This window comes from Dasypus novemcinctus, chromosome 24, assembly GCF_030445035.2.
Source record: "Dasypus novemcinctus isolate mDasNov1 chromosome 24, mDasNov1.1.hap2, whole genome shotgun sequence".
Classification (NCBI taxonomy): Eukaryota; Metazoa; Chordata; class Mammalia; order Cingulata; family Dasypodidae; genus Dasypus; species Dasypus novemcinctus.
This window is the reverse complement of record NC_080696.1, coordinates 24316086-24437981: the sequence shown is the minus strand read 5'-3', so window position 1 is coordinate 24437981 and position 121896 is coordinate 24316086. Positions and strand designations below refer to the sequence as shown.

The 121896-nt window shown below is 46.1% G+C and overlaps 2 protein-coding genes and 2 pseudogenes across 11 annotated transcripts in view; 1 reads left to right on the top strand and 3 right to left on the bottom strand.

Annotated features, from left to right (window-relative positions):
• Positions 1–759: 759 nt before the first annotated feature.
• PYGB (glycogen phosphorylase B) lies at positions 760–87545 on the bottom strand. Of its 2 annotated transcripts, XM_058286785.2 has the most exons (20): positions 87141–87545; positions 58725–58826; positions 41245–41323; positions 40057–40160; positions 36368–36499; positions 34389–34500; positions 33813–33895; positions 31980–32123; positions 31272–31364; positions 30262–30408; positions 28966–29129; positions 27808–27922; positions 26349–26450; positions 24659–24806; positions 11979–12037; positions 9469–9610; positions 7701–7908; positions 5698–5832; positions 4462–4528; positions 760–2622 (listed from the first exon to the last, which is right to left on the bottom strand). In XM_058286785.2, exons 1-20 carry the CDS (start codon positions 87381–87383, stop codon positions 2470–2472), a joined length of 2532 nt encoding a protein of 843 aa, XP_058142768.1. In that variant the 5' UTR covers positions 87384–87545; the 3' UTR covers positions 760–2469. The 2 variants fall into 2 exon arrangements, with proteins under 2 accessions (XP_058142768.1, XP_071067693.1); XM_071211592.1 differs by lacking the exon at positions 40057–40160 and having other exon boundaries at positions 87141–87519.
• On the top strand, positions 55827–57041 carry LOC139437550 (cytosolic 5'-nucleotidase 3A-like; annotated as a pseudogene).
• Positions 87546–98604: 11059 nt separating the features above from the next.
• On the bottom strand, positions 98605–99560 carry LOC101432681 (cytochrome b-c1 complex subunit Rieske, mitochondrial pseudogene; annotated as a pseudogene).
• A 14951-nt stretch (positions 99561–114511) lies between these two features.
• The window catches only part of ENTPD6 (ectonucleoside triphosphate diphosphohydrolase 6), a 27139-nt gene continuing 19754 nt past the window's right edge, over positions 114512–121896 (bottom strand). For 8 of the 9 annotated variants that reach the window (XM_012518071.4, XM_058286788.2, XM_071211593.1 and 5 more), the window contains 5 exons: positions 121594–121695; positions 119564–119701; positions 117610–117666; positions 116331–116443; positions 114512–115966 (listed from right to left, as the gene is read on the bottom strand). In XM_012518071.4, coding sequence (XP_012373525.2) covers positions 115868–115966; positions 116331–116443; positions 117610–117666; positions 119564–119701; positions 121594–121695 — 509 coding nt within the window. In that variant the 3' untranslated portion in view covers positions 114512–115867. The remainder of the gene's footprint in view (positions 115967–116330; positions 116444–117609; positions 117667–119563; positions 119702–121593; positions 121696–121896) is intronic. The other variant, XM_071211595.1, reaches the window with a different exon arrangement.

Here is a 121896-nt window from a genome sequence, read left to right as displayed (position 1 = left end):
CCAGCAACAAGGCCCATGCAAGGCTGTGTGCAGAACAGCCTTGTTTCCTTGAAAAAGATCTTGAACACCATCTGCTCCAGCAGATCTGCAAAATGCCATGCTCCAGCATCCAGCACAGCCTTGGGTTCTGGGTAACTGTGCTGTGAGTTCATGTCCCTTGTGGTTTTTTAGTCAGTGTGCAGCTGCTCAATTAAGGGGAAAACGTTTTGGTCCCTAGTGTATTTACCCGCCCAAGGCCAGGAGTGGGTGGCAGGAGGAGGCAATCCATACCCAAAACCCACTCTTACTGCTAGGTGGTGTTTACCAAATGCCTGGATGTCCTGAACTAGAGCTGATGGCTCAGGCCCACACCGAGCTGGGGCAGGGTGGGGTTTCCTGCCTCATTGTCAGAATGGTGGACTAATCTAGCCTAATGCTAGGCTTCCTTATCAGAGAAGGACACCAACGACCCCTAGGGTGTTACCCAGCTCTCATGGGGGCAGCTGCAGGCCCCTGCCGGCCTTTAACCCAGCACTCCAAGGTGTTCGTATGTGACCCCACTTCATGGGAGCCTGCCCTGTGGTCGCAGCTGTCCTCGGGAGACACACCAGTGGTGCAGGGACCCCAGGGTGGCTGCCCCCAGAATCCTGCTCTTGGAGCTGGTGCTGCAGGATACTGCTGAGCCTTGCTGGACACCCTACCCCAACTATGGGCTGCTCGGAAGAGACGGTGGCCAGGGCTCAGCAGGCAGTGAATAAACAAGAGTCCACAACAACCAAGCACAGGCAGGAAGGTTTAATCAGATTCTCACACAAAGCAGGAAAAGCGAGTGGCCAAAGAAGACCCAACAGAATGAGTGGTGCCAAGGATGTCACAGCCTGGAACTTCAACCCCTTCCTCCCCCCCTAAAATCTACCCCAGGGGCTCTGGTGAAGCCAGATGCCTGCAAAGACTTGCTACATGCAGCCCTGGGAGCCAGGAGCCAGGTTGGAACAGGGTAACTCCCCAGTTAGTCTGCAGACTAGCACACAAAAGACAAACGTGGGGTAGGGGGGGTCCTACCAACGGTCCTGCCCCTGGTGTTGCACTCTGGGCAAAGTGCCCACCAGAAGTGCTGAGTGGGTTCCCCCTCACGCTGCTGGCCACAGCTCCCTGTCTGCACTCATGCAGTCCTTTTCCCAGCCAGACTGCATTGGTGGAAAAGGCCAGAAGGGGCCCAGCCCTCATTTGTAGGGAGGACACACACATGCAGAGAAGTCAAGAGCTTAGGAGGGCGGGCGGAGCTGCAATAAGGAATGGGGATGCAGCCCTCGCCCAGCAGGGGCACCCCTGGTGCCAGGAAGTGCCGTGAGTCCTCGCTGGGTGACTGGGGTGGTGGGTGGGGAGGGAGAGAGGTAGGGGGCATTGACCTGGATCCAGTCAGTTCAACACGGTCCAGAACACTGCCATCTCCCCTCATTAAACTATATGTACCGTTTTCAACCAAGAAAAGGCTTCAGCTAGTTTCAGTTCCTTGCGAAGTTAATTTTCCTTTGAAAAGCTCACCTAGCACCCCAGGCCCCCTACACATCCGTCCTCCATCGTCCTCACCCTTTATCTCACTGAAAGACAGCCTGGAGCCTGGAGCGGGTACAGAGTGGGGTGGCCATCCCTGCCTTCCTAGGTCTGGTGATCTGGGCTCAGGCTTTCCAGCAGCACAGGGCTGAGGGCGGGCGAGGGGACGTGCTCCCTTGATTTTGGCCGTCCTCTTCCCACCCTCCACCACTCACCCAGGGGCTACGACAGGGTGGGAAGCGGCAGGTGGCAGTCAGGGAAGGGGCAGAGGTCTCAGACTCTCCCTCACAGTGGTTGCTATCTACCCTTGTGGGAGTCCCAGTTTACTTCTTTTGGGTAAATTTGTACTTCTCAGATTTGCTTATATGAAGTTGACATCTTTTAGGAGCCCCAAGCTATCCTTTCTATTTAACCTCACTAACCTCATTGTACCAAGGAAACAAAAAAGGGTGAAATCAAATGCTGTCTGGGATTGGCTGCAAGAGAACAGGAGGGGAGTCCAAATGGGCCCCAGGTTGTGGCGAGAGGGGGACTGGCTTGGTACACTGCCATCCCTGCTTTTGTACACTATGTTTGAAGTTTTCCATAACAAAGTTTTAAAAAAAAAATAGTTCTCATAAATGACAGAGAAGTCCTCCCACCCCCTTGACTCACACACACAGGCGTGGGAGGGCTGGGAAAGCGTCCAGTGTGGCGGGGACGGAGAGGGCCGGGCCAGGCCATGTCCTGTGGCCCCCTGGCCCCTGTGGAACTGCACTTTCCTATGCTGCTCCACAGGTCTCAAGTCCAGAGGCTCAAAGCTAAACACTGGCTCACAGTCAAGGTGAGACCCCTCAACGACCCCTCTCGCCCTGCCCCCCAGGAAACAGCAGGGAAAGCAAGACAGATTGCCAATGGTGCGGGAAATGGGGGTGGCGGGGCGCGGCCAGCTGGAGCCTAGTCCCTGGGGACGTCGGGTGGGGGGATCTTCAGGTCTGAGGGCTCCACGCCCCAGATGTCCCGGGCGTACTCTGTGATGGTGCGGTCGCTGGAGAACTTGCCCGAGCAGGCGATGTTCTTGATGACTTTCTTGGTCCACTCTTTAGGGTTCTGTGGAGTGAAGAAGAGCCTGGTTAGTCTGCCCTGGGGGCAGGGGGCTTGTGAGTCTGAGCTCCTAGAACCCAGGCTGAGCCCAGAGGAGCATCAGCCCCCAGGGCAGCCTGAGGAAAGAGGTGGGCATCACTTGGAGAGGGGCCCCCAGCCCCGACTGGCTAGGGGTGAGGGCCCCAAGGTCAGGTGCGTCCCCCCCACCCCAAGCTCTGGGCTGTCCTGGGACTCAGACCACACAACTACATGGGGAGGGGACAGGGAGCATGGGGGCAACCAGGAGGGGTAATACAGGGAGGGGACAGCCTCCCCTGTCCCTTGGAGCACAGGGGGCTGCTGGGAGGTGGGCGTAAAACATGGCTTTTTGTCCTTTATGGAAAGGACAAGACAAGAGCAAAGGAAAGGCAAGCAGAAGGAAACCCAGACCTGCTGTCCTCAGGGCTCTGGATGCCCTGTCCCCCTGGCTGCCCCTGGGTCATGATGTGGGGCCCCCTCAGCTTGGCCCTGGCTCTCCTGCAGACCACACATGGCAGCAGGGAGCACCATGAAGTAGCCCAGTCCCGGCCTCATAGGGACAGGCTCCTCAGAAGTACTGCAAGCCCTGAGGGTCCTGGAAGAGGCAATGTAGGGAAGCAGATGTGGCTCAACTTGACTGGGCTCCCGTCTACCATATGGGAGGTCGCGGGTTCGATTTCTGGGGCCTCCTGTGAAAGCAAGCTGGCCTGCGTGGAGAATTGGCTCAACAAGATGACACAACAGAGGAGACACAGAGGAGGAAAAATGGGAGATGCAGTGAACTAGGTAGCTGAGGTGGCTCAAGTGGCTGAGTGCTCTCTCACATGTCAGAGGTACCGGGATCAGTTTCCGGTGCCTCCCAAAGAGAAGACAAGAAAGAAGTCAAGCAGACACAGAGAGCTCACAGCGAATGGACAGAGAGCAAGTAGCAAGCACCAAAACACAATGTGGTGGTGGGGGCGGGGCGGGAATAGCCTCACTGCTCATGCTGGAAATGTAGGAGCTACTGGCCTGGGGCGGGGGGAAGGCTGTTTCTGGTACACCATGCAGCGGGACACTCCCTGGGTCTGCCTCCCTACCTGACTCATCAGCCCCTCCACACTCACCTCTCATCAAGCAGCTGCCCCCCTATACTGAGAAGGGTCACCCCAGGGCCCTCTGAAGAGGGGAGACAGAACTGGAGGTGGAGGCGATGGAACTGCCCGGCCTGGCTATGGCCCATGAGAAGGAAAAGGGCAGCAGCTGCCCCGGGCTGAGCCAGCACAAGGACTCACTGTTCTCTGCTGGCCACATGAGCAGGGACCAGGGACCATGAGCAGGGACCCCTCGAGGGGTCAACCCCTGCAGGCAAGGCCCTCTGCCTGCCCCGCCCTCCTGCCTCAATGGGCCCTGCAGCACACAGGCCCCAACACCTGCTGATGACATCCATCTGTGCTATCCACACTGATCGTGCCTGTGTGCTGAGCTGCAGCTGCAACCCAGGTCTGTGACCCCATCAGACCACAGGCTGGGTGCAGTGGACCCTCGGCCATTTGCCCCGTAAGGAGTGTGCCTAGCATCCTCTGTGCTCAGCGGTGGTGCCCGAGAGGCAGGACAGTGCCCTGACTCTCGACACTGCTGCACTCAGCCTGGGTGTTGAATAGTGCTGAGTGGAGCCACTGCCTGCCTGGCCAGAAGAGAGCGATACAGCAGGGGTGGACACATAGTGACAGTGGACACAGCACTGGGGGAAAGCCTGGAGCTGGCCAAGTCCCCTTACCCCGCAGGACACTGACTGCCTGCTACCCTTCCGCCTTCCCACCCCAGCCCGGGGCGTGGGAGCCTCACCCGGTACAGCTGGTCCACCTTGGCTTGGCACTCCATGTAGGCCTCATAGTCTGCAAACACTTTGAACCTGAAACAGGAAACAGGAGCTATGGCCGGACATAGCAGCGGAAGCAAGAGGAGAGCAAGCAGAGCTGATGCTCGGACTCAAGCAGGCACCTGGCAGTCCTTCCAAGTCCCAGAACCCCTAGCGTCCTCGGACCACGTGGGCACCCAGCAGTGCCTCTGAACCCCAGCCCAGGGAGGCCTGTCTGGCCACGGGAGCATCTGTGAGCACTGCTTAGGTCTTGGGAAGCTACATTAGGAAGCAATGTCTAAGCAATGCCATTACAGAAACTGAGATTACAGTCCATTTTCCACATCCAGCTCACAGTGCAGCTGAGAGTGGCAAGGGTCCCGGGCCCTCTTCTGGGGAAGGGTTCAGTTCTCAGCTCTGTAAGGGGGAGGCACAGCCCGATGGACACAGCTCCTCCTGAGTCCTCTGCCCTCCAGGCTAATGTCGCTGAGGTCTGCGCTTCTTGACTTTCTGGACAACGATGTAGCACATGTGGATACTAGAAGAGGTCTCTGTTTACTACAGTCAGCAACACAAGTCATAGGACTGTTAGAAGTCCTTCCTCCACCATAGACCTCAGCCAGTGCCAAACTCCCAGCCCAGGGCTGTCTCATAAGCCAGCTGATACCATAATCCTCAAAAATGTAGTAAACCAAACAGCTGTACAAAAAACTAACCCAAAGGAAACTGAAAGTAGAAGAGAAGTTCGTTCTCAACATCAGCCATTCACCTTTCAGCCTACAGGGCGGCGTCACCAGACAGCAAAACAGCACTGTGGCTTTTTATGAATTACTAAATCTAATGACCAATACATAATAATCCCATGTTCACTACACTAAAATCAAATGCTTGGTAACTTGGCAAAGCCATAGCTCTCTGCGCTCTAAGCCCAGCGTGCACAGGATGGGCTCCTGAGGGCAGCCAGCTGCTGAGGTGCCCGCCCACCCTGTCCTCGGGTGGAGGGAGCGAGCCCCGGGGGGCCTGCTGGGATGCCAGTGCTTGGCCAGGGCCGCAAGGCCAGCAGCCAGCTCCTCCGGCCTGGACCAGACCCTGACACCACCCCGTGATTCCACCGCAGGGTGGGGTGGGGGTTCTCTCCTTGAACAACCCCACAGAACCTTCTGCCCCATGAGCTGGTGGGGCCTGTGTGGCAGAACTGAGGGGCCAGCGAGCCGGGGTCCCACCTGTCGTGGTGCATCAGCATGTTGACGACGTCCTGGAAGCAGCCTGGCTCCTTGGGAGAGAAGAAGCCGCTGCCGATCTGGTCCACCGCCTGCCTCAGCTCGGGGAGGCGCTCGTAGTAATGGCAGGCATCATACCTGCAGGGAGGTAAGGCTGGAGTCACTGCCGGGTATGCCGAGGGGCAGCCAGGAGGATGGACAGCAGGCCACCCACAGGCTCCAGCCAGGAAAGCCACCCAGCCTTGGACCAGCACTGCCAGGGTGATGGTCACTGAGCCCTGGACACACAGCTTGTTCAAACTCCGACACACTGTGGTGCTTTCTTTTTTATAGAATGTAGCTCTATGCACAATGGCATCCACTGCTCACCTTATGCTACTGGACGGCGCTGTTCCAGCACTTTCTCACCACCAGAGCCAGCAGAGCCTTCACAACAGGATGCCACCCCCCACCTGCCCACCCTGGCCTGGGGATCCACAGCCACCAGCACCTGAGCCCTGCCCTTCCCTCCATGTCACCACAGAGTGGGGGGGCTAGGGGACAGCACCCTTGACTAGGAGAATGCATGAAGGTGAAGGAGAAAATACAAACAGAACAAGCCAGGACAGACAGGCCGTGGAAGCAGGAAGCCAGAGCCAGGCTGTGTCTGGGTAGATGGGGGCAGGGGAGCGTGTTTGTCCTGTCTGTCCCTGACACAGGGACAGCAGTGGAAGGGATTAGAGCTGAGGGAGGGGAGCAAAGGGGCCCAGTGGAGGTGCAAGTACATTTCTGAGAAAAACAGAATGGAGACCCTGCCGGGTGACAACTATATTTGCATTTTTACCTGACAGGAGCCGGAGGCCTTACCAACTCCCTGAGAACTTTTAGGCAGTTGGACAGCAATGTCATGTCTTTTTTTAAAAATTATTACTCAGAATTAGGCTAGGGGTGGGATGCCTGAAGAATGCCAAGCTTATGAAAAACAAGGAAAGACTATGAAACTGTCACAGCCCAGGGAAGACGGGAAGACATGACAATGAAATGCCATCTAGTCCCTGGGCAGTATCCTGGGACAGAAAGTCGACACAAATGGGAATGGTGGGGAGTGAATACAGCCGGGTGTTTAGGCATCCTAATGCACCAATGCTGCTGCTTGCTTTTGACAAGGTCCATGATAACAGAAGATGAAAAAGGGGAACTGGGTCAGGGGCCTACAGGAATCTCTGTACTAACTTTGCAAATTTTCCATAAATCTAAAATTATTACAAAACAAAATGGTTATTTTAAAAATTAGGCCAGGGAAACTTGGAGGTAGTAGGCAAACTTCAAAATCCCCCATTGACCCCAAGTCTCTACAGCCAGATCAAGCCTGGAGACAGGCAATCACCCCTCTCCCCTCCATGGCGAGGCAGCTGCGCATCTGTAACCGCAGAGGTCGGTCCAGGTCAGACCCCAGTTCCGGTTTCCACTAGAAGGCAGCGCTCCTCCTAGCAGGAGAGCACTTTTGCATCAGGGGCTGCCAAAGATGGGGTCCCCCAGCATGCTTTGCAGCTCAGCCTTCACCAAATGAAAGCAGGGATGCCTGAGGGCCTATTTCAAAGGCGCAGTCTAGACATCCTGGAGCTGGCAGTGGAGACAAGCCCAGGGGCAGCCCTGGCTGCCACCCCACACAGGCCATGTCTGTGGACCCAAGTAGGCATGGCCAGTGAGCCAAAAGCCGCCTCCAATCTGCCCCCTCCCCCAACCACAGGGACTGACTCTGCAGTTGGGAGAGACTTGGCTCCCAAGACTGCCCTCAGAGCGAGCTCCACCCTGCACACCTGCCCATCACAGGTCCCTTCCCTAGGGCTCTTGGGAGTGACGACGGTGCGGCCACACACCCCAGCAGGCGTGGGGAGGAGGAGGGGTGCACCCAGCTGGCATGGGAGGGGTGAGTCACACGCCAGCTAGAAGGGGGCAGGGAGAGGTGAAAGGCTGGGGCTACGGGAGGGGCACCCCCAGTTGGCACAGGTGGGGAAGGCGCTCACCCCTTCCGGTCCAGGGCCTCCACATCCTCCACCCGCATGCCGAAGATGAAGAGGTTATCCTCCCCGGCCTCCTCGGCCATCTCCACGTTGGCGCCGTCCATGGTGCCGATGGTGAGAGCCCCGTTGAGCATGAATTTCATGTTGCCGGTGCCGGAGGCCTCGGTGCCAGCCGTGGAGATCTGCTGCGACAGGTCCGCGGCGGGGATGGCTGGGGGTCAAGTGGGGCCCAGTCAGGCACGTCCCCAGCACCACGTTCTAACACACCCAGCGCTGCATACGGGGACTGACAGCGCGCGCGAGGCTCCGGCTTTGCTCTGATCCCGCTCCTCTGCCCCCTTCCCACTGCTGCCGAGGGCTCGCTTCAGGAACAGGCCACAGCCTTCCGGGGCATGTCCTCCCCCAGCCCCACCCAAAGCGGCCGGTGGTCTGGGAGACCCCACGGCCCCCTCAGCCCCTCTCCCTTGCTCCCAGCCCACCCGGCCTGTCTAGGACAGCCCAAGGAAGAAGGACCCAAGACCAGAGACTCCTAGAAGAAGCCTCTGAGGTGGCAAAGGCAGTTTGCTCTGGAATCTTCCAGGAACAGAACCAAATCAAAGCCTGGTCCCAATCTGTGGCATTACGTTCCTTCCACATGACATCACTTTTGTCCTATCTGATCAGCCCAAAAGCTTCTAAGATGCGCTGAATGGCCTTTGGAACCTGGGGGCGGGGAAGAGGTAAGGCCACCTCCACCCAGCTTTTGGAATAAACATGGGAGTGACTCTGTGCTGCAGACACGCAGGCTGGGGGGGGCATGGTAGATGTTCTCCCACCAGCAGGGCCAGCACCCCGACTCTTCATTGTCCCAGGGTACATCCCTGCCCAGGATGACACCTGGCCTGGAACGGCCATGCTCACCGTGTCCCAGCTTACTCGGTAGCTGCTAATGCTGCCTTCCCAGTCTCAGTGCAGCCTCCCTCAGAAGAGGGAGGCCAGGCCAGGCCTCCTGGGAGTCAGGGCCAAGCCCGGGCCAGGTAAAGAGAGAATGGCCTCTCAAGTCAGGAGGCTGGGGAGACCCTGAGGGTCCTTGGTGGGGGTGGGGGTGCTGTAGGCTGCAGACACAGCTGGAAGACCAGGGAAAGCCTAAGCACCCACACTGGATGGGGCTCTTAGAGGCTCAGAAGTAGAAAAGGGGGCCAGGGGCAGGGTAGGCTCAGGCATCCCACCATTTGGGGGGCAAACTGCTTAACTGCCACGATTTCCAGAATGACCTGGTGAGAAAAGAACTGATCTGATGTGTATCCTGGAGACCCCCCCCAGCCAGCACCCCTATACCTGGGTGCCCAGCAAAAGCCCCAGACACCAGTAGAGCTGGGCAGATGGGCCCACAGCAAGCAGGGAAGTGTGAGGAAGCCAGTTCAGGTCCACTGGCAAGGTACCTGAGAGTGGCCAGGGGCAAGGAGGTGGGTAAAAGGGGAGGAGGAGGGTGAAGGGGAGGGGAAAGAACAGGAAATGGGGGGTAGATCCAGTGGGCAGCACCTTTCCACTGCCCAGGAACAGTCCTGTCTGCATAAAGCTTAGAGCCACAGGTGCAGAAAGGGGAAGCTCAGAGGTAGGGGAGAGGAGGGCAGAGAGCTCAGAGGTCCGCCCACCTGTAGCAAGTGCTTTGTGATGCGTTTGAGCCACCCTGACCCGGCACCAGATCCCCTGGGGCCAGGGAGCCTGGCTGTCCAGGGCCAAGGCAACCCCACCGGATGGCCATCCGACACCCCGCAGGGTTCAGAGCTACCTTTCTCAGCCAGGGACACCCGGTAATTCTCCAGGAAGATGACCTTGAGCCTGTCACCCACAATGGGGTCCTGGTTGACAACCTCGCCGATGGAAGTGACCAACTTGATGATCTTCTTGGCCATGTGGTAGCCAGGAGCGGCCTGGAAGAGGAGGGCAGGTCAGGGGCTTTGAAGGGAAGGGGAGAGGCAGAGGCTGCCACAGTGCCTTGGCGCCTGGCATGGGTGGCAGGAAGGGGCAGCGGGGGGTGAGTCCATATCCTGGCCGAGCCCTGGGCTGGGGCTGGAAAGGCCTGTGCTTCCAGAGAACCACAAAGGCAGTGGCTCCAGCATGGTCTTGCCTGTGACCCGTCAGGCTGAATCCACAGAGCCTGCGCCCAACGTGCAGGTGAGAAACCCACGTGCTCTGCCTGGGCAGCTGCTCTTTTTTTTTTTTTTTTGGGCAGCTGCTCTTGACGTCGGCCTCACCAGTGTGAGAAATCTGCCAGCCTCAGGTTTGGTTTCTAGGTCTAGTTAAGTTTTTCAAAAATGAGGAGATAAGACACAAGGACGTCTGGACCTGACCACCAATGTACAGGGGAAATCAGGAACCAAGGAACTTGCCGAAACGACAGATAGGGACACAACCAGCAAGGCTGGCCAGGGGCACAAACACCCCATTTCTTCTAATAATGCATTTCAAGGGGGAAAAAAAGGGAGAAACAAAGGGAGAACCTACGGATTAAGAGCTTTAAGAGACACACCATCCTTATTCATAGGAAACATACATGGAACATTCAAGAACACAACGGGCGCAACCTGCTCCCAAATGTTTAGAAGCAAGAATGATAGAGAAAGCAGAAAGGTAGAATGATATGACAAACATTGCAAAACAGTGAAAGTTGGTAAATCTAGGTATTTGGTTGGGGGCTGTGCCAGAGTTCTCGGTATTGTTTGTATTATTTTTGCACTTTCTTGTAAGTTTGAAATTATTTCAAAATGGAGTTTGTTTTTTTTCTTAAAAGGCACATCAACCATTTCAATGGCATACCCTCATTTGGGTCCTAATTCAAGCAAACTGTTAAAAAAAATACTTGACACCTTAATAGGACAGGTAGGCACCTGGACAGAGACTGTATATTCACTGAGGCTGGGGAACTCGTGTTCAAGTTCTCAGGGGGAAGACGGAGCTATGTGTAAAGAGAAGCCACACACAGCAGTTCGGAGGAAAACATCCTTTCCTGAAGATGTGACTAAGTATTAAGAAGTGAAGTGTATTCTGTGCTTACTTTATGGTTCAGCAGAAGTCTGGGGGAGAGAGAGCAAACGTGGCAATACGTTAAAAAACTGTTGAATCTTGGGGGCGAGTGTAGCTCAAGTGGCTGAGTGCCTGCTTCTCATGTTTGAGGTCCTGGGTTCGATCCCCAGTACCTTCTAAAAACAAACAAATGAAAAAACCAACTATCACAGGTGAGCAGATGTAGCTCAGGGGTTGAGTGCCTGTTTCCCATGTACGAAGTCTTGGGTTCATTTCCCAGTACCTCCTAAAAAAACAAGACAAACAAACAATAAAAACAAAAACTTGAATCTGGGTGGTATAGTTATGGATGGTCATCCTTCTACCTTTCTCTAGGCGTCAGATTTTTTATAAGGTTTTTTTAAAAACTATTTTAAAAAGAAATACACACTGAAAAATTGACAGATGAAACGATACGATGTTTGGGTTTGCTTGAAAAACTCCAGGCCATAAGAGGGTAGGTAGTGACAATGTCAGGTACCCTGGGCTGCTGTGGGAAGCTGGCTGGGGCCCCGAGGGATGTCCCGCGGTCCTGCCTGCCTCTGTGCATGTCAGTGGCCACAGGCGAGTACCAGGGACACAGGACAGGCTCCAGTGCTCGCCAGCCCCCAGGCCCGCCCCCCATGCTCCCACACAGAACGCTGCTTGTGGGGACTCGCTTGGAAACGCTGCTCCCATCGAGCCCCCCAGAAGGGAGCTATCCCCACAGGGGATCCTTCGTGTTCTCTGGTGAAGACCAGGCTCCTGGTGGGAAGTGCACGAGGTGGGACGAGGACGTGGCCAACCCCTTGGGGGCCCATCATGGGGACTCAACGACAGAGTCCCTAGGATTCCTAAAGCATGGGACATACAAAGTAAAACAAAATAAGCCAAGATGAGCCCAAACTCAACTTCCATCTGCTCAAGCAAGCAGCACAACCAACCTGCATCTGTCCACTCCCGGGAGGGGGCGAGCAGGGCCATGTGCTGTGCCTGAGAACTGGCAGTGGGTTCCACGGGGCTCCTATACGGTGGGGAGGAGGCAGCTGCACAGGGAACGAGGGCCCCGCCCCTCGGAGGGCTGGCCTCGGGGGCCGGGGACCTGACAGCCCCACTGCAGGGCAGGGTGGGCGCCATCCAATGCCCTCGCAGGGGAGTTGGTGGACACCTGGTCACCTTGGTGCAGAGCCCGTGGTCCCCATAGGCGCCCCTGAGGGCCAGCTGGCCCCGCCCACCGAGAACTGGCAGGCCACTCACCTTTCCCCCGATCATGACGGTCCTGGGCACGAAGGACTTGGCTGGGTTTTTCCTTATTCCTGCAGGTTAGAACGACAAGACTCAAGTGAGGCCGCTGGGCCGTATCACACTCAAATCCTCAAGCTAGAGCCCCCACCCCGCACTGTGGGACTGAAGTCACCCACGAGCAACGTCCAGGGAGCTTCAGCATGAGCTGCAGAGGTGTGGGGGACCACGGCCCAACACCTCACCCACCATCACCACCCTGAGACACACATTTAGAGGACCCCCCACTCACAGGAAGAGCTGGTACCTGGGTTTCCAGAGAAGCACTAAACAGGCCCTTGCTGGGTGAGGCACCAATACCAAAGCCCTAGATCATGATGTGCACGTGTGTTTGAAGCCACGTCTCAAGTGCACGGCTTTGAGCACGTGCAGAGAAGGAACCCACCTTGGTGATGTGGCAGGGGCACTGTCCGCCTAGAGGGACATTAGGGCAGACACTGAACTTACACATCCCTCAGGTCCCCCTGAGGTTCATCTCCAGGCATGGACATGGGCCCCACTGCAGGGGCTGCTTGCCATCAGCCCACAGGCCGCAACTGTCCTTGCCAGTCATCAATTTTCTGACTGCAGTTGGGGTGGGAGTGGGGGTTGTACAAACAGCAGATGGGTGCCGCCCTGGACAAAGCCCCAGCAGGAAGTTACAGCCCGTTTCAACAGCTGCCCCTCCGTCCCACTTCTGGAATCCAGACAGAATAACAAGGAGAGTCTCGCCCACAAACTCCAGATTATTCTGTAAATTCTGCCATGCTGCAGGCACAGCGGGCACAAAATGGCAGGGTAAAACAGGGGTCACGGATGCACTGCGGGCAATGATGGGATACAGGTACCTCCTGCCACCCTGAGAGGAAGTGCTGGGAGCAGGGCTCAGTCCTGGGGGACATCAAGGGGGCCCCCAGATACTGGGTGACAGGTCCTGATGGAGAACACCCCTGCAAAGGGAGTAAGCCCTGGTGGAAAGGCTGGACAAGACAGCCGACAGCAGCCAATCAGGCAGCCACAAGGGAGGCTGGGCCGTGGGGTGATCTAGAGAGATGTGTGACCCCAGAGATGCCCCATCTTCTGAGGAAACACTGCTTTGACACAGCAACAGGCGAGCTGTGAAGCCTGGAAGCGACCCTGGGGCTTCTTCCCCAACCCAGAGACCTCCTGCTGAAATCCAGGCAATCCACTCACTCCAACAGGAGAGGCAGGCAAGGAAAACCAGAGCCTGCCCTCCACCGGGAATCACAAGGCTTTGATATTGTCAACTTGAGAGAAGACCACAAAGCCAAGCATGAGCCCTTGGGCGGAGGGGGGTTGGGCACCAGGGCCAGAAAACAGGAGCATGTGAAAATGAGAGAAGAGGAGCCGCTGCACAGAAGTGCAGGCTCGTCAGAGACCAAGAGGGGGAAGAGACTCGCCGACGCACAACAGGACACACGGGGGACAAAACGCAGCAGGACAACCCAGAAGAGAAAAGGAAGAGATCGAAAGTGATGTTCAGAAAGAAGATAAGTAAAGGAAACTGCGTACCTAACCAGATGAGGTGGTTTGAAACTGAACCCCAGAAAAAATGTGGTCTTAAAGTTAATCCATTTCTGTAGATGTGGACCTACTGTAAGTAGGAACTTTTTTTTGTTTGAGGTACCAGAGGCCAGGGATTAAACCAGGGACCTCAGATGTGGGAAGCTGGCACTCAGTCACTAAGCCACATCAGCTTCCAAGATGGTTTTTTTGTTTGTTTTGCTTTTTGTTTTTTTTTCAGGAGGAACCAAGAACCAAACCTGGGGCCTCCTATGTGGAAGGCAGGAGCTCAACCGCTTGAGCCACATCCACTCCCTGTTGAGTAGGGTCTTAAGATATGCCCCACGTCATTCAGGGTGGGCCTTAATCCTCTTACTAGAGTCCTTTAGAAGAGAATGAAATTATGACAAAGAGAAGGCCACTTAACCAAGATGCTGAAAGAAATGAAACCTGGAAGAGAAGGGAAAGATGAGCAGATGCAGCATGTGCTTTGCCATATGGCAGAGGCGTCCAGGACTGCCAATTGCCGGTAGAAAGTATCACCTGGTGACGCCTTGATTAGGACATTTTTCTCATCCTCAAAATGATAAGCTTGTAAGAGCTAATAAATTGCCACTGTTAAAGCCAACTCATTTTATGGGAATCTGCTTTGGCAGCCTAGCAAACTAAATGACAGAGTCCCAAAAGAAGAAATCCAAAACAATGGAACCATATAACCTTTTTTTTTCATTTAAAAAAAGTTATTGAAGTATATCATTCATATATGAATATACATAAACAGAAAGTGTGTAGTAAAACCTGCTGAACTTACAAAAAAACCATGCATAACATCATACAGGGCTCCCATACATCATCCTACTACAAACAACCTGCATTGTTATAAAACATTTGTAACAAATTACAAGAGCACATCAGTCAAATTGATACTATTAATTAGAGTCCACATCTTACTTTTGGTGTATTTTCCCCCAACCTGCCCTAATATTTTTTTGTTCATAAACCATATAATTTATCTAAAGTGTAAAATCAGTAGTATTTGGTATAATCAGAGTTGTGTATTCAACACTTCAGTAATATTACAGTGTTCTCATTACACCAAAAAAACAAACCAAAAAACCCATGATCATGCCTATATGTTAGCACTACTAATTACAAATCCAGTAATTTGCTTTCACCATCTCTATTTATTTCCAAGTAATTTTTTACCATTTCTGCACAGAGTAAACCTCAGCTTTACATTTTCTAAACACATTCTAGTCTCTGGTGACTTATATTCTAGCTATTAATTCCATGAATTGGTTCATTACGTTTAGTTCATAATAGCAAAATCATACGTTATTTGTCTTTTTATACCTGGCTTGCTTCATTCAACATAATGTTCTCCAGGTTCATCCATGTTGTCATACGCTTCACCACTTCATTTCTTCTTACAGCTGAATAATATTTCATCGTTAGTATATACTACAGTTTGTTTATCCATTAGTCACTTAATGGTCACCTGGGTTGTTTCTATCTTTTGACAATTGTGAATAATGCCAGAATGGACATCGGTTTACAGGTTTGTGTCACTGCTCTCAGTTCTTTTGATAGATACCTTAGCAGTAGTATTGCCAGGTCACATGGTAGATCTTTATATAACTTCCTTAGGAACTGCCAGAACAGACTTCTACAGTAGCTGTACCAGTCTACAGTCCCACCAACAGTGAATAAGCATTCCTATCTCTCCACATCCTCTCCAATACTTGTAGTTTTCTGGTTTTTTTTTCAATAGTGGCCATTCTAGTAGCGGTGAAATGATAGCTCATTATAGTTTTGATTTGCATTTCCATAATAGCCAGTGGTGTTGAACATTTTTTCATGTGTTTCTTTGCCATTGGTATTTCTTCTTTATTAATACTATCTATTCAGGTCTTTTGCTCATTTTTTAATTGGGTCATTTGTCTTTTTATTGTTGAGTTGTAGGCTTTTTTTTTTTTTAAGATTTATTTATTTCTCTCCCCTTCCCTGCCCCCCCAATTGTCTGTTCTCTGTGTCCATTCGCTGTGTGTTCTTCTGTGTCCGCTTGTTTGCTTGACAGCAGCACCGGGAATCTGTGTCTTTCTGTTGTATCATCTTGCTGCGTCAGCTCTCCAGGTATATGGCGTCATTCCTGGGCAGGCTGCACTTCTTTCACGTGGGGTGGATCTCCTTATGAGGCACACTCCTTGAGCAAGGGGCTCACCTACGCGGGGGGCATTCCTGAGTGGCAGGGCACTCCTTGCATGCATCAGCACTGTGTGTGGGCCAGCTCACCACACGGGTCAGGAGGCCCTGGGTTTGAACCCTGGACCTCCCATGTGGTAGGCAGACACTCTATCAGTTGAGCCAAATCTACTTCCCTATAGGCTGTTTTTATATGTCATGGATATTAGACCCTTGTTGGATGTGTGATTTCCAAATATTTTCTCTATTGAATGGGCTGCCTTTTTATACTCTTCACAAAATCTTTTCAGATGCAGAAGTGTTTAATTTTGAGGAGGTCCCAATTATCTATTTTTTCTTTTGTTGCTCATGTTTTGGGTGTAAGGTTTAAGAGACCCTCACCTACTACAAGGTCATGTAGATGTTTCCTACATTATCTTCTTCGAGTTTTACACTCCTGGCTTTTATGTTTAGGTCTTTGATCCGTATTGAGTTGATTTCTGTATAAGGAATGAAAAAGGGGTCCTCTTTCATTCTTTTTGTTATGGATAACCAGTTCTCCCAACACCATTCATTGAAGAGACTGTTCTATCCCAGAAAAGTGAACTTGATAGGCTCATCAAAAATCAGTTTAATATAGAGATAAGGGTCTATTTCTAAACTCTCAATTTGTTTCCATTGATGAATGTGCCTATCTTAACGCCAATACCATGCTGTTTTTATAATACACTTCATGGTCAGGAAGCATGAGTCCTCTGACTTTGATCTTCTGTTTTAGGATTTTTTTGGCTATTTGGGTGCTCTTTCCCTTCCAAATAAATTCGGCAATTGACTTTCTATTAATATTTCTATAAATTAAACTGTTGGAATTTTGACTGGTATTCTATTGAATCTATAAATCAATTTGAGTAGAAATGACATTTCACAATGTTGAGTCTTCCAATCAATGAACATGGAATGTCCTTCCATTTGTAGAGGTCTTATTTCTTTTAGTAATGTTTTGTAGTTTTCTGGATACAGATCCTTTACATTCTTGGCTAAAATAATTCCTAGATATTTGAATATTTTTGTTGCTATTGTAAAATAAATTTTTTCTTGATTTCCTCCTCAGCTTGCTCATTATTAGTGAGTGTATAGAAACATTACTGATTTTTACATGTTGATCTGATATCCTGATTACTTTGGTAAATGTGTTCATTAGCTCAAGTAGCTTTGTTGTAGACACTTGAGAATTTTCTAAATATAGAATAATCTTATCTGTGAATAGTGAGCATTTCCCATTCTCTCTTCCAATCAGGATACCTTTTATTTCTTTTTCTTGCCTAATTGCTCTAGCTAGAACTTCTAGCATAATGCTGAATAACAGTGGTGACAGTGGGTATCCTTGTCTTGATCCCGATCTTAGAGGAAAAGCGTTCAACCTCTTCCCATTGAGTATGATGTTGGCTGTTTTTAAAGTGTTTATATCAAGAAAGGCTGCTGGAGTTTGTAAAATGCCCTTTCAGCATCAATCAAGATGATCATGTGTTTTTTTTTCCTTTAATATGTTAAAGTGGTATATTATGTTAATTTATCTTATGTTGAATGTCCCTTGCATATTAGGAATAAAACACACTTGATCATGGTATATTAATTCCTTTAATATGCTATTGGATTGGATTTGCAAGCATTTTGTTGAGAATTTTTGCATTTATGTTAGAGAGATTGGTCTGTAATTTTCTTTTCTTGTAGTATCTTTATCTGGCTTTGGTACTAGGCTACAAGAATTGTGTTGGGTAATTTTTCCTCCTGTTCGATTTTTTAAAAGAGTTTAAATAAGATTATTATTAATTCTCTTTAAGATGTTTAGCAGAATTCATCCCTGAAGTCTCCTGGTTCTGGACTTATGTTAGAAGACTATGATGACTGATTAAATCTCTTTACTTGCAATGGTTTGTTGAGTTCCTATATTTCTTGTAGTCAGTGTAAGCTGTTTGTGCATTTCTAGGAATTTGTCCATTTCATCTAGGTTGTCTAATTTGTTGCCATATAGTTGCTAATAATATCCTCTTATGATTCTTTTTATTTCTGTGGTGTCAGTTGAAACATCCCCTTTCATTCTGATTTTATTTATTGCACCTTCTCTCATTTTTAATTTGTTATTCTGGCTAAGGATTTGTCAATTTTATTGATCTTCTCAAAAGAACCAACTTCTGATTTAGTTTATTTTCTCTATTTTGTTGTTCTCAATTTCTTTAATTTCTGCACTAATCTTTGTTATTTCTTTCTGCTTGCTTTGGGATTGTTTTGCTGTTCTTTTTTTAATTTCTCCAGGTGTTCGGTTAAATCTTCGATTTTAGCTCTTCCTTCTTTTTTAATATAGACATTTAGGGCAATAAATTTCCCTCAGCACTGCCTTTGCTGTATCCCATAAGTTTTGTTAAGCTGTACTCTCGTTTTCATTCATCTCAAGGTATCAACTCATTTATTTTGCGATTTCTTCTTTGACCCACTGATTGTTTAGGAGTTTGTTGTTTAGCCTCTATATATTTGTGATTTTTCCCCTTTCCCAGCTATTATCGATTTCCAGCTGCATTCCATTATGATGGGAGAAGGTGCTTTGTATAATTTCAATCTTCTTAATTTTATTGATAGCTGTTTTGTGGCCCAGAGTGGCTATCCTGGAAAAAGATCCATGAACACTTAAGAAGAATGTATATAAACCAATGATTTTGGGTGCAGTGCTCTTTATATGTCTGTCAGGTCTAGCTCTTTATCATATTGTTCAAGTTCTCTTTTTCCTTATTGATCTTTTATCTAGTTATTCTATCTACTGATGTGAGTGATGTGTTAAAGTCTCCAACATTATCGTAGAAATGTTTATTTCTCCTTTCAGTACTTGCCAGAGCTTGCCTCACGTATTTTGGTGCACCCTCACAGATGCACAGATATTTATGACTGTTACTTCTTCCTGGTGGATTGTCCCTTTTATTAATATATATTGCCTTCCTCATCTCTTACCACCTTGCATTTAAAATCTGTTTTGTCTGACACCTGCTTTCCTTTGGTTACTCTGTGCATGAAATATCTTTTTCCAGACCTTTCAATTTCAGTCTATTTGCATGCTTGGGTCTAAGGTCTCCTGCAGATAGCATATGGATGACTCCTGTGTTCTTTTCCATTTTGTCATCCTGTCTCTTTTACCTAGGGAGTTAAATCCATTAATATTCAATGTATTACTGTAAAGGCATTGCTTACTTAAAAAATTTTATCCTTTGGCTTTCATATGTCAAACCTTGTCCACATTTTACCCTTTTGGTTACTCTGACAATCTTCATTCCTACACTCTCCTCCAAGACTCTCTCTCTTTCTCTCTTGTCTTTTCTTTTCTGGCTGCAGAACTCCCTTTAGTGTTTCCTGCAGAGCTGGATTCTTATTTACCAACTCTCTCAGTTTCTGTTTATCTGTGAATAGTTTAAATTCACTGTCATAGTTGAAGGACAGTTTTGCCAGATAAAGAATTCTTGGCTCTTTCAGTACTGTAATTATATCATACCACTGCCTTCATGCCTCCATGGTTTCTGAAGAGAAACCCTTACTAATAAGTCTTATTGGATGTCCCTTGTATGTGATGTTTCACTTCTACCTTGCTTTCAGAATTTTCTCTTTATCTTTGGCATTTGGCATTCTGAGTATTACCATGTTTTGGGGTAGGTCTATTGGATTTATTCTAATTAGAGTATGCTATGCTTCTGGACACATATATTCATATCTTTCATGAGAGTTGGGAAATTTTGAGCCATTATTTCCTAAAAGACTATTTCTGTTCCCTTTCCCTTCTCAAACTCCCTTATCATGTATGTTGGTTTGTTTCATACTATCATTCGACTCCCTGAGCCCCTGTTCACTTTTTTCCATTCTTTTTGCTGTATTTTTATTTTCAATTTCAGTTGTTCTGTCCTCTACATCACTGATTCTTCCTTCTATGATTCCAATTGTGTGTTTCTCTTGTATTTTTTTTTATCTCACCTATTGTGCCTTTCATTCCCATAAACTGTTCTTTTTAATCCCAAGGCTTTGCATTTTTCTTTGTACTCACCCAGTACCTTCTTAATGTTTTTTACTTCTTTAGCCATGTTGTCCTTTGATTCCATGATTTGATTTAGGACATTTTCATGAACCTCAATAATTAGTTTTTTCAAATCCTGTGTGTTTCCTGGAGTTTTGATTTGTTCCTTTGACTGAGTCAAAACTTTTTTCTTAGTATGACTTGTAGTTTTTTGCTGATGTCTAGGCATCTGATTATGATGCTGAGTTTACTCTGATGTTCAGCTTCTCTGTTGCTTAGGATTTATTGTTAAGTAGCTGTGTGCTACCACTGTTCTTTGACTCTTTGTTCAACTTGTTCTAGATATTTAGGATTGCCCCTGTTTAATGTCCCAGACCAGGGCTAAAGTCCCAGAAATGAGGTACAGGCCAGTTTCCAAAGGCCTGGGGGAAGGGGCAGTAAAAGCACCTGATTTATTTATTATTTATTATAATTTCCCCCTTCTTTTTGTGTACTTTTCTGGTCTGTGAGCACATGGCACTCTTTGGCAGACTTCTCAGCTCACACCACAGGTGCTGGAGGTGAATACATTCAGTATAACTCTGTATTAGGCAGCAGTACCGAAGCAATATCCTCAGGGAAGGCCAAGCCTCACAAACAAACTTTCTCAAAAGCTGTTCTGGAAAGTGGATGTGGCTCAAGTGACTGGGCTTCTGCCTACCACATGGAAGGTCCCAGGTTCAGTTTCTGGTGCCTCTTAGAGAAGGTGACCTAGTGCAGTGGGCAGGTGCAGTGAGGTGACCCCAACAAAACAGACACAGAGGAAAGACAATGAAAGTTGCCACAAACCAGGGAACTGAGGTGGCTCAGGTGACTGAGCACCTCTCTTCCACATGGGAGGTCCTGGATTCGGTTCCTGGTTCCTCCTAAAGAGAAAACAAGCAGACACAGAGAACACACAGAAAATGGACACAGAGAGCAGATGGTGACTGCAAACAACAAGGAAGGGAGGATAAATAAATAAAAAAGCTGTTCTCCTCCCTTGGCCAGCTATACCCTCCCTTCCTTTGCCTCCTCAGCAACTAGGCCAGGGCAATAGGGAGTATGCTTGAGAAGGCAGATTATTTTTAGCTCCCTGCCTGCTCTTGGAGCAAACAATGTCACGGCCCACCTGGCCTAGAAGTGTGCAACCCCTCTAACGAAGGAGACCAAGTTTGCTGACCAAAATCTGAATTTGCTGTAGCTGTGTTCCTCCTTTTCCCCTCTCTTAGGGAAGAGGACTCTTGCAATCCCCTCAGTTGCAGCTGCTACAGTCCACAAACTGGTGTTTGCTCTGAGGGTGAGACGGGCACCAGCTGCTGCTGCTCCAGCTTTATTCACAGGATTTTTCCAGCCAGGAGACTCCTTTCCTTCATCTGTCTCTCTCCTTAGTGGTGTCTTGCCTTCCCCTGGTGTCCTGAGCCTCAGAGCAGTCCTCCAGACAGTCTTTGCCTATTCTCTAGCTATTTTTTTCTGAGAGTAGTGATCCTTCTGCCTCTCAACTCTTCCATCTTCCCAGAAGTCCAAACAGATACTTTAAATAACTTTCCTGAAGTAATACAAGGTGTCAAGTAACATATTCCAAGCACAATCTAGGCATCAGGGAAATCCTACAGATAATGGTCAATACAAACACCCAGCTGGAAAAAACTGGACCAAGCCACAAGAGTAACTCACTTACAAGGAAAAGAAAGCAGGCTGGTGTCAGACTCCCTACTTCCCAGGCCTTCCCTTCAAGAGTGTGGAGCAACTCCTCCAAGATATGCAGGGAAGAAGTGAAGCCATTAATTAGTCTTCAGTCAAATTGACCTTCATGTTTAAAGGCTACAGACTGTTCTCAACAAGCAAGAACTGAGAGCTGCTGTTCACACAAGCAGTTTTTGTGTAGTGGAGGATAATTTCCAACCAAAGTGGTGGGCAGGACAATCCCAACAAAAAGCCTGGTGGTGACCTTTGAATATATTTGTCAGTATATAAAGACAAATAAAACAGGCATTAGGATGACAGAGCTGAGTGTAAATGTTATGTCCTCTACAATGGAGAAATACCATGGATACAAAGCGCACCACACACACACACACATACACGGGGGCAGGGAGAGGAGGATAAAGTGGAAATCAGAGTAGCTGTTGATTGCAGTATCTGAAGAGCTGGGAATCCAGGTATCATAAAGCTAACAAATCAAGTACGAGAATGAGCAGGTTGCCAAGTAGGAAGGTAAACACTAGAAGGAGATAATACTATTGACTGACACTGGGGTGGAGTGGAATGAGACCAAAGAGCACAAGCTACTTTCAATGCTGCACATAAATAGGGAACCAAGAGAAGTGCTGAGGCAGCGGACTTGGCCCAGTGGTTAGGGTGTCCGTCTACCATATGGGAGGTCCGCAGTTCAAACCCCGGGCCTCCTTGACCTGTGTGGAGCTGGCCCATGCACAGTGCTGATGCGCGCAAGGAGTACTGTGCCATGCAGGGGTGTCCCCCACATGAAAGGAGTGCGCCCCATAAGGAGAGCCGCCTAGTGCGAAAGAAAGTTCAGCCTGCCCAGGAATGGTGCTGCACACACGGAGAGCTGACACAACAAGATGATGCAACCAAAAGAAACACAGATTCCCGTGCCGCTGACAACAACAGAAGCAAAGAAGAACATGCAGCAAATAGACACAGAGAGCAGACAACGGGGATGGGGTGGGGGGAGAGAAATAAATAAATCTTTAAAAAAAAAAGAGAGAGAATTGCTGAAGCAGGGTAATCAGGGGTGTGACAGAAGAAAGCCGTGGAGAAAAATGGAGAACATGACAGCTGCAAAAGGAAAGCATGGCAAAGACAGTAAAACAAAGAAAATATTTGAATCAACTCCTGTTGCTGGTGGGGGCATCACTTTCATCATGGATCTCTGTAGCACCTGGAGAGTGGGGAGGGAGATCCTGGCCTTGGTGCTCCTGCCTCTGACCTTTTCGAAAGGTTCAGCTTTGGAAACACTCCAAAAAAGTGGCATCTATCCTAGTATATAAATGTCTCAAAAGAGGAGATTCATCTGGAAAGAGTCTCATTTACTAATAATATGAGGGTTGTTGTTCTTAGCAGGAGTTTTTGTTTCTAGAAAAGAATACTGGTGGCTCCTGTGGTTTTTAAAATTAATATTCACTTTATTAACATTACAAAAATCAGCCTAATCTTCCCATAAGATTTTTTTTAAGATTTATTTTATTTCTTTATTCCCCTCTCCTTGTTTTGTGCTTGCTGTCTGCCCTCTGTGTCCATTCGCTGTGTGCTCTCTCTATGTCTACTTGTCTTCTCATCTTCTCTTTAGAAGGGAACAGGAACGGATCCTAGGACCTCTGATGTGGGAGAGAGGCACTCAATCGTTTGAGCCATCTCAGCTCCCTGTTTTTTTTGTCTCTCATTGTCTCTTTTGTTGTACCAACTCACCACGTGGACCAGCTTGCCTTCACCAGGAGGGCCCAGGAAACAAACCCAGGACCTCCTATATGGTAGGCAGGAGCCCAATCGCTTGAGACACATCCACTTCCCCCCATAAGATTTTACTAACAAACTTAGTAAAGGTTTGTATGTACTTTCTTTTAAAGCCATTACTTCTGCCTTGCTGACAAGCAGATATCGGCATGCCTCAACCTCCCTTTTATTTTTTATTTTAAAAATTTGAAGTAAAATTTATACAATATAAATTAACCATTTTAAAGTGTATAATTCAATGACATTTACTACATTCACAATGGTATGCAACCATCACCTCTATCCATTTCCAAAACTTTCATCACCAAAAATAAACTCTAACTCATTAAGCAATAACTCCCTATTTCTCTCCTGCCACCCATGGTAATCTAAAATCCACTTTCTACAAACTTGCCTGTTCTTGATATTTCATAAAAATGGAATTGTACATTTGTTCTTTTGTGTTTGGCTCATGTCACTCAGCATAATGTTTTCTAGGCTCGTGCACATTATGGCAGAATGTTATTCTACTATATAGATACACTATAATTTGTCTACCCATTAATCTGCTTATGGATATTTGACTACGTACTTTAAAGGAAGCTTTGAATCACATTTCTTTTTGTAGTTATAATTCTGCTTAATTTAAAGTGCGTGTATAAGCTAAATATACACACAACTTTATTTTAAGTATACGTTGTCTCTAGTAAGTAGCCTTTCCAAATACTTAAACACAAGTCTAATATAGGTAATAGGCAATTTAATATAATCCTTGAACTTAGCATGAAAGCCAGGCCTGCAAGGTCCTGGAGGTCCCCTAGACCTGAGAGGCCATGTGGACCGTTCACAGGGAGGCTGCGTGGACCATTCGGGGCCTCCACTGCAGCCGTACAGGCACACGGACCTTTGGCGCGTCTCAGGGAGTGGCTGCTTGGTACACCTCGGAGCTGCTCAGCTCTTGCATCACTGCTTTGCAACAACTCTGGGACCACGCACACAAACAACATAAGGATACTGCTTCAAAAAAAAATGTGCAGGGTCTCCCCCAGTCTGCCTGGCTCTGAGAAAGTGTGAGAAAGGGCTGGAGGTCTGGGGATGAGACACAGAGCACAGACAAGCCTTCAGCCTGGGCATGGCACCAAGAGGGAAGAGGCTGGCAGAGGCAGACTGGACTAGAGGGCTGAAAGGGCTGGGAGGCAGTGGAGGCAGCAGGGGGGATGATGGCATGGGAGGGGGACAGGGTGAAAGGGACAGGGTGGAGAAGGGCAAGGTGGGAAAAGGCAGAGTGGGGGGAGGACAGCACAGGGGGACAGGGTAGGGGGAGACAGGATGGGGGCCAGGGTGGGGGAGGACAGCAGGTGTGGGGAGGCCAGGTGCCTCCACATCTGTGGGCAGGTCACAGGCCTCTGTCTGGCCTGGGCGCACTCACGGTTGTACAGGGTGACGATGTGCAGGCAGTTCAGCAGCTGGCGCTTATACTCATGGATCCTCTTCACGTGCACATCAAACATGGAGGACGGGTTGATCTTCACCTTGTACTCCTTCTCTAGGAAGACTGAAAACTTCAACTTGTTCTCCTGGGAGGACAAAGGAAAAGGACAAGTTAGAAGGTCATGTGTCCAACCTGGTGGCACTGCTAAGAACCCCCGAGCTCCCCGAGGTCAACCAAAGCTCAGCTTCCTGCAAAAAGCCAAAGGACAGTGGCTGAGAGAGCATGCCACTCAGGAACCCCACGGGCAACAGCCCCCAGGGGAAGCCAACCAGATGACCAAGGGAAGGATGTCATGATACATGGACCACTATGCAGGGAGCAGACAGCACAGGGAGAGGAGCAGGGAATGGGGAGAAAGGGTAACACTGACTTTCACACCTAGAGCTGCAGATTGAATGAAAACCTAGACCAAAAGCAAAACTGGAGAAAAACAGAAAGATGGGGAAAGCAGAATGAAAGGAAACCGGCTAGTGTGATGGGAGCAGATGTAGCTCAAGCAGTCAAACACCTGCTTCCAAGGTACAAAGTCCTGGGTTTGATCCCCAGTATCTCTTAAAAGCAAACAAATTACTGAAAAAATCAGCTCTCACTGGGGTGCAAATGAAGCTCAGTGGTTAAGTGGCTGCTTCCCATGTTTGAGGCACTGGTTCAACCTCCAGTACTTCCCCCCCAAAAAAAAGACCCTATGATGAAATGGATAGATAAAATATAGTGTATATATATATATATACAGTGGAACTGTATTTAGCTATAAAAAGGAATGAACTTCTGATACATGTTACCACGTGGGTGAAGCTTCAAGGCATCACTTTGAGGGAAATAAGTCATATACAAAATACGAAATCCCTAGAATAAGCAAATTCATAGAGACATAAAGTAGATCAAAGATTACCAGGGGCTGGGGGGCAGGAAGGATGGGAAGTTAATGCTTAATGAGTGCCGACTTCCTCTTTGGAGAGATGGGAAAGTTTGGGTGATGGATCTTGGTGACAGCACAACACTGAATGTGATTCGCACCACTGAACTATACACTTGAAAGTGGTTAGAATGGCACATTTTAGGTTATACATGTTACCACAAACTTAAACTAAAAGGAAGCACAGTTAGGGAAAGAGCGGAGGGCTAAGGCATGGGCAACATGTTACAGGATTTAAAATGACCTAACTTCTGGGCCTCTGGGCCCACTGGCCACACAGCTGACAGACACGCGACCTGGTTCTCCAGGGTCTAGTGGTGCAAGTCTAGGCAGGAGGCAGATTTGGTTTGGAGGGTCCCATGTAACCTAACACTGGCTTGGCTCTCCCAGGGGTGACAAAAGAGGTGGAGCCCCTCCTTGGAGTCTGGCTGCTGTGGGAGCCTGCTGAAACGCCATCTGAGAGCACACCAGGTGACACAACTATCTTCAGTTCACTTTCTAGAGCATTTCCCTCAGATAAGCCACTCCTACAGAACCGAGGACAGTGACGGCAGGTCTCGGCTGGGAGTCAGGTCTGCTCCTGCTGCTTGCACCCCGTCCTGGCTCTCCAGGCCTCAGAGTCGTGAGCCCTGGCTGGCCCCTGCCCCAGCCTCTCCACCAGAGTGCGGTGGGTCCCCACGGGCAGCCAGAAACACCACCCCAGGGACTTACCTGCTTGACCTTGGCCACATCCCTGATGAACGCCTCGTCATTGACCAGCGGCAGCAGCTTCTTCAGCTGGCTCAGGTCAGTCAGGAAGCCCTCCCCGATTTTCTAAGGAATTACAAAGTAATTGTAAATACTCGCAGGCCTCAAGAAGCTTCTTGAGGCTGCCACCCCACTTGTCGTCCACCTCTCTTGTCTCTCTCCGTGGGTCTGTCTGCCCTTTTGCAGGCTTGGCAGCCCCTTCTCTGCCGTTAACTGCTGGGGTTTCCCAGGCTTGGCCCTCGGCTTGCTGTTCCATGATGAATCCCAGCCCTCCAGGAAACACCAGCCACAGCCTCGGCCTCCAGCTCCTTCTCCGGACTCCTCTCGGTCCAGACCCATGCACGTGCCTTGGCTTCTATACCAGAACGTCTCAAAGTCCCATCTAGCTCAAACACCCATGACCACTTGGGAGCCTCCCAGGACATGGGCCTGAGTCCCGGTGCTTCTGGATGTCCACACCACCGGGTCTGTTGGGAGGTGGGCGGCCCCGTTCCTCCTCACTGCCTGGCACCCCACATCCCTGCACCCACTACCTCCACCTCCACCCTCGTGAGTGGGAGGTTCGCCCTCCTCGCTGGCTGGGTCCTTCTCCCCTCTGCATCCCGCGCAGCAGCAGGTGAGCCTTTCTAGAGCAACAGCTCGCCAGGTACCCTCCTCCTGCTCACAGCTTCCCTGAGCTCATTTAGGGTAAAGAGCAGTTCCTCACCTGGCCGTCTCTCCAGCCTCCCCTCACTCTGACCTGGCCTTGTCCCCTATACTGCAGCAGAACTGGCCCTCCTGGTCCCTGGAATGGCCACATCCCTCTGGCCCCTGAGGCTTGGACCAGAAACCCACTTCTCCTGGGGCTATGCTTCAGATCTTAGCTCTGTCCCTTTCATACACACGTGCACATAGGCATCCAGACAGGCATGTACACATGTGCACACAAACGCACGTGCATGCACACACAGGAACACACATCACCCAGACACATGTGTACGCGGTCCAGACCTGGCATGGCCAGCCCACGACACCCTTTCTGAGGAGCTCTGCTTTTGCAGGAATTGATGTGTGACTACACCACGGATGCGCTCTCACAGCGCCCCGTGCTGCAAACTTCAGTGTGTTTCCTCCTCTAAAAGTGTGTGAGAAACAGCACACAAACAAGCCTGTGGACACACACAGCCTCCCCCACTTTGTGTTCACGGAGCTGAAGCTGCTGTACTGCCCAGCACCTGTGCTCAGCCCTTCCTGGGCTGGCATCCAACAATGGCCCTGTCGCCAGGCCTGGCTGGACCGCCCCCATCCTTTCCAGGATCCACAGCAGGAAGGGCATGTACAAGGAGAGACTCACTCCCTGCCAGCGGCCACAAGCAACACATGCTCAGCCTGCGTGGGCATGGGCCTGGCACCACAGTGGGCATGGAAGAGGCTACAGACTCACCTCCACAATGACCTCGGCCAGCCCAGGGTTGCACAGCAAGAGCCACCGTCGCGGTGTGATGCCATTGGTCTTGTTCTGGAACTTCTCTGGCTCCAGCTCATAAAAATCTTTAAATCTGAGAATGCAGAGAATGGAGAACGTTCACAAATGCTTTATACTGAGCAACGGGAGCAAGGAAACATGCAGATCTTCTTGTGAAATGCCTGGAAGAGCCTAAAGCTCGGGGTTTTTTTGTTTTCTTTTCTAATAAGCATTGAGAGAGAACACCACTGCACATTTAAGAATGTTGAGTAGGGGAAAGAGGTATATGGGGACTCTATACTTTCTGCATGATTTTCTGTAAACCTCTATTTGCTGTAAAAAACAAAACAAAACAAACAAATGAAAATAGAAGGCCAAGACACTGCATGATTTGCAAAGCATCCTGTATCCAGTTTTCTAGTGTAGTGCTGCTAGCACCTAACATATCAGAAATGGGCCACTTTTCAGAGAGGAAACAGAGGCTACATTGCCTTCCCCAGGCCACGACAGCAGAGAACACAGGCATTTGAGCTTGGGAAGCCTCAGTTTTCTCACCTGTAAATTGGGGGCGCACCTAACTCAGAGGCTTGCTGTGAGGGTTGAATGATAATATATTAAGACCCTTAGGCTGGAAACACAGAATAGACTCAGACCCAGGGCCAGGAGCCAGCTTGGTCGAGGGCTGCCCCAGCCCTGGGGACCACCTCCCGGCACTCGTAGGAGATGCCCCACCAGCACCCGGCAGGAGAGAGAAGGGCGATTCCTGGGTCACGACCTTCCAGGATGGGAGCCACAAACTCAAAGTGGGGCCTTAGAATCTGTTTCCCCTCAGTCGGGGTGTGGAGCCCCCTCCCCGCCCAGCACACTAGCCCCCAGAGCAGATGTGTGTCTGGCCAGCAGCAGAGGGCTTCCGAGGCACGGGCCTCTGTCCCCACAAACTAAGAACGCAGAGAAGGGCTCCTGCCGCCCTCATGTCCAAGCCGCGGCAGGTGTCTTTGGAGCAGGGGGCAGGGCACGGCTTGGAGCAGACTCTGGGTGCAGGACATGCCCAGGGTGTGGGGTGCAGCAAGGGCAGCGGGAGCACAGGGTGGGGTGGTGTCCCGGGGCCTCGGCATCAGGCGGGAGCCCAGCACTCACACGGACTGCTTCACGATCTCCGAGTGGATGCGTGCCACCCCATTGACAGCGTGGGAGCCGATCACACACAGGTGGGCCATGTTGATGCGCTTGCAGTCCCCCTCCTCGATCACGGACATCCTCCTCAGGCGGTCCACGTCCCCAGGAAAGAGGGCAGCCACTTGCTGTCACCAAGACACAGTGCTGTGAGTGGGCCCTCTGCCCCGAGGGCGGGGGAGTGTCACCACAGTCCCTGGCAGCCGAGGGAGCGTCCACACAGCTGGGGTTGCGCTGCCTCCTCCAAGGCGATCCTTGAGCTCGGTCCCCAGGGACTGGGGCTAGCAGAACTGCAGCCCACACTTAGTTCAGGAAAAGGCCCTGGGCCGCCAAGTGGATGCCACGGCTGCTGTCTGACAGGGTGAAGGCTGAGGACCACACCGCCTGACTTGGGGGGAACAGGCAGCTCTTTCTATCACAGTCTTAATAACCACATTCTGGCCAGCTGGAACAGCTACGACTTCAGTGAAGGGTTAAGAAGGGCACTGCAGGGAAGTGGATTTGGCTCAACTGATAAGAGTGTCCACCTACCACATGGGAGGTCCAGGGTTCAAATCCAAGGCCTCTTGACCCATGTGGTGAGCTGGCCCACGCGCAGTGCTGATGCGCACAAGGAGTGCCGTGCCATGCAGGGGTGTCCCCCGCATAGGGGAGCCCCACGCACAACGAGTATACCCCGCATGGAGAGCTGCCGTGAGCAAAAAAAGTACAGCCTGCACAGGAGTGGTGCTGCACACACAGAGAGCTGACACAGCAAGATCACGCAACAAAAAGAGACAGATTCCCAGTGCTGCTGACAAGAATTCAAGTGGACACAGAAGAACACACAGTGAATGGACACAGAGAACAGACAACTGGGGGGGGGAGGGGAGAGATATAAGTAAAAAGTAAATCTTTAAAAAAAAAAAAAGGCACTGCAATGAACCTCAACTCCAGGTGCCACTCCTGTATCACCACCCCCTCTTGTAGGCAGCAAAGATAATCAGTGCTGTTTCTCCATCACCCCAATGCTGCTATGAGGTCCATGGGATGGAGAGTTCAGACGGTGACATCCACCCCTGCTCGGAGCTGAGCCCATCCTTTCCACACATGCCCAGCGTGAGCCTAGTAACCAGCAACAGCTCTCCAGAGCCCCACCCAGGCCATCATGTGTCCCTGTGGCCCCCAACCGTCCTGCCCAGCTTTGACGGAGCCCACAGAGTTGGCCCTGGCCACAGGGCAGCCACATATCCCCGCTGCCCACCCCGCCCTGGTGCTCACATCCAGGTGCTTCTGGTTGATGGCGTAGATGATCTCCAGGTGCCGCGGCAGCAGCTTCTCAAACATGGGCACAGGCCAGCGCTCCAGGGCCTCGGGCAGCACTGTGTGGTTGGTGTACGCACAGGTCTTCTTGGTGATCTCCCAGGCCTGGGCATGGGAGAGGGCCACTCAAGGACATTCTGGCTTATTCTATCATGCTTAAGAGTAAGCAGTGTTTTGCCAGAATGCCTGGGCATGAAGAAAGTCTAGAGGCAGCAGGGAGATACCCAGCATTTCCCCGTGTTCTCTCCTGGCTTGTCCAGCACCTCCATAAACCTACGCTTAGCCCAGTCCTTCCCGCTTTCCTGCACAGCCCACAGTGAGAATTAGATCATACATCCCAACCCAAAATGAATAATGGGAACTCAGTGGAACACTCCAACCAAGCACACACCCCACAAATGAACGGTGCTTACCTGTGCTACCTGGGGCTCACCTTGAATTACTACTTTTTCCAAACCATTTTTGTTGATAAACAAAACCGACCACTGGATTGCTTCCTACTTTATTTCTACTCCATGGACTTCCCCACCCCAGGTCTGGAGAGCCCACTGTGCCCCTCCCCACTCAGTAGCACAAACACCCAAAGGCCAGAGAGGGACTCTGGTTTTCTGTAAAATGGAGGAAAAAATCTTTTATGGGTTCACATGTTGAAAAAGCTAATTAAGACAATCCCAATACCCTAAAGAATCCAGGCTCAAAATTAAGTCATAAGAACACATTTATACATAAATATGTATTTCTTTAAAACTTCATGCTGTATTTTCATGATGACTTCTAAGAAAACACCTGTGAAGCCCTGGAAAGTGTCAGAATTCCCCTCCTGCCTCCACCCCTTCCCCTCCTGTCTCCCCGTCCTTTGGAAGGCCCTGCCCACCCTGGAAGGGTCTCTGGGGTCCTACTCAGCCCCTCACACCCCAGGGTAGGCTCAGCCCTTGCAGCTGTCCCGAGGACACCTCCCCAGCTCTGACCTTGTCCCAGTCCACCTTCTCCACGTCCACCAGGATCCGCATGAGCTCTGGGATGGACAGGGCTGGGTGGGTGTCGTTCAGCTGGATGGCCACCTGGAATCACACAGGCAATTCCTGGTGAGGCTGGAGGCAGGTGCAGCGGTGCAGGGTGGGGCGCAAAGGGACACACCACTGGGCCTGACCCAACAGAGGGAGCAGACAGGTGGGGTGAGGGGCTCACAAACCCACCATACAGGGTCCCAGCCAAGCTGCAAAAACAGAGCCAAGGAGCAAGGTTGTGGAGGAAATATGCTGAGGGTTTCTCTGAAGTAGGGGCCCACGAGGGTCTCAGGGAGGCAGGGCCTATGGGCAGAGGGAGCTGGGCGGCCCTGTGCGCTGCTCTCAGCAGGACAGTGGCCCACTCAGGGCTGCTCCCAGGGTGCATCAGAGCCTCTTTTCAGGAATGTGCTCCCATCCCGCCTCTGGGTGGACACGATGCCTCTGCTTTCAAATGGTCCAAGGGTGCTCGTGTCACCCGGGAGCTCTCCCACTAGCCCTGCTGCCTCTGCTCCTAGTGACACACGGCATGTGAGGGGTCCAGAGGAGCTGCTCGCAGTGGGGCTGCAGGTGTGGGCAGAGGCTCAGAAGCTGGTGGGCAGAGGCAGGAGGAGGGTTCCAGTCCCAAGGCCTCCCCCACCTCACAGCTCAGTACCCCAACAATCAACACACCTTGTCAGGGAATGTCTCAAAACAGGTCCTCACTGGGTCCCGGCAGCCAAACTTGGAGGACTTGAAACGACGGACAATGTCCTGCAGGGTGGCAGCCACCACAAAGTACTCCTGCTTCAGGCGGAGCTCCTTCCCCTCGAAGAACTGAGACACAGGCTGCCGTCACTGGGCCGCAGCTCCCAGGCTGCCAAGGTGCATATGTGGGTGCAGTGGTGAGAGCCCAGAGGTCCCGAGGAGGCGCTGAGGCTTCCCTGCAGGACTTCACTGAATCCCACAGCCCGGGAGGCAGAGGCCACTACCTTCCCCCCAGGAGGCTGGAGGTCGAGGTTACAGCTAGCGGCCCTCGCCCAGCCTGCCCAACTCCAAAGCCCATGGACAGACAAGGAGACAAAGGATTACATGTCGCTGTGTGTGGAAACACCAGAACATAAAGTCTTTAGTATACTAATGTGGGGAAGAAGGCAGGCAAGCACATGGTAAACGTCAGTTACTCAGAAACCATAGTTTCAAAAGCACAGGCTTTAAAAGACACTGCACCTCCGGCTTCAGAGTCTGCTTAAAATCTCTTATGGGGTTAGAGCAAGGGGAGCAGTGAGGGCTGGGGCCCAGAGCTGGGGCATTTTGTTACAAGCGTTTTGGTACCACATACTCTTTGTGCACCTATTACTTTGATAAAGTAAAAAGTTAATTAAAAGAAAACACAAGCCACTAAGAGAAGCAAACTCCAAGCTCCTGTCTGGCAAGAGGCACTGACTTGAGACCAGAGACGTGACAGGCAGTACCAAGGGCTTTCAGACCAGACCTGTCCAATGCCTCAGGGCGGCCCTGCCTTGTAGGCCCTGCTATCCCCGTTCACGGGCAGCTCAGCTAGGCCCAGAAAAAGCTGCATCCTGGGGCCAGGAAGAGCAGAGACAGCCTGGGCCAGGGCCCACTTGGGCCACATCCTCTCCCCAGCTGTCCTCCACCTAGACAGGGGCTGGGCCCACCCCTACCCTCACCCCCACCCCAAACCCACAGAAGCCTCTGTGCACTGATGCGGGATTCACATACATGAGGTGGGGCTAGGAACCTCTCTCAGCTCTTCTAGCAGAGGAGGCAAAAGAGAGACCCACAGGACACACTGGATGCCCTGATAAAATGCCTGTTGAAGGCAGCGCCACTGCCCTTCCTCCCCAGAGCAGGCCCCCGCCAACGGGCCCACACACAGGTTCACACACACGCCACCAAGTCCATGCCCACACGCCCACACCACATCCACATAACATCCACGTGCACAGGCCCACACGCCCACACCACATCCACGTAACATCCACGTGCACAGGCCCATACGCCCACACCACATCCACGTGCACAGGCCCACATGCCCACACCACATCCACGTAATGTCCACACATACGGGCCCACATATGCACACGTCCACACATCCATGTAACATCCACGTGCACAGGCCCACACACGCACACACTCCACACATCCACGTAACGTCCATGCATACAGGCCCACACACGCACAAGTCCACACATCCATGTAACATCCACGTGCACAGGCCCACACACACACACACTCCACACATCCATGTAACGTCCATGCATACAGGCCCACATATGCACACATCCACACATCCATGTAACGTCCATGTGCACCAGCCCACACGTCCCCACACAGACAGAAACACTGACCCAGGACCACTGGATGCCATTTATACCATCTTCCCTGATGGACTTAAGGTCAAAAAGAGTCTCTGCCGGCAAGGGCGCTCAGCCTTCCAGTTTACACGTCTACTCTCGGGCGGGAGAGGGAAACAAGAGCTGACCAGGTGGCTTGGCTACTCACGTTATCATTTGGATACAGGACCCTGGAGATGTTCTCAGCCAAGTTCCTGTCCAGGACAGCCTCGATGTAGTCTCCCACGTTGACTAAACAGAGAGATGATCTGAGTTAGGACACGCAGGCCGCAGACTCCGGGGGCCTCACCCAACAGGAGCACTGCAATTTACTAGAGGCTTACTGTAAAATCGAGGGAAAAGCATTTTACAGTAGAGTAGTGTTCCCTCTCCCCCCAACTGCAGTTTTGCTTCCTCTCCCTCCTGACGCTTAGGGGACACAGGTCCCCCCAGAGGCAAGGTTGGGGACAACACAGCCACCCCGCCACAGCCTCCCACAAGGGCGAGCGTGTGCCCAGGTCCCTGAGTCCGGGGTCTTGCTGCCTAAGTGAGGGCCTTTGCCCAGGGAGGTGTCGGGGTGCACCAAGCCCTGTCGGCTGAGGGCCGGCCCGTGAAAGGACAGTGGACGCTCATCAGGGCATGAGGAGTGAGCCCACGGCAGGGAGAGCAGGGCTGGGACCACATGGGACGGGCCAGAGACGAGGCTGGGCTGGAAGAGACAGACAGGGTGGCGCGCTGGACGCACAGTCGTGGAGCTTGAAGTCGTTGGGCGCCTTGGCGGACCAGAGCCGCATGGTGTTGACGGTGTTGTTCCTGTAGCCTGGCACCGGCGTGTCGTAGGGCATGGCCAGCACCACCTGCGGGGCAAGGCCACCCGTCACCGGGAAGCGAGCTGCCGCACAGGGCAGCCCCCACCTTCTCCTCCCCTTCTGCTCAATGTACACTCCCACCGCCCCGTGCTGAAGGCGCAACCCCAACCGTGCACCCCCTTGCCGGGCCCCACCCGCCCAGCCCGTAGCCCAGGGCCTCTGTCCCAGCCCAGGGCGTGCCCCTGCTGCCATGCCCTGAGGCCAAGTTTGTCCCTCTTTAGCCTCGCCTTCTTTGATACTGGCAGCAACAGACACTTTCTCCTTCAGAACAAACCTCAACTTCGTGGGGTGACACACGAGCCTGGTCCCCGTCCTGCTCCTCCAGCCCCTCGTCCACAGCCTCTTCCAGGGCTCCCTTCCCTTTTCTCACCTAACTCTCCACTTCAGCTTCGGCACGTGACCAACTTCTCCGAGCAGGTGGCTTCTGACCAACCACCCCCAGCGCCTGCGAGAAAGGCCCCCCATGGTGGGTGCCCTGACGTCATGACTCCACAAACCCCAAAGCGACTCCTCACACTCCACTGCAAACCGCTCCGTCCTGACTCCCGCAAGAAAACAAATGGCCTGCCCTCCACACGCAGAGCTGCCTTCTCTCTGACATGCCCATGGATTCTCATCTGTCCAAATGATCTGCACTGCTCTTGCCAAATGCAGAAACAGTCGAGCAAAACCTCAAGGTCACTTCCCAAGCCTGGATTCTCTGACACTCAGGTTTGTTTATGGGTGTTTGTGATACCAAAACTGTGTGGCTTTGGGCAACCGGAGCTTTGAAAATCAGAAAGGACTCTGTGATGGCTGAACCAGGACTGAAAACCCAGTATCCTCTTACCCTCCCTTATCACCCTGCCCTACCTATGACCATGGCTGAAGGCCTCTGCAAAGCAGCTAAGAGCTGTTTCTTCCTTTCCTTCCTACACACCCCCTATCACACCCTACCTGGACACCCCAGTCTCCAGCTTCTCCTGCAGCCCTCCCGAAGGTCATCTATAATCAGATCCCCCTGCTTTTTCAAATTAAATACAGCTTATTGTGGCACTAAAGGCCTTCTGCCCAGGACTCCAGGCAGCTCCAGCCCCATGTACCCAATTTAAAGCTTATACTCCAGGAGGTCAGCATGATGCATATTGGCAAGCCTGTGTCTTCCTGGTCTCCCACCTCATGCTGCTTTTCATTCCTCCTACCTCCACTGCTATGTGGCTAAGTCTTGACGGCTCTTTCATGACATTTCTCCTGCTCCTCCCAGTTCCTGCTCTGTCCCCCCAAACCACCCAGAGGTATCCTCTCTCCTTCCCTGAGGTGTAAGCTGACTCTCCACCTTCGTGCCTTCCCCATCGCTGCTCCACCTGCCAAGCACTGCTGTGCACACCCCTGCCCCAGCTGCCCCAGGGGAACCCTGTTCCTGGGCATCCACTCAGCCTCAGGCACACACTCATGGCTCGGTTCAGCTGGAATCATAGGTCAGCTGCACCTGGGACCCTTTTTTGCAAACCCTGGGCCAGACATGGCCCCAGGAGGCAGGGGATGTGGTGAGCGAGGTCACAGGAAGATTGCCATCCGGGGGTGCTCGTTCTCACCCCAGAAAACACATGACGGAGGCCGTGGTGGGTCTAGTAGCAAAAGCAGAGAATGCGGGGCTGCCGGTCTCAATGCCAACACACACCTCCCATCCAACTATGCGTGCACCTTAACACAGACCTTCCTCTCAATGCTTCCAATGTTTCCCACCACTTGGAAAGCTCCCCGAGATCTCTGCCTTGTGTTAAGGCCTCTAGAGAAGCAGCCAGGCTCCCATTCCCATCAATCCGCTGACAAATCAAACATCGAGGCACTCCTTTCAGAAACTGACAGTGGGTACCTGCGTGTCCACCCACTTGACGCCATCGGGTCTGTGCTCCACACGCCCGTAGAAATGGACAGGAAGCATGTACTCCGGCCGGGCCTTCTCCCAGGGGTTGCCATAGCGCAGCCAGTCGTCAGCCTCTTCAACCTGCAAGGGGACGCAGCAAGGTGGGTTCTCAGAGGCAGGGAGAATGGGTGCTGGTGGAGTGAAACAGCGCCTGGGTGCTGGGCCACCGTCCTGAGCTCAGCTGGCTGGGCAGACCGCCAAGATGATATCAGGCATGGCACCGACACAAAACTAAAGCCTATTTACAACATAAGGATTTCCAATTCCGGCCAAGGCTGTGTATTTAAAAATGGACAACTGGACTGTAAAACAGTACAGTGCAATCCCAAATCTTGATATATTCCAAGAATTGACAGAAGGGACTCAAACAGCTATCTGAACACCAATGTTCAGAGCAGAATTATTTACAACAGCCAAAAGACAGAAGCAGCTCATGTATCCATCTAGAAGATGAATGGATGAAAGAGATGTGGTGAATCTGCATACTGGAATATTATTCAGCCATAAAAAGGAATGAGGTCTTGATATATGCAACAATATGGAGGAATCCTGAGTGAAATAAGTCAAGCACAAGAAAATACTGTATGATCTTGCTTAAGTGAAATATCTAGAAGAAGCAAATTTCATTGACACAGACAGTAGATTACAGGTTAACAGGGGCCAGAGTAGATGGCTGGGGGAAAAGGGGGAGTTATTGCTTAATGGGTACAGAATTTGAGGTGATTAAAAAAAACTGGGGTAATAGACAGTGGTGATAGTAGCACAATATTGTGAATGTAGTTATTACCACTGAGTTGTATAGTCTAATGTGTTAAAAAGGGTTTAAAGTTGTATGTATGTTACTATAATAAAAAGTTTAAAAGAACGAATACTTGATGAGCCAAAAGCTCATCAAAATTCAGAAAATGCATTAAAGTAAAAAGACATGACGAATCACCTGAATAAAAAGGAGTGATACATAATACAGCATGGATATAAAAGAAGCCAGTCACAAGAGATCACATAGAGTGTGATCCCATTTATATGAAATGTCCAGAAGAGGCAAATCCATGGAGACAGGAAGCAGATTAGTGGCTGCCAGGGGCTGGGGAGTGACACTAATGACTACAGGGTTCCTTTCTGGGGTGATGAAAATGACCTGGAATCAGACTCTGGTGATGGTTGCACAACTTTGTGAACAGACTAAAAACCACTGAATTGTGTACCTTTCTAAAGAGGTGAATTTGTGGTATATGAACTATATCTCAATAAAACTGTTATGAAAAAAAGAACCATTTGGAGCCCACTGCTTTGAAAATGACACCACAAAATTTCTGAATGCCAAAGGCTCCTATCACCGCCCAGAAGCGCTCCCAACAGGAACTGCCTGTTAACACACAGATATGAGGACCTTGGTGTTCTGTTAGGCCTTCTTCCAAGGAGCTTATTTTCCAAAAGCCATATCCAGTGGCATCCAAGATCATCAAGTATGCAAAAACCACTCCCACACATGAAATTAGAAGTAGCCTTCCAGACTCTAACGCTGCTTTGAATAGAAGTATTTGTGGGGCTGCCTTTCCCACAATCCTATGGAATTTACCCATCTTGCAAGAAAAATTTTCCAGTGAATAGGGAATTAGAAGTCTACTAAAATTTAAATAGAGATCCAGGGTTTCTTTCCTACAAATTTTAAAGCAACTCTATGTATGTTACTTTGAGCATTTTTAAAAAACGATTCTTATAAACAAGGGAACACTCAACAGAGAGCTGAAGGAAGAAGGCACGTGCAGGGTGACTGCTTCAATAGGCTCCCCTCTGCCCTGCTCCTGGTGGGACAGCCCTGTGCCTCTGCTGGGCAGATCTCGCCGAGTGACCCGTCCTGCCTTCTGACCTTGGCAGCATTTCCATGTACATCAGTGAAATTCTACAACCTGGCCATCTCCTGCAGAATATGTCCTTGAGTGGTCTATAGCAGCAGCACCTCTCAATATGGAGCACATCCTCCATGTGAGACCCATTCTGCCTTCCTCCCCTACCCCTGTGCCCAGGGCCTTGGCCGTGCCGCATGTATGACACTGCTAGCCTTCTACTGTCTGCTGCAGTGCAGCTCCACTGAGAACCATTCTAAATGACAGGTTCCATGAAAATGGGACAGGGCAAAGGGCGTGTTCACCACTGAGACAGTCTGTAAACTGGTACATGGCATGGCAGAGCTGTAGGAATGAGGGCTGCCAGAAGAAATGTCTGTATGTTAAAACAAACAAAAATCTTCCTGCTTGTAGTTGTGGCACCAACAAATCAAGAAATCTCAAGAGTTTCTGTCCTATAAACAAGCACTTTACGTATGGACCACAAGAGCTGGGATGGAGCAAACACGGCTGATAGATGTGTAAGCAGAGAACTGGATGAGACCATGAGGAACTCTGCACTTCTTTTTTTAAAGCAGGAGAGACTATTTGTGTGATTCAATAAGCAATGGATCCGAATCTGTCCTAAGTTTTCTTTTACCTATAGCTGTTACTTTTCTTTCTGAACATTTCATTATTAAAATTTTTAAGCATTCAGAAATGTTAAAAGAAGTTCCCATGAGCACCTATCACCCAGATTCTAGAATTGCTAACACTTCATTATAATTGATTTATCACAGATCAATCAGTCCATCTAATTTTTTGATGCATTTGACACAGACATCAGTACACTTCCCCTAAACACTTCAGTGTGTCATTAATATGCTGTTCAGTATGTGTTTGTTTTTCAGGTTGGTTTCTATATAGTAAAATGTGTAAGCCCTAAGTGCACCGCTGATGAGTTTTGACAACTGTACTCACCTCTGCGACCCAAACCCCATTGACGTACAGGACGTTGCCTCACTCCAGCCGTTCGCTTTTTCATTTAGACTGTACTATTCTGATGTTACAAACCTTTTGCCCTGCTTTCCCTGTGACTGCTAAGCCTCAGATGATGTAAATATACTATTCTTTACCCAAGTGACAGAGTTATCACTTCTGTTTTAACTGTCCTTTGAGGAGAAACGCCCGCCTCACCTAGCCGAGGGAGGTCAGGCTGCCTCGGGGATTGTGCTCTTTTCCTAACATGGTCTTGACCACCTCAGAGCTGCTGTGTGAAGCTGACTCAACCAGCGCTTACTCTTCCTAAGGGCTGATGAGCCCCTAATCCCACAGGACCCACCACTTCACCGGCATGAGGAGTGAGGGTAGAGGAGGGAGGAGAACCCAGAGTGCTGTTTCTAACTTCCCAGAGGTACTGGCCATGGATGGTGAGGCTGAAGAGCACGTCCCCTCTCCACCTGTCACTCAGCAGGAAAAGCAGCGGTGCCCCGTGGGGCCCTCACCCACAGGGCAGGCAGCCTTGCCTGGGGGCCTTCTCCTTTCACAGGGCTGGGCTGGGATTCCCAGTCTGACCTGAATAACAGTGAATCGCACTTGAGACCAGCTGGCGCCAGATCCAGGCAGCACCAACCAGCTGTAACCAGGATGAGATCAGGTGGCTGACAGGACAGGCAGACCCTGCTTTGCTTTGCTTGGCCTACAACTGGCCCGTGTCTCTCAAGGAAGGAGTCTAAAGTATAAAAAGTGCTCCATTTATTTTCCTGGGTGAACGAGGGCTGGAAACCAGTGAAGAAATCAAACCTCACCTACCTGCCAGCCATTGACAATCTTTTGGTTAAAAATCCCAAATTCATAGCGGATCCCATAGCCATACGCTGCCAGGCCCAAGGTGGCCATGGAATCAAGGAAACAGGCTGAAAATCCAAACAGAAAGAATGTCCTGTAATCAAAGGCAAGCAGCAGAACAGAGGCCCCCCAGAACCAGGGCCCAGGCATCCAAGTTAAGTAGGCAGCTGTAGGTTGTTGGTCAACTTCTGGCTTCAGGAAAAGGAAAATAAACCCCCCTCTCTCCCCCTTCACCTTGAGAATCTGAGGCCATGCCAAGAAGATAGAAACTTGGTGGCTATTTTGGAGTACAAGAGGGGACAAAGGTGAAGATTCCCTGGAGAAGGCCATCAAGCTCCGATGTATCCCCCAGGATCCTCCAGGAAGGGTCTGGAGTAGCATATCACCCTTGCTCTGACCAAAACTTCTTAAAAAACCAATGTTTTAAATGATGGTAGGGAAGCAGACTTGGCCCAGTGGATAGGGCATCTGTCTACCACAAGGGAGGTCCGTGGTTCAAATCCCGGGCCTTCTTGACCCATGTGGAGCTGGCCCATGCACAGTGCTGATGTGTGCAAGGAGTACCATGCCACATAGGGGTGCCCCCCACGTAGGAGAGCCCCACGCGCAAGGAGTGCACCCCGTAAGGAGAGCCGGTGCAGCCTGCCCAGGAATGGCGCCACATACACGGAGAGCTGATGCAGCAAGATGACACAACAAAAAGAAACACAGATTCCCATGCTGCAGACAACAACAGAAGAGGACAAAAAGGACACGCAGCAAATGGACACAGAGAACAGACAAACAGGGGGGGTGGGGGGGGAAGGGGAGAGAAATAAATAAATCTTTTAAATAAATAAATAAATAAACGAAAGTAGTCAAAGAAACCTTATTCCCAAAAGGAACACTGTCATTTCAACACAATCTGCTTATTGTATGAAAGCTGGAACAGTCTGCTGCAAGCTGGGCTACATTCAGAAATTGTGTATGTGTGTGTGTGCGCACATGAGCATGTGTGTGTCTGTATCCATCTCTGCCAGCTCTTTGACCCCTGAAAGTGGTCTGCATATGATACTCTCCCAGCACCAGTGAACCCAGCACTGGAAGCAATGCCAATCACCATGCACTCGCCAATCACCATGCAGCTGCCTTCAAGCCAGGAACGACCTTTACCTGCCAGTCTCCCAAGGCCTCCATTTCCAAGGCCCGCGTCCTCTTCTATTTCCTCTAGTTCTTCCAAGTCCAACCCCAACTGCAAATAAAAAGAGTTAATTGTTTATTATTATTATCATTTTCCCTCAAACAACAGGATGAAGGATATTTTAATCTGTGAGCTTCTAGTAAAAGATAGTCTGCTTTTCTCAGACCTGAAAATCTAGTATTGAGTCTGTGTGCCAAAATTAAGGAGCTTGTTTCCAGAATTTCAAAAAAAATGCTTACTAGTCAGAATTAAACATGACTTAAGAGTCACAGATATTTATTGCCAGTTATTAATCCATTTATAGTGGACAGACTGCAAAAGGTATCCCAAAGATGAAATACAGTCTTAGTAATCCTCTAATCTCACATGTTCTAATGATGTTTTCATGATATACTCTTAAACCAAAATCTAAAAGCACTTTTTCTGTGGTATCACAATTGCACATAAACAATTTTGTGAAACTGGTATGGCAGCTTAATAACTAGAGATAATGCAATAAATTCCCAACTATTTAAATTGACTAAAAACCATTCCAGAATGTAGAGCTTAAGGTTCTCAGTTAAGATCTATGGACAATTATTATTCTAGGCCAAGCTTCCATTACCTACCTCAGTGGTTTTCAAACTTTTTGGTCTCAGGAGGACCAAAGAGCTTGTTTACATGCATTATTTCTATTAATATTTACTAAATTTGAATTTTAAATGGAGAAATGTTTTAAAGTACTTTCTTTTTAATATGACAATAAACCCATTACATATTAACATAACACAATCTTATGAAAAATAACCACATTTTCAAAAAAAAAACAAAAAACAAAAACATTTACTTGAGAAGAGTGGCACTATTCTAATTTTAAAAATCTCTTAAATGGCTGGCTTAATAAAAAACAACTGGATTCGCTGCTTCTGCATTCACTCCGTCGTGATATCACACCATGGATAGCCTCTGGAAAGCCTCACTATAACTCGTGAGAGGAGAGTGAGAAAGGCAAATAACATCTTAGTGTTATTAGGAAAGTAGTGTGCTAGCAGACCCCTTGAAAGAGTCTCTCAAAGAGCTCAGAGTTTCTAGGCCACATTTTGAGAATCACTAATCTAAAAAAAAAGACCTAATTAATTAAAAGGGATGTAAGAAAAGCTGTGAGAAAACAGAAACATCAAAATCATAAAGAAAAGGTAATAATGAATGTGTATGACTACATACAGCAATCTGATTGAGAGTAAGACTTCAAAATATTGTGACTTAACCGCATAGCAATTTCAGAGTGTTTTTCACAAAAGATCTCTTGGGTATGTGGGAGAAGTAGGATTTACCTGATAATACAGTATGAAAAAACATGCTTACGACATTTTCCAAATGTATCTGAACATGGAACCTGTTATTCACATAATACCTATTAAATGCAGACACCAACACACTAAAGAGTAGACGTGGGGAAAATGTGTTGGTTCCTTCTGTTTCCAATTTGAGTGTAGTATTGTTGTGGGCTCACTGCAACCTGGCAGGGCACATGCATCTTTATTTTGAAAGTACTGAAAAATGCCATAGGATAGACTATGACATTGTCATAGTTTAAAACTTGACATGGTTTAAAACACTGACAAAGTTTAAAACTTTTGCTAAAGTGGGCATCTGAAATGAATATGGAAAAGAGTTCTAGAGAGAGTTCATCATAAACATTTTTTCTTTACTGAGATTTAATTCACATACCATACAAATACAAATCACCTTTTTTTTTTTTTTTTAAAGATTTATTCCCCACCCACCACGCTCTGTGTCCATTTGCTGTGTGTTCTTCTGTGACTGCTTCTATCCTTGTCAGTGGCACCGGGAATCTGCGTTTCTTTTTGTTGTGCCATCTTGTGTCAGCTCTCCATGTGTGCAGCACCATTCTTGGGCAGGCTGCACTTTCTTTTGCACTGGGCGGCCCTCCTTATGGGGCGCACTCCTTGCACGTGGGGCTCCCCTTCGCGGGGGACACCCCTGCGTGGCACGGCACTCCTTGTGCGCATCAGCACTGTGCATGGGCCAGCTCCACACGGGTCAAGGAGGCCCGGGGTTTGAACCTTGGACCTCCCATGTGGTAGGTGGATGCCCTATCCATTGGACCAAGTCCATGTCCCCAAATCACATTTTCAAATGTTCACTTCAATGGTTTTTAGTAAACTCACAAATTTGTACAACCGTCACCACTACCTGATTGCAGAACATTTTTATTACTCCAAAGAAATCCCAGAGAAGCCAATGTGGCTTAACTGGTTGGTCGCCTGTCTACCACATGAGAGATCCTAGGTTCGGGTCCTAGTGCCTCCTAAAGAAGTCAAGCAGATGCAAGGAACTAATTGCCTAAAATGAGCAGATGCCACAAGTCAGCAGACATTGCAGCCTACGGGGAGTGGATATGGCACAGGCTGTTGTGCACTTACCTCCCAAGTGGGAGGTCCCAGGTTCAGTTCCCATTGCCTTCTGGAGAAGGTGAGCAAACAATGAGCAGACAGATGAGAGAATCAGTGGGGGAGGAAGGTGGGATAAATAAAGTAAATAAACCTCAAAAAAGAAAAATTCCATACTGTCATTCCCCATTTCCTTCCCCCAGCTCCAGACTATAGCTTTTCCCATGATAAACACTGCATATAAATGGGAACATGTAATATGTCGCCTTTTGTGACGGGCTTCTTTCATTTACCATAATGTTTTCAAGGCTCTTCAGTACTGGAGCATGTATCAGTAGCTCATTCTTTTTTATGGCTGCATAATATTTCCTTCCTGACTTTATATTACACCAATCTCAGAGAGTATGAAGTGGTATCTCCCTGTAGTTTTTATTTACATTTTCCTAATGACTAATGATGTTGAGCATCTTTTTAGATTCTTACTATTTGTATATCTCTTTGTAGGAGTGTCCTTTCAGATCCTCAGCCCATTTTAAAATTGGGTTATTTGTCTTTTTAGTATTGAGTTGGAAAAGTTCTTTATATATTCTACATACTACTCCCTTATCAGATATATGATTTGCAAATATTTTCTCCTATTCTATAGGCTATTTTTTCACTCTCTCAATAATGTCCTTTGTAGCCCAAACGTTTTAAGTCCAATTTATCTTTTTTTCTTTTGTTGCTTGTGCTTTTGGTGTCATACTAAGAAACCACTGCCAAGGTCACAAAGATGTAAAGCCATGTATGTTTACTTGTAAGAGCTTATAGTTTTAGTTTAGTCTTGAGTTAATTTTTGTACAGTGTGACATAAAGGGTTCAACTTCATTCACCTGCATGTGAATATCCAATTGTCCCAGCACCATTTGTCGAAAAGACTATTCTTTTCCATTGAATTGTCTTGGTATCCTTTTCAAAAATCAATTAGCCACAAATGTGGGGTTTTTCTCCATTTCTTCTCCTTTAGTCTTTATATCTATCCTTATGCTTAGCACCACACAGTCTTGATGTCTATAGCTTTGTAGTAAGTTTTATAATTGTAGTAAGTTTTGAAATTGGGAAGTGTAAGTCCTTCAGCTTTGCTCTTCATTTTCAAAATTGTTTGGCTATTCTGGGTGTCTTACAACTTTCTATGAATTTTAGGATTAGCTTGTAAATCTCTGGATAAAGACAGGTGGAATTATGATGGGTGTCTTATCGTTTGTGAAAGCTGCTATGACAAATACCACACAATGGGCTAGCTTAAATAACAAGCACTGGGGAGCAGATATAGCTCAAGAGGTTGAAAGCCTGCTTCCCATGCATGAGGTCCCAAGTTTGACGTCCGGTGCCTCCTAAAAACAAAACAAAACAAAAAACCAATTCTCATTGAGGGTGCAGACGTAGTGGCTGAGCACCTGCTTCCCATGTACAAGGTCCTGGGTTCAATCCTTGGTACCTCCTTAAAAAAACAAAACAAACAAAACAAGCATTTATTGTCTCATGATTTTGAAGGCTTGAAGTCCAAAATCAAGATGTTTTCTCCTAGACTCTGGTAATGGCAATTCTCCATCGCAGAATCTTGGTATTCTCCTGAAGCTTTTCCTGACTTCTGGCTTCTCTGTGACCAAATTTCCTCTCTTAATAATGCCTCCAGTCATTTGGATTAAGGCCTGCCATCATTCCGCTTGGCCATGCCTAAACAGGATTTCAAGATCCTATTCCCAAATGAGTCCACAGCCTGATTCATCTTAACAGATTCAAAGATACTATTTACAAATGGGTTCACACTCAAAGAAATACAGATTAAGACCTGCATGTGTCTTTTGTGGAGTACCTGATTCAATCACCAACAATAAGATTGTATTAAATCTAAAGATTCAATTGGAAGAACTGCCATCTTAACAACATTGTCTCCCAATCCATTAACATAGGATGTATTTTCATTTATTTAGATTTTCTTTAATATAGTTCAAGAATTTTTTATAGTTTTCAGTGTAAGTTTACACTTCTGTTATATTTATTCCTATGTATTTTATTCATTTTGGTGCTATTATGAAAGGAATTGTTTTCTTAATTACATTTTCTGATTGTTCACTGCAATTGTATATAAATACACTGCTTTTTGTAGACATCTTGTATCCTGCAACCCTTCTAACAGATTTTTAGTGGATTCCTTAAATTGTTCAATATACAAGATCATGTCATCGGCAAACAGAGACAGTTTTACTTCCTCCTCCCAACCTGGATGCCCTTCATTTCTTTTTCTTGCCTATCTGCCCTGGCTAGAATCTCCAGGGCAATATTGAATAGCAGGGATGAGAGCAGATGTCCTGGGACAAAACAGCATGTTGAACACAAGATGTGATGCAATCAGTCAAACCCAGACTACAGGAAATGCCACAGGAGAGATTCACTTTCAAAAATAAATTGAAAGGCAGAAAAAAAGAAAAGAGAGGTGAAAACTATAGATTAAGAGAGATCACAGGAGGGGGCAAGATGGCGGCTGAGTGAACATCCCTGTTAGGGTCTTCTGCAGGGAATCGGCTGGGCGGCGTTGGAGACTCTTTGGGACCGGATTGTTTCGGGATTTTTGCTGGTCCGGAGGTGTCTGGACATCGATTTGGAGGGAAGGTAACAGAGAGGATCCGTCTGTGAAATATACACGGAGATCCCAGCTACCTGTAGAGGATTCCCTCCTTGGGTAGGCGGAGACGAGGCATCTAGCCCCGCTCGGTGGGGCTGAGCCAGGCCGGGCCGCAGCGGCGGACGCCGGAGCCGGGCCGGGCGGGGCCGAGCCGGGCCGAGCCGGGCCCCGGCGGCGTGCGGAGCTGGGCGGGGCCGGTTCAGGCCGCGGCGGCGGGCGTCCGGAGCCGGGTCTGGGCCGCTGTAGCGAGCGGAGCCGGGCGTAGCCAGGCCGGGCCGCAGCGGCGTATGGAGCCGGGCGGGGCCGGTCCAGGACGCGGCGGCGAGAGGTGGACGCCGGAGCCGGGCCGGGCCGCTGTAGCGAGCGGAGCCGGGCGTAGCCGGGCCGGGCCGCGGCGGCGTACGGAGCCGGGCGGGGCCGGTGCAGGCCGCAGCAGCGAGAGGCAGATGCTGGAGCGGGGCCAGGCCGCTGTAGCGAGCGGAGCCAGGCGGAGCCGGGTCAGGCAGCGGCTGCATACGGAGCCGGGCGGGGCCGGTCCAGGCCGCAGCGGCGGGAGGTGGACGCGGGAGCCGGCTGGGCCGCTGTAGCGAGCGGAGCCTGGCGGAGCCAGGCCAGGCCGCGGCGGCGTAAGGAGCCGGGCAGAGCCGGTCCAGGCCTCCGCGGTGGGCAGCGGCGGGCGGAGCCGGGCCTGCGGAGGGGTTTCTGTTCTTTGTTTTTTTTTTTTGTTTTTTTTTTTGTTTTTTTTTGGAGCATCTGCAGTACTGGGGAGTTCGTGGGCCCTGGGCGGCCTATTGGGGGTTTGTGGGAAGGGAGGTGCTTGCAGACCCATTTGGGCAGACAGACGGGGGGTTTTAGGGCAAAGCGGGGGGAAGTTGTTGTTTTAGATAGTGTTGCAATTGTGACATGTGTATACCTGTATCTCTCTTCCCCCTATCCGTTCCCCACCGTTTGCCCATCCTCTTTTTCTTTCTTCCTTTCTTCTTGTCTTTCTTTTTTTCTTTATTATAATTAGTTTTTTTGTTTTTCGGTTTTCTCTTTCCCTCTTGTCCCTCATCTTCCACTTATTTTATTTTAATTCAAGTATACAATAGGTGCTACAGGGAACACCTCACATTTGCTGGGGTTTTCCCATCCTCCACTGTCTCATTTCTGTGTGAACTGATTTAGGCTACCTACACTATCCCCCTTCCCCTGCATCTTGATATCCACTATCATCTACTGTCTCTCCTATATTCCACCCCCCACCTCCCGTTCTTTGATCCACAAAGTGTCTAACTCTTAATTTCTAATACCTTTGTTCTGTTTTCTGTCTGTTATCCACTCTTGAAAATATTACCTTTCTTTTCTTTTTCCCTCTCTCATGAAAACAATAGCTTTGTAGTTCATACCATATTCCTCCCATATTCAGTCATCTACTTCATAAAAGGTACTCTACCTACAGCTATAACTCTATACAATCTACACGAATCTAACCTCCATCCTCCCAGATCTCATATTCTTGCTTTGTTAACATACATCACCAATACTACTTTACACTTTTCCCTTGCTTACACAATTGCCTTTCCCCAACACTAATACTTTCCTCTAAAGTGAGCTTAACCAACAACAAGTAACTAGAATAAGAAGAAAAAAGTGACAAAGAGAAGATATAACACCTATGCAAAAATAACAACTAATTAACCTCCAAGAGCAGACAAAGAAGCTAAGGAACTGATTAAATTCGTCAAAATAAAGAGATGACCAGAAAGCAACAAAAATCTACAAACCAAACCAATAATCAGGAAAACATGGCTGAATCCAATCAACAAACCAATAATCACGAAGGGGAGCAAAACTTGGCACAAGCAATGAAAGATCTCAGAACATTTATCACCGACAAATTTGATGCAGTAATGAAAGAGGTTAACAACATGAAGACATCACTTGGAGGGGAAATTGCAGACATACGCAAAAACATAACAGATATGATGGGAATGAACACCACAGTTCAAGAAATCAAAAATACACTTGCAGCAAATATCAGCAGACTAGAAGAGACAGAGCAGAGAATTAGTGATGTGGAAGACAGTACTTCAGAAATCAAACAGATAGTAGAAGGGGTAAATAAGAAGATAGAAAAAATCCAATTAGGATTTAGGGACCTGAATGACAATGCAAAACGCTCAAACATACGTATTATAGGCATTCCAGAAGGTGAAGAGAAGGGAAAGGGGTCAGAAGGAGTGTTGCAGGAAATAATGGCTGAAAACTTCCCAAATCTACTGAAAGAGACAGATGTACATATCCAAGAAGCACAGCGCACTCCACAAGTCATAAACCCCAACAGGCCCACCCCAAGACATATACTTGTCAAATTATCCAAGGCTCAAGACAAAGAGAAAATCCTAAAAGCAGCAAGAGAAAAGAAAACCATCACATACAAGGGAAGCTCAATTAGATTAAGTGCTGATTTCTCTTCTGAAACCATGGAGGCAAGAAGACAGTGGTATGATATAGTCAAGGTACTAAAGGAAAAAAACTTCCAACCAAGAATACTCTATCCAGCTAAACTAGCATTCAAACATGATGGAGAGTTCAAAATATTCGCAGACAAACAGAAACTGAAAGAGTATACCAACAAGAAACCTCCCCTTCAAGAAATTCTAAAGGGAGTTCTGCAGGAAGAAAGGAAAAAACAGGAAAGGCAAAGTTGGAGGAGAGTATAAGACCAACAACAACAACAAAAAAGACAAAAAAAAAATACAAACAAAATATGACAAACACAAATCCAATCAAAATATGGCTAACACAAATAATTCCTTGATAGTAATAACACTGAATGTCAACGGATTAAACTCACCTATCAAAAGATTCAGACTGGGACATTGGATAAGGAAATATGACCCATCCATATGCTGTCTACAAGAGACACATCTTAGACCCAGAGACGCATGGAGATTGAAAGTGAATGGCTGGAAAACAATCATACAAGCTAACAATAACCAAAAAAAGGCAGGAGTAGCTATATTAATATCAGACAAAATAGACTTTAAATGTGAAACAACTGTGAGAGACAAAGAAGGATACTACATTTTAGTCAAAGGGAAAATCTGTCAAGAAGATCGAACAATCATAAATATCTATGCCCCTAACAAGGGTGCCTCTAAATACGTCAGGCAAACGCTGGAAAAACTAAGTGAAAGAATAGATACATCTACAATTATAGTGGGGGATTTTAATACACCACTCTCAACTCTGGACAGAACATCTCAAAAGAGAATCACCAAAGAAACAAAACATCTGAATAGTATATTAGAGGAGCTCGATCTAATAGACATATATAGATCGCTACACCCAAACACAGCAGGATATACATTTTTCTCAAGCGCACATGGATCATTCTCCAAGATAGATCATATGCTAGGCCACAAAGAAAGGCTGAACGAATTCAGAAAGATTGAAATCATACAAAACATTATCTCTGACCACAGTGGAGTCAAGCTGGAGATTTGCAAGGGACAGAAGCCCAGATTTCACACCACGATTTGGAAATTAAACAGCACACACTTAGAAAAACAGTGGGTCAAAGAGGAAATCTCAAAAGAAATCAATGACTATCTTGAAACAAATGATAATGATAACACAACATACCAAAATTTATGGGATGCAGCAAAAGCAGTACTGAGAGGGAAGTTTATAGCCATAAATTCATATATCAAAAAAGAAGAAAGAGCAAAAATTGAAGAACTAACTGCACATTTGAAGGAATTAGAAAAACAACAACAAAGTAACCCAACAGGAAGAAGAAGGAAGGAAATAACAAAGATAAGAGCAGAACTAAATGAAATAGAAAATAAGAAAGCACTTGAACAGATAAACAAGACCAAGAGCTGGTTTTTTGAGATTAACAAAATTGACAAACCTTTAGGAACACTAACAAAGAAAAAAAGAGAGAAGATGCAAATACACAAAATAAGAAATGAGAAAGGCGATATCACCACTGACCCCACAGAAATAAAGACTATCATAAGAGGATATTTTGAAAAACTATATTCCAACAAAAATGACAATCTAGAGGAAATGGACAAATTCCTAGAAACACATAAGCAGCCCATAATGACGAAAGAAGAAATTGATGATCTTAACAAACCAATCACAAGCAGAGAGATAGAATCAGTTATTAAAAATCTCCCAACTAAGAAGAGCCCAGGGCCAGATGGCTTCACAGGTGAATTCTACAAAACATTCTGGAAAGAACTGACACCAATCCTGCTGAAACTATTCCAAAACATCGAAACAGAAAGAACATTACCCAACTCCTTCTATGATGCCAACATTACCCTAGTACTAAAGCCAAACAAAGACATCACAAGAAAGGAAAATTACAGACCAATTTCTCTAATGAACCTAGACGCAAAAATACTTAACAAAATACTTGCTAATCGTATTCAACAACACATTAAACGTATTATACACCACGACCAAGTGGGATTCATCCCAGGTATGCAAGGATGGTTCAACATAAGAAAATCAATCAACGTAATACACCATATAAACAGACTGAAGGAAAAAAATCACATGATTATATCTATTGATGCAGAAAAAGCATTTGACAAAATACAGCACCCTTTCTTGATAAAAACACTCCAAAAGATTGGAATACAAGGGAATTTTTTGAACATGATAAAGAGTATATATGAAAAACCTAAAGCCAATATTGTTTACAATGGAGAAATCCTAGACTCCTTCCCTCTAAACTCAGGAACAAGACAAGGATGCCCACTGTCTCCACTCCTATTTAACATTGTCTTAGAAGTACTTGCTCGAGCACTGAGGCAAGAACCAGAAATAAAAGGCATTCAAATTGGAAAGGAAGAAGTAAAAATTTCATTATTTGCAGATGACATGATCCTATACATAGAAAACCCTGAGAGATCTACAACGAAGATTCTAGAACTCATAAATGAGTTTAGTAAAGTCGCAGGTTATAAGATCAATGCACAAAAATCAGTAGCATTTCTGTACACCAATAATGAGCAAGATCAGGAGGAAATCAAGAAACAAATACCATTCACAATAGTAAATAAAAAAATCAAATACTTAGGAATAAATTTAACTAAAGAGGTAAAGAACTTATACACCGAGAACTATACAAGATTGTTCAAGGAAATCAAAGAAGACCTAAATAAATGGAAGACTATTCCTTGTTCATGGATAGGAAGACTGAACATTATTAAGATGTCTATCCTACCAAAACTGATCTACACATTCAATGCAATCCCAATAAAAACCAACGCAGCCTTCTTTAAGGAACTAGAAAAACTATGAAATTTATTTGGAAAGGAAAGAGACCCCGAATAGCCAAAGACATACTGAAAAAGAAAAACGAAATTGGAGGAATCACACTACCTGATTTCAAAACATACTATAAAGCTACGGTGGTGAAAACAGCATGGTATTGGCATAAGGAGAGACACATAGACCAATGGAATCGAATTGAAAGCTCTGATATAGAACCTCACATATACAACCACATAATATTCGATAAAGCCACCAAACCCTCTCAACTGGGAGAGAGTGGCCTATTCAACAAATGGTGTCTGGAGAACTGGATAGCCATATGTAGAAGAATGAAAGAGGATTACCATCTCACACCTTATACAAAGATCAACTCAAGATGGATCAAAGACCTAAATATAAGAGCCAAGACCATAAAAACCTTAGAAAGCAGTGTAGGGAAACATCTACAGGACCTTGTAATAGGAAATGGATTTATGAATATCTCACCAAAAGCACGAGCAGCAAAAGAACTAATAGATAAATGGGACTTCCTCAAAATTAAAGCCTTCTGCACCTCAAAGGAGTTTGTCAAGAAAGTAAAAAGGGAGCCCACACAGTGGGAGAAAATATTTGGCAATCATATATCTGATAAGAAACTTATAACTTGCATATATAAAGAACTCCTATATCTTGAAAATAAAAAGATAAACAACCCATTTAAAAAATGGGAAAAAGACTTAAACAGACACTTCTCCAAAGAAGAAATACAAATGGCAAGAAAGCACATGAAAAAATGTTCCAAATCTCTAGCTATCAGGGAAATGCAAATCAAAACTACAATGAGATACCATCTTACACCCATAAGATTGGCAGCTATGAAAAAAACAGAAGAATACAAGTGCTGGAGAGGATGTGAAGGAAAGGGAACACTCATCCACTGCTGGTGGGAATGCAGAAGGATCCAACCATTCTGGAGGACAGTATGGCGGTTTCTCAAAAAACTAGCCATAGATTTGCCATATGACCCAGCAATACCACTGCTGGGTATATACCCAGCAGAACTGAAAACAAGGACACAAACCGATATATGTACACCAATGTTCATAGCAGCATTGTTCACTATTGCCAAAAGTTGGAATCAACCCAAATGCCCATCAACAGATGAGTGGATCAATAAAATGTGGTATATACACACAATGGAATACTACTCGGCTGTAAGAACAAACACACTACAAACACATGTGATAACATGGATGAATCTTGAGAACCTTATGTTGAGTGAAGCAACCCAGACATTGAAGGACAAATACTACATGACCTCAATGATATGAAATAACCAAGCTGCCCTAGATAGCAAGAGACTGAACGATAGGCTTACAGGAAATCGGAGGGTGGAGGAAGGATATGAGCCGATGTCTGCAGGGGTGGAATTTAAGACGAGATGGTGGTAAGTATGAACACAAAGAAGAGATAAAAGGGGGGCAAGAGGGTGCCTTTGGTTGGGGCCTTGCGGGTTTGAGGGTGGCTGGGGAGGGACGGATGGGTAACGTTGCCCAAAAGTGGGGGGAGGGAGGGGTAGCATACGAACACAGGAGAGGGTCAGGTGTTGGTGGAGAGTAAAATGCCGAGAAAATCATATCAAAATATAATAAAGAGGGTTACCTGTTTAGAATGCTCGGAGGGGAGGGTCTGATGCAGGACGGGCTCCTGGGGAATGTCTAAATGCTCATTCTGCCAGAGTGGGTGACACCATGGGGTAGAAACCCAAGTAGTGAGAGTGGGGGTGGACCCACATCCTGGGGAGGACTAATGCCATCAAATAGAGGGAACTGTATCCCTCGAGAGAAAGGGTGGCTCCCAGGGCATTGGGGCAGTTGAGCAAGTTAGGCCCTGAACACTATTCCATCTATCTCTGGAAGTGGCTCCTCAGGAAACGGAGGTTGGCTGTCACTGTGGGCACCAAGGTGGAAGGGAAAATGGACGTCAAATGTGTGGAACCAAAGTAAATGGGGGATAAGAGAGAAGTTTCTTGAGAGTACACAAGGATGGATATAAAACATGCAATATTACACCATAACATATAGGAGATGACAGACTGATAATGTAAACCATAATGTAAAGCATAGGATAACTAAAAATGTAAAGAACTGTGTATCCTAAAGTATGCACCATAATGTAAGCACAGATGTCACCTTGTTAGAAAGCTAATGTCTCAGACTCTGTACACCACTTTAAGTAAATATGATATGAATAGGGCGTAAGAGTATCACTGTGGAAGGGAAAAGGTTTTCTGATGGATGTGTGGGAGTGCTGTATATTATATATATACATTGCTGTGGTCTAGGACTCCTGTGAAGAAAAGCTGAATAATTAGGGGGGAAAAAAAAAAAAAAAGAAAAAGATAGGATGTGGAATTTTTTCAAGTCAACATTCTTTATCTAAGCTCTTTATCTAACTTTATCCAAGTTCTTTATCTATCCTTTAAACCCATCGCTATATGCCATTCCCTAGTAAGGGACCATAACATTATATTGGGCTTCAAATTTCGGGGAGTTCTGGATCACAGAGTGTTTCAACAATGGCAATGGAGGGATACTGGTATGGGATACCAATGACAGGTGATATATGGCTGACAGGGAGCTGTACAGAACATATGTCCAGGGTGCATGGTAATGTTTGGATATACTCATAGTGGCATCAATTAAAAACCACAGCAGGGGGGGTACTGGGTTCCTGGCCAGTGGTGCTCTGTCGTGGTCCCTAGGGGAGCAGCGACAGTCTCCCAGGTACAGTGGCGGGGACTGGGAGGGAGTGAGGGTTCAACAGTGAGCCCCTGATGCTAATGACTATGCTTGTGAGCTGATAAACCTAAAATAAGAACAAGGCCTAGAGCAACATTGTGCCTGGGAATTTCCTCCTGTCAGCCTTCATGTTACTCAAATGTGGCCAGTCTCGAAGCCAAACTCAGCATGTAAATGCAATGCCTTCCCCCCAGCGTGGGACATGACACCCGGGGATGAGCCTCCCTGGCAACGAGGGACCACTATCAACTACCAACTGATGATGCAACTGGAAAATGACCTTATATGGAAGGTTCAATGCGGATCAGCAGAATATCCATGTCTACATAAAACACCATGACTTTAAAATGCTGTTTGACCTAAAGTAAGGGGGAAATGGAAAGGAGAAATGAGTTTATATGGCTACGAGTTTCTAAAAAAGAGTCTGGAGGCTGGCAGAAGGATTGCCCTCATGCACAACTGAGCAGAGTCAGAGAGACAGATAAAGCAGATACAACCCCCAGATATTGGTTCCTTTGAGGGCTAAAGAGACCCATGGGAGTTATGGTCATGGCCAATGGGGTTAACTACCAGGTCAGATGGCCCCTCTTTGGAAATGGTGTTTATGTGTGATGAATCTGGACTCAAATGGGATCTCCCTTCATAAGACTTTCATGCTAATGTGCTGGAGGTGCAGTTAATGTTGGGGTTTAAGATATATTTAGGGGATTTGAATCTCTGGACTGACAATGTGATAGCCAGGTCCTGAGCCTCAACAGACTCCAGCACCTACAATCTGATCTATTGGACTTACCACACTCAGCTAAGATGGAGTTGAAGAAGGACAACCACCACACCATGGAGCCTAGAGTGATTACAACTGAAAATGGGAGGATTGCATCCAGCATCCATGTGGAATCTGAGCCTCCTCTTGACATAGAGGTGCAATGGACACAACCAATCCAATGTCCACATAGAAGAGGTGGCATTGGATTGGGAAAAGTGGACATGGTGGACGATGGGTATGGGGAAAGGCAGGAAGAGATGAGAGGTGGAGGCGTCTTTGGGACATGGAGCTGCCCTGGATGGTGCTTCAGAGGCAATCACCGGACATTGTAAATCCTCACAGGGCCCACTGGATGGAATGGGGGAGAGTATGGGCCATGATGTGGACCATTGACTATGAGGTGCAGAGGTGCCCAAAGATGTACTTACCAAATCCAATGGATGTGTCATGATGATGGGAACGAGTGTTGTTGGGGGGGGGGAGAGGGGGGGTGGGGGGGTGGGGTTGAATGGGACCTCACATATATATTTTTAATGTAATATTATTACAAAGTCAATAAAAAAAAAATTATTAGAGACAACAACAAAAAAAAAAAAGAGAGATCACAGAGGCACACCAACCAAACGATCAGTATGTGGATCTCAGTTTCTGAACATACTGCTAAAGAATTATGCTCAAGACAGGGCATCCACCTGCCTCTCTGCGGAGCACATGTGAAGGCTTGCAGCCATTCCAAGTTGCCTCTCCTCATTGGCCGGATGCGGTAGCGAGTGCCAGCAAGTATGCCCTGGTGGTGGGGGGGGGGGGGGTGCTGGCCCAGTACCTATTTCACCTTGAAAGGAAGATGACTATCGAGATGCCTATATCCAAACCCTCACCTCTGGATTTTGCTTGCCATCTACACTGTTGTTCTAGGATGAAATCAAGAACAGGAGAACTCAGAGTGCCTTAAGGAAGACTAGATAATCAAGAGTCTTCTGAAAATGATGTTAGAATTCTGGAAAAGTTCACTTTCTATCAAGACCCTACTAGAGTATAAGAAATTTTCTGATGTCTCATCAAAGGAGAAGCTGCCACACTTCAGAAAGTAATAGATTTTTATCTGATGCTAAGTCATAGGGAAAAGATGCCCAACATGTCATATCATTGACATCTGCAAGCTGGTTACACATGAGTGTCAAAAAAAGGTTATTACAACTAGAAGAAAATATTATGCTATTGAAGTTGATCCTGTTCTTACCACAGAAGAGAAGTACCCTTAAATGGCAGAATGGTAAGCTGAGTCATGTAGTTTACTTGCCAAAAGCTAAATTTAAAGAAATTGGGAAGAATCTTATATTATACTCCAGGAAGGATATGTGAAATAATGTAGTTTGCTTGTCAGAAGCTAAATTTAAAGAAATCGAGAAGAATCTGATGTTATGCTCAAGAAAGGATATTAGAATTTCCTTGATAAGCTCCAACACTCAGCATCCCTGTGTTCATATATTGGGATGGTATTTGTGATGCACTAGAGGAAGTTATCTTCAAGTTGGTTTTTATCATACAAATGTCTAAGTAGTATCCAACTTCATGGGCTTTTATGAAAACGGGGATTTAAAGGAGAATTAATTCATGTTTTTAACAAATGTGACAAAACCTTAGAGAACACTGAATATTTCAATCAACTAAAAGCCAATAGCAACAAAATTCTGCTGGGAGACTCCCAAGGAAACTAAAGAATAGCAGATGGAATAATCAATGTTGAACACATTCTGAAAATTGGTTATACAAATGATACAGTGAAAGAACTTTCAGAACCATACATGGACTCTTATGATATTGTCTTAGTAAAATATTAGAGGTAGCCAACTCCATCTTATGGAAGATTTTTTTTTTTTTTTAAAGATTTATTTATTTATTTAATTCCCCCCCCCTCCCCTGGTTGTCTGTTCTTGGTGTTTGTTTGCTGCGTCTTGTTTCTTTGTCCGCTTCTGTTGTCGTCAGTGGCACGGAAGTGTGGGTGGCGCCATTCTTGGACAGGCTGCACTTTCTTTTCACGCTGGGCGGCTTTTCCTCACGGGCGCACTCCTTGCGCGTGGGGCTCCCCCACGCGGGGGACACCCTTGCGTGGCAAGGCACTCCTTGCGCGCATCAGCACTGCGCATGGCCAGCTCCACACGGGTCAAGGAGGCCCGGGGTTTGAATCGCGGACCTCCCATACGGTAGACGGACGCCCTAACCACTGGGCCAAAGTCCGTTTCCCTTATGGAAGATTTTATCAATAAACATTCAAGACCGTTCTCCCATGGAAGCAACTGCAAGATGCGAGAACTGCTCATGTGTTCATCTTGCTGAAAGACTCTTACTTATAATAAATTCTCGTACTGGAAGGTCCTGGAGAGGGGCCCCCACCATCCACAATGCTGAGCCGCTGGATTTGCATTCCACCACTCCCACCAAAGTACCCTCCCCAACCTGCAAAACCAAAATTAAACATAAAACAAAGAGAAGAGAGGGTGCTGGGAAGGAAGGACAGCTCTGATGAGGACCCTTTTCTGCAGGTGCAGGAGGGGAGAATGAGTCATATAGAATACTCTCTGGAAATTCTATACTGGAGAATTAGGGCTAGTCCAGGAAAAGAAGAGAGGAGGAAGTGATCAGAACAGACTGGAAAAATGGAAACGCAACCTATTACAGTGTCTATGCTAAACTGCAAATGAACTACAGAAGGATTAAGCCTCAACATGAATAAATGTGAAGGAAGAATCCTTAGGGAAAGGCAGCTTTGCTTCTGATTAGAGAAGAAAGAGGCAATTTTTTAACGACGGCAGGATGGGCTCAAGGGGTGATTTTAGGGGTGGGGAAGTGAATCAGAGGTGGGTAATGGTTTAATAAAGTAAAGAGAAATGGGACAATACCAACTACTTTCATCATGCTGCGAATCTGTCCCCCGGGTTGCGGGGAGAGTTTGCTTATATAGGCTTTTAGGTTCAGGGCGGGGGCAATAGCTCAGCAAGCAAGCACGTACAGAAGCAGGTGTTTGCGGTTAATCAAATGCTGGGAATTCTATCAGGGGACACAAGCCGTCGGGGAGTTCTTGTTATTTACAAGGGCTGGGTCAGGTTGGTCTTTTGGCAGGGGCTGACGAGACTTTCTACAGGAGGCGGCCTTGAGATAAGGCTTTACAGTCAAGCAAGCTTGTTACAGAAGCGAGATATATGTGGTTAGGGGGCTGTGGAATTTTCCTCTTTGGTGGGGGTGGTCACAGGCTCCTACTTCTCCACACCTCCAAAGCTTACCATCACAATTCAACTCTGTCCTTTCCTTCAGTGAATTATTCTCCCATCTAATTTTTACTTTCTCCCTTTATAAGAGGAGGGAGAAGAGGAAGACAGAAGCAGAAAGAGGAACACCTGCCACCCCCATTCTCCTCCATGTACTAGAGAATGCACTGTAAGACACTTCCCGTTCCCAGACCACAAATCTTAACGTCAGTGCTTATCTTTGTGGGAAAATGGACTAAGATCTCAATGCACCACAAGAGGCACTGAGGTCTGCCTGGTAGCCCAGCTCAGGAATGCCATACCTGATAAATAGCTTCATCACAAGCATTCTGAAGACCCAAGTTCACCATCGTGTTCTGCAGTGTACGGCCCATGTAGAACTCCAGGGAGAGGTAATAAATGCGCTGAGGAAGCAAAAGAGCGAATCTTAGGAAGGTTAAGTAAATATCCGTGATCTCTGAATGCAAAAGCCATTCAACATATTCCCTTATTTTATCTACACTGATAATTTCCCTCAATATTATGAAGTTTCAAACATGCAAAAAATAGGAAGAACTGTACCATAAATAACCAATATATTCACCACTTAGATGCTAGATTTTAATGGTTGGTTATATTTGCTTTATCAAAGAGCTATGCACCTACATATCCATCCATCTTACATTTTACTTTTTGACACATTTCAAAGTCAAGTGCAGTCATCAGTTCTCTAATACGATATGCAAGATATGTATGCATATACATGAAACTTGCATGCATTCCTTTAGCTAGAGCTCAGTATTTGCTTATGGTTCTTTAAGTGAAATTTACACAGTGAAATACAGAAGTCTCCAGTATGCCACTCCATTCTTTTAATAAATATGCACATCTGTGCAAACCAAATCCCCAAAGATACAGGACATTCCCTTTACCCCAGGTGTACCCTCCTATCCTCCTGCACGGATATTTTAAGAAATAGCACTGATTATGCCCTCCTGCATTGATGAAACGATAATAGTTTACTAGTTTAAGACATTTTGTTTCAAAGCCTGAGAAAACACAAATGTGTTCTGAAAATTAAAAGTATTTATTAAAGGAAAGAAAGGGTACAGAAGTTAAAAAGGTAATGGCAAAGAACTAGTCTTTAAGGGGCAAAATTTATATTTCAGAATTTCTAGATTATCCTTGTTACTAATATCAATTTCTTCCTTTATTAGTTTTTGGAGGGTGAATAACAGGTTCATTCAGGGGTTTCATTTACATTAACCTCACACTTAGCTCACACCATCCAAAACCTGGGCTCATTCACCTCATCAGGCCTATGCTAACCTGAATCTTCCAGGGGCAGCCTAGAGAAACCCTTCTATAGCACAGCATTCACTTAGCCCAGCTTCTTGGTACCCCAGGTGAATGAACCTTTCCTGGAAGTCAGGTGTGGTGAGGCACATCTGCTCAGTGGTTAAAAACAAGGCTCCCAAACTGGACAGATTCAGGACTGAGTCTGGCTTGATGCTCTTACCAGCCATGTGTCCTTCACATTGCCAACAATTGCATAAAACAACCCTACCAAGTTGTCTTAGTTTATGGAATCTCCATGGCAAATATCACACAAAAGCTTGGCTTAAACAACAAGAATTCATTATCTCTTCGTTTTGAGGGTAAAAGTCCCAAATCCAGATGTTGACTAGGTCATGCTTTATCCTAGACAGGAGTGTTCTGGTGCTGGCAATCCTCCATCTCATGGAAATCTTTCGCTGTCTGCTCTTCTGTTTTCCAATGACTTCTGGCTTATTCTGACTCTGTCCAGATTTCCTCTTTATAAGGCCTCTTTATAATCATACCCTCATTACATTTGGCCACACCTTTAATATCTTTAAAAGTTCCTATTTGCAAATGGGTTCAAAACCAAAGGAATATGGATGAAGATTTGAATGTGTCTGTGGTAGTTTGAGTCTTTTGTGGACCACAGAACATCCTGTTCTTAAACCAATCCATTCTGTACGTGTAAACCTATTGTAGATGGGACCTTTTGATTAGATTCAGTTAAGGAACCTTCTTTTTGATTAGGTTACTTTAGTATGACATAGCCCAGAGTGGGTCTTAATTCTCTTACTAGAGTTCTTTATAAACTGGAGTAAAATGAAGATGAGACCACAAAAGCAGAAAGAAAAGACTCAGGAGTTCAGAGAGGAATCCACAGAAGCTGAGAGAAAAGGCCACGAGAGCAAGAGGGTGAAATCATCGAAACCTGGGAGACAGAAAGCCACAGATAGAGCAGCCAGAAGCTGAAGGCAATGGAGTCCAAATGAGAAGCCAGAGACCTGCAGAAGCCACCATGTGCCTGAAAGCATCTCCTGATGATGCCTTGACCTGGACACTTTCACAGCCTCAGAACTGTCAGCTTCTAAGTTAAAAAATTCCTGTTATGAAAGCCAACCCATTTCTGGTATATCACCTTGGCAGCTTTTAGCAAACTAAGACAATGTCTTTGTGGGGGCATGATTCAAACCTGAACAAAGGAAAAAAAGATTTGCAAGTATTGAATGTAAAGCCCTATGCACACATCCGTTGTTAGGTATTCAACAGACACCAGCTATTATTATCTGCCACCACTGTCAACAGATACTGGCTGAGTGAATGCATGCATCCATTTCCACTAGGCAGAAGGTTTGCCAATTTCCTTCCCATTGCTGGCATAGCAATAGGTGCTTTCCTGGACAGTGAGCAGGCTTCTAAGAGCTCTCTGTGCACTGAACCACTCACTTCTCACAACACCTAACAGGTCAATGAGTGGTCAAGGGCAAGGCCAAGATCCAAATCCTGGCGATCAACTCTGTGTACCTACTCTGAAGCAGGACTCTATGCTGCCTTTCCTGTAGCATTAAAAATAAAGCCTGAAATGTGTTATAAATTGCAATGAATGTACCAAACTAATTAAAGAAGTTGTTAGTGTGGGGAAAAGTGGGAGGTGTGGGGAGTGGGGCATATGGGAATCCCTTATATTTTTTTATGTAACTTTTTTTGTAATCTAAGTATTTTTAAAAATAAATAAAAATCATAAAAAAAATAAGGCCTGGAAAAAATAAATGGGGAATTGACAACTCTTCCTTACAGAAAAATTCCAAGTAATTAATGTAGAAGAAATGAGAAGGAGGAGGATTGTGGGATGATGGCAGAGTAGAAAGCTCCAGGAAGCAGTACATCCACCAGAACAATTACTGAAATGGAAGGAATGGTCTGAATCAAATATTTTGAAATTCCGGACTCTAGGGGAACATTGTGCAGCATCCAGGGAGGACGAAGAGGCAATAAAGTAATGTGCAATGAAGACCACTGAGTTCCACCTTCCCCTTTCCCCCAGCCTCCTGCCAGCAGCAGAGGGGACTGGAGCTAGGGCTCCCTGAGCAACTTGCTGCTACAAGGGTGGGACATAAAGAACTAGTCCTCCAAATACCGGGGGTGTGTGATCTGCTCCCAGATCTCTACCTGGGATCAGCTATCTCAGATCTGTGGGAGCCCGTTTTGAGGGAGGCCATTGTTCCAAAACTCCTCAGGCAAAGGCGGTAGAGTACTCTTAAAGACAGTAACCTTCCTCAAAACCACAGAAACAGTTAAGGGCTGCAATAACTAGGCAAGTGCTGAATTAAGAAACCACAGTTTCAAAAGCCACAGAAGATCCTTGTGCCCTTGCTGACCCTTCCCCCACCCCCTCCTACTGGGGTCACTGGCCCCTTCCAGAGGGCCCCTGTGTGCATGTACTGGGGTGCATGAATGTCACAGCCAATATAAGTGGTGGAAGTCCAAGAGACTAAGCCAAAGAACTTGCCCCCAGCTTGCCCTCCCAGTTTGTCCTGAGGGCAGAGAAACAGCCGGCTGAAAGGGGGGACAGGGGAGAAACAATTAAGTTGAAATGGCCTGGGGCAAAGGAATACCTGCATTCAGTCCCTCAAGAGACCACCCAGAAAGGGAGGTGGTCTATTTCAAAGGGAGTAAAGAGGTCATTCACTGGAACTCCTGTGAAATGTTAAGGAAGAATTCCTTAGGCTCAGCTAAAACAGAGAAATCCCTGCACTTCTCATTTGCCTCAGGCTGATCTTGATGGGAGGGCTAAATTATGACGGAGACCACCAGCCAACCAAGAGCCAATTTGCAAAGACAGTGAAAGGTGCTTTTTTTTGCCTTGGTTTATTTGTTTTGATTAGCTCCTGGCATTCAAGAATATCTCTGTCATATAACTTGCTGAACAAGAACATAAGGAACAAACAGCTCAGGGACTAAATCCCAGAGTTACCACATGAAAATAAAAAAATGTACAGTATGTAACGAAAGATTACAAGACAAAAAAGAAATAGGAAATGATGGCCTATCCAAAGGAACAAAATAAAAATCCAAAAACCATCAACAAAGAGGACCACATTTTGGACTTACTAGACAGAGACTTTAAGAAGTTATCCTCAATATGCCCCTGGAGATAAAGGAAAAAGAGCTAAAGAATATGAGGAAAAGAATGAATGAACAATATAGAATCTATTCTACTGGAGTAGAATAACACAATAACGGAAATGAAAAATTCCTTAGATGGTTTCAATAGCATACTGGAAGTGACAGAAGAATCAGTAATTTCTAATACAAGGTAACTGAAAAGATTGAGACTGAGAAGCAGAAAGAAAAAGAAAAAAGAATAAACAGAAGCCTAAGAAACCTGTGGGACACAATCAAGCATACCAGTATGAAGCAAGCTAATAAGACAGGGAATTAATAGATGGATCTGGAACCTGGCAGAGTCCACGGGGACATCAGTAACCCCCAAGGTGGCTGCTGCAAGACCCCCACCTCTAGGATTCTGCGATACAGAACAAACACTTCTTCTGGATGCAAACAAAAAAAACACAAAAAAACACAAAACAACAACCCGATATTCTCCAGGAAATTTATCATTAAGTCCTCACTGGGGGATTGATGGGTGGGGTAATCAATCAAAACAGCAAATAGCTGGAACTCCTCCCTGCCATGAGCAAAGGGGTGGAATAATTAATAGTTTATAAAGCAGACCTCAAGGCCTGAGCGCTCTCTTGCCTCTAGACCCATTCCTGCCCGCTGTGCGCTGCCCTCGCCATTTTTCCTCTGCCACATGGCCATGCAAGTAACCCTGGGTATAATCTATAATGGGGAACTGTACCTTATAAATCCACCCCTGTCCTCTCTACCTGGGACCCCTGATCCGTCATTTTCTCCCATTTCTCTTCCTTCCCAACCTGAATAAATTACTGGCCTAACTCACCCGACGTGCTCTTGAAATTCATTTCTCCAGCATAGTCAAAAAACTTAAATAAAATCCGGTAACAAATACATGCATTATTTGGAATCACAGAAGGAGAAGAAAGAAAAAAGGGGCACAAGGAATATTCAAAGAAATTATGGCAGAAAAGTCCCCAAATTTAATGAAATATGTGAATTTGCACATTTAAGAAATTCACCAAAATCCAAAAAATAGGTAAATTCAACAAGAAGACAACGATTATAAATATATATGCACCTAACAGCAGAGACCCAAAATATATGAAGCAAATATTGACAGATCTGAAAGGAGAAATACAGTTCTACATTAATAGATTTCAATACACAACTTTCAAAGTGGTTAGAACATCTAGACAAAAGATAAATATGGAAACAGAGATTTGAAAAATACTCTAAACAGGCTAGACCTAACCAACATAGAAAGAACACTTCACCCAACAAGAGCAGCATGTGCATTCTTCTATAGTGCACGAGAATCATTCTCCGGGACAGACCATCTGTTAGGTCACAAAACAAAGCTCAATAAATTCAAAAATATTGAAATAATACAATTTATCAGACAACAATGGAATGAAGCCAGAAAGCATTAACAAAGGGAGAAATGAAAAATTCACAAATTTGTGGAAATTAAACACATACTTTTCTTGTAAATTAGACTAGATGTAGGCCAACAGAACAATCATGAATAAAATACAGGATTTCCACATACTACCTGTATTAGTCAGCCAAAGGGGTACTAATGCAAAATACCAGAAATTGGTTGGTTTTTATAAAGGGTATTTATTTGGGGTAGGAGCTTACAGTTACCAGGCCATAAAACATAAGTTACTTCCCTCACCAAAGTCTACTTCCATGTGTTGGAGTAAGATGGCTGCCAGTGGCTATGAGGGTTCAGATTTCCTGGGTTCTTCCCTTCCAGGGTCTTGCTTCCCTTTGGGTTCAAGGTTCCTTTCTTCCTGGGGCTTGCTTCTGTTTCCTCTGTGAGCTTCCTTCCCAGGGCTCCAGCTTAAGGCTTCAGCATCAAACTCCAGCATCAAAATTCCACATCAAAAACCTTCTCACTCAGCAGCAGTCTTGGCCCAGGGTTAGGGGCGTCCGTCTATCACATGGGAGGTCCACGGTTCAAACCCTGGGCCTCCTTGACCCGTGTGGAGCTGGCCCATGCGCAGTGCTGATGCACGCAAGGAGTGCCATGCCACACAGGGGTGTATCCCGCGTAGGGGAGCCCCACGCGCAGGGAGTGCGCCCCGTAAGGAGAGCCGCCCAGCGCAAAAGAAAGCGCAGCCTGCCCAAGAATGGTGTCACACACAAGGAGAACTTACATACAAGATGACGCAACAAAAAGAAACACAGATTCCTGTGCCGCTGACAACAACGGAAGTGGACAAAGAAGACGCAGCAAACGGACACAAAGAACAGACAACCGGGTTGGGGGGGGGGGGGAGGGGAGAGAGATAAATAAATATTTTTAAAAAACAAAAACAAAAACAAAAAAAAACGTTCTCACTCTGTCCTTTGCCATGCCTTTTATCTGTGAGTCCCCACCCATCAAGGGACAGGGACTCAATGCCCTAATGACGTGGCCCAATCAAAGCCCCAATCATAACTCAATCATGCCCAGGTACAGACCAGATTACAAACATAATCCAATATCTATTTTTGGAATTCATAACCATTATCAAACTGCTGTACCACCCTATGTTTAAGACACTGCAATGGTGTGGAACATATGCTACAATAGATGAAAACGTATTTGTATACTTGTATTATTAAATATAAGCCATGGCTTGATTTAGGGCTTTACTGTGCAGTTACATGGATTTTTTAAAAAATTTTATTCCAGTGACAAATATGCCACCTAAAATTTCCCCTTTTAACCACATTTAGCAACCCATGCTGTTAATTATAAATACCTACTACTAAACCAACAGGTCAGAGAAGAAATCACAAAAGAAATTAGGAAATATGTTAAGGTAAGTGAAAATGAAAACACAACATACTGAAACTTATGGATGTAACAAAGGCAGGGCTGAAAAGGAAATTTATAGCTTGAAATGCTTATATTAAGAAAGAAAAAGGAAACAGACATTATTATTCTAGCAATGGAGGAAATTTTATCATTGATACAAAGGCAGTGGCCACCAGAGGTTCTGAGCGGAGGGAAAGGGAAAAATAGGTGTAACACGGGACATTTTGGGGACTATCAGAATTGTCCTGCATGACTCTGCAATGACAGATACAGACCATTATACATTTTGTCAAAATTTTATAGAAAGTTGTGCAAAGTGTAAAGTATAATATAGACTATATGGTTAGTAGCAATGTTCAATATATGTTCATCAATTGTGACAAATGTACCACATTAATGAAAGATGTTGTTAGTGAGGGGGGGTGTGGAAGGGGAAGAGACAAAGTATATGAGAATCCCCTATATATATATTTTTTAATTTATTTTTCTTTCCTCCCCCCTCCCCCAGTTGTCTGCTTTCTGTGTCCATTCACTGTATGATCTTCTGTGTCCGCTTGTACTCTTATCAGCAGGACCCAGAATCTGTGTCTCGTTTTACTGCATCATCCTGCTGCATCAGCTGTGTATGCGGCACCATTTCTGGGCAGACTGCACTTTTTTTGCGCTGGGCAGCTCTCCTTACAGGGTGCACTCCTTGCTCACGGGGCTCCCCTATGCAGGGGACACCCCTATGTGGCAAGGCACTCTTTGCACACATCAGTACTTCATGTGGGCCAGCTCATCACACGGGTCAGGAGGCCCTGGGTTTGAACCTTGGAACTCCCATGTGGTAGGTGGATGCCCTATCTGTTGGGCCAAATCCACTTCCCAGAATCCCCTATATTTTTGATGCAACATTTACATAATCTACAGCTTCTTTAAAAATAAAATTACATTAAATAAATTTTCAAAAAAGGATCTCAAATCAAAGACAAAATCTCAAAACTGGAGGATCTAGAAAAAGAACATAGTCAAGTGAGGCACTTCCTATAAAATCCCTATAAAAATCTCATAAAATTTACATAATTTTATGTATTAATATATCCTGTCAGGTTTCCCTAATGAACTCTAACACTGATTTTGGTCAGGAGAAGTTCTGAGGCAAGCCAGATTAGGATATAAAGAGGCAGATCTGGGACTTGGCAGAAAAACATTTAGCCACGGATACCCCACAGGATGTCTATTGGAAGACTTCACGAGAACCCACATTTAGAAGGGAATTTTGTCCAGGATCAAGCAGAAACCCTAGATATTACCAATGGGCCTTGTCATTGCGCCCCTCACCCAGGGAACTGATGGGTGGGGTAACCAATCAAAACAGCAAACAGCTGGGACTTCTTCCCCAAACATTAACGAGGGGCAGGGTAATTACTGTTTTAAAAAGCAAGCCAAACCTCTCAGTTTTTGCCCTATCGCTCCCTGCCAGATTAGCATGCAAATGGACGTGAGAATTTGTAATTAGTAATGGGGATTTGTAGTCTGTAAATCAGCCCTTTTTACCCCTTTATAGCCCTTTTGCTCTCTCTACCTGGAACCCATAATATGTTATTGTCTCCCATTACTCTTCTCTCATTTTCTTAATAAAGTACTGGCCTAAATGAAGTGGCCTGTACTTAAAATTCTTTTTGTAACATAGCCAAGAACCTAGAGAAAATCCAGCAACAGCTCCCAATAAACAGAATCCTTTTTTTTTAAATATAGCCAATTTTTTTTTTTTTTTTTTTTTGGAGATACCAGGGATTGAACCCAGGACCTCATACGTGGGAAGCAGGCACTCAACCACTTGAGCTACATCTATTCCCAATGAACAGAAACTTAAGGATGACATTTCTGAGTTGGTTCTGGAGTTTTGGGAATTGGTTCTATAATCTGATTAGATTCAAAGGCACTAATGGCTCTATTTCCACAATCAAAATAGTCCCTGGTATGAGCAGGCAATACAGATTCACAAAATATCACCATGGGATACAGCTACTCAAATGTCTATAACAGGCAAGGCATTGAGTGAGAGGTTTTTTTTTACATCTTAACAGAGTTTTGTGGAGTTAAAAAGTGTAATGATGGTGAGTTGTTCCTAAACACACTGGACACAGTTGTAAAAGAAAGGGATGAAGCCAAGACTTCAAATTCCGAACTTAAGTGCCACATGAAGGATGTGAAAGTTTCTGTGTATCTTGAAAAGAAAGTCTTATTTCATGTAGCCCCAGACTTGAAATTTCTGAAAACCAGACCCAGACTCTCATTGTGCCACGGGCAGAGTAACAATGAAAATTTCATTCCTGATCTTGCAGGGTGTCTGCTGTTTCATAATGCTGGGGACACCGAAAGTCTAGAATCTGTTGGATCTTTGCCAGATAAACCTACAATGGTCTGCCCTAAGGAATGATCCTGCAACATCTACCCTCTGTTCCAGATAAACCTGTAACCACCTCCCCTGAGGAAACAGCCCTCACTCTTCTGCCTGAAGAGATTCATCCTGTTTCACCACATGAAACTGCAATGAATGCCCTGAGGGTAGCTGGTTTGCAAGACAACTTTAATTCCTTTCATGACCCATAGCCACCACCCCTCTTTTCTTCCAGACCTAGTACTAAATTGAAGTCCCAAGAGGCCCCAAAAGGTGAGGTACAATGTGTGATCCATGAAGTAGTATGCTATACTCCAAAGAACTGCAGAATTTTTCCCATTGATTTAGGCAGAAATCAAGGGACCGTGTATAGGAATAGATACCATACCAGTGGTGTTGGATAATGGTAGAAGGAATCTAAACTGGATCTGCTGAATTTATTGATATGGGCTCAAAGCAGAGATCCTGGATTCAGTGTTGCAGCCTGAGGGGTCAGAAAAAGTTCTAACAATTTGTTCAGGTGGTTGGCTAAAACATGGACCAAAAGAAGGTAGATATCTGAGGTTGAAATGCCAGAACTGCTAGGTATAATGTAAATGAAGGGATCCGAAGGCATAGAGACTGGAATGTTAGAGTGGATTTATCATGAAAGACCTGTTCACCTGCCACAGAAATGTCAAGGACACACTTTTCACCAGGACTGTGAAAAATAAATTTATGAGACTAACTTCATCTTCCCTAAAGAGCTCTGTGGTTGTTCTTCTTTGTAGGTCAGATATTACTATAGGAACTGCAATCATTCAACTGGGACCCTTGAACACAATGGGAATGATGGATTCTGGGTTGGCAATAGCCAAGTGACAGCATTTAATCGCCAAAGACAAGGTAGGTGTGGCTACCATAATGAACAGCAGACTCAAAGCAGTAATCAAAACAGGATGGTTCATACTGGATAGTAGATTATAGAGTACCTAGAAATGAAACAGATGGGCAGTCACTAAATTCCTGCTTCATCAGTATAAGAAGAGTTATTGGTTAACTAAACAAAAGCCTAACTTAACACAATTACAAAATCAGAGAGTCAAGGCCCCTTAATCAATTCCCAGACTTGAGAGTTTACAGACCCAGAGCCCCTAGAATGAAGGAAAAGCCAGATCTCCTTGGCGGAGGACCCTGTTAAACTGCCAAAAATGTATACAGTTAATTTTCCTCCCAGCCTTCTCCAAAGAGACCCACAGCCTTCTTCCAAGGTAAGTGTGCACTGGGGAAAAGGAAATAAGACATTTTGGGGATTAGTAGATACTAGCTCAGACATGATGTATTAGTCAGTCAAAGAAGTGCTGATGCAAAATACCAGAAATTGGTTGGTTTTTATAGAGGGCATTTATTTGGGGTAGGAGTTTACAGTTACCAGGCATAAAGCATAAGTTACTTCCCTCACTAAAGTCTATTTTCACTTGTTGGAGCAAGATGGCTGCTGATGTCTGCAAGGGTTCAGGCTTCCTGGGTTCCTCCCTTCTTGCTGCTCTCTCCTCTGTGTGTTTACTTCCTGGGGCTCCAGTTTAAGGCTTCAGCATCAAACTCCAACATCAAAAAACCCTTGCATCACAAGCTCCAACTCTCCTTTGCCACGCCATTTTTTTTTTTAAGAATATAGAACTTTTTCTTTTTTTAAAGATTTATTTTTTATTTCTCTCCCTTTACCCACCCCCCCCAGTTGTCTGCTCTCTGTCCATTTGCTGCATGTTCTTCTGTGTCCGCTTCTATCCTTATCAGCAGCACTGGGAATCTGTGTTTCTTTTTGTTGCATTGTCTTGTTGTGTCAGCTCTCTGTGTGTGCGGTGTTGTTCTTGGGCAGGCTGCACTTTCTTTCGCGCTGGGTGGCTCTCCTTATGGGACGCACTCCTTGCACGTGGGACTCCCCTATGTGGGGATACCCCTGCATGGCATGGCACTCCTTGTGCGCATCAGCACTGCACGTGGGCCAGCTCCACACTGGTCAAGGAGGTCTGGGGTTTGAACTGTGGACTTCCCATGTGGTAGGCGGACTCCCTATCCATTGGGGCAAGTCCACTTCCCTGCCATGCCTTTTATCTGTGAGTCCCCACCCCTAATGACACGGCCCAATCAAAGCCCTAATCATAACTCAGTCATGCCCAATAATAGACCAGATTACAAATATAATCCAATATCTATTTTTGGAATTCATAACTACATCAAACTGCTACACATGACATTACTTCTCGGAGACCCAAAATGTCACTGTGGTCCACCAGTTAGAGTCAGAGTTTATGGAGGTCAGGTGATCAACAGAGTTTTTGGCTCAGGTCCATATCACAGTGGGTCCAGTGAGTCTCCAGGCCCATTCTCTAGTTATCTCCACGATTCCAGAATGTGAATAGAATAGACATACTCAGGCATTGGTTCCCTACCTTACTGAGTGAGGGCTATGTATCGAGGAAAGGCCAAGTAGAAACCAATGGAAATGCCTTTACCTAGCAAAACAGTAAATCAAAAGCAATACTGGATTCCTGGAGGGATTGCAGAGATTAGTATCACCATCAAAGACCTGAAGGATACAGGGGTGATGATTCCTACCACATCCCACATTCAACTCTCCTACTTGGCCTGTGTAGAAAGATCTTGGAGGATGACAGTGGATTATTATATACTTAAATAGGTGGTGACTTAGTTTGCCAAAGGGCTGCCAATGCAAAGTACCAGAAATCTGCTGATTTTATAAAGGGCATTTATTTGGAGTAAAAGTTCATAGTTCCAAGGCCATAAATAAAAAATCCAAACCAAGGTGTCATCAGAGAAGTTTCTCACCAAAGTCAGCTACTGTTAATCCTGGCATGTTCCCACATGGGGAAGCAAGAAGGTTTCAGCCTTCCCCTCTAGGCTCACAGTCTCCTCTTGAGCTACTACTTGGGCCCAGCCTCTTGGAGCTTTGTGCTTACATGATTCTGTAGTCCTTTCTCTCCTGGCATAAGACTTGTCTCTTAGGGTTTCTGTCCTTGCAGCCTAACTGTGGGCAAAACTGGAGTCTTTTCTCTCACATGGCGGTTTCCTTTTTCCTTTTCTCTCCATCCATCCATGTGAATCCATTCATATCAGACCCAGCAAGGGGTCTGGAACTCAACCCAAATCAAGCCTCACTGAAATAGTCCAATGAAAAGGCCCTACAGCAGTTTCAACAGGTAATCTAATCAAAGGCCCTCAGCTGAATTTAATGCAATCAAAAGCTATCATACTCAGAGGAATAGGTTAGTTTACAAACATTTTTCTCTTTTTGGAATTCATAAAAATAATCCCCAACTGCCATAGATGGTGACTCCAATTGCAGCTACTATTCCAGATGTGGTATCTTTGCTTGTGCAAACCAACACATCTCTTGGTAACTGGTATGTAGCTATTGATCTACCAAGTGCTTTTTTTCTCAATTGCTATTACTACAGACCACTAGAAACAGCTTGCTTTCAGCTGTCAAGGCCTGCCATATACCTTTACTCTCCTACCTCAAGAGCATCTCTACTCTGCAGCCTTATGTCATAATCTAGTCTGCAAGGACCTTGGTCATCTCTCCCTCCCACAAGACATCACACTGGTTCATTATATTGATGATATTACGTTCCTTGGACCTAATGAGCAAGAAGCAGAAAATACTCTATAAACTCATTGGTAAGGTATTTGCATGCCAGAGGATGGGAGATAAATCCAACAAAAATTCAGAGACTTTCTATCTCAGTAAAATTTCTAGGTGTCCAGTGGTATAAGCAATGTCAATATATCCTTCCTAAGGTGAAGGGATAAGCTTTTGCATCTGGTGCCTTCTACAACCAAAAAAGAGGGACAATGCCTAGTCAGCCTCTTTGAATTTTAGAGACAACATTTTTCTAATTTGAGTGTGCTACTCTTGCCCATTTACTAAGTGACCTGAAAAGCTGCTAGTATTGAGTGGGGACTGGAACAAGAGGAGGCTCTGCAACAGGTCCAGGCTGCTATGCAAGCTGCTCTGTCACTTAGGCCACATGATTCAGCAGATCCAATGGTGCTAGAAGTGTCAGTGGCAAATAGAAATGATGTCTGGAGCCTCTGGCAGACTGTTATAGGAGAATCACAATGCAGATCCTTAGGATTGTGCAGCAGAGCCCTGCCATCTTCTGCAAATAACTCCTTTTGAGAAACAGCCTTTGGCCTGCTACTTGGTCTTAGTGAAAACCAAACGCTTAACCAAGGGTCACCAAGCTACCATGAAACCTGAGTTGCCTATCATGAGCTGGGTATTGACTGACCCATCAAGCCATAAAGTTGGAAGTGCACAGCAGCACTCCATCATAAAGTGGAAGTGGTATATAGGAGTGGGCCCAAATTACATGAAGACATGGTCAAATGCCCATGGCCCCTAATCCTGCCACATTTCCGTCTCTTTCCCAGCCCACAGCTATAGTCTCTTGAGTTCCTTACTATCAGTTGACTGAGGAAAAGAAAATTCAGGCTTGGTTTACAACAGTTCTACATAAAATACTGCATAATATACCTGAAACTGGACAGCTATAGCACTACAGCCCCTTTCTGGGACATACCTAAAGGACAGTGGTAAGGGAAATACTTCCAGTGGGTAGAACTTCGAGCAGTGCACCTGACTGTTAATTTTGTTTGGAAGAAGAAATGGCCAGAGGTGCATCTGCATACTGCTTCATGGGCTGTCACAAATGATTTAGCTAGCTGGCCAGTGACTTGGAAGAAACATGATTGGGAAATTGATGACAAAGAGGTCTTGGGACAGACTCTGAAGGTACTGGTTTCTCATGTGAATGCTCACCAGAGGAAAATTTAATAATCAAGTGGAGACATGACCCGTTCTGAGAATATCAGTTGACCTCTTTCCCCAGATACCCCTGTAATTGTCCAGTGGGTTCATGAACAAAATGGCCATGGTAGTAGAGATGAAGGTTATGCAAGGCCTTAGCAACATGGTCTTCCACTCACCAAGGCCAACCTGGCTACAGTCACTGCTGAGTGCCAAACCTGCCAGCAGCAGAGACTCACACTCAAGACCCCGATAAGGCACCACCAGGAGACATAACAATGATTCCAATAAACTGGAAGTTAAGACTGCCACCAGGCCACTCTGGGGTCCTCATGCCTCTGAACCATTAGGCAAAGAAGGGAAATGTACTGATTGGGATAACTGATCCTGATAATCGAGGAGAAATAGGACTACTACTACACAATGGAGGTAAAGGAAAGTATACCTGGAATATAGGAGATCCCCTAAGGCATCTCTTAGAACTACAATACCTTGTGATTAAAGTCAATGGAAAACCTCAACAGCTCAATCCAGGCAGAACAGGTAATGGCCGAGAAACCAAAGGAATAAAGATCTGTGTCACCTCATGTATTAGTCAACCAAAGGCATGCTGATGCAAAATACCAGAAATTGGTTGGTCTTTATAAAGGGTATTTATTTGGGGTAGGAGCTTACAGTTACCAGGCCCTAAAGCATAAGTTACTTTCTTACCAAAGTCTATTTTCACATGTTGGAGCAAGATCGCTGCTGACATCTGCAAGGGTTCAGGCTTCCTGGGTTCCTCCTTTCCAGGATCTTGCTTTTCTCTGGCTTCCTCTCTTCCTGGGGCTTGCTTCTCTTTCCCCAGGGTGCTTACTTCCCAGGGCACCAGCTTAAGACTTCAGCATCAAACTCCAACATTAAGAACCCTCAATTCCATCCTTTGCCACACCTTTTATCTGTGAGTCCCCACCCACCAATGCACAGGGACTCAACACCCTAATGACGTGGCCCAATCAAAGCCCCAGTCATAACTCAATCATGCCCAGGTACAGACCAGATCACAAACATAATCCAATATCTATTTTTGGAATTCATAACCATATTAAACTGCTACACCCCACCAGGCAAATAATCACAGCATAGCCTGAGGTGCTTGCTGAGGGTAAAGGGAATAGGACTGGGTAGTAGAAGAAGATAGTTATAAAGATGAGCTACTATCACATAACCAGTTACAGAAATGAGGATGTAATGGTTATGAATATCTTTTAGTTGTTTTTTTATGTCTGTACTTATACATAAAGCAAATACCTTTGTTTTCTATCTGATCTTATCACCTTATCATATGACATAAATTGTATTAACCTCATGTCACAGTATTCAAGTTATAGGTATCATGTTTATGAGTGAGTATTACCCAAGGACTTGCACCCTATTCTGGGGAAAGTTAGTGCATTTCCAGTTGTATGCAGGACAGCTGAGTATTGCTAAGACAAAACATGACTGCTGTTTTAGTTTGCTAGGCTGCCAGAATACAATATACCAAAAATGGATTGGCTTTTACAATGGGGATTAATTAATTTATAAGCTTACAGTTTTGAGGCCATGAAAATGTCCAAATCAAGGCTTCATCAGGCGATACTTTTCTCCCCAAAGACCAGCTGTCAGAAATCCTGGACTCCTCTGTTACATGGCAAGACACATGGTGGCATCTGCTGGTCTCCCTTCTCTTTCCAGGTTTCACTGCTTCAGCTTCTGGCTTCTTCTGACTTTCTCTCTCAGCTTCTGTGGATTCCTCTCCTCTTCTGCAGCTTTGCTCTCTGTATTCATCCCATTTATAAAGGACTCCAGTAAGAGTGATTAAGACCCACTTGGGCTGTACCTTACCTAAGTAATCTAATCAAAAGGCCCTTAACTAAATCTAGTCAAAAGGTCATACCTAAAATAGGTTCCACCCACAGGAATGGATTAGCTTCAAGGACATGATTTTTCTGGGGTCCATAAAAGTCTCAAACTACCACAACTGTTACTGTTTTTATTTAGAGATTAAGTATGGTTTAAGGAGATATCAATTTGGCCAGGTTTCAGTGTCCAGTTGTTTGGTTAAGCAAGCACTGGCCTGATTGTTACTGTGAGGACATTTTGTGGACTTAAGTCATCAGTAAGCTAACTGCATCTATGGCTGATTACATCTACAATCAAAAGAGGAGAATGCCTTCAACAATGAGAGAAGTCTCCTCTAATTAGCTGAAGGACTTAAAGGGCAAACTAATAATTTCAACAGTCAGAAGGAAGACTTTCCACCTCTATTTCAGCTAGCCAGCTTTTAAGAATTCACTGAAAACCTTCAGTGCAGTTGCCAGCTTGTGACCTGCTCTATGGAATTTGGACTTGCCCATCCCCACAGTCGTGTGAGCTAATTTCTAATAAAAAATTCTCATAATATTTACATAATACATATACATACATCCTGTAGGTTCTGTTTCCCAAGAGAACACTGACTAATACAAGGAAAAACTGGCAAAATCTGAATAAAGTATTGAACTGATGTTAATTTCTTAGTTTGATTATGGAACTATGGTTATGCAATACCCTATCATTAGGAGAAGCAGGATTAAGGGTATATGGAAAATCTTATACCATCTTTGCCACTCTCTGTAAATCTACAATTATTTCAAACTAAAAAATTTTTAAAGGACTTAAAAAAGGATGTGTATGTGTGTATATGCGTGAATACACACATGCAGAATTCTAACAAGACTGGGAAGAGTAGAGTTCTGTACCCCCATAAAATAGGGGACCTCAAGGCAGAACTTTGCGTTTCTCTCCCTTAAGAATGCCCGCCTTCCACTCTGAAGGTATACTTCTGTTCTCTTGCTTTACTCCCCAATAAATTCTTTCCTTGCCTGATTAATCTGTGGATCGTCCTTGAATTCTGTCTCGTGACTGAAGCCAAGAACCTAGACACCAACTCTGATGACACTGCAGCTTCTCCCATTCTCAATTTGGCTGATGATAACCCCACAGTGTTCTCTGACATAATTCCTGTCAACTGGGGCAAGCCTGTAGGGGTTCCAGCTCTGCCACTCGGAAGCTGAGTGACCTTAGGCAAGGGGCACAACCTGGCTATGCCTCAGTTTCCTTAATTCTATTAATAACACGGGCCATAATGGCAGTCCTTGCCTGAGAGGGTGGCTCTGAACTGCACAGGTGCTTATGCAGGTGGATTGTTTAGAAGGGTGCCTGGCATGTAGCAGGGCCATTCTGCCTTTTGTACTTTTGTAGCAATCCAACCTCTTCCTGGGCTATCTACCCACCATGGTCACTAAAGTAGAAGTAGCCTTCTTAGCAGAAAATTCTAAATGTTGGATTTCATTTTAATTATCTGTATTTTGCCTAGAACAATCTTTGTCAAGTTTGAACTTTCCCCTCAAGCTAGTATTATTTAAAAAGAAAAAAAGAAAAAAAAACAGTCCACAGAAGATGAAAGACTTGTATTTACTTATAAGTTTAAATTCATGTATACTCTCCTGCTCACCACGCTTTTTTTTTCAGGTACTGGGACCTCATACGTGGGAAGCCGGCGCTCAACCACTGAGCTACATGGGCTCTCCCAAGTTGGTTTTGTGGTTTTTTTGTTTGTTGTTTGTTTTTAGAAGGTACTGGGGATCAAACTTAGGACCTTGTATGTGGGAAGTAGGCACTCAATCACTTGAGCTACATCTGCTCCTGCCACTGGATTGTTTTGAAGCAAATCTAGACGTCCTACCTTCCCCTGCTAGCTGGGTGCCCTGGGCAATTCATCTCACCTCTCTGAGAACACTACACCCACCCCACCATCTCTTCTGCCTCTTCTTTAAGAAAAAAAAAATTGGGCTTATATATTACCTGCAAAGCCCAAACTAACAGCCAACATCACAAAAAAGGTCACACACGGAGGAAGTATTACCCATACATCAACCTTCTAAAGGAACCTGAGGGGCTAATGAGTTCTAACTCCAGAGAAGGAGTTCCAGTCCAACAGGTAAGGCCTTGCTTTGCTCTTTACACAACTGAGATTAATTAACAGAATCCTGCCTATAGAGATCTCCCTATTTCTCTTCTCCCTCACGAAAGGGATTTTTAATTAGAGTGTTTGAGTAACAGAAGGTTCTATTCAGACATTCGCCCTGCAGGAAAAGGAAAGAGCTTTTCCAACAGTACTCAGGGCAGCAAAACAAAGACATCACCAAGAGAACCAGTGAAGAAAGGAAAACCAGAAGTGCTCTAGGGCCACACTCAAAAGTACACTTTGTTGTGACTGTTTGGCAGTACAAGCCTCTGGGTGCCAAATCAGGAACCCCCAGGCAAACCTTTCCCAAACACATTCCATTTTAAATGCTTCCATGGATTTCTGCCAAAAGAATGAGTAACTTGCCTATTCTAATTATTAAGCTAAACTTACCTGTCCTTCCCCAGAATACAGAGCTCACCTTCCACTGTCACCAGCGAAGATGCTATGGGTACCCTCACTTTGCACCTCAAGGTAGATGACCCTCAGGCCGCTGGTCACACTTGCACCACTGACCTCACCGCAGAGACCGTGGATGATGGCCGACCAGCAGCCTCGGCGGGCCCACTTACAGGCCCAGAATGGAGCCGTGTCACCTAAGTAATTCAGTTGGTCACACTGCCTGACACTTCTCAAATAATTTCTTTCTTTAGTAGGATATTTGTCATTCATGAGCTCCAGTTCTCTCTACTTTACCCTTAGGGCACTCCCCATGTGCACGAAAGGCACAGAAGCTCACCTTTGCAAGGGAATGCCAGCCAAGGACCCGGCAGTGATAAAGAACACACAGCTTCCGACCACCCTCTTCAGCAGCTTCGAACCTCACCACCTAGTCCAGGTGTGGACTCTAACTTGCCCAGAATGGACCTGTTCCTCTAACAGTGCTGTAGCTTGCCAGGGTTGCTCTAACAGCTACCACACAATGGGTGGTATTACATGTTCCACCTTCCATCCGACATCGGAACATATTTTCACCAAGTTCTCTGCCGCTTTATAACAAGGATTGCCTTTCCTCCAGTTTCCAATAACGCATTCATCATTTCTATCCAAGTCCTCACCTGAACGAAGTACCTTTAACGTTCATGTTTCAAAGCAATATAGGCTTTTTCTATCATGCACCTTAAAATTTTTCTCCCAGTCTCTACCCATTATCCAATTTCAAGGCCACATCCACATTTTTAGTTATTTATAATAGTAGCACCCCACTTTCTGGTACCAAAAACTGTCTTAGTTTTCTGAGCTGCTATCACAAATGCCACAAACTGGTTTTGGCTTAAACAATAAGAACTCATTGACTCAGCGTTTTGAGCCTAGAAGTCATCCAAAATCTAGATATCAGCAAGACCTGCTTTCTCCCCAAAGATTGGAGGGTTCTAGTGCTGGCTGTAGATAATCCTCGGGGTTCCCTGGCTTGCCTCTCTGGCCTTGACACATGGCAAGGTCCTCTCCTTTTCCCTTTCCCGCATGGACTTCCTGCTCCTTCCCGGGGCCTTTTTCCTTCAAAGGCCTCCAGTCATCCAGATTGAACTCCCCCTCTCACCTTCACTAAAAATAACTACTTCAAGAGGTCCTATTTACAGTGGGATCCCACCCACAGGGACATGTCTAAATTGGGGTACATGACACAACATGCCACAGCCAGGTGAGCTTAGTAATGGTGTAGAGAAAGGAGAACTGTAGCTCTGCACATTATTGAGATAAGGAGTCTCCTGGCTCAGCTTCTACACTCCCTTGCTCTTTACACCTAAAGGTTCTAAAACTCTTCCAAACCAGCATCATTTTTATATCAGTTCAAGCCAAGAAAGAACCTGACATGACAGAGAGATCCTATACCCAGGAGACTCAGCCCATTTAGATCCCATCCAAGATGGTATGTCTTGCTGACAGGCAAGCTGCCTTGGGTGGCAGGGAAGTGGGAACAGGTTGCTCCCATGGCAGATTGCCCACCCCCCCCCACCCCCTTTCCTGGTTTCCCCCATGCATTGATGCCTAGCCTGGGTAGGACACTCCATTTGGCTACAACTCAGTTTCCACAAGGGAAGACCACACTGAATGTGGTCTAGGTGCTCAGCTTCCAGAAGCTTCCTCTGGGGGTGCTTGGGGACCGTCACTCCCAGGACAATTTATAAAACTACTACTGTATTGGCTAGTAAGGATGCTGAATATTACATATTGTCACCACATCTCCTGAGCTTCCAACCTCAGAGTCACAAACAGGCACTCTCTTTTAGGATTAGGGGCCAGGGGAACTGGCTTCCCATGAGTGACAGGCAGATTTTTTCTCTCAAAATGGATTGAAACAAGGCCCTTTCACATGTTTTCACATGTTCCAGTACCTAGGACCAGACACTAGTCTGTCTGCTCAAGGTCAATCCTGAAAACGTAAAATGCAGTAAAATGATAGAATTGTTAGACCTCACATGTCATGGAGTGTAAAACCTCATTGAAGTAGCGAGGAGCAACAATCCCCCAAATACAAGGGCAAAGACCAGTGAAGAAGGATGGTCCAATGATGAGCCCATGATACTGATGACTATGTGTATTAGTCAGCCAAAGGGATGCTGACACAAAATACCAGAAATTCGTTGGTTTTTATAAAGGGTATTTATTTGGGGTTGGAGCTTACAGATACCAGACCCTAAAGAATAACTTACTTCCTCACCAGTCTATTTTCAAATAGCAAGATGACTGCCGACATCTGCAAGGTTTCAGGCTTCCTGGGTTCCTTCCTTCTTGGGGCTTGCTTCTCTTTCTTCTACGTGCTTACTTCCCGGGGATCCAGCTTAAGGCTTCAGCATCAAACTCCAACATAAAAATTCCAACATTAAGAACCCCTCCAACTCTGTCTTTTGTCATTCCTTTTATCTGCGAGTCCCCACCCACCAAAGGGTGGGGACTCAACGCCCTACTGACAAAAGAGGTTTACTTTGATTATGTAATCAAGTAAACCTCTGAATCCAGTAAACCTCTGAATCCAGTATAATCGCACATGCCCAGAGGAAAAGATCAGTTTACAAACATAACCCAATTTTTCTTTTTGGAATTCATCAATAATATCAAACTCCTACACTATGCTTATGAGCCTGGGTGCTTGAAATTTCAACTAGGCCTAGAGTTGCAAGGTACCTAAGAGTTACCTCCTGAGAACCTCCATGTTGTTCAAATGTGGCCACTCTAAGCCAAACTCAGCATGTAAATGCATTATCTTCCCCCCAGCATGGGACATGACTCCCAGGGATGAGCCTCCCTGGCGCACAGGGATTACTACCAAGCAACCAGCTGGTGATGCAACTAAAAAAAGACCTTGAATAAAAGGGGGAAATGGTAAAGACAAATAAATTTATATGGCTAAGAGACTTCAAAATGAGTCAGGAAGTCATTAGGGGGGTCACGCTTATGCAAATCTCAGCAGGATCCCAGAGATAGTCAAAGTAGATACAACCCTAGGTAGTGGTGCTCCTGAGGGCTACAGAGACACTCAGGTCCTACAGTCATGGCAGATGGCTCTGCAGTTCAGTGCCTTGCCAGTGGGCCCTACTTTGGAATTTGTGCTCCTGAGTGTGGTAGAGTTGGACTCAGATGTGACCTTCTACTCATGCCTCTTCTATCACTTTTACTGAACCTGTGGTTGGCACTGGGGTTTGTGTATGCTCAGGAGACTTGAATCTCTGAACTGTCTATGTGCAAGCTGGGCCTTGAGGCTCAGCAGAGTTGCAACACCTACTCTCTGGCTTGTCGGACTCACCCAGGTCAACTAACAGGGAGGTGAGAATGGTCAACCACCACACTAGGGAATTGAGTGTGTCTACAGCTGCAAGCAGGAGAATTCCATCCATTAACCATGTGGGATCTAAGCCCCCTCTCGATTTAGAAGGTGGAGTGGACATCTGCCATCCCAGTATCCTCAGGATGGAGGAATATAATATGGATGAGAGTGGACTTACTGGTATTCTACTATAGAATTATTGTGACTCTACCAATGGAAGAAATTATATCATTGATGTGGAAACAGTGGCCATAGGAACTGCTGAAAGCAGGGAGAGGGAAAGAAAGGTGTGATATTGGGGCATTTTTGGGATTTGGAGTTTTCCTCAATATTGCAGGGACAGATGCAGGACATTAAATATCCTGCCATAACCTACTGAATGGACTAGGAGAGAGTGTAAACTACAACATAAACTATAATCCATGCTGTGTAGCAATGCTCCAAAATGTACTCATCAAATGCAATGAATGTACCACACTAATGAAAGAAGTTGTCAATGTGGGAGGAGTGGGGGTGTGGGAAGTAGGGTATATGGGAACCTTTTATATTTTTTAATGTAACATTTTGTGTGATTTATGTATCTTTAAAAAAAAGATAATGAAAAAAAAGAAAGAGCACATACTGTAGTTTTTCAGGGTCAAAAAGTATCAAGTCTGCAAGCTACTCTCAAATGGTTCGGAAAAAAAGTTCATTTATATAGAGAAATGGATATAAAATGACTTAAAATGTTTAATATCTGGGGAATCTGGGTGAAGGATATATGGGAATTCTTTGTATTATTCTTGGAACTTTAACAAATCTTTTATTGTGATAACGTATATATAACACAAAATTCCCTACTTTAACCACTTATGTGTGTACAATTTGGCCTCTAACAAGTCTGAAATTATGTAAAATAACGTTTAAAATATCATTTAGAGGCGGTGGACTTGGCCCAGTGGTTAGGGCATTCATCTACCACATGGGAGGTCCACGGTTCAAACCCCGGGCCTCCTTCACCCGTGTGGAGCTGGCCCATGCGCAGTGCTGAAGCGCGCAAGGAGTGCCGTGCCACGCAGGGGTGTCCCCGCATAGGGGAGCCCCACGTGCAAGGAGTGCGCCCCGTATGGAAAGCTGCCCAGCGCGAAAGAAAGTGCAGCCTGCCCAGGAATGGTGCCGCACACACGGAGAACTGACACAACAAGATGACGCAACAAAAAGAAACACAGATTCCCATGTCGCTGATAACAACAGAAGCAGACAAAAGAAGACATAGCAAATAGACACAGAGAACAGACAACCGGGGCAGCGGGGTGTGCAAGGGGAGTGAAATAAATAAATAAATCTTTAAAAATATATATAGCATTTAGAAACAGGCAGGGGGGAGCAGATGTGTGCATCTGCAAGCAGTTGAGTGCCTGCTTTCACATGGGAGGTCCCAGGTTCAGTTCCCATGCCTCAACAAGCAAACAAATGAAAAACATCAACACAGGGGAGCCAATGTGGCTCAGTCGTTGGGTGCCAGCTGGAATGAGGTCCCAGTGGAAGGCAGAAGTGAGGTGAATTACAATGGTTCATAAAGATGCAGTGTGGGGAGCAGATGTGGTTCAACCAAGTAGGCACCTGCCTCCCACATGGAAGGTCCCAGGTTTGGTTCCCAGTGCCTCCTAAAAAAGATAAGCAGACACCGTAACCAGCAGATGCCACAACCAGCAGACACCACAATTGCTGCAATGAGCAGAAGCCACAATGAATAGATGTTGCAACCACCGCAATGAGCAGATATTGCAACCAGCAGGGAGCAGAAATGGCTCAAGTGGTTGGGCACTTGCCTCCCACATGGGAGGTCCCAGGTTCAGTTCCTGGTGCCTCCTAAAGACTAGCAGACATCAAACAGACAGACAAGGGAGCCATCCTGGGGTGGGGGTAGGAATAAAAAAAAAAAAAAAAAGATACAGCAGGTCCCTGCAGCTACTCATGGCACCTGGGACAGCCAAGGCCAGAACCAACTTCCACCAGAAGGCACTGTACTCCCTGGTTAGGATTCTTCTTTTGACAAAATGATGGAGGAACCATGCCATCTGCTTGCTTAGCAGCAACACAAGATATCTGCCCACCATTGGCTTCCAGCCAGAGAAAGTAACTTTTGAGATTTCTGGTGTCAGGGAAGTCTGCACACAGTATGGGTCAACTCACCTGGACAAGGAGACCACATAAGAACAACTGGGACTGTGACAAAGATGCCAAAGGCTGGCTCCTGCAAACTAGCTACAGCAAAATCTCAGAAGTGGGAGTCACAGGGTAGCTAGGGTTGCAAACCATTGCTCTAGGTAATCTTTTAACTCCTGGGTCCAGGAAACCCAAAGATTTTAACTGTACTCATCACTATTATGGTATTAGAAGTAAACTGAGGGAAGCAGATGTGATTCAAGTGATAGAGCTTCCACCTACCGTACGGGAGGACTTGGGTTCAATCCCTGTGGACTCCTGGTGAGAAAAAAGAAGGGAAAGTGTGCCTGTGCAACAAGCCAGTGTCTGCTTGAGTGCCCATATGGTGAGCCAGCACCCACATGAGTGCCTGCATGATAAGCACAAGTGTCTGCACCGTGATCCAGTGCCCCATGCAAGTGAATCACGCAGCAAGATGATGATGCAACAAAAGAGAGACAAGGGGAGAGTGAAGGTGAAGCATTGCAGAAACCAGGAACTGAGGTGGTACAATTGACAAGGAACCTCTCTCCACATCAGGAGTCTCCAGGATGGAATCCCAGTGAATCCTAGAGGAAAGAAAATGAGATAGCAAAAACAGCTGGTGGGGAGGAGGGGAAGGAGGGGAAATAAATAAATAAATAAGTCTTTAAAAAAAAGAAGTGGAGCTGCTTTTACTTAATTTGCCACCGAGATTGTGCCATAAGCTTATAGGAAAGAACCACAGTAAACTATTCCATCTGTTGCAGGATGCCTGGAGACAGCTGCTGGCCACATGGCATATTTGCCTTACCAAGTTCCACCATAGAAATCTCACACCTATGCAATCTAGAAATTATCAGAGATTCTATGACTTGCATAACTGGGCACATGTGCCATTTGCTTTGTTGCCAGAACTTATTAGAGTCTGCATTTTTTGTGTCCTGTCTGTACTTGAATTAAACTGTTTCCCTATCTTTACTGTCTCACCCCAACTTTCTCTTTCATTACTTCTATTAATTTTACCTTTACCATATCTTGTTTAAGCATCCTCAATTTCATTTTGGATAAATGATGAGGGACTTGAGAAATGGATTACTTAGCTCAGTTCTCCTCATTTTTGTTTTTAAAGATTTATTTATTTATTTAATTCTCCCCCCTCCCCCGTTGTCTGTTCTCTGTGTCTATTTGCTGCGTCTTGTTTCTTTGTCCGCTTCTGTTGTGGTCACCGGCACGGGAAGTGTGGGCAGCGCCATTCCTGGGCAGGCTGCACTTTCTTTCGTGCTAGGCAGCTCTCCTTACGGGGCGCACTCCTTTCGCGTGGGGCTCCCCTACGCAGGGGACACCCCTGTGTGGCGCGGCACTCCTTGCACGCATCAGCACTGCACATGAGCCAGCTCCACACGGGTGAAGGAGGCCCGGGGTTTGAACCGCGGACCTCCCATGTGGCAGACGGACGCCCTAACCACTGGGCCAAGTCCGTTTCCCAACTCATTTTAAAAATGACAATACAAAGGGCAAGAAAGGTTAAGAAATCCACCCAAGCCACAGTCATACAGACTGAATGGCAAAGCCAGGACTGTCTGGTTCTTTTCGGTTCCTGTGTTTAGTGCTGAGTTCCCAGGTTCTGAAGTTTCACCCTGGACTTCGCTCCTGAACTTGCAGTCGCTTTCAAGAATTCGTGAAAAGCCTTCTGTCAAGTAAACCTCTCAGTTTTAACCAGATTGTTTGACTTGCTGATTTGCCAGGAGGTTGCCTGAAAAATCTTCCTCTGTACACACTGAGGTTTTATTGGTTCTGTTATTGCCAAAAATAAGCACTAACAGAGTTATGAAACAGTACAATACCATTGTGTGTAAAAAAAAAATTGTTTCTATCAGTAGAGAAAAAAAGATCTGCAATACAGAGTGTTCAAATCCACTAGGTGGTGAGATTACAGATAATTTTTTCTTTTGTCTAATCTTCATTTTCAAAAATTTCCAATAATAAGGACTTGTCTGAATTTTTACAAGACCAAAATAATAAATAAAAGCACTCTAATTTATTAAGTATAGATGGTCATGCTATCACAGTCTGACCGAGGTCAGTTCTAGAGCTTGGCATAAGCTACCTCTCAACCCCTCCCCCAACCCTGCCCCAGATTCTGATCCTTGCGGGGCTTGTCTCTGGTCCACTAGGAGCAAGTGTGTAACTGTGTGTAACTGCAGAGAAAGGAGATGAGCTTATCTTCAAAATCAATTAGCCAGGACGAAGCACACAGAAACCTTCCATTTACTGTTGTGTGGTTTCTATAAAAGAGAAAGGTTTTTTCTCACAGCCACCAAAATGGACAATCAAAAATCAGGCCTTGCACTCCAGATCAAGGAAGCTGTTTCCTTAGAGGGACAATGCGTTCTGGAAAGGTTATTTCCTTAATAAGCCCATGACCAGGCTTTTCAGGATCTAAGTACACAAAAACACAACAGGAGCCCAGGGTTGGAGCTGTGTCCCTTCCCGGCCAGGGAAATGTCCTTCAATACACGGTGATGGCAGCTCCCTTGTCTGTCTAAGGCACGGATAATAAAAACAATGCAGCAAATCGGAGCATTAGCAGAACATTGGGGATGATTGAGCCAGCTTGCCTGGCAAAATCACCCCAAACCCTTGCGGCAATAACCTGGTCCAGCCATTTGGTGTCGCTTCTTTTTTAGCTGTCGTGCATACTAAGTATGAAGAGGCTTACTTGGGTTTCTAACAAATTTGTCCCTTCTACACCTCTATTTGAAAAATGAATGTGCCCCAGAATAAGTTTGGAAATGCAATCGATCTCATTCTTAGCTATTATTAAATATATTTTAATGCCTTTTAAAATGCTCTAAAATACCATCAATGAAGCAAACACTCAGTGCCCAGTTGGAGGCTGCAAATCAAGTCTTAGTAAACTGGCTGCAGAACTGAGGGTGCCTTAGCACAGTAGAAAGTACAAAACGTTCCATGGTGCAGAGCAAAACTACTGGCAGCAGGGGGCTCTCCCAAACTATGATATTCCTATCAAACTGAAAACCATCAAAGAGAGTGACGGCAGATTTCCTAGTTGGAAAGCTGTGAAAATGTTAAAGATGTACATGAATGAAACAGGAAAGTTGCAAAGTTGTATATACAATATCAATGTGTCTTTTAATGTGCTGGTACATTTAGGAATGGAAAAATCTGAAATACACCTATATTTTAACATGGTGAAGAGTAACAAGGACCATCAGTGACTTTTCTCTAATGTATTTTGTGCTTTTGTACCACAGACAAAAGTTTTTTGCAAATTCTTTTCAAGAAGTAACAATTACTTAACCTTCCTTAACATTAACCCAAATAAAGTTCTTCCAAGGAAGGTGTGGGAACCTCAAAGACGAGAGACTTCTCTGAGGGCTCCTTCCCCAAGCTTCTGACCCCTCCTGCTTTAGCAGACACACTAAATAAATACCTTATTTCCCTAACCAAGCGTAGCCCAAAACAGCCCTCAATTCCCTGCAATTATTGAGTTCACTCCCTTTCAACACATCAAGTTGCCCAGGCCCGGTTCCAGCCCCCCTCTTTCCCACAAGCTGCTGCAGAAAAACAAAAGGGGGAGGAGAAGGAAGCACCGACTCCGCAGCCATCACGGAAACGCACAGTTAGCAACCGCCCGGAAAGCCTGCCAAAATTCCAGGGCCCAGGAACTGCGGGGCACACGAACCCTTGCCGAGCCCGGACTCCCGGGGGAAGGGTCCTGCTGCGGACTCGGCCTGGGCGTTAGGAGGCCAGGGTAAGGGCTCCAGCCCGCACCGGTCTCCTGCCCCCACCTTCGCCCGGATCGCCGGTGGGAGTGCCCGGCCAGGCTTGGGTAAGCGGCTAACGCCGAGGAAGGCGCTAAGGGAATGATCTCGGGGTGCATTTGGCGGATGCTTTAAGAGGATGTGTTTGGGGTGTGCGGGGCAGTCCCACCCCAGGGCTGTTCTCCTGGAAGAAATTCCCTGATAGAGCCGACAGGGTTGCCGAGACCCCAAGCCCATGTGCACGTGCTGCACGGGGCCTTTTTCTGGGGTACTGGGGATGCCTCGCTTCCTCTGGACCTCAGACTCACTGTACGGAGAGGAGGCGCGTGGGGGGCGGGGTAAGGTGTGAAGAGAGCAAAGGGTCTGCAGCCCACGCCCCGCCCCCACATCTGTCAGCTGGAGGGACCCTTCCTGCGCCTCGGCCCGACTGGTGTCAGGCGCGGCCCTCGGGCGGGCAAGGGACAGAGAGGGGCGAGCCCGGCCCCCCGGCGGACGTGGACGCTGCGGGGTCGGCGGCACTCACTTTGGGGTCGCGCTCGTAGTAGTGCTGCTGCGTGCGGATCCAGCGGCCCACCAGGTGGTCGCGCACCGTGTGCGCCAAGGCGAAGAAGTAGTCGCGGGGCGTGGCCACATTGCGGTCCTTGACCAGCGTGAAGTGCAGGTGCCGGTTGAAGCTCTTCCGGACCTCGACCACGTCGCCCAGGCCCGCCAGGCCGCGCACGCTGATCTGCTTCCGCTTCTCGCTGTCCGTCAGCGGCTTAGCCATCGCTCCGGCCGGCGAGGAGGAGTGGGAGAAAGAGGAGCTCGTGCAGCCGGGAGGGTGCAGGGATGCTGCGGCCGGTCTGGCGTCCCGGACTGCAGCGGACACGAGCCGCGCCTGCGCGCTGGCCAGGGGCGGGGCCGCAGACGTGGGGAGGGGCGGGGCCGCAGACGTGGGGAGGGGCGGGGAGGGGCGGGGCTTGGAGGGAGCCTGGCAGGGGCGGGGCCCCGTGGGGCTGGGGCCTGTGGGGGAAATGCCGATTTGGAGGCTCCGGGGCGCGGCGCGTGCGCTGGGGCCTGCTTTAAAGCTCAGACGCTGGCATACCCCCGGTTTCTGAGGAGGAAGCTGGGGTCAGACGAAGCTCAAAGGACTTGCCTACGGCCACTCGAGAGCTGGGATTGAATCTTCGTTAGGCAAACCCGGCAGAAAATGGGAATGGAAACAAGGGAAGGGAGGGGGCGCAAGGACTCGCGGCTGCCTCTTCCCCTCCCCGGCTCTCAGGGAGCGGGACCCTGCCCTCCAGGAGCTGTCGACAGTTTCAGGGGTAGCGTACCCCGTCCAGATCACCAGCTGCTTCCCGCCGGGAGCGTGCTGGGGAGTGCTGGGGGTGGGAGTGTGGCCCGAGTCCTGGTAACTGAAGGGAAACTGAAGACGAGCTTGAAAGGCAGCCACCAACGTCCCCGGTGGGAGTTAGGGTGGCTCTGAAAATACCCCCTGAGAAAGTATAAACGTCCACACTGGGAAGGTGAAAATCCGCCCAAGCCCTTTATCAGATTGGGAGGAGAGATTCAAAATCACACGGCTGTAGTAAGTCCTATTCACTCACTTCGCTGAGGGACACCTGCTTTCTTACTCACTGAGAGAGCTCGTTCCCTAAAAATCACGGGCTGCCAGACACTTGGCTATTTGAAGTTATGTCAGTAAGAATGCATCATCGCACTGTGCCTGGAGGACCAAAGTTACTCTGACTCAGAGAAGGTGCCCGGTGCAGAGCTCTGGGGCAGGGACTCCTTAATGTTGTGGTTCCCAGGGAAACAGGACCCGTGTCCACCTGGCAGACAGATCTTATGCTGTCACCTTTAGGTATAGCCCTGTTTCCTTTGGGCCTGTGGGAACACTGCTTTGCTTAAATTTCACCTAAACGCCACCCTTCTCCCAAATTCCATAAGTCTCTTTCCCGCAGTTTTTGAGATGCCCTGCCAGTTGTACTGCTGTGCCCTCTGGATCAATAAACCTGATATTGTCAGACCACAGACTTGTCCTTGGTGGAGTTAGTCTGATTGGGCCAGGACACTGCACAGGTACCTGAATGACACAGAGGTCAAAAGTGCCAGCAGGAGATGTCAGAAGTCCTTCTTGGCCCAGGGTCCAGGTACAGGCATTTTACTGGAGACATGTCTCCTGGACCCCCCTTCCAGCAGCAGACTTCTCAGGGGGGCAATAAATCCAAGCGATTCCTAGATTCCTACGTATCACTCCTGCACCTGCTCTTGAATTCACTTCTGCACCATTTCCCTGGGGCTATTAAATCAGCAAGATTGAATTTTACTAACTCTGATGGCCCTGGCTGTGGGATAGCAGCAGGGGCTGCAAGGTTTTGGCTCAAAACTGGGGCAATCTTTCTGAGAGTGATTTGGCAGCTCATGAGAAGAGTCATAAAAATGATTGTGCCCTATGACCAGAGTGTACCACTCTGGGGAATGTACTTCATGGAAAGATCCAAGAGAAAAAATAAGAACAATGAGAGAAAAGGTGACAGCTCGAAGTTCTTTTATGAACCCCCAAAAGAAAGAGATTATGTTTTTTAACTCATCCATTCCAGTGGGTATGAGACCCTTTTGACTGGACTAAGTCAGTGAAGTGTGACTAAGGCTGTGTCTCCCCACTCTTGCTGGGTCTTATATAAGCAGAGACACACAGGAAAAGGGAGTTCTGCCATTTTGGCCATGCCATGTGAGAGAGAGGACTTGAGGATTGCTAGCAGCCAAAGCTTAAGCGTGAAGCACCAAGAGGCTGGGCCCACGGAGCAGCTCAAGGATGAAGAGACAAGCCATATGCCTGATAGCCCACAGCTGAATTCAGGAAGAAAGCAGAGCAGCCAAGACAGAGAGGAGGCCCAGAAAGAAACAAGCCTTCTGCCTGATTTCTCACAGCTGAGATCCAGAAGACAGTAAATTCTGGAGGGGAAGGCAGGGACCTTGGCAGAATCGGCCACCATTTTGCTTCACCAAGTGGCAGGACCCTGGGAAAGCATCTCTGCTGATGCCTTGATTTGATCATCTCACAGCCTCAGAACTATAAACTTTTACCCAAAATTTTAATAAAATTCCCACTATAAAAGCCAACCCCTTTCTGGTACTTTGCATTGGCAGCCCTGTGGGAAACTAAGACAGAAAACAAAGCTGTTTCAATGATAGGTTATACTTAAAACCTGGGAAAGAGTCACCTGCCTAACTGTGGAGTGACTCCCCTAAGGAAGCTGACATAGCAATATATGCTACATTTATATATATATATACCCCTAATCCTCACAAATAGCCCCCAGTTGAATGATGCAGAAGCTGAGCCACTAAGAAGTTAAAACACTTGCCTGAGCTCACAAAGCTAGAGATAGAAATAACAAAGACCCCTTATCTCACCTGACCCCCAGCCCACCCTGACGCCGGGCACAAGTGCTTCAGCATTACTCTAGGCTCCAAGTTAATGTCATAAACTGTTGGGATGCTAAAGGGAACAACAATTTTAAGAGCTAGCTAAGAAGATGTAAAGCATGGTAAAGTAAAGGTATATGAAAAGACAAGAAGGAAGTAATGCAGAAATAATGTTTCTAATTTTATTTCATTTTAATTTAAATTTAATTCTTTATATATAAAAAAAGAATTAATTTACTAAGAAGTGGATATTGATCCAGGTTCAGTTACTCCTGTTAGGGGTGGGTTGAATGGTGCACCCCAGGTTAGACATATTCTTAGTCATGGTCCACATTCTGGTGGGTGTGGACCTATGGTAAATAAGATCTCTTCAAGATGCTACATCAGTTAAGGTTGACCCAACTGAATCAGGTTGGGCTTGAATCCGGATTCCCGGAGACATTTCTAAACAGAATAATAGTCAGCTGGATAAAGAAGCCACTGGCAGCAGCCAGAAGTTGGAAGTCAACAGAACCTGGAGAGAAAGAAGAAGAAGCTGCCATGTGTATTGCCATGTGATGTGAAAAGCCAATGAACTCCAATGATGGCCAGCCAGCCAGAAGATACCAGTCCCAGGAGGAAGCAAGCTTTCTAACCTTTGAAACCATGAGCCAATGAATTTCCCTCATTAAGCCAGACCATTGTATGGTATTTGGTTTAGCAGCCAGGAAACTAAAAGAGCTGTCCTTGGAGTTCTTAATTACCTTGAAAGTTTCTTTGAATAAGGTATTTAAAATTCTGCCTGTAACTAATCCCCATCCTCGGAAACAGAGAAGAAAGATGTCTTGTGTGTGTAATGAAATGATTTAGGAGTTAGAAGAAATTGAGTGTGAAAAACAGAACTTTTTGGTCTGCTAGGCTTAAGCTACTTGAGGACCTGACAAGTGTCTCACAGATAGAAAATGTTCAATAAGTATTTGTTAAACAAATGACTCAAAAGTATTTCCAGTCCTTGGTGAGAATGTACACATCAAAAGTAAACAATCTCTCTTGGATCCTGGCAACAAACTGGTCGATTTGCGCCTGGTCAGTTAGGTGCTTTGCAAGTGAACAGAGGCCATGTCTTTCAGGAAAGAGAAGGCAAATCACATATACAATTGATTTTGAAAGGTTGGTAATCATAAATCCTTGTAAAATAAACACATTTGTGGAAATAGCACCCGTTCTTCCCTGGGGTATGTAAATAAATATTCTTAATGGCATTAATGTACTTTAACACACTGACTTTTAAAAAATCCATGAGTCCAGAGTGAGACTAAAAGAAAAGAAAATAGGGTGGGGAGGAGGGAAGAAAAACTCCTCTCTACAGAAGGATGCCAGCTAATAAATGTCAGTCACGAAATTAGAAAATCACTACTCAGCAAGGATCAATCAGTGGATGCTAAAACTTTTGGACAATGGCTGTAAAGAAACAAGATATTCATACAATCTCAAGGTGTCACACTACAAACTACCTTTTTAATTATAAAGGGCAAAACATATAAAGGGAAGAGATATGGCAGACTCTAACTAATGAAGTGATCCAACTTAGCCCCCACCAATATGGGGACAAATCAAAATACATGCCTCCTGATTCAGTGCACTGAGAAGACCACAACATCACTTAGAATGATATCCTTTTGAGCCTTTTCTCCTTCATGGTTAGATTCCATCCAGGAACATGTCTTGTAGGGCATTCTTCTCACTGTGCAGTGTAAGGGCTCTCCTTTGTCCAGGTTGGGGATTTCTGTGATATAAAACAAGTGCAGTTAGATGGCCCATGGAGTCCCATGCGTGGATGGCAGCACTGGGCTTTCATCAATGAGACTTGATCTCAGGCTCAGCTGGGGTCTCAAGTCAATGTTCTTAAGCCCAGGTCAAGTACCCCTCTTCTTACAGAAACTGTGAGGCCAGTGCCACAGCCAGACATGGTATCTGTGAGTGGCAAGAGTCAGCTGTGGGCACAAACCACATGGCACGGTGATATAAAAAGGAGTAGGTAAGAGACAGAGGTTATGGCTATCTCAACTACCATCACCTGCCATCCATCAAGCTAGAAACATCCCCCACCTTGGGGGACTGGTGTCTGGGAACATTTTAATTTGGATGAGAACTCGGGATTTTGATGATTACCCTGCAGTTGATTATTAGTCTGGACTTTCTGCTGTGCAAGACTGACCAGAGAGGTGAAAGGATGTGTCCACAATTTCATCCAACAGGCAGGACTGAAGGATTCAGCCTGGAGGGTTTAGAAATTCAGGAGTTAGGAGAAATAACTTGACAGATGCTGCACCCTGCCATATCCTGCTTATCCCATCTGCCAGTTACCTTTAGGCAAACTCCATCCCCCTACTGGCACTTAGATGATCAGAAGTCCTTAATATTGTCCTTACCAATCAAGAGAAATCTCCGGAACCAGTTAGGGTCCATAGGACAGAAGAGAAACAGGGTGAAAGAGACTGAACAGCCCCATCTTCTTGGGTGGCAAGAAGATGTGATGACTGGTACCTGGGCGCTTGTCCACTGTCCCATCCTGCCCTCTGGATAAGGGAGGACTCCTCAGGTCCCATCCACTCATGGAACATTTGTTATGACCACCTCTGTGCAGGTACAATGCCACGCAGCCAGAGAAAACATATGAGACGGGTTGGGGGAGAGAGATGCAGGGGACAGAGGAGGAGAAAGAGGTAAGGGTGGGGGGACAGATACAGACTGAGAGACTTATGAGGTGGTGCTTTGTGTGGTGAGTGGTGTGACAATGCCATAAGGGAACTAGGGTAAAAGTCTACAGTCTTCGAGCCAGATTTCTTGTGTGATGCATTGTCAGGCAGGACAGGCCTCAGGAGACGAAGCTTCACCCAGTTACAGTTCCAACACCTGCCCCTGGCCCCCCCAAAAAAACAGCTTTTCTCAGACTTTCATTTGGAAAACTGTTAATTCAGACCCTTTGCCTATTTTTATATTGCATTGCCTTTTGGTATTTGTGTTGTAGGTGTTCTTTTTATATTCTGAATGTTAAACCCTTAACAGATACATAATTTCCAAATTCTCTAAGACATTCTGTAGGCTTTTCACTTTCTTGACAATGTCCATTGATGCGCAGAAGTTGTAATTTGGAAGTGTCCCATTGATCTATTTGTTGCCTCTGTTTTCGATGTCATATCTAAGAATCCATTGCCTACTACAAGGTACTGAAGACTTTTCCCTATGTTTTCTTCTAAGAGTTTTACGATTTTAGCTTTTATATTGAAGCTATTGATATATTTTTTAGTTTATTTTTTTATATATGGTGAGAGGTAATGGTCCAAAGTCATTCTTTTGCATTGTACAACCAGTTTTCCTGGTACCTTCTGTTGAAGAGACTGTTCTTTCCCCATTGGATGGACTTGGTAAAAAATCAACTGGCCTTAGTGAGATAGGTTTATTTCTGGACTTTCAATTCTATATCATTGGTCTGTATGTTTATTTTTATGTCACTGCCACACTGTTTTGATTACTGGACTTTTGTAAGTTTTTAAAACAGGAAGGGTGAGTCCTCCAACTTTGGTCTTCTTTTTTAAGATTGTTTTGGCTGTTTGGTACCCTTGCAATTCCATATAAATTTGAAGACTGGATTTGCCATTTCTGCTAAAATGACTGTGGAGATTTTGTTAGGGACTGCATTGAATCTGTAACTCTCTTTGGGTAGTATTGATATTTTAATACTATTAAGTCTTCTAACTCATGAACAAAGATGTCCTGCCACTTGTTTAGATCTTTAATTTCTTTCAGCAATGTTTTATAGTTTTCAGCATATAAGACTTTCACCTCCTTGTTTTAATTTATTTCTAGATATTTGATTCTATTAGATGCTATTGTAAATTGAATTATTTCCTTAATTTCCTTTTCAGATTGTTCATTACTGGTGTACAGAAACACAACAGATTTTTGTGTGCTGATCTGGTACCCTACAACTTTGCTTAATTTATTTGTTAGGTCTAGAAGCTTTCTTCTGGGATCTTTTGGAATTTCTACATAAAGGATAATTTCATCTGAGAATAGAGATACTTTTCCTTTTTTTTTTAAGATTTATTTGTTTATTCGCCCCCCCCCCCCCCCCCCCACATTGTTTGCACTCACTTTCTGCTCTCTGTGTCCATTTCCTGTGTGTCTGTTTGTCTTCTCTTTAGGAGGCACCAGGAACTGAATCCGGGAATTCACATATATGAGACAGGCACTCAATCACTTGAGCCAACTCAGCTCTGTGCTTTGTTGTGCCCCTCATTGTCTTTACTGTTTGTGTCTTCTTGTTGTGTCAGCTAGCAGTGCCTGTCCATTGCGCCAACTTGCTGTCTTGCTTATCTTCTCCAGGAGGCACCGGAAACTGAACCGGGAACTCCTATGTGGTTGGCAGGAGCTCAGTCACTTGAGCCACATCTGCTTCCCTACTTTTACTTCTTCCGTTCCATTTTGGATGCCTTTTACTTCATTTTCTTGAGTGACTGCTCTTGCTAGAGCTTCCCATACAAATTTGTATAACACTGATGACAGCGAGCATCATAGTCTTGTTCCCGATCTTAGAGGAAAAGCTTCAGTCTTTCACCACTGAGTATGATGTTAGCTGTGTGTTTTTCAAAATATGGACTTTTATCAGATTGAGGCTTTCTATTCCTAGATTTCTGAGGGTTTTTATCATGAAAGGATGTTGGATTTTGTCAGGTGCTTTTTCTGCATGAATTGAGACGATCACGTGTTTTCTTTTCCTTCATTTTATTAATGGAGTATATTACACTTTTAATATTTGTATATTGAGCCATCCTTGTATTCCATATAAATCCAGCTTGCAGTGGTGTATAATCCTTTTAATGTATTGTTGGATTTGGTTTACCAGAATTTTGTTGAGGATTTTTGCATCTATATTCATAAGGGATATTGGTCTGTAAATTTCTTTCATTGTGATGTCTCTATCTGACTTTGATATTAGAATAACAATTAGAATAATGCTGGCCCCTTAGGACAAGTTAGGAAGTGTTCCATCCTCTTCTACTTTAAGGAAAAGTTTGAGGATTGATGTTAATTCTTTTTTAAATGCTTGATAGAATTCACCAGTGAGCTTCTGGTCCTGGGCTTGTATTTGTTGGGAAATTCAATCTCTTTACTTGTTGTAGGTCTATTGATATTTTCTATTTCTTCTTGACTCAGTTTAGGTAATTTGTATGTTTTTAAGAATTTTTCCATTTCATCTAGGTTATCAAATTTGTTGGCTTATAATTGTTCATAGTATTCTCTTACAGTACTCTTTAAGTTCTGTAAGGTCAGTGGTAAAGTCCCCACTTTCATTTCCGGTTTTAGCTATTTGTACCTTTTCTCTTCCTTTTTCATTATCAGTGTGACTAAAGGATCGTCAATTTTATGATCTTTTCAAAGAATCAACTTTTGGATTCGTTACCACATTTTGTCTAGGTTCTTGACTATGCTGCAGAAATGAATTTCAAGAGCACATCGGGTGAGTTAGGCCAGTAATTTATTAAGGTAGGGAGGGAAGAGAAATGGGAAAAAATAACAGAGCATGGATCCCAGGTGAAGAGGAAGGGGCTGAAAAGCGATAAAGAGGACTGATTTACAGGCTACACTTTGCCATTATAGATTATAAATGCCCAGGTTTTACTTGCATGTTGATCCATGTTGGGGGAGAAGGCAGCCAGAATCAGGGTCCAAAGGGGAGAAAGCAAGTTCAGGCCTTGTGCCTGTTTTTTGAACTAATTATTCCATCCTTTTGCTAATGGGAGGGAAGGAACTCCAGCTCTTTGCTGTTTTGTTTGATTACCCAACCCATCAATTACCCATGAGAGCCCAATGATAAAGTCCTTGTGGGAATATTTGGGGCTTCTCCTGGCCTCCAGAGGAAATATTGTTCTGAATGGCAGAATCTTGGCGGGGGGCGGGGGGTGGGGGGGTGGGGCTTGTCTTCTATCATTGGTCTTGGGGTTATTGATGTTCACGTGTACTTCTTGCCAGGTTCCAGAACCATTTATTAATTCCCTATCTTACTAGCCAGCATCAGTTTCATTCTCTGTTTTTCTGTACTCTATTTCATTTATCTTTACTCTAATATCTACTATGTTCTCCTATCTGTTAACTTTGGCTTTAATTTGTTCTTCTTTTTCTACTTCATCTAGATGTGAAGTTAGGTTAATGATTTATGCTCTTCTTCTTTTTTAATGTAGGCATTTATAGCCATAAGTTTCCCTCTGAGCACTGGCTTTGCTGTGTCCCATAAGGTTTGGTATGTTGTTTTTCTGTTTTCATTCATCTCTCAGTATTTTCTAATTTCCCTTGTGATTTCTTCTATGATCCATTGGTTGTTTAAGAGGGTGTGGCTTTATTTCCACATATTTGTAGCATATCCTGTTTTCCTTCTGTTATTAATTTTTAACGCTATTCCACTGTGGCCAGAAAAACTTGGTATGATTTCAATCATTTAAAATTTATTAAGACTTGATTTGTAGCCTAACACATAGTCTATCCTGGAGAATGATCCACATGCTCTTAAGAATGTTTATTTTACTGGTGTTGGATGACAAGGTTTATATATGTTTGTTAGGTCTAACTGGTTTATAGTGTTAAGTTGTTCACATCCTCTCTTTCCTTACTGATCTTCTGTCTACATATTATATCCATTATTGAAAGTGGTTTATTGAAACCCCCAACTATTAGTGTATAATTGTTTCTCTTTTCAGTTTTGTTAATTCATGTATTTGGTGCTCTGATTTTGGTTCAGCACATGTGTCAACTTGGCTAGGTTACAATGTCCAGTTGTTGGTCAAGCAAGCACTGGCCTGATTGTTACTGTGAGTGTAGTTAATGGATTTATATCATTTAGTTGATAGCATCTATGGCTGTCTACAATCAACTAAGTAGATTGCCTCAGCAGTGACAAAAGTCTTACCTAATCAGCTGAAGGCCTTAAAGGGCAAACAGCCGTCAGAAAGAACTTCTATCTCTACTTCAGCCAGCCAGCTTCTCCTGAGACTTCATCAAAACTTTCATCAGAGTCCCCAATTTGCAGCCTGCCCTACAGAATTAGGACTTGCTGATACCCAGAGTTGTGTATGTATATATATATTTATCTCCTATCAGTTCTTTCCTAAGGAACCCTGACTAATGTAGACCATATATATTTATAATAGTTATATCTGCTTGATATGTTAACCCGCTTATCAATATATCATATCCTTCTTTGTGTCTTGTAACAGTTTTGACTGAAAGTATATATTTTTGATATTAGTATAGTCACCCCAGCTCTCTTTTGTTTACTCTTTACATGGATTATTCTTTTCCATCCTTTTGCTTTCAAACTCTGTGTATTTGGGCCAAAAGTAAGTCTCTTGTAAATCACATATAAGTGGATTATACTTTTGTAATCATTCTGCCAATCTCTGCCTTTTGATTGAAGAGTTTGAGTCATTTACATTTAGAAGTAATTGCTGATAAGGCAGGGCTTACTTCTGCCATTTTGTTTTTTGATTTTTGGAAGTCTTTTACCTTTTATGTCCCTCATCTCCTCCATTGCTACCTTCTTTTATATTTAATTGATCTTTGATAGTGAACCATTTTGATTCCCTTTGTGTTTCTTTTTGTGTATTTTAAAGGTATTTTCTTTGTGGTTACCATGGGCTTACATTTAACACCCTAAATCCATGATAATCTAGGTTGAATTGGTCTCAACTTAACTTCACTAGAATATGAAAACTCTTCCCCTGCCCTATATGTTATTGTACCAAATTACATCTTTATACACAGTGTGCTCAATAACATCAATTTACAGTTATTTTATGCATTCATGTTTTAAACCATATAAAAGGAAAAGTGGATCCATGAACCAAAAATACAATAATACTGTTTTTTTACCATGTAGTTAACTTTACTGGATAGTATTATTTCCTCATATGACTTCGAATTACTATTTAATGGTCTTTCTTTTTTTTTTTGTCTTACACCAGTCTGTAATTTTTAATTAGAATTTAACTATCAGAAACATGGCACCTTTCAAGTCTATGACTGAGTTTAACAATGTTTACAAGGGCTTTATTAGGTGAATGCTCAAAAGTATTCAACATAGGGTGGCGGACTTGGCCCAGTGGTTAGGGCGTCCATCTACCACATGGGAGGTCCACGGTTCAAACCCCAAGCCTCCTTGACTTGTGTGGAGCTGGCCCATGCGCAGTGCTGATGCACACAAGGAGTGTCCTGCCACGCAGGGGTGTCCCCTGTGTAGGGGAGCCCCACACGCAAGGAGTATGCCCCGTAAGGAGAGCCTCCCAGCGCAAAAGAAAGTGCAGCCTGCCCAGGAATGGTGCCGCATACATGGAGAACTGATGCAGCAAGATGATGCAACAAAAAGAAACACAGATTCCCATGCCACTGACAACAACAGAAGTGGACAAAGAAGACGCAGCAAATAGACACAGAGAACAGACAACTGGGGTGGGGGGTGGGGCGGGGAGGAAGGGGAGAGAAATAAATAAATAAATAAATCTTTAAAAAAAAAATTCAACATAAAATTCAATTTACTTCACATTAATGTTTGCAAATACATTATTAGCAATCCCTAAATATTTCAAATCAACCAACTTGAAGTACAGAAGGCTTGCTCCCAAAATTTTTCTGAGGTGATAGGAAGACCAAAAGAAGCCTATGACTTGAGTCCAAGTGTCTAACCAACAATAACTGTATCATCACTGGTGAACTCATATGAGGGAACTTCAAGGTTGAGGGGCGCAGGCCCCTTCCTGGTCCTGCCAGAAGCATCATAGTGTGACCCGTGGCAAGGGCAGTAGTGACCACCAAAATCTCTTGCATTTGCAATGGGTACACACCCAAGGTGAGTGCAAACACCTACTAAGATAACCCAATCAGGTTTCTTTACTTGTTCTAAATCATGCTGTGGGTCCCTCAACGGGGACACTTCTACTGCAGCTTCCTGGTCAATTTCCTTCTTGGTTCTATGGCGCACAAACAGGGGTTTGCCTCTCCATTTGAAAGCCATATTCTTGCCTTCTGGAATATCGGATAACTTGATTTCAATTTTCAACATGGCCAACACATCAACTGAAGCACTCATGCTGGAAACAAACTGGGAGACGATATTCTTGGCAGCATATGCAACACCCTCAGTAGTTGCTGCAGTTACTAAATAGGAAAAGCCTTTTCTAGCTTCATTGCTCTTTTGAAGACTTTGTACTATCTAACACTGCGGCGCGATGATAGAGAAGCCAGGCACTTTGACGTCTGTATGGGAATAACGAACAGAAGCAGGGACATTGAGGCCCATGGAGACAACCAGAAGTCGGCCCGCGGCCTGGCCACTCAGCGACTCCTGTCACAGGAAGAACCGCTTCATGTCCAGTACGGGAGGCTCCGAAGTGGCAGGCACCGCAGCCTGCCCCAAAGGCCGCAGCCCGCCCACCACCCTGCGGGACATGGCAGATAGAACAGGCGCGAAGGGGCCCAAGCGGGCAGCAACCGACAACATGGCCTGGTCTTTCATTTCAGCCTGAAGGACTACTTTTTATTTTTGTTTTTTGAAAACAAATCGATTTGTTTTCAAATCTATCCAATGAGTACAATCATATAGTTGTGCATTCACCAATTAAATCATTATAAGAGAATTTTCCTTATTCCAATAATAATAATAATAATAATAATAAAATCCAGAAAACAGACAAAACCTCAACACCTCTCAATCTCTTTAAGCTTCCCCTGTTGTACATACCTGCAATTATGTTTCTCTCTAGTTTATTTGTATTTATATTTTGTATAGATTGAATCAAGCAAATGTAGTACCTTGTGTCTAGTTTCTTTTGCTTCATTTCTGTTTTTATTTTACCCTTCCTGCAAGATGATTAATATATTATGATATACTACTGTCCATAGTTTGCTTTGGTTATATTTTTACCTGATATTAATATACATTTGTTCAATTTCAAAGAAAAACAGTCTTATATAAGCAATATTACTGATATTCATATTTCACATGAAGTTTCATTATGCTATATGGTCCCATGTTACATTTTTTAGCTTTTCTCCTAGCAATATACATGACCTTAGTCTTCCCCTTTCAACCACTGTCATCCCCATATAATAGCACTACCAGTTACAAACACTATGATGTACTTTCACTTTTCTATTTACTTCCAGAGATTAACAAACAACTTTTTACCAATTCTGCACAGATTAACCCTCAACTTTCCATTTTCTAACCTCATTCTCTTTTCTGGTGACCTATATTCTAGTTTTTAACTCCATGAATTTACACAATATATTTAGTTCACAATAGAACAATCATACAGTATTTATCCTTTTGTGTCTGGTTTGCTTCACTCAACATAATGTCCTCCAGTTTCATCCATGTTGTCACATGCTTCACGACTTCATTTATTCTTACAACTGCATAATATTCCATTGTATGTATACACCACAATTTGTTTATCCATTCTTCAGTTGATGGATACCTGGGTGGTTTTCATCTTTTGGCAATTGTGAATAATGCCTCTATATGATGTGCAGATGTCTGTTCATGTCACTGCTCTCAGTTCTTCTAGTATATACCCAATAGTGGTACTGGTGGGTAACATGGCAAATATATATTCAACTTCCTTAAAATGCCAAACAGTCCTCCACAGTGGCTGTACCATTCTACATTCCCATCAGTAGTGAATACCTATCCCTATCTCTCCACATCCTCTCTAATACTTATAGTTTTCTGTTAATAGTACTCATTTTAATAGGTGTGAAATGATATCTCATTGTAGCTTTGACTTGCATTTCCCTAACTGCTAGTGATGTTGAATATTTTTTTCATGTGTTTTTTTTTTTTGCCATTTGTATTTCTTCTTTGGACATGCCTATTCAAGTCTTTTGCCAGGTCCTTTGTCTTTTTATTGTTGATTAGTAGCATCTCTTTCTATATCATGGATATTAAACCTTTATCATATACGTAATCTCCAAATATTTATCCCATTGAGTTGGCTGCCTTTTCATCCTTTTGATAAAGTCCTTTGATGTGCAAAAAAGTTTAATTTTGAGGAGGTCCCATTTATCTATTTTTTCCTTTTGCTCATGCTGTAGATATAAGATCCAAGAAACCACCAGCTACCACAAGATGTTGAAGATGTTTCCCTATATTTCTTTCTAGTCATTTTATGATCCTGACTTTTATATTTAGGTCTTTGATCAATTGTGAGCTGATTCTTGTATAGGGAGTAAGATAGGGGTCTTCTTTCATTCTTTTGGTAATGGATAGCCATTTGTTGAAGAGACTGTTTGTTTCAGTAATGTGAACTTGGTAGATCTGTCAAAAACCAGTTGACCATAGAGGTGAGGATCTATTTCTGGACTCTCAATTCTATTCCACTGATCAGTGTGTCTTATCTTTATACCAACCCATGCTGTTTTGATTACTATAGCTTTGTAATATGTTTTAAGGTCAGACAGTGAAAATCCTACCATATTACTCTTTTTTTTTAGGATGCTTTTGGCTATTCAGGACTCCTTTCCCTTCCAAATAAATTTGGCAATTGCCTTTTCTATTTCTGTAAATTAGACTGTTGGAATTTTGATTGATATTGCATTGAATCTATAAATCAGCATGGGTAGGATTGACATCTTTACAACATTTAGTCTTCTAACCCATGAACACAGAATGTTTTTCTAATTGTTTAGGTCTTCTTTGATTTCTTTTAGCAATTTTTTGTAGTTTTCTACATATAAGTCCTGTACATCTGTTTAAACTGATTCCTACTTATTTGAGACTTTTTGTTGCTATTGTAAGTGGAATTATTTTTCCTGATTTCCTCTTCAGATTTTTCAATACTAGGATACAGCAACATTACTGAGTTTTGCATGTTGATCTTGTATTCTTCCACTTTGCTGAACTCGTTTATTAGCTCAAGCAGCTTTATTGTACAGACTTCAGAATTTTCTAAATATAGGATCATGTCATCTGTGAATAGTCAGAGTTTTTACTTCCTCTTTTCCTATTTGGATGCCTGTTATTTTATTTTTTTTCTTGTCTAATTGCTCTAGCTAGAACTTCTAACACAATGTTGAATAACACTGGTGACTGTGGGCAGCCTTGTCTTTTTCTCAGTCTCAGAGGGAAACCTTTGTTGTGAGTTTTTCATATATGCCATTTACCATATTGAGGAATTTTCCTTCTAGTCCTATCTTTTGATGCATTTTCATCAAGAAAGGATGCTGGATTTTCTGCATCGATCAATGTGATCATGTGTTTTTTCCCTTCAATTTGTTAATGCAATGTATTACTTTAACTGATTTTCTTGTGTTGAACCATCCTTGCACACTGAGAGTAAATCCCACTACATTGTGGCGTATAATTCTTTTGATATGCTGTTGGATTCTATTTAGTACATTGTTGAGAATTTTTGCATCTATGTTCATTAGAGTGTTCTGTAATTTTCTTTCCTTTTAGTATCTTTTTTTCACTTTGGAATTAGGGTAATATTGACTTCATAAAATGTGTTGGGTAATATTCCCTCTATTTCAATTTTTTGAAAGAGTTTAAACAGAATTGTTGTTAATTCTTCTCAAAATACTTGGTAGAATTCACCGGGAAGACATCTGGTGCTGGACTTTTCTTTTTTGGGGGATTTTTTAAAAGAATGATTTGTTTATTTATTTTTCTCCCTTTCCAGTCCCCCCTCCCCACAGTTGTCTGCTATCTGTGTCCATTTGCTGTGTGTTCTTCTGTGACCGCTTCTATCCTTATCAGTGGCACCGGGAATCTGTGTTTCTTTTTGTTGCATCATCTTGTTGTGTCAGCTCTCTCTGTGTGTGGTGCCATTCCTGGGCAGGCTGCGCTTTCTTTCACACTGGGTGGCTCTCCTTACCGGATGCACTCCTTGCACATGGGGCTCCCCTATGCGGGGGACACTCCTGCATGGCACGGCACTCCTTGTGCACATCAGCACTGCACATGGGCCAGCTCTACATGGGTCAAGGAGGCCTAGGATTTGAACCACAGACCTCTCTTGGGGAATTTTTTTTTTAAAGATTTATTTATATTTATTTCTCTCCCCTCCACACCCCCAGTTGTATGTTCTCTGTGTCATTTTGCTGCATGGTCTTCTTTGTCTGCTTCTGTTGTTGTCAGCAGCACAGGAATCTGTGTCTCTTTTTGTTGCGTCATCTTGCTGTGTCAGCTCTCCATGTGTGCGGCGCCATTCTTGGGCAGGCTGCACTTTCTTTCGCGCTGGGCGGCTCTCCTTACAGGGTGCACTCCTTGCGCGTCGGGCTCCCCTATGCGGGGGACACCCCTGTGTGGCAGGGCACTCCTGGCGTGCATCAGCACTGTGCATGGGCCAGCTCTACACGGGTCAAGGAGGCCCGGGGTTTGAACTGCGGACCTCCCATGTGGTAGACGGACGCCCTAACCACTGGGCCAAGTCTACTTCCTTCAACTAATATTTTGACAGAGATTTCCTTGAATTCTGGAGCTATAAAAAAACTTAAAATGAAAAAAGAAAAACAAGTCAACCAACCAAACAAACAGAAACAGTGCTGGTGCTCTCCTTGAACATACAACCATGCTTGCACTAAGCTTAGAGATTAACCCAAGTCAAAGCTTAAGGTATTCTCAGGTCTTTTCTGAATATGAATATTTACCTGGGTTTATGATGTGGGTTTCCACATTTCCCTGTGTACATGTGTGTTCCTGAATGCCCTCATTCTCCAAAGAAACATTCTCAGCCTTTCCTCCTAGGCCCTAGACTCTCTATTGTGTATGTCTCAGTCATAATCTTCTGCTCCAGGCAGTAGCAGTTTAATCATTCTCTTATGGTGTTTTCAAGCAATGCTTCCCTCTTCTCCATCCCTAAGGAAAACAGAGGTGAACACCTTGGGTCTGTCCTTCAGGTGGCCACCAAAAAGGTTAGAACAGACACACACACTATTTTTTGAATAAGGTCTACTTTGCAACCTCTGTAACCATGGACCAGGGCCCAAAACTGGTAATGCAGTCTTCTCGGTCTTCAAACTGCTGCCAAGCTGTGAGCCAGTGGGGTAAAGTTAGTTTAAGAACTATGAAGTTTTCCTACCATTTTTTAAGTTGACTTTTTTCTTGTTTGAGCAGCCACTTGCTTGCTATAAACTTTTGACTGTTTTCCAGAGTTCTCAAAAACTCTGCTTTGACAGTTTATTTTTTAATGTTTTTATGGAGGGATAGGAGTTTGGAGCTGCCTATTCTGCCATCTTGCTGACCTCAGTCCTGTATTTTGATCATGTGTCCTGCACTTTGCTGAAATTGTTTTTCAGGATCACAGGTTTTTAGTGGATTGCTTAGGATTTTCTCTATATTTAAAGATCATGTCTTCTACGAATAGAGCTATTTCTACTTCTCCCTTTCCAATCTGCATGCCATTTATGTATATAAGTATATATGTATGTATGTATTTATTTTGCTTAACTGCACTGACTAAAACCTCCAGTCCAATGTTGAACAGAAGTGGTGACAGTGAGCATCCTTGTGTTTTTTTCTGGTATTAGGGGAAAACATCTAGTGTTTCACCATTATGCATGATGTTAGTTGTGGTTTTTGTTGTAGATGCCCTTTGTCATGTGGAGGAAGCACCCTTCTATTGGTTGAGTGGTTTTTTTAAAAAAGATTTATTTATTTATTTATTTATTTATTGTCTGCTCTCTGTGTCCATTTCCTGTGTGTTCTTCTGTGTCTGCTTATATTCTCATTAGATGGCTCCAGGAATTGATACTAGGACCTTCAGGAGTGGAAGAGAGATGATCATTCTCTTGCGCCACCTCAGCTCCCTCTTTTGCTATGTCTCTTATTGTTTCTCCTCTGTGTCTCTTGTTGTGTCATCTTGCTATGCCAGCAGACTGTGTTGGCCAGCACTCCTGCGTGGGATGGCACTCCTGCACAGGGTGGGGGGGCACTCCCGTGTCAGTCAATGCCCTGGGCATTGAATTCTGGACCTCCTGTATATAAATAGGAGCCCAACTGCTTGAGTCACATCCATTTCCCTGGTTGAGTGTTTTTATCATGAAATAGTGTTGGATTTTGCCAAATGCTTTTTCTGCAACTATTGAGATAATCATGTGATTTTGTTTTTTATTCTACTAATATATATTACATTAATCATTGGATGTTTAGAAGCCTTGCATTTCTGCAATAAATCTCACTTGATTATGCTGTATAATTCTTTTTATATGGTGCTCAGTTCAGTTTGCTAGTATTTTGGTGAAGATGTTTGCATCCATATTCCTAAGAGATATTGGCCTGCAGTGTTCTCTTCTGGTGATATTTGTCTTTTTTTGATATCATGGTAATGTTACTGGATTTTGTCTAGGTTCTTGACTATGCTGCAGAAATGAATTTCAAGAGTACATTCAATGAGTTAGGTCAGTAATTTATTCAGATAGGGAGGGAAGAGAAATGGGAAAAAATAACAGATCATGGGTCCCAAGTGAAGAGGAAGGGGCTGAGAAGTGATAAAGACGGCTGATTTACAGACTACAATTCCCCATTATAGATTATAAATGCCCAGGTTTTACTTGTGTGGTCATCATGGGAGAGGAAAAATGGTGAGAGAAGGGTGCAAAGGGCAAGAACAGGGGTCCAAAAACAAGAGCGCATTCAAACTTTGAGTCTGTTTTTTGAACCATTAATTATTCCATACCTTTGTAATGGCAGGGGAGGAGTTCCAGCTGTTTGCTGTTTTGATTGATTACCCCTTCCTCATTAATCCCCCATGAGGGCCCAATGATAAAGTCCTTGGGGAATATCCAGGGCTTCTCCTGGCTTCCAGAGGATATCCTGTACTGAATGGCAGAGTCTTGGGGGGGAATCATCTAGCAGCCGTCTTGGGGGTTATTGATGTCCACGTGGACTCTGTGCTAGGTTCCAGATCCATATATTGATTCCCTATCTTACTAGCCGGCCTCATAAAATGAGTTGGGAAGTGTTTCCTCTTCTTTGAATAGTTTGTAAAGAATCGGTATTAATTCTTTCCATGTTTGGTAGAATTCAGTAGTGAAGTTGTGCAAGCCTGGGCTTTTCTTTGGGTGTAGTTTTTATTGTTGCTTTTATTGTTACTCATTCAGTCTCTTCACTTGTTATAAGTCTAGTCAGAATGCCTGTTTTTTCTTGGGTTAGTTTGGTAGTTTACAACTTTCTAGTTATTTTTCCATTCCATCTAAGTTTTCTAATTTTTTTGGTTTACAATTTTTTAAAAAATATTTATTTATTTATTTTATTTATTTCTCTCCCTGCCCCTGTTGTCTGTTCTCTGTGTCTATTTGCTGTGTCTTCTTCTTTGTCCACTTCTGTTGTCAGCGGCACGGGAAACTGTGTCTCTTTTTGTTGTGTCATCTTGTTGTGTCAGCTCTCCGTGTGGGCAGCACCATTCTTAGGCAGGCTGCGCTTTTCTTTGTCGCTGGGTGGCTCTCCTTACCGGGTGCACTCCTTGTGCATGGGGCTCCCCTATGCAGGGGACACCCCTGCGTGGCACAGCACTCCTTGTGTGCATCAGCACGGTGCATGGGCCAGCTCCACACAGGTCAAGGCGGCCTGGGGTTTGAACCGCGGACCTCCCATGTGGTAGACGGACGCCCTAACCACTGGGCCAAGTCCGCTTCCCTGGTTTGCAATTGTTCATAGTATTCTTTTACAGCCCTTTCTATTTCTGTAAGGTTCAGGAGGTTTCTTTTTTTCTTTATTTTTTTTAATGTTACATTAAAAAAATATGAGGTCCCCATATACCCCCCATAACAACAACCTCCTCCATCACCATGAGACATTCATTGCACCTGGCGAATACATCTCTGAGCACCGGTACACTTCATGGTCAGTGGTCCATACCACAGCCCACACTCTCCCATAGTCTACCCAGTGGGCCATGGGAGGACATACAATGTCCGGAAACTGTCCCTGCAGCACCACCCAGGACAACTCCAGCCCCCCAAAATGCCCCCACATCACATCTCTTCCTTCCACTCCCTACCCCCAGCAGCCACCATGGCCACTTTCTCCACACCAATGCCACATTTTCTTCGATTACTAATCACAATAGTTCATGAATAGAATATCAGTAAGTCCACTCTAATCCATACTCTATTCCTCCATCCTGTGGACCTTAGAATGGTTGTGTCCACTCCACATCTATATCAAGAGGGGGCTTAGATTCCACATGGATGCTGGATGCAATTAGGAGGATTCTTGAAGTCTCTTAAAATTCATGAGGTCACTTCAGGAAAATGCACATTAAAACCCCAAGGGGACTACCAGCTGGGGGAATATATTTGTAAAATACATATCTGATAAAGGACTTGTATCCAAAACATACAAAGAACTCTTAAAACTCAACAGTAAGAAAACAATCCAATTAAAAATGGCAAAAAATCTGAACAGATGCCTTACCAAAGAAGATATACAGATGGCAAATAAGCATATAAAGAGGTGTTCATCATCATATACCATTAAGGAATTGGAATTAAAACAGTGGCCTATTAGAATAACTGAAAAACAAAATATTGACAACTTTAAATGCCAGCAAGGATGTGGAGTAATAGGAACTCTTCTCATTGTTGTTGGGGATGTAAATATTACGCTGAGCTGAAAGCATACAAAGGAGTAGATACTGTATGGTTCCATGTATATGAAGTTCCAGAACTGGCAAAAGTATTGTGTCACAGTGATAGAAATTAAAACAGTGATTGGCTGGGGATGGAGGTAGGAGTGGGGGATTTTCTGGGAACTTCCTGTATCTTGGCAGGGGTGTGAGTTGCATAGGTATATATATTGTCAAAACTGTGTTTTACTGTACCTTTTGGGTTTGTGTATGTCATTAAATGAAAATGAGGCTTCCATAAAAAACTATCCTTTAACAAGAATTTGCTAAGTCAGAAGTAAAGGCAAAGCCAGAAAGATCTAAAGTAACAAGCAGAGCCTCCATCAAACAAGCAGCCTTTGAAAATCTAGGTCTCCCAGAAGCAGGACAATGTTCCTTCTGAAAATTCATTTTGTGCAGAGGAATTCCAGCTGAAGCTCGGAGCCATTTTTTCTGTTCATTTGTTCTGTCTAAGAGGAACGTAAAGGAAAGCCTATTTGCTCTGCCTAACTCATTCAGCCTTGGCTGTTTGGTTTGGGTTGAGTCCTAGCTGTCCACACCCATCGAGAAAACGGAAGAGGTCCACTGGCTGCACAAGGAAATGTGCGAGAGGCTGAAGGTCAAAACCCTTATTGCCAGGGTTTTGAATTCTCCTTCATTTTTTGTGCTGGTTTGAGTCTTCATGAACCCCTGAGAAGTCTGTTCTTAAAGTTAATCCTGTGGGTGTGGACTCATTGTAAGTATGATCTTAATTTGTGACTCACCCAATTCAGGGTGGGTCTTAATCTTCTTACAGGAGCCCTTTTTTTAACAGAGGACTAAAAAGCCAAAGGGAAAAATAAAAGCCTCAGAAACAAGGAGAGGTGGAGAGGCTGGAATCAATGGAGCACAAAGGCATGGAAAGAGGCCCCCGAGAGGGTAGGCCCACAGAGCAGCTTGAAGCTCAAGACACGAGGGCTAGAGGAGAGGGGAGAGACCAGTGCAGTGGCAGTGCGCCCTGCCACGTGCTTGACCGTCCACAGCTGAGATCAGAGAGAAAGCATCTCCTGATGATCCCTTGATTGGGATGCTTTCACAGCATCAGAACTGTAAGTTTTTAACCTAATAAATTCCCATTATAAAAGTCAACACATTTCTGGCATATTGCATTGGCAGCCTTTAGCAAACTAAACTATTCTTTCAGGCAGCTTTCCATCATTCAATAGGCATTTAAGAGCCCCTCCCCATGAGCCAAGCATCTGCTGGACCAGAGGTTCAACTGCAAACCAGTGAACCTGACCCTTCAGCAAAGAGGGAATCTCTTAGCGCACTGGTTTAAGAAGAGACCATGACAAGGCTGAAAAAAGTTGAAAAGTTGAATTAAGGAGAAGGGTCATACACTTTCAGACTAGAATAAAACCCTAAGATATAGTTAAACCTAAAGGGAACTTTCTGAAGAGGGACTCACTGGTTATTACTCTGCTTTTCTAGAGCTAACCGCCCCCCCACCCCTTATTGAGATATAATTTAATAACATAAAGATCAACTATTTAAAGTTTACAATACAATGGTTTTTAGTATATTTACAGAGTTGTGTAACCATCTCCATAATCCAAGTTCAGAACATTTTCATTACTCACAGAGAAACCCTGCATTTGGACCAATTAGCATGGTAACTTCCCATTCCTTTCTCCTCCAGCCCTGGAAACCACTATTTCTGTCTGTACAGATTTGCCTCTTCCAGACCTTTCATATAAATGGAATCATACAATGCATGGTTTTTGTGTCTGGCTTATTTCACTTAGCAGAATGTTTTTCAAGGCTCATCCATGATTGTAGCATGCATCAGTATGTCATTCCTTTTTATGGTCAAATAATATTTTTATCTTCTAAAACCCCTGGTTTATAGTCCCATCTCTTTGTTAAATAACCCTGTTGTTTTATAACAAGTCCTTGTGGGCCTCCGAGCTTTGGCTTTTTTGTTTGCAGAACCACAATCCCCACCTGTCCTTCCTGAGCAGCTATGGACAAACCACATAGCCATATTTGTCGGGCACGTTGCATTAGGAAGTTATATTTAGAGTCCAAGCTCATTAAAAACACCGGCCTGCTGTTCTTCTGACCTTTAGAGAGACTTCTTGTGACAGGAAGCCTTATAAGGGGTTATCTACTTATAAATGATTTAAATCATGTGTCAGACACTTAGGATCTGGAAGCTTGCACTTAAGCTCTTAAACAGAAACCGTTTACCCATCTGAATTTGTCAGGGTTCTCTAGGGAAACAGAACCAAAAGGAGATATGTTTTTGTATAAATATATTATGTAAATATTATGAGATTTTTAAAATAGGGATTGTCTCACCTGACTGTGGGGATTGACAAGTCCAAATTCTGTAGGGTAGGTCCCAAGCTGGGAACTCCAATGAAGGTTTTCAATGAATTCCCCAGGAGAAGCTGGCTGGCTGAGATAGAGATGGAAATTTTCTCTTCTGACTGCTGAAGGCATTGCTTCTCCTTTTAAGGCCTTCATTTGATTGGATGAAAGGTCTCTCATTACTGAAGGCAACCTCCTCAGCTGATCGTAGATGTCGTCAGCCATAGACACCATCAACTGACTGATGATTTAAGTCCATGAAATACCCTCACAGGACCAAATAACTGGGTATCATCACCTGGCCAAATTGGCACATGAACTTAACCATCACCCCAATTCAATAACACAGGAAAAGTAAGAATCAGAGGCTGCCAAAATGATAATGCAACCAGTAAGGAAGTAGGACTTGTTTTAATATTTTTTTTGGATTGGAAAGCTACTTTCCTAAATATTGCAAAGTGCATCATTATTGTGATGATTACTTCTTCAGTGGAGAGCCTGTCTTTTGATAAATGAGTTGAGTAAAAGGCCTGATATAATTAGGAAGAAGTGCTTGGCTACTAGTTTTAGCTTTGGGAGGCAACACAGCCTACTAGTTTGAGGTTTGAAACACCCAGATCTGAGTACAAGTGGTGGCTCCTCCAACCCTCATTTTTCAGCTTGGGACAAGCCAGTTTGGCTTCATTAAGCCCAGTTTCTTAACCGTATGATGGAGATAACAGTACCTCCCCTGTGGGCTGCTGTGATAACCACATCCTTGAATACACATGCACCAAGCCTTAGCACTGTTTCAGACATGCAGTGAGCCCTCAGTAAATATCAGCTCTATTATCATTTTAATTTAAAACTGAGGAAAGTTATACCTACATTTGCCTACCTGGACATGATTTTCAAGATAATTTTCAAGGAGAATCCAAGAATCTTAGGAGTGTTGACAAGACTTTGAAAGTTGCTGATTCGAGCCTCTCATTTTAATGCAAGAATTCCATCCCCAGGAGCCTGTGAAGGGAGATCTCATAATACTTTGGGGCATCTTTAATGATTTGAGAGTTAGAAACCTCAAACCAGTCTCCCAGGGATTTCTACCCATTTGTTGGAGCTCTGACCTGTGGCGTACCACAGACAAAGGTAATTAATGTCTGATCATCCTTCTAGTAACATTGTAGACAGTTATATCCTTTCCACTCTCAGACTACTCTCTCCAGGCTGAACATCCCCAGTTACTTCAAGCATTCCTCATGTTTCAAGGTCTCCAAACAAGTCATTTTAAAAACAACTCAACTGGGGAGTGGATGTGGTTTGAAAAGTTGAGCGCCCGCCTCTGACATGGGAGGTCATGGGTTTGGTTCCCGGTACTTCCTAAAGAAGACAAACAGACAAGAGAAAACAAGCAAAAACAAGCAGACAACAAGCAAAAACAATGAGCAAGACAATAAGCAAATAACAAGCAGACAATGAGCATAAACAAAACAAGCAGGGAGCAGATGTGGCTCAAGCAGTTGGGTGCCTGCCTCCCACATGGGAGGTTCTGGGTTCGGTTCCCAGGGCCTCCTGAAGAAGAAAAACAAACAGACAATGAGCACAAACGAGCAAAAAAAACAATGAGCAAACAGACAAGGGAGCCATCTCAGTGGGGGATAAAAATAGCTCAAGCAGAAATTGCACATCCAAATTAGTGGGACTTTCCTCAAAGCTCTAGCCCTGGGAGACTGTGTTTATATTATTAATACTGCTCTGATTCCACATGCTTTTGTAAGTTCCCTTTTGGAATTGCCCCAGTACTTTATAGTCACTCTTGATTCTAACCAAAAATGGTATTGCCCCAGACTGAACATCAAACTTGCCTCTCCATGACTCTGAAAATCAAATCCATCCTAAGCCAATGATTTGCTGCCTGAGGGTCATCAAAAGTATGTGCTGTGAGTTCTTTAAGTCATGTAAATTCTAAAACCATAACAACACTATCGGTTCTACTTGGGTGATGGAAAAGTTTTGGAATTAGATAGTGGGGAGGGTTGTACAACACTGGGAATGTAATTGAATGCCACTGAGTTGCACACTTGAAAATGACTAAAATGCCAAATCTCATGTTACATATATTTCACCACAACAAAATCAATCAAACAAAATAGTTAATTGGTTAACTTTAAAAATAATCTCAGTGGGGACACCTTTCTAATGAGGACACAAAACGCTGAAGTCATAAATAAATTTGTACAAAAATACCAATTTCATAAATTTAAACTACTAAAAATGAAAAATGCAGATTGAAAAAGCCACCATAAACAAAGCCAAAAATACTAGAATGGAGAAAATATTTGCAACATATTACATCACCATGGGCTAATTTCCTTACTACATAAAGAGCTCCTAAAATCAATTACATACTGACTACAATCATATAGAAAAATTATCAAGGGACATGAACAGACATTTCACAACAAAGGGTCTTAAACATATCAGATGCATGTTAAATTGGGTCTTAAACATATCAGATGCATATTAAAATGCATATTAAAACTACCAGTTACCTTTTTTTTTCACCTGTGAGAATGGCGAAGATCAAAAAGGTTGGCCGTAACTGTAGTTCATAGTGTAACTATAATATTCTTTCATTGGCTGTAACAAGGGTATCACACAAATGCAAAGTGTTAATATTGGGGAGGGTGAGGGTATATGGGAATGCTGTATTTTCTGCATGATTTTTCTGTAAACCTATGACTCCTCTAATTAAAAACAAAAGAGGAAGCTTGGCCATAGTGGTGTTGGTGAGGGCCCTGGGAAGCCAGCAGTGGCACCTGCTAGTGGAATTGTGAAGTGACACCTCTTTGAAGGGAAATCTGGCAATGTTTATTAAAATAAAAAATGCTCATACCCGATCATCCAGTAATGTCCAGGTGTCACATGCACAGGAATAGACTATTGGAAACTTGATGCCACAGGGTTGATTAATTTCTGGTCCTGCCATGGGGACAAAGGAGCAGCACGTGGCCCTCCTGGGACCTCTCCAGCTTTCTGCGTACTGACGTGGAAGGTCTCTGAGATGTTAATGTGAACACAGAAATAGGGTGATGTGTGAAGGGCAGGCTAGTGTGTGGTGTGTCACTCATCTGAGAGCTAACAGCCAACTGGTCTAGGCACATGTTCTTGGTAGGTGGCGGGCGGAGACACAAATCTTGCTGTATAACGGTTTGTGCCTTTCATCGTGTGCTGTGATGTTAAGAAACAAGAGCCTAATTCTATTATCAATACAAGACACTCAAACTGAAATGACTTGCACATTTTCCTGGGCCCAAAAATATTCCATGTCTTATTGGGTAATCTTCTGGGAAACCTCCAATTATTTATACTTTTGCATAAGGGAGATCGCCGATTTCCTTTAAATGGACTGAATCAATTTTCACTCTTACCTTAATGCATCTTTTATTTCCCAGCCTAGGGAGTCCTTTAAATATTTAAACAATGAGATATTATGGAAGGAAAGGGCCGGGGACTTGCCAAGGCAGGCCCATTAAGTGTGGGTGGGAAGATGTCCTTGGCAATGGGTTCATCCTCATGGTTTTTTTTTTTTTAACTTGGAGGGCAGGGTGAAATCTCTCCTGCTTTGCCATTCCCTGTCTGGGTTGACTATAGACCTCTGGACTTCTCCCCCAGCAGCTCTAAGTTTTGGGGGAAACCAGTGGTAGATGACAGCTGGCTTCATTAGTTCGTCGAGTCCAGGTGTTTCCCTCCAGCCTCTGGGGTTGAGGTACTAACAGGTTGTAGAGTTGATGTCCGTTTTTCTGAACATCCTGCAGGCACTGAGCTGCTCAAACTTCACTGAGACCCCTCTCCTGCCTCTGCCCACTGGGAAATGAAGCTTCTGGGAGGCAAGGAGTGAGTTATTTTCTTGCTTCTCACCTGCAGAGACCCTTCTCTAAAGGTCCCTATCACACATCTTGCTCATCTGGGTCTGTGGTGCCCTGGACACCCTGAAATCCAAGCCAGGTAGGGGTGCTCGGAGTGGGCTCTGGCATGTTCCAGGCACACACTCCCTTCTGGATGGTCCCCCATGAAAGGCAGAGCCTTGCCCGACACAGAGGGTCTACAACTTGTTCTCCAGCTTTTTCTGGCTGGAGAAAACCAAGCTGCTGGTGGTGCCCTTAGAGCCTCAACACAACCCATGGTGGGCTAGTGTCCCCAGAAGGGTGGTGACAGTCTGCAGAACCCTGCGGAGGGTAGCTCATCAGAGTACCCTGTGCCCTGTGGGCCCTGCTGCCCGCACAAAGTAGGATCACTCACTGACCAGGGGGATGCCAGGAGGAATGGAAGGCCAGGCCTCCAGGTGCCTCCTCATGAGTCCTCCATAAGATAAACCCCACAGGGCTTAAAGCCACCACCCCCTCTACCACAGCATTCTGGCAGGCTTCTTCAAATATGAGTAAACAGGGCTTCACGCGTACTCTGTGAAAGGATGGAACAGGCCGTTGTTCATACCACGAGGGGTCAGAGAGAAGAGCCTTGTAAACCTTTATTGGGGTGGAGCACACAAGGGCCAGCTTGTTCCAAGTCCCATACATTCATGGTGCAAGTGTCCGAGCTGGCGGTGGGGACCCCACGGAGCTCATCCCGACTCAGCCATCTCCTGCTGCTCATAGGCAGGTCAGCTGAGGGCAAGACACCGAGGAGGGCGGGGAGGGCTCCTGGGGCTGCAGCTCTGCCCTCTGGCTCAGCTCTGCCAGCCGGCTGCGGCCTTGGCTCAGGGTAGCGATACATTCACTGGATGAGGAGTTGGGCGCAGACCAGGGTGGGGTGGGGCACTGTAAGAACACAACTTACACAAGTACCCACACTACAGAGACATCACTCAGAGACCTGGAACCGAAGCACCACGGCTCTACATATTTATACAGCAAGTGACTCGCAGCATCCTGCTTACGCTTAAAGGCTTTTTGGAAGGGTGGGCACAAGGGTCGATGAGGCAGTATCCTGCCCCTCAGCCCCTCTTCTTTTTGGAGTACAGGACTATTCATAGCGACAACTCTGCCAGTGAACCCTAAACCAAACCACTTGAAGATTCAAGGAAAAACTGACTTGGGTCATCTCACATGACCACATCCAAGGAAGAGATGAACCTGTTCAATTCCAAAGCTCACAGTGGCACCTCCCCTCTGGGGAGTCATCTGTTCTGGGGCACCCTGCATTCACCCGGCTTTCCACAGGAATAGCAGGGCCACCTATGTGACATCCCCATAGAAGGTGGAGCTTGGCCCCCCAGGGAGGAAACCACAGGGGGCAGCATCACAGCAGGACCACCCCTGCAGTTAGAGGGGCTGGCGTGGGGGAGCCCACCCAGTAGGGCTCAGGGCCTGCATGCGCCGGCCTCAACGTATGCTCTCACTGCCCACCTGGCTCCGAGGCAGGTGAAGAGAAGCATCTGGGCTTGCTCCTTCTCTTCCACCCCCTGCTCTATCCCTGACCCCCAGGTCACATGGGTGTGCAGCTCTGTGATGCACAGGTGATGCTAAGGCACAGGCCAGGCCTGTGACACTGAGAACTCCAAGTCTGAGAACTCTGCTCAGAGAGCAGGGAGGAGGGAGGAGGGAGCAGGGAGGGGGGAGGAGGGAGGATGGTGCGCAGGCCCCGGCGGCCTAGGCTGTGCCTTCTTCTGGCACACCAACAGCAGAGTCAAGATGAAATCATAGTCTTGTTGTGCCAATGGACGGACCAGGATGAGAAGCTGTTCTCAGAGAGACTGTTGCCGTTTTGGGAAGGTTTCAGGGTAAATCCGAGGGTCCCACCATGCATACTGGGGAGGGCAGGAGCGGGGCGGCCTGGCAACAGGAAGCCCCATTGTGGGGCTGGGCCGCTACGAGCCTGGGCTCTTCAGTTGGGTCAGGTTGTCGATGTAGTGAAAGATGGCGCCCAGAGCCCAGCTGGTCTCAACACCGTCAATCTTCCGAGTCAGCTGGGAAACATGAGGAGGGCAGAAAGGGCTGTCATGCATGGAACACCTAGGCAAAAGGCCGTCATGCACACGTAGAGACCACGGTTGGGCCATCAGGTGCACAGAGGGGGCAAGGCAGAGGGACATCATGAACACGGAGAGCCTGGGGTTGGGCCGTACACGGGGAGGGGCGGCCACGTCGAGATGGGGGCCAGGCCACAGTGACAGTTGTGTGGACAGAGCCCTTGAAGCAGACCTGAAGCCACTCTGGGCCGCTCCTTGGGAACCAGGGAGTGGGATGGGGGAGATACAACTCAGAGCCGCCTTTCCCAGACGCTTGCCATGTCCAGGGTGGGAGGTGCGTGCCAGGGAGGCAACTCCTTACCTTCAGCTCTTTGTCCCCCGGAAAGCCGAGCTCTTGAAGCAGCCAGCTGACGTAGGTGAGGTCCATGCATGCGAAAGGGCTGTTCTGCGGGTGGACCTCCATTGTCCGGCACACTAGGGTAGAGATGGCAGCTCCCCAGTCAGTGTCTGAAAGATTCACTCCTTGGGGGTGGGGGAGGAGGGGAGGCGAGCAGACCACGGCTCTGCTACCTGGGGGTGCCCACCGTGGCCACAAAGCGCCTGGCACGGCCGCCGCCCAGGTCTCCAGGAAACAAGCAGCAGCTTGGAGTAGGAAGTTGACGGGAAGAGCCCAGCCCATGAAGCAGGGTCGGGTGTAGGGGACCTTAGGATCCAGCGGGACCTGAATCCTTTGTCTTGGTGTCCTGGTTGGAAGGCCACCTAGCTTCCTGAGCTAGGTCTCCAGGTCTCATCTCTGCCCTGGTCACCTGGCTGCCTCCCAAAGAGTGACCCTGGATGGCACTTGGGCTTTCTTTCTGTGGAAGGGAAGGTCGCCCAAGCTGACTCAGTGTAACCCACTGTGGCTCCCAGGTTGCAATCCACCTAAAACTGCCTCAGAATTCTCCTGGGAACCTTTGTCCTGGTGGGGTCAGTGGGGATAAACCTGCAGTGATGTGTTTTTTTTTAAAAAATCATTCTCTCTCAAGTTATCTATTTATTTATTCATCTACCTCATCTCCCTCTCTCTCTCTCCTTCTAGGAGATACTGGGGATTGAAGCTGGAACCTCGTACATGAGAAACAGGTGCTCAACCACTGAGCTACACCCACTCCCCAAAAGTTTAGGGATAAAAAATTGATTCTTTTGGGGAAGGGAACCTCAAGTGGGGAAAGATAAAAGTTGAACTCTTTGGACCTGTGACCTGGGAATGGCGGCCAAAGGGGCCAGACTCCACTTGCCGCCGGCCGTGGGGTGAGTGTGGGGTGGGCAGAGGACTCAGAGGATCAGAGTGGCTTGGCTCCATTCTGGGGCGCTCACAGGGACGGCCCTTGAGCTCTCCTCAGGTTCTAGTGGGCACCGTGACTTTGCTGGGACACCCAGGCAGCACAGCTAGAGCATCAGAAAAAAATGAAATGCAGGGAGCTCGTTCCTCACGCCCTGCAGCTGGGAGCCCTGAGACCGAGCGAGTCTTCATCCCCGGTGGGCGCTGGGGGCATGCTGAACGCCACGGTCCCACCCCCGTGGTGCCAAGGGTCCTCTCCCCTGCTGGGCAGTCTCAATGCCTTTGTCCCTCTGCCCCGGGGAGCACCACCACCACTCACCGTACTTGGCTGCGACTTCAAAGTCCCCGACGACCAGGCTGCCTCCTTTCTCCTCATCTGTGGGATGAGAAACAGACGTCACAGCCTCAAGAGGATCACGAAGCCATGGACCTCACCGTGGTGCCGAGCCCAGCATGGGGACCAGACCAGAGCTCCCAGGGGCGCTTGGCTACATCCAGACCCCGTGATACACAGCCTGAGGCTTTGGGGCATGCCCTCTAGGTGGGGTGTGCCCACTTGCTGAAGCACAGGGGCCACCCAGGGAGGGAGGGTCGCCTGCACCCCAGCCCTGGAATGTTCCCCCAGAGGAGGCCCACCAGCACCCGGTGGCCATGAAGCCTGAGTGGTCTTAAAGTTAAGAAAAACAAAAGCATGGAATCACAAACGTTTCTGGAAGCTGGGACACTGACCTTAGCAGCGGTATTCTGGTTTGAGAAAAAAAATTCTTTAGAAAAACCATGTCAGAAGTGGTGTGTTGGGTCTCAGAAAGCCCACTTGGAGCATATGGGAATGGCTTCCCGGGGTTCTCACAAGGGAAGAAAGCCTGATGCGCTGGGCCCCACAGTCCGCAAGGACTGCAGATGTTTTTTTAAACACACCCCAAAACTTCTGTGCCTGAGAAGGTGGCCCCTTCCTGGTGGACCTGGGGGACCCTCACACAAGCAGTTTTGGGTGTTCAACATGTTGAGAGGAAAGGAAATCTCCTCCTGACTTTTCCTTGACTGTGGGCCTTGTCCATTAAAGGGTGGATTTGATTTCTGAATACAGACCCAACTGTTTTTCCAGAGCCAGGTCTGACCAACGGGAGAGATCAAAAGAAATGAGGCCGAGCAGCAAAGCGGCAGGCCTACCTAGCTCTGGGAGTCAGAACAGCACAGCACACTGCGCTGTGCCAGCCTCTCCCAGGTGACCCTGGGAAGTTGGCCCCTGAGGGAAAGGGTGGCCTGCAGCCAATGCGGGGGTCCCCAGTTGGTGCCCCCAAGTCGGGGTGTGGTGGGCTGCAGACACTGTGATACCCCAAGTCGGGGAGCTCAGGAATCAGCTTCCGGGGTGCCCGGGGAGCACGCCTTCTCTGTCCTGCTCAGCGTCAGGGGCCTGGCTCACTGTTCCCCTGACCGCCCACTCCTGCACAGTGTCTGAGGACATGGGCTCTTCCTGTTCTCGGGCCCTCAGGGCGGGAGCAGCAGAGCCCTGCGGACACCATGGGGAGGGCCAGGCCTAGGAAAGGCCACTTCCACATCTGTGACGCCACCTGCTTCTTCTGGGAGCTTCTTATTTAAAACAGTAATATCCGTACCCTGAGGAGGATTTTGTTCCGGTATTCTCAAGTTATTTCATTAAAAATAAAATTCAGGTCATGCCCTGCTAAATTGACTTTGCAACCCGGTCAAGAATTTCCACACAGTTTGAAAATCAACAGCCTGGGCAGCTCTCAATGTTTTTTTCTTGCCCTTTGGTGGTCTCACTGGAGAGTGGAAGAGAAGTTAGCACCAGACTCGGAAACGCCTTAGGGAGACATGTGATCAGCGAGCGTAACCTTCCCCACGCCTGCCCAGGGTGGACCCTGGCATGGAGGAGAGGCGGGCCACGCGGATGGGCCTGCGTCCTAAAACAGCGACGTCAGCTCAGCGCAGGCCCAGGGGCGAGCTGCCGAAGGGCTGAGTCTGTGCACAGCTCTGAGGACACGGCCTGCCAGAGAGCAGAGGTTCAATCCACAGGTGACCACTCCTGCACTAAAGATGTGTCTATCAAGTGGCTCAGAGGATGTGTCTACATGTTGCAAGGCAGCTTACTGCTTCCTAATCAGACGACATGACGTCTCCCCACGATCCTGCCCCCTTAGTGGATTTCTGTCATTCCAAAGGGTGACACGATTACAAAACTCATCACCTGCCGGGCCCTCTGCCCCGGGACCCGCCCACCTCACAGCACAGATCCTCAGCAGCGTCCTTACCTATGAGGCCGACACTGGCAGCAAGGTCATAGTAGTAGGAAAAAGCATAGAAATCCAGGTCCTTCACCTCTTCTGTTCTGTGTACCTTATTCTGGAGGACTTCGGCCACCCTGCTGGTGCACAGCTCGTAGAGGCCCACTGTCGGGGAGGACAGACGACAGGTGCAGAGCCAGTGGGCAGTCAGCTCTGCGTGTCTGGTGTGGGGGAACTTGCAGCCCCTGGGGGCCACCTGGCTGACCCTAATCTGCAAGGAGGCAGGACCAGAAGCCTGCAAGATCCACACCCCAAGGCTCATTTCAACTGCCAGCTCCAAGAGCACAGGGAGAGGAGCCCCTCACGGTATTAGGATGGCAGGAAAGAATAGGTCTGCCACAAATGGGGGGAACCCAGACCCTCACATGGGACGGCCTCCAATTGTGCCTCCCAGACCCCACAAGGGGTAGGCTCAAGGCTTCCCACATGGCCACGCCATCACCCAGCATCTCCCTTCAGCTGAGCCCCCAACATGCATGTCCCTCTTGGACCTCAGTACCCCCTCCAAGATGGGGCATACTTTCCCCATTTCTCAGGCAAGGGATCTGGGAAACAGGCCACTTGCAGGCTCACAAGCTGGTCTCCAACTCATTGCTGGATGGAGAATGCCAACATGAGGGCCCAGGGCTGATGGGCACCTCGGATGATGGGCCTCTCAGCTCATCGTGCCTCCAACTCAGCTCCTGGCCCCCCAGGCCTCTACTCAGCTCCCAGCCCTCCAGTCTCCTGACCTGCTCTACCCAGCCTGACAGCAGTGCCATCCTTCTGCTACAGAAGCCCAAACCACGGGGACTTCCTGTTTCCTTGCTCACACAGTCTGTTAGCAGACTGTACCCAGTACTGTCCACTCTAACGACTTCCACTGCCGCCTGCCCCCACCTGATCACCACCTCTGCCCCTGGCACAGCTTTCCCTTCCCTCAGTGGCCCACTGTGCTCTGCAGACCTCACTGCCTTCACTCTCCTGGTTAGAGCAGCCACACTGGCTCCTGTAGCTCCTCGGCCTGGCCGCTGCCCCAGGGCCATTGCACATGCAGCTCTGGGCCTGTGTGGCTCACTCCCAGCCTGGCACATCCTGGCTTGATGTCACCTCGTGAGACCTTCCTCAACCGACCTACTTAAAACTGCAATTACCTCCTCAGTATTCCCTTTCCCCTTCCCCGATTATTTTTCTTCAAAGCATTTCTATCTCTTTGACTTCTGGCAAAGTGCACACTTCCCCACTTGGCACAGCTGCCCTGTTTCACTGCTACTTTAAAAATTCTACTTCAAAGCATTTCTGAGGAGTTTCACAGTCTGACTCCTCCCAGCAGGACGTCAGCTCCGTGGGGCACGGGTGTTGTCACACAACCACCCCTGATGTCCTGTGCCCAGAATGGAGCCCAGAGCACAACTCATGCAGAAGTGAGCGCCTGACCTGGGGATGTCCAAGGTCACCCAAGCAGACACACCCTGTGCCCATGCGTCCCACTGGAAACATGTCGATATTTCTTTAGAAGAAACCACAAGACACGGGGCAAAAAGACAGTCCCAGTGACAGGGGAGGGTCTGGGCCTCTGCACCCTTGAGCTGCCTCTTGTCTTCACCAGGGAACATGGGGTAAGGGCTGGATGAGAAGAAGACTCTGTGCCAAGAAAAAAAGCCTAGATCTCCCCTCCAGTTACCAAACTTGCCTGGCTCGAGCACCGGGGCCTACAGCCCAGAGAGGGCAGCTTGTTTTGAGCCCCGGGGATGCTCAGGCCTTCCTAATACAGCTTAATAGGAAATCAGGCCCTTTGGGAAGAAAGCCTTTGGAGACAGCCGGGGTGAGGATGGGGTGGCCTGTGGCCCTAGCAGGTGGGCTGAGATTCTCAGGGAGCCATTGTCGGGGCAGGTTTGGCTCATCTGTGACAGAGCTTGGCGACAGCCTCCTCTGCTCAAGGGGGTCTGGAAAGTACTGGGGAGGGTGGGCTGGCCATTCCTAGTCTTAACCATTGGTGGACAGCACACCTACCGTACCTGCCTCCTGCCCCGCAACTTGGTAGGTCACCTCAGCATGCTCCCACTCTCCTCTGTAACTGGGAGACAAGCAAGGGCTGACCAGCTCCCTTCCATCCAGAGCTGAAATAAGAGGGATAAAAGAAGGCTGTGAGACTAGAGCACATGTGGAGCTCACACATGCACAGATGCCACTGAGTGGATGCTCTGCAGTAGGGAGGGCACTTCGGGTGAGCGATTAAAAAGGGTGAGGAAGACAAGCTTCCTTGCTAGATGAGGCCTGGCTGGTGGATGTGTCCCATATTGACCTGGGAGGCAGAACCT

Coding starts and splice junctions, on each gene's coding strand:
- PYGB (XM_058286785.2), bottom strand. CDS start 87,383: ATGGCTAAGCCGCTGACGGACAGCGAGAAGCGGAAGCAGATCAGCGTG. Junction 41,324..58,724: donor GTGATGAAGCTATTTATCAG/GTATGGCATTCC, acceptor TTTTATTTGCAG/TTGGGGTTGGACTTGGAAGA. Junction 24,807..26,348: donor ATGTGGCCAAGGTCAAGCAG/GTAAGTCCCTGG, acceptor TTGTCCTCCCAG/GAGAACAAGTTGAAGTTTTC.